Here is a 136,943-nt window from a genome sequence, read left to right on the forward strand (position 1 = left end):
CAAACGGCACTGCGCGACGTGAATTTTATTTCAACGTATACTACGCGGGACAACCGCACTGCGCGACGAACACTTATCGATCTACACTTCGAAACTCGGATTTTTTAAACGGCATTTCGTGGCGCAAGTTTTATTTTAAGGTATACTACTCTGGAAAACCGCACTCCACGACGAGCACTTATCGACTGACACTACGAGACTCGGATTTTTCAAACGACACTCCTCGACGTGAAATTTTTAAACGCGCTCTCTCACTCTTTAGTGAAGTCGCTAACCGTAACAGAAATAAATTATTGCATGTAATTTTATAGAGTTAATTTTAATTTATTTAACTTTAATATAATTAAAGTAAAACTGGCAGGCTTTAACAGTCTTTGAGGCTTCTGTCTTTATTCGCTGCAGCACTCACACACACACATACAATAGATACGCTCCGCACTGACTGTAGTCACAAATTTTCTATTTATTACGCGAATTACACACAGATAAAAGCTTTTATTTTCATCACACACTGCATTCATTACTATATATTCTATTAAAATATCCCAACTGCATTACTTAAATTTCCCTCTTGACATAATTAAATATGCGGAAATTATATAGAAAAGTTAAGTTTAATTTTTAAACAATTTATTGTCACCAATGCCGAAAACTTATAATTGCACAACACTATTAAAAAATTTTAACCAGAATTTTAAATTTATTTAGAAATTAATAATAATTAATAAAATCTTAAATAAATTTAAATTGTTTGTATAAAAATAATAAAAGCTAATTAAATTTATTTAAATTTTATAAAACGCGGCACAATTTTATTAATATTATAAAATAAATAGCTCATATGTGATGAAAATAAAACATTAAATTATTTTTAATCGCGACTAATTTAAACTAAATGTCAGTACTCAGTGGTTACGAAAAACCACAACGCGGGATCCACTGACGACCGGTACGCGGATAATTGATAACTGAGTTGATGTACTCGCTACGCGAGAGGGCTATGCGGAACAGGTATCGCTTATTGTGGGCGGGTTAATTAGCAATCGCACCTGATTGGTTGCAATTTGAGATATTCCGCAAATCAGTTGCGACTGCTATCGGTATGAGTAGGATCTCTTTCACCAACTTTTAAAATGATTATTTTGCCAAGTACGGATTGACCATTTTTTCGAAAATACTTATGCTAATACATTGCAATGTTAACAATTTTATATCATATGGCAAATTTAGCGTTTTAAAAGCCAGTGAAAAAGAATCTTAACGAGTAGTACCTGTCCCGGATGGTATTTTTTTGAAGCGCGAGTTTCAGTTTATCTATCAAATTTCCGCGTATGAGTTGTCAGTAAATCGCGCTGTTTCTTTTTATAATCACTGACATTTATTTCGCATTAGTCGCGATTAAAAATAATGTAGTGTTTTATTTTCATCAAATACGTGCTATTTTATTATTATGTTAATAAAATTTTACCGCTCTTTAATAAATCTATGTAAATTTAATTAAAATAAATTATTTTGTTACAGTTTAATTAATTTTAAGTAAATTTTCATTCATTATTATTGATTTTATATAATACAATAATTTAATGGAATACTGTATGTGATGAAAATAAAAGCTTTCATTTGTAAAAGAAGTGTAATAATTAGAAAACTCGTAAAAATTGTTAGTGTGCAGCACACGCGTGTGCGTGTTTAGTGCTTGCACGATTAAAAGTAGAAGACTCAAGGACTCTCTTAACCCATAATTCTCATCATTTTATTTTGAAGTTAAATGAACTATAAAATGAACTCACTACAGTTTAATAAAATAATATTTGTTATACATTAGACGGTCTTATTCTAAAATGAATGCGCGTTTAAAAATTCCACGCCGTGTAGTGACATTTAAAAAATTCGTCGCGTAGTGCCGTTTAAAAATAATTCTTTTGTAAGTGAATATCGTCATTATATATGCTGTTTTGCAATTAATTTACAATAAAAAATGTAGTTAATAAATATTTTAAAACATCTGCATGTTATAATAAATGATGTTCTGTTAATCAAATGTCTGCATTTATACTATTTATAGTTCCCGCTTACATCTGACGTGTATAACGAAATTTACCGAGCTCAGACGAAGTTTTTTATAAGTTTTTTTAATAGTGTATAGACACTGTGGAAAATTGATCGCCGTCTTTGAAATTCGTAGAGAAAGTACGAAGTGAAGTTAACTGAAAGGTCGCCGAATCAATTTCCTATGGTGTATGTAGTGCACAGTGGGAAATCAGTGGAAAATTGAATCGTGTGTGGTTCAGCTAGCTTCACTCTGTAATTTAACATGGAAAATGATTACTATACACTATAGCTGAAAGCACACACGATTCAATTTATAGTGTAGTATATACATACGAACGAAGCAAGCGAGTGAGTTAGGTGCGCGAAGTAAAAGCGCTGGTCTTTTTAATGCGATTCCAAAAAGCATCGAAAAATTATGGGAAAGCCATTCCTGGCGATTACTGTACCAACAGATAATAAGCCGTTACCAATAGTTGGATACAAAAAATGAGATTCATCCGCCATATTGGTGTGGAGAAATGGTTACATGCTAATCCTAGCAGAAAGAGGTGTAAAATGGAGAAATGTCAAATGGTAAAGTTACTAAAGTAAAAATTGAAAATAATGAATGGAAAGTACGAATATTCTTCATTTTCATTCAAAGTATTCAATTTTTACTTTAGTAACGACAACATTTGACATTTTTCCATTTTACACCTCTTTCTGCTACGATCAGCATGTAAACATTTCTCCACACCAAAATGGCGGATGAATCTCATTTTTCGTATCCAACTATTGGTAACGGCCTATTTATATGTTGGTACATCAGCGCTCTCAGATTCCATCATTCCGCGTGCTATAGTCAACTAACACGAATCTCCTATGCTCCGCTGTTAGGAAAAGACCCGTATCTCCGAAAATTCCCTAGGCTAAAATAACTACCAGCTATTACGCACGTGCTTCTGGATGCACCCAATAATGGAACACGGCTTTTAAAACGCACTTAAGAAATTGAGGTTAAGTGATTAGTGCAAATGTTTAATTAATAGTTGAGATAATAAAGCGAAAAGTATAAACAAAAAGGCTAATTTAAAAATGGCGAAAAGTGGAAGAGATTTAGCATTATCATTAATAAGAGGACTACCTAGAGTAGCACTCGATAATATTCGTGATAATCCTGGCTCCAAAGTAAAAGTAAATATTTGAAATATCTTTATTAATTGTTTGTATGCGGAATCTTAAATTAAAATTTTTAAACAGACAAAGCGTGGACGAGGTCAGCATGGCGGTAATAAGCATGGTGCAGGAAATAAAGGAGGTGGACAGCATCAAAATTATATGCGTTTAGGATATGAAACAGGAAATAATCCATTCTATTTGAGATTTAGCTACGAACCTTATTATAAAGGACATCAGTAAGATAAAAAATCTCTGTATAATAAAATTCATTGATTTTTCTATTATATAACTTTATAAAACTTTACATAGCTTGAGAAGACAGTATCCACCACTTTCATTACATCAATTACAGATGTTCATTGATACAAATCGTATTGATATCAACAAACCTATTGATCTTTGTACAATAATAGGAACAGGCTTATATTCATTTAATGCTGAATGGAAACATGCAGGAGTTCATTTAACAGACACGGTAATATATTTATATTGTATGTGCTCCAAATAATAATTAAATTCATCTGTTTTATTACTCAGGGTGCAGATATATTTAAAGCAAAAATAAACATTGAAGTTCAATGGGCTAGCGAGCCAGTTATTGCTGCAATTGAAAAAAATGGTGGAGTAATAACGGCTGCCTATTATGATACCCATAGTATATTTGCTCTTAGAGATGCAGAAAAGTTTTTCAAGAAAGGTAAAAAGTTGAGGTATGATAATAGATGAAAAAAATAATTCAAAATCTTTATTATTAGGTGAAGCTATACCTAGAAGATTGCTACCGCCGAATGACTGTCTAGAGTTTTATTCAAATGCTAAAAATAGAGGGTATCTAGCAGACCCTGAAAAAATTTCTCAAGAAAGGCTGGTACTGGCTCAAAAATATGGCTATGAACTAAAAAGATTAGAAGATGATCCGGATTATGAAATGCTTACAATGCGCAAAGATCCTAGGCAAATATTTTATGGCCTCGAACCAGGTTGGATAGTTAATCTCATTGATAAAGCAATTTATAAGCCAAAGGATGTAAATCTCAAAGAATACTACAACTCTTAGAATATTTGTTAAAGTTTTACAAGCTACATTTAATATATGAAAAATAGTGTAAATAAAAGTGAAAAACGTCTCAAGGAAATAATTTCTTTTTAAATTATAACATTCATAATCATCTGTTCGCTAAATGATCGTAATCAAACTCGTAACTGCTGAGATGAGTGCAACTTTTGATGATATACATCGTGACAATTATTAAAGCAAGGGTTTATTCTTTTTCTAGCTCTAGTGCAGTAACACAAAATTTCAGCCAAATAAATACACTTTTTGTTATAAAAAGCCTATGTTCGGTTAGAACCGAAAGTCGAAAATATAGGTATTTGATAAAGCTAGTACACGCGTTATGGAAAAAAGTTTTAGATCGATTCGAAATTTTTAGTTTCCTAATTTTTAAGAAAATGATGGGTAGTCTTGGACACGTACTTTTTTTCTTTATGTATAATGATAATAAATTTATTAAACGCTCTGCAAAATTAAGTCTAAATTTTGTACTAAATTATAGAAGATTGGTGGTAAATTATATAAATAGATAGAATTTGGTAGTAATATAAATAATTATCTAATAATTTAACATAGAACATTTGAAGACGTTGAATGTAACATTGGATAATAACAATCTGTTGGCGCAGAAGAGTAGGCCGACTAGAAACCTAATAAGCAAAATTGACCTGGCCAATGTAAGATGTGATCAGTCCTTGGATTCAAGAACATATGCTTTTTTGGTACAAAAAAAAACGCTGGCTGGTTTTTCTCTATACCCGAGCTGACGACTGATGAATAACTTGGTTTTCATTGATCATTTTCGTTATTCTTTAAATTCTTTCTCGCTCTAAGACGAGGAGATGATTGTTCTTCGAGCAAATGGCAAGTCTTCTGTAAACACTAGGCCATGGCACCGCTGCGCAAGACAGAATTCAATGTTTTCAGAAGCGGATATTTTTCACCGCATTTACCGTGGAAGTCATCAGTATCGATACTCCACAACATGGCACCACCAAGCTTATGTCTCTTAATGTATTCAGCTTTCTCGGTGAGGGATCTAAAGAATGGATCGCAAATTTTCAATAGAATACCGTTGAAATAGTAAATTTCAAAATATTAAAATTGACATTCTATAGAGTTTTACTACTTACTTTACGTTGTCATAGCCAACCCATTGTCTGGCACTGTATGCATACGGTGCATACTGTTCCTCGTTGAAGACTTCGGTCCATTGGCCGGAAGCAATATTAACGCAGATCTCGTTGTACGCGAGCAAACCGGGCTCTCTGGTAAATGGTCCAGGCAGTCCAGCTTCGGGAGCGAGGGCACCGATTCCATGGTCCTCCTCGTTGGCGAGAGTGAAGCTTCTTCCGTAGAAAGCAGTTCCTAAAATGAGTTTCTCCGCCGATGCACCTTGATCCAACCAGTATTGAACGCAAGAATCCTTAGAGGCAAGAAATTAACTTAAGATTAATCGCGATATAGTCGTATATATATATATATATATAATGAATATAGTAGTCCTTTTAAGAAGCAAAATAACACTTACGACATTCAGTTTAGCATCGTATCCAGTTTCAACGGAAGATTTATAAAGAGGAGCGTTCAATCCGGTGCTCTTTTCCCACGCACCGTGGAAGTCGTAAGCCATGAGATTGATCAAGTCAAGGTGCTTGGATACTTCGCTAATGTTGTAGGATATGGAAGCGGGCGCCTCGGCAGCTGTGACAGTGGCACTCAGAATAAAATCATCCTTCTTGAAGGCATCTTTCAGTTGGCGCAGGAGAGCAACATAGTTTTCGATGTCGCTTGGCTTTCCACCTCGTTGATTCGGATATTCCCAGTCAATGTCGAAACCATCGAATTTGTACTTTTTAAGGAAAACTACAACGTTCTCCACAAACTTGGCACGAGTGTCTGGGTTGGACACAACCTCGGAGTACTTGACGGAGCCCTCGTTCCATCCACCAATGCCTATCATAGTTTTCGTGGACGGACTCTTTTCACGAAGAGCGTTGAATCGTCCAAAACCATTCTTGCCCCAATTGTCTGGAAGGTCTAACCATGGTTCCAGAACTTTTATGCTTCCGTCGGTAGAAATACCAATGAAACCATATATCATGTGGGTACAAAGGGTTGGATCGATATGGGCAATGTCAAATTTTCCATCGCCTAGACGATAAAACGACCAATTCCCGTAGTAACATACGATCTTTTCTGCAAAAATTTACAATGTTTTGTCGATCTTTGGAACGTGCATTTAATTCATGTCAGTTTATATAAATTTTTATTGGAAATCAATATTTTATCTTACTTTTCTCGGCAGCAGCAGCGAATGCCATTAGGGCACACAACGTGATAATCGAGAAGAAAGTACGCATCTATGGAAAATTTAACGAAAATTATTCTTTCGCCCTGAATGTAACATGAATAATGCGCCATTCAAATTGTTTAGCAATTTTTTTATTTAAATAAACATTTTCTTACATACAATACGTATAGAACGTTCTAAATGACGAATTGAAAACTTTTTTAATTTCTCTTCTGGATAGGTATTTGCAAACGATAAGTTTTCGCGTAATCGTGCAATCCTATAAAAATTTAAACGAAGGGACTGAAGGAGAAATTTTATTTGCCCGCCCGCCATTTTGTTACAAATCATAAAAAAAATGCTATTGCCTAATTCGCGTATATAGTTTTATATATAAAAATATTTACATAACATTTTAATAGATTCCCATTTGCGTGTCTCAAAAAAATTTCAAATATCCAACATTTTTCTTTCTCTAAAATAAATCTCATCTCTTATTACGAGTTGATGGAATTAATTATAGCTTGGCTCATTCAAAAATTAATATTATCGGTTAAATTTTTGGCGAAACTAAATATTTTACTATCAGATAGATTTTAATACTATTATAGTCAATTGATTAGAAAAATCCTTCGCGATGATCAGTCTGTACGTACCCGGTATTCATATAATATTCCACTATACTTTTCAACTTGATTAGATGCATTTGAAAATATTTTCAGTATTTTGGGAATTAATTTGTATAAACATAGTGACATTTTGTTTAGGAAACAATGAATTAATAATTATTTGTATCGAAGCATATACGTCTATTTTATTAATTTATTCAAAGCTTGTCCAATTCGCGATATGACTATTGTCTTTTAAGCAAATACATAATTTTGCAATTGCCTTTTATTAAGGCATAGGACTGAATAGTAACGCATATGTTAAGACAGCAGTAAAACCAGTGTGGCACCGTGTACAATGCTTAAAAAAATTTTCTTTATTACATATTAATAAAATATTATATAAATAAAGAAATACATATTTCTTTAATAATCGACATATTAAGATATATCGTATGCATTGCAGTGATTGATTGCTATCGTTTAAAACTATACAGAAAACATACACAATCGAAAAATATTTATTTCAACTGCCACTTCACTTACCTCTGATCTTCGTTTTTCCATTTAAATGTAGAGCACACTATGCGTTTCTGTGTATACCTAATGTTAAAGTGTTTATATATAATTTTAAAATAATTAAACCTCTATCAGACGACCAGCTCTAGAAATGCAGTAACAGTTCCCTTTTTATACACGCAACACATTTTGTTATCAAAAAAAAAAAAAATGTTTATCGTATCTCAATCCTGATTTTTCTTTGTAAATGTATAACGTCTAATTCAGATAAATAAGAGTTGTGAGTAATGACTTCCTTCTTCACTATCGATTATAATGGTTTACAGTTCCGCATTTCTTATCCCGCTTACATTTGAAAATGTTCATAGACCAAGGCCTTATTACAGTTATATCAAACATAAATACAGGGTGATTATTAAGATGCTTTAAATAAAATATTTTGTAGCACACACAGCCACCCTCAGCTATATTCCAATGAGAAAACTGTGTAGTATTGATTGTCAATTCGTTATCAAATTGATATTGATTTGACAGTACTGATATTAATTCGATAACAAACTGACATTAATATTGAACAGTTTTCTCACTAAAATGTTCTTTCGTAAAAAAAACAAAAACTTCCCACAATACGAATTGAATTGCAGATTTTTTAAAGATTGCTTGAGTCACCTTTTGATCATTTTAATTTTAAAAATGCATAAAAAGTCATATTTATATGTTTCTGTTGGTGATAATATCATTAAAATTTAATTTAAGGGTGTAGTTTAATGTGAACACCTCAAAGCTGTTGAATCTTTACTTTTTATTTTTCAAGAATTATTTAATTGGATGACATATTTTCCTGGAAATGTATTATCTAAGTGAATAGAATATTTTTTAATTGAAAACCGTTTGTTTATTTATTTATACCAAGAAAATGTTATCTGTCAGTATAGGTGATTTTAGATCTCCTGCGATTATCTTAGCAACAAGTCGAGTGAAATTCTCAATACACTATTAGCTGGTAATTTTTCAACGTATGGATGTAAATAAAATACGAGTTAATTCGTGACCTGCAGTGAACAATTGATTAATTAATGTTACCGCCGCTATCGCTCGAGCCTCGCTAGTTTTAAATTTCATTGAAAATTAATGGAATATATGGTGGTAGTTTTTACAAAAGTTTTTTTTTTTTTTTTAAACAAGCTTTTTTCCGCTATGATAAATGAAGCAAAATTATGTGTGTTACATAAAATCAAAATTTTAATATACGATTAATTGAAGTTCGGGTAACAGCCATAATAAAGTGTGTCGGATGTGTTGAATTTTGAGGTCGATAATACTCTATCAGTCGTTATTAAGAAATCACCCCAGGCAAGGTGCGAAAAAGTCGTTTTGAGAAAAATGCGTTGAAAGTTTTATGACGTATGAAAACTCGCAGAGAACGTTATTCTTTGAGGGTATAATCACTACGCGGCAAGGTCCATAGACATAATTAAGCCAGTCCTTTTAATGATTCGTAAAAGCTTGGGTTCTTTTATAACGATGCAGGCGTCTGTGGCTTCGTAGAAGCTATACGCTGGTTGGTCTGCTCGGTGAACAGGCTCGCGTCCTCGTACTTCCGGTCGAAACGCTAAAGCTCTCAGGACCAGATAGGGATTCCATTGTTTCAGAGATCTTTAAAATTTGTGGGAGGGGCTTTCGTTAACTAAGAAATGCAGTCGTATTATATAAATGCATGACAATTTTTAAGACACTTTTGCCGCTAATGTATACGCGTTAAAGCACCAAATGCAAGAATGGAAACTCTTGATATTCATTGGTCGAAGAGTAGTCCTCTAAATTACATTGTAAAAAAGGACGCTTTTATTATATGCTTGTGTATACCACTATAGAAAGCAGCCGATCTAATGCCCAACTCTGCGTAGCTTTTTTCAAATTCCAGCACGCGCAGTTAGAGTCACTATAGCTGCATGCTTTGAGCAATACAGCTAGCGAGAAATGAAGGGACCGCCTAAACCGACTGTAGGATATTAATTTTACGAGCATAAACTATCGAAAAGCTGAAGAAAAAATCGATTTTTTCAAGCCTTCAATATTATAATACTACCTCCTTGCAGCGTTTATATTTTGTCCAAAATGAGAGTATCACTATTTCATTCAAGTGAACCCTAAACCCACTCCATTAAACGATTCTAGTTTAGGAATCGTCAGGCTAAATAGTTGCAGCATAACTATAGAAGATCTGCTCCTTAGAAAACTAAAACTGGTAAAAAATTAGTGATATGCTCTCGAGATATCAACCTAAACACTTGTCGAAGAAAAGTCACTGCAAATGTCAGAAATTAAAAATAATTTAGGATCACAAAATTGTTTAAATCATATAACACCGCTCTTATTTATGATACCAGAATAATTTTACACAATCATTTGTATTTCTTGTATTGTATAATATCATAAAAATGTGGGACATTTTCTTCTCGTAACGTTCGGCATACAAAATCGTGTTATTTGACTGTAGCGTATCATGCATGTATTTCCTATAGATTAGGTTTGTTCCTTTTCGCTGCTCTATCCAACTGGTGCAATTATAGTTGAGATAAGAGAAAAACCGCCGCATATGTTTCTCACTATAACTTATTGCACTAATGAAGCAAAAAATATGTATTATCTATTATCGTGCACACTTGGTAAAATCTTAAAGTATTAGTTTTTAATGACTTTCATGATTTAATCACACCTTTCAACGTTCATTATAAATTGTCATTTTTTCACCTCATTTCGTTCGCTAGGTCTAATAAAAAAAAAATGAAAGGAAATATTTAGCAAAAATTGAACTCGATAAATACCAGCCGGTCATCTTTACCCCCACCCTGTAGACTTGTATTTCGCAAACGGCATCCTTTAAAGAGCTCAAGGCTTCCTTGCAATGTCATTAAATATTATTGTTGGATTACTTATTTCCACAATAACAATAAGGCGAAGGTATCGAAGATACTTCATCCGAAGCGAATAAACAGAGTTGAACAGAGGAAAAAAAAAGAATCTTTCTCACCTCGCACATGGTTATTATTGATTAATTTTTTTGCCAATCGGTTATTTTATTTATTTTATACAGATATAGCTAGTCTCGTGCATAGAGTGGCGATAGTGGTAGAAATAGTAGCAGAATAAATCTCTCTGGAATTGATGTAAATTTTGTCGAGTCGTGCATGGTCTCACGGTGAATTGATACGTTCCTGAAAGAATACACCCCCCCCCCCCCCGCCTGTAAGCTTTGACAGTACAGTGCTTTAGCATTGGCGGCCATGCTTTAGATGGAAAATACGAAGGAAATGGAAGTAGAGCGCATCCCCATTCTTGGGTCTCCGCCCATATCGCGTGTTGGAGGTTTGAGCAAGTGGCAGAGCTCAGCTTCGCTTACAGCTCACTGCCACTATCCTTGCACTTTTCCTGGAGGAAAACCATAGAAAATTTCCTTATTTTCTCCCTCGCCATATTACACCACGGTCTGTAACCTTATTCGTAACCTTTGTAAGAGCTATTATTCATGGCTAACAAACGTTGATAAGAGTGGTCGTGAGAAATTTAGTCAACCAGTGGCCCGCGCGATTTTCGAACTCCAAAACAACAGGTGTTATCACGTTATACCTAGTTTAACTCATCATTCACTACAGTCCTCCTATCGAGTCTTTTTGCTGTCTAAAAAGCTTCGACGAGTCGCGGAATCATCACCGGCCCCACCGGCACAACTTTTCTAAGCTATCCAAATAAGTCAACCATCTGTCATCCCAAGATGTCATCGAGTTTCTCTTCGATTTGGTAAGCCAACACACACACACACACACACAACTTTACCATCTCTATTTTCTTTCTTTTAGTTGCAATTGAACTACGGGAAAAATATCTTGCGTCCTCTATATCACATACGCACGTTCTACTGAAAATTGCTGGCTTTCTTTCAACAGCGAATTATCGATTATCAAATTCCAAATTTTGGCCATTCAGACCCTTATGAACTCACCTTGATTGAGAAAATCGTATAATAATTTAGAAACCTGCAGTCGGGTTGTATTATTAAATTAACGTTAAATGTGTAAACGGAACCCCTGTGTTCCGATATATAAAGTTCATGTACAAGTTTTTCTTTGTATTGGCTTTTGTTTTAATGTGTAAGTATACGCACGTAAATGTATGGTGGAGGGAGCCTCTTCCCCCTTCTACAACGTTTCGAGGACGGAGAGAATACGTGGAAGTTGGTCGGTGAGTCAATACTTGAACGACATAGATTGCGTAGGTGTACTTTTAAGGCAGAAAGCACCAGCCAAGATATCAGAATGACGGCCTCGATCCATGATCGATCGCTTTTTAAGCTCGTTCTTTGGATCCGTGTCCATATGCATTGAAAGTAGATCGGTCGATTGCATGCACGATTTTAATGCATAATAATTATGCACAAAGTTTACTTCTCACATGAGAAGACCTTTCATTATATACAATATATAATGTTTCTCTACACGAACACAATTTAATGTTTCTTCTATATCTATATTAATTTCAACGAATCCCCTTAAATTGTATTTTTTTTTTTTTTTTTTTATAGATCCATACATATATATTAGGATGGCCATAAAAAAAGAAAATTTTTTCCGGTGCTTTTATTTTGTTAAGAATGATGAAAAAATAGGAATCAAATTTTTTTAGATTTTTTTGAAGACGTTAAATGGTGCCGATATCGTTTTTAAAATTAAAAATTTAGATTTATTGAAAACGATTTAACAAAATTATAAATTAATATTGTGCTGGATTAATGTTTTTTTTATTACATTTTCTTGTAATTTAACTAAAGGACTTTTCAAAACACAATATTAATTTATAATTTCGTTAAATCGTTTTCAATAAATTTAAATTTTTAATTTTAAAATCGATATTGGCACATTTTAACGGCTTTAAAAATTCTATAAATTCGAGGATCTCTTTTTTTTTATAATTTTTGACAAATTAAAAGCTTATTGGAATTTTGGTTTACATCTAACCTCGAAAAAGTGGAAGAACATCGGATTTTTAACTTTAAAAACGATATCGGCACCATTTAAAGGCTTCAAAAAAATCTAAAAAAATTCGATTCCTATTTTTTCATCATTCTTAATAAAATAAAAGCACCGGAAAAAATTTTATTTTTTTATGGCCACCCTAATATATATAGTGCAGTTTTTATCGTGCTGACGAATTTGGAATAACAATGTTAAGTTATGGCAAAAATTCTAGTACTAATAAATCCCAATTCAAGGATTATTGCATTAATATAACTCGCAAACACATATAAAACGGAGTAAAGGGAATCATTTCTTTCGGATTGTATCACGTATACGTAATCTCGAAGCTTTTACCGAGATAACAGCCACTAGTTGAATTTCGTCTCTATACAGGGTGTTCTATAATTCACGATTTTTCCGCGAGTGTTCAACGGATGGTGAAACTTGAAGGGGAGAATTGCTTTTTCGTTCTTCGTCGTGTACACTTGTATATATCAATAATGCATTATTAGATGAACAATTGAGCGAGTCTGCAGTGATTTGCTCGAAGACTGCTCATATGAGAATCGACATAGATCGCTGCGGTTCGATCAAAGATTTTAATTCGTACGATTATCATTAATTTAGCCATTATCACATTTTCTCTGTTAATATAATGTCTCAATTTCTTCCATCCATAAATATTTAGTAATCTTTAGAGTGTCGACACCAATAAGTGGTGCGTCTCGCTTGTACAGCGACTTTTCTTCATAAGTATATTGCTTACAGGTCAAATCTGGCGTAACTGTAAAAAATATCTATAAAACAGATAAAAAATTTAATTCCAAAAAAGTAATAGCAGTTTGAGGTTAAAGGTTTATATGGTAATAATTCGAAGCTGTAAGATTATATAATGATCATTTTGTCGAGTTAATTTGTTAAATTTCTTCTCTGATTAATTACATTAAATTTATTCCATTATTTGAATAGTATGCTTGTGTTTTTTTCTTACTATTTGTAATTATAATTTCATTCCTTTTATGTATATTATTTTGACTACGAGTACTTAAATTACATACATAAATTCTCAAGTTTACATTCAAGAGTTTTATATCCATTTGATAAAGGGTAATAACGAAAAAATAAGAGGATTTCAAAGTATAGTTTGTAGAAACGAAATGAAATAGGACCTAAAGCAGAGCAATAATACATTATGAACGCAGAAGAAGAAGTTTCTCTTAGAAAACCAGCGAACGTTCATTTGTAACATTGTAAGTTTTAAATATTAAATTTGTGTAAAAAGAAATGGAAAGTCGCTCCAACAGAAAATAATTGACGAGCAAAGCTACCATGGAGACATCATTTAAAAAGTCTACTACTCTCCATTTTTGTCCCTTCGCCTTTCAGTTTGTCTTTCTACTATGTGCTTATTTGAAAAACGTATTATAATAAAAAATACACGAACTACACATCTTACTATTTCATTCCAGTAAACTTTCATAATAACAACGAAAGCTAGCTTTCTTACAACTTCCCTCTTTTCATTACTTATTTGCTCTACTTCAAGTCCCATCGCTTTTTTTTTACTATTGACTACTTGGAAATCCCTCTTTTATTATTATTTCTCTTTTATGCTTTCGATATTCTCCATTATTGACTGAATCACTATATAGATACAGTGGTACTTCAATGGCAAACAATTTTAATAATGAGATATACCTACCGGCTTTTTTGCTAAGATTCGCGTACTGCATCCATTTTTTATTCGTCCGTTTTTAAATAACCGCTTATTTTACATAAAGATTTAATACAATTTTCATAATAACATGTTATTATAAGCTTTTAAAAGAGATTGCAAAGCTTCAAATTAATTCTCGTAATACTGATACAAAAACTTTAAAATGAACTTGCATATTTATGTACATAATTCAGATATACTCTCTATGGTATATGTAGGATCATACAAAAAAGAAATTAAATTATTATTGTAAATTGTAAATTGAAATAACAAGCATAACTTTTAACGAATACAAAATACAATTTGATCCGAGAGGAATTTTTCAAAATTACTCTGAAAAAGAAATTTCATGGTTTCCTCTCTAATATAACTTATAGATTTTAATTTTAGATTAATACAAAAATTTTGAAGATGGAAGCAGAAGCAACACAAATTATTTGACAAAGTGATAATGACGGCATTATTGATAACCTGCACAAAAATTAAAAGCTTTCGTCGAACTGGTGATTTATGTCAGTCCTGAACGACTTTTAAACGAGTTATCGACTTGCTCAATTTTTCACCGAATAATTTATTACTGACATAAATCATCGCAAGAGAAAGTGGAAAAAGACTTTTTTTGTTGGAACTTCGAGGAAAAATCGCGAGTTATATGTATACCCTATTTAGTTAATGTTCTCTTATACACGTGCTCTCTTAATTAACGCCATATAGGTTTGTGCTTTTATACCATTCGTGATTATTTAATACTAAATTATGCCCCATTATACTGTATTTTCAAAATAATATACACGATTTAAACTCTATCGCTGTGTCAATAATTTAACTTTAGCTTCCATATGAAATTACACGTAAAAAATTCTAATAACTTCATTTTCTTCGTCGCATACAATTTTTAAATTATTTATCTTTTTAGTTGAAAGCTTATAATATTGCTTCGGTGGTAAAAGTAATAAAGAAGGAAGAACACTTGACCTTTCCACCTTATTCCTAGTATTGTTTTTCTAACTTTTATCGCTGAAGCAATGTTACATAGAATCAACTAAAAAGTTAAATAATTTAAACATTTTATAAATAGATATATATGTATATAGGATGCAAAAGAAATTATCGTATCTTTTATTTGTAATTTAATAAGAAACCTGTTAGTTAAATGATTGAATACAATGTATAATTTACACCGTATATATATATATATATATATCCTGTCTCGAAAGATTATCATTTTTAATTTTCAATATTCTTAAATTTCATATCTAGTTAAGAAATCTTTCAGATGAGATGGTTTTGATTAATTAAAATGAAATTCATGAAAGATTTTGATTAAATGTCTATAACGAAATCTATATAAATATGCTTGTGCTAAAATTATACAACAGATGTTAGGTTGAATATCCTTATCAATCTTTTAATCTTTATATCAGATATGACCTGGAGGATAAAAATCGTCATAGCCTAAATATTTTGTTAAAAAAAAATGTATAGAAGCCAAGCATAGAAAAAATTTAGAAAATTATAGGAGAAAAAAAAAGTACACAATTAATTATATGCATCGCAAAAGTATTGATCAATGTATAAATATAGGCAGCATTGTTAAAGGCATCTGTCGTGCATAATATCTCTGTACAAATATTAAACAATAGGTACTACATACATATATAGGTATATATATATACATATATATCTTTTCATCACATTTGAGAGCATTTACTAAGAAAAGTACTGACCAACGTTATACTCTTCTAGGTTTCCTAGTTACAGTACAATTAAATATATCATTCATTATTGAGCTTGCTGTATACTTAAATGCTTCAAGTGATATTCTTATATCTTTGCCAACAATATTAACAAAGTAAAATAGTTCGTACATAGTATCTTGGAATATTAAACTTTTTTACTCAGCTGTCTCTAGCGTGTATAATCTGCCACATAAATCATTAATGCTCAAAGATTAAACGTTAGGGTGGATATTAAAAGTTACGTTTTTTTCCAAAGTCATGCTACTGGAAGGGCAGAAGCATCAGGGCTGAGATGGCTTCCTTGCAAGACTGCTTTCTATTTTTAGCTTTTATACTCCTGTCGCATATAAATTAAAAATAACTCGCAGCTCGACAATAGTTTTATTCTATTCTATTAAATTATTCGCAAATGAAATCTTACTTTAGTTTTCGAATGAAGAAAATAACTTTTCTACTATGCAGTCTTAATGGAACATTTCTCATATATAAACGTTTATTTCGCCCAATGATTAATCGTGTTTCTGCAGTGCAATAAATTAGCCTACAATTTTACCTTTCAATTCAATAGGCAAATTGTTGCTAAATTATTTGATTCGTGCTATATAGATATACGCTCGACTCGTCATCGTTAATCGAAAGAAGCTCTTGTCGTTTTGTTCGGAGGAGAAGTTAGTATCATGGTGCCGGCATAATGTGCTGGATATCTTGCTGAAAGATAGAACAACGTCCGATACGCGGTATAATTGTGAGTATAGGGGAAAAGGAAGGACAATAGAGGCGTTACCGCAGGGACGTAGGTATAGTAAAAGTCAATTGTAATCTTACACTCCCAAATTATTTTCCTGCTACTCGGTCTGTCTATTATACCTATCTTCGCTATATATGGTTATAAACTTTACACGCAAAGTTTACTTGCAATAAATTAAAGTTACGCTTGGTTTACAGCCGATGAGCGAGGCAAATTTGATTGAGATGAGAAGAAGACTTCTGTAAACGAAAGAGAGGGATCGAAGACATGGACTTGATGGCTCAATCGGAAAGTCCTGGCGCCAGATGGGTTTGTCCGAATGACCGACAACTCGCTCTCAGAGCAAAGTAACTTTTTGAACCTTTGAATGAATAAAAGAGGAATAAAGCAGGAATTGTTCAATTGAAACGAACGATTTTTAATTAACGAAATATAATTTCAGATTAAGAACGGGATGGTCGATCAAGTCTGGATCCTTGGAATCGAGATCCAGCACCTATCCGAGCTCGAGATCAGGTGCTAATAATCAGAGTTATGTACTTACCGAAGAGGAACGAACGTCTATAATACAAGTAAAGTATCAGTTATAAGATTCACGTAAAGAATTATATAAAATTAAAACAATTCGTTGATCAATACGCCAAGTTTCATATCAAATAGTTTCATCTTAAGAGAAATCGTTGAATGATGAATAATTGAATAAACTGATGCGTCTGTATTGATTGAGATGCAAGCTTAAATATTAAATTGGAACCGTGTATAAGTACAAAGAATATTCGTTGAAAGGGGAATGAGCGCTTGTGTTGCCGCTATAATTTTGTGTCGGAATTGTTTTTTAGTCTAACATATATATATATATATACGCGTAATAGACTGGCAGTGCGCAAGAATAACAAGCTATTAGTACCTAGTAAAATATAAAATAGTTAGATAAAGTGAATATGTATATAAAAAATGAGATTTTAACGCGGCGATATCTGTGACTTTTAGGTGATTCAAAGGGCGGAGGCTTTAGATTTATCGGAGCAACAACGAGTGGGGAAATTGGTGGAGAGATTAGAAAACATGAAGAGAAATGTTTGCCTTATCACTGCGACAAGGTCGAACGATCGCAAACGTTGTGGAAACCGATGTCACAATGGCGCTAGATGCGTTTGCTCCTGCTCCTTGTGCGCCGAAAAGTTTTCCCTGGTTCTTGGAGCCACGCCAAGTTTGTGCAAAGATTGCCGAAGGTACATTTGCCAAAAATGCAGCATCGAAGCCACCGGTACAAATTCAACATTTCCGGACGGCTATTTGGCTTCCCGGCTAGACAATTTAAGGTCTCTCATGATAAACGAAATCACTCGCACACCCCACGACCTAAAAAATTACCAGAGCCACGTAGTCCTATAATAGACAAATGTTTTCCTGCCTCAAATATATATATATAATTATTGTATTACTTAACACGCGTGTAATTATATATAACGTTAACGCTAAAAATACGATAATACTATAATTGTGACCTTTAAAAGTAAATTTATACAAGCAATTGAACGAATGGAGCATTTAAGCGCGTCATAGTTGTTACTTCACGAAATTTCACTTAACTTTAATATTCATTGCACCGAAATAATATTGGAGCGCTGATGCTTACTTTTTTCAGCTCCTCGCAAAGAAGCACTGTGCAGCGAATCGTTCAACGATCCCGAGGGCGTTCGCAAAAACAGTTCCTGTGCCGAATTTGCTCCGAGACTAGAGAGATGTGGAAAAAAAGTGGGGCTTGGTTCTTCAAAGGCATGCCAAAATACGTTTTGCCCGTGAGAAAGGTATATATATATATGTATATATATATATATATATATATATTTATACGTATTTCTTCCTTGGATTTTTCATGCCTCTTTCTCTGTATGCAACGATCAAACGGATCAATGATGTAAAATATCATGTGTGTGTGTGTGTGTCGAGGAACGAGACTGGACTCAAGTCGGTCACAGGTCATCGACCTGGACGGTAGGAGGATCATCGAGGGCCCAAGAAACAGTAGGAGCGAGTCATACTCACGAGCAGCACGACTCGTCTTCGGACGACGATGCCACGAGACGATTGTCGGTAACGAGGAGACTCTCGAACATGTCCAACGTCTCCGCGGTGATCAGCGACAACAGACAATCAAAAAAACCCCTGCAATCCCCGCTCTCGAGCGATTCGACGAGGTTCCGAGGAGCACGGCCAAGCTGGTGCTCCGTTCAGCGTTCAGACGCGGCTGCTTTGGGCTCGGACAGGTCCGAGAAGAACCTGTCCGTGAGGAACAGCTTCGGCGAGCAGCTTGGACGTGGAATAATTAAGTTATCCCCTTCGGCGTCGAGCGCGACCCTTCGCTCAAAGTCGAACAGGAGAAGCAGCGGCAGTCCCCAAAATTCACGGGTTTCCTTCGAGGACCAAATTATCGTTGACTCGAAACTGGAGAAAAGCCAGACTGATAAGTTCGATAACGATTCGACGGATGGGAAAACTGGCGGTGACGTTGATCACGAAGCTGCAGATGCCGATAGCGAGGATAACGGAGACGAAGAACGCAAGGAAAAGACTCAATTTCAGGAGCTCAAGCAGGGCTCCCAGGTACAAGCCCTTAGGTGCGTTTAATCCGCTGTCAAAAATTAATTTTCACCCTTTATTTCCTGTTGCTATCTAGGCACCGCTAATCTCGAGCGGTGATGCCTGCGAGCATAAAAGCTACGAGATATACTGCTGAAAGTATAACAACCATTGCGTGTTCGGACATGCCCTATAAGCTATCGCGAGACTACTCTTTTTGAAGGTATTCGATTAAAAGTTAACGCAGTTGCAAGCTTAGCTTTTGCAAACAGACGCAAGTATAGTTTATAGTTAGTTGAATGAATAGATTCAAGCTGAAAGAATGATGATGTGCACTGTTAGATGACATGCCAAGAAAATCTGCCAACACGTGTTTTAAACCTCTTCACCAATCACGAAACACCGTGCCTGTTTCTTACAAGATATATGTACTTTATTGATAAGAAAGCTGATTTTTAGTCAGCGATGCAATTGTACGATATAGCACGAGCATTCTAAATGGCTATGTATAGAGTAAGTGCATGCATGTGGACAAAATTGGTTCCAGCGAAAATAGATTCATTTTAATTATTTCACTAATTGTTTCATTAAAACTTCAATTTTTTCTATTAAATTTCAAGCGCGACCAATTACTCTTGCGGATTCGTGCTTACGAGCTAACTCAAATAATGCTATTTTTTCAGTGCGATGACAATAACGGTAACTGACTACGGTACATTGGAAGTTTCTCTGCGATACGATCCCTCGTCGCAGTGTTTACAATGTAAAGTGGAACGTGCACGAAATTTGAAGCCGATGGATATACATGGACTGGCTGATCCTTTTTGCAAGCTCAATATCCTACCTAGTGGAAAATTCAGCTCGACTAGTCGACTCAAGACGAAAACAGTACACAAAACACGAAATCCAGAATTTAACGAAACCATTAATTTCTATGGGACTACCGAAAACGATGTATGGTATCTTAAATTATGTATATTAATAATCGTCATTCAGTATTAACAAATTTTTCTTACGACAGTTATCTATTAGAGCACTGCATATATTGGTTCTTCAAGATGATCCAGGTGGACAGGATTTTTTGGGAGAAGCCAGAATTCTTTTAAACAGTTTGCAACCCTGTCAGACCAAGCATTACAATGTTTCCTTGCAGGATCGTTTCCCGGTTTGTATATATCTAGATATGAGAAAATTGAAACAAGTAGAAAGCAAGAATTAAGTTTATTATTAAAATAGGTGGATTGTGAGGAAGACGTTTGGGGTGACTTTACCAGTGGTCGAGGAAGAATTCAAATCACGCTGTGCTATTGCACCAGACGTAGAGCGCTTTTAATTACTATACATCGGGCAATAAATCTTTTACCTATGGATAGCAATGGTTTCTCAGATCCTTTTGTGAAGATTTATCTTATGGAAGATCCTCTGGAAAACTCTAAGAGAAGACGAAACCGAAACAAACAAAATTCATTTGGATTATCAAGAAGCTCTGGTCGAAAAAATACTTCTCGTAACATTTTTAGTACGAGTGTTAAATGGAAAACTTTGAATCCAGAATGGAATGAAGAATTTGCCTTTAGTACAAGATTGACTGACTTAACAAATCTTACTTTATCCCTTTCTGTTTGGGACAAAGATTTTGGAAAGAGTAACGACTATTTAGGTAAAATGTATTATTGGTAAATTAACTGATTAAAAATTACTTAAATTTACAATAATTTCTTGTAGGTGGACTAACATTAAGTTGTAACAGTAAAGGTGCTCGATTGAGGCATTGGATAGATGCAATTAAATTTCCAGATCATCGCCACCAAGGTTGGCATAATTTGACTGAACAGGCAAATCCTGTGGAACAGTAACAATGCTATAAATAAAAACTTACTTATAAAAAGCAGTTTGTTAAAGGTACATTTTATCATTGGAATAAAAAATCTCTTTCTTCTACAACTATGTATATAAGATAAATTATAATTGCTCAAAAGTTGTTGTAATAACAGAATTAATTGTAATCAGGAAAACGCAAACATAAAATTACTATATAGATTAAAGTAATGTAATATACAGGGTTCTTCTGTAACAGTGGTACATAAGATTCGAATTATTAGCAGCTGCATACATTTGATCCGATCTGAAAGCATTGATTTTCTATACATTTTTTCATGTAATAACATTGTTCATTATAAATAACAGTTTTCCTTAGTTAATCTTGCTCTTTATATTTAATATCAAATTAAGTCAAATACGGTAACATTAAGTATTACAGTCAATTAAATAATATAAAATCATTTCTTTTATATATGACAGTGTTAGAGAAAAACCCCTTATACATAGTATATATTATATACAATTTTCTTTGATAAAAATATGTCAAGGAAATCTGTCTAATATGGTTTTGTTATATCCTTTAATAATGTAATAAAAAACATTTGATTCGCCTATTTTTAATTGTATTTCTTTTTTCTGTTGTTAGCGAATCAGGACTATATGTTCTTTTGCTGAAAATTTTTAAATAAAATGAATATTATATATATATTCAATTGCATAATACAATGACTGGAAGAAAATTTAAATAAGATATATATATATATAAAAAATTTAAATGTTAATAAGATCTTTGTCGTTCATACTGGGACTTGAAATGATTTTAGTTTATCATTATAGCTTATATTTATAGTTCAGTAAGGGAAAAAAGTTTAAGCAGTTAATGATAGCCACATTATTTACAAGATTATGATTTATATATACCGTCGAAAGAAAGGTAATAAAGCGTAATAGATAAAGTCTTTAAGCAGTCTTCACAGATGTTATCTGTTTTTCTGTATAATGAAACCACGTCCTTCGTATTACGACACTCTGCTAATATCAGCAAATCATTTACAATCAACTATAGCAGTAAGCAGGCAAAAGCATCATCACGCGTGTGCAGCACGCGTTTACGTGGTTTGCGTTACACCAGGTTACACGTCAACACGTCAGTCGAGTGAATTGGTGAATTGATGGGCTGATTGACTCGACGGTGTGTATAATTAATTAAACCTCTGTTGAAATGTCGAGTATGGATCATGTGAGATTAGATAATTATTTATTTTACTAGTAAACGTATACTCCACAATGATTTGAGATAGCTTTTATAAGAACTTCACATTAACCTTTACTCAGAAGTAAGCGAAGTAAGGCTGTTAGCAGAGAATACTACGTAATTGCTTAAGACTGCTTTAGACTGTCGTAATGACGAACATGTGTCTTCAGCAGCTCTACCGTATACGGTTTTCTCTATCTTGATTACGCTACGTCCTCTACGACAACCTACGACTACTTCTCTGCTAACAGCCTAAGGGTCATCGTTTTTTTAAGGTTAAAAGGTAAATTTAATTCAGATCCTTATCTTATATTATTCTACGGTGTATTTTAAACCATTTCTGACCGGATTAGCTTTTTATAAACAAATCAATTTTTCCTCTTTCCTGTCATTTTTGCATTCCATGCATGACTTACAAACTCTTTCAAACTTTCCAACAAGGCTAGACTATTATTTTCCATTTTATATTGAGGCATATCTTTATAAATGGTGTATAAACCTTTTCTCATTCTAATTCTGTTAAATTATTCAGTCTACTATTAATCTTGATTCTTATGCATGAGAAAGGAATGGAAAAAATAATTGTGCATGTAAATAAATATGACTGTGCATTTATCGTAAACATGTGCAAGTGCTTTCACCCTTCATTTCTGGGATAAAGCACTGTGTCACATATGTCATACTTTATATCTATAGCTATAGCTCTAACATTTATTTGTTTGCGCTAAAACATAAAGAGACCTTGTTCGTCATTTACAAATGCTTTTTGACAAGTTTTATTTTTTAAGAAAAAACATGTTAATGAATTCTGTAATAATGAAGTCATAATTATTTGAAACTATAGATAAGGTAGTTTATAGATTAAAAGCTTTTATAAGTTTAATATTATTGTGCTTAAATGGCTGCTTTTTATTATTTGCAAATTAATATTAGTAATTAGCTGGTGGTACAGATTGACTAACACACAATTTCCTGCTGGATGATGGTGCGGAGAAGAAACTCTCGTAAAACCAGCACTGGTCCCAGTGTGAGTGCTATCAATTCATCAGAAAACTTGGATAAGGATTCCCATCTAAATGGCAAACAAAGCTCAATGAGCGCTACAAGATTAGTGCCTTATCTTCAACGCATGACAAGGGGACAGCTTAAGGGTTTGCTAAAGGAACGGGGCCTGCCTATTTTAGGAAACAGGACTAACATGGTACACAGTGCACAAAAACATGGCCAAAAACTACTTAGATTGCTCCTATGCTTTTTGTGTAATAAAAATTTATGCTTGCTTCATTTATCAAATTCACTTAAACATCATGTACCAAGTATTAAACAATATCGCTAAAAAGTTTATTGCAAACTTCTTAAGATAGAAAACTGAATGCTGCTATAATAATTCATAACTTATCATTTACAAAAATTGGGATACATTTCTTGTTCTAATATTTTGGAAATAGGTTAATCAATTTCCAATTAATTATTATTATTATTTTAACGTTTTACAAAAATATTAATACTTTGGAGCTAAAATAAATTAAAGAAATTTTTATTTGATAGCCAAGTATTGTACGCTTTATATTGTCCAGTAATCTCAATTGACCCTTGACCTGCTGCATGACCTGTCATTTATGTGAATCTCATCATTTGTTAATGTATGGGTTGTGTACTCTCTGCTTTGATACAGGAAACTCAGTCTAATTTAATAAAAATTTATCCTAGTCAATTGAACAAATATATTTTATTATAAGTTTAATATGGATTAATTGAAATGGCTGAACCAGAGAAATTTAAATACATTGGCTATCACTTTATAGATATGGAAAGCTCTTTGGATGTAAAATAGTTATAATCTTATTTTTTATTATTTAATAATAATATTTTGTAGTATTCTTTATTGAATTTGAATTCTATAGTGGAAGTTATTATTATTAAGCATCTGGGTGCATTTTGTAGATTTACTTCTCTCTGTGTTAGAAATGGCTTTTGAATTATTAGCAAAGTGTATATATCTTAAATTGATAAATTGTGTCTTTCTTATTATTAAATAATTCTATTCTTTTGCATTTATGTTATTTAAGCTTGTTTCAATAGAAAATAAGTTGGTAGTGATACATCTTTACAACAATTTATATCTGTTTGCAGATTAATCGTTTAAGTAACACCATGCTAGGAAGTAATAATACTTTAAGGCGACCAAAGGAAGCAAACCATTTGAATGGAGTTCAAGGACATTTAATTGATAAAAAATCTGATTCAACATTGCAAAGTGGTGTCTGTGCTAAGGACAACGAATATGATATAAACCCTGACAGTTTAACATTATGGAAACACCCAATCATAACATTAAACTTTTTTATCCGTGAACTATTTATAAATATTCTCAGTTTAGGAAGAAGCTTATTGTGTTATAAGCGCACTGTTTGGAGTCTAATATTAATTGTGAATTTATTTATATTATTAAGTAGAATATCAGGGCCCCAACAAGCAGTAAGAACAAAACCTGATATTACTTCAATGGCTATTCTTATAAATGGGAAAATTAATATATGTTAATTTTTACAGATTTTTAAAGCGTATGAAGCAAAAATATTATGGTGGTTATACTGGATTGGTTTGGGTGTCTTATCCAGTGTTGGACTTGGCACAGGGTTACACACATTTGTGTTGTACCTTGGGCCTCATATAGCAGCTGTGACAATGGCAGCTTATGAATGTGGTGGTCTTAATTTTCCTGAACCACCTTATCCTGATCAGATTGTTTGTCCAACTACGATAGACCCGACATGGTCGGCTGGTATTATAAATATTATGAGGAAGGTTCATGTAGAAGCGATGCTTTGGGGCGCAGGAACCGCCTTGGGAGAATTGCCTCCGTATTTTATGGCTAGAGCTGCAAGAACGAGCCATAGAGATCATAAATCTGATGATTTTGATCAGGAAGACTTAAAAGAATTAGAAGCTCTGGAAGCATTGGAAAATGGTGAAAATGTACCTTTTGTAATGCGCGTAAAACTGACTATGAAACATTTTGTGCAAAAGGCAGGATTTTGGGGTATACTTGCCTGTGCATCGGTAAATTTAAATTGTAAAAGCTTTCTTTTATGTAAATATAATATTGTAATAATTAAAATTATACTTTTAGATTCCCAATCCATTATTTGATCTTGCCGGATTAACGTGTGGGCATTATTTGATTCCATTCTGGACATTTTTTGGTGCTACGTTAATAGGAAAAGCTATTGTAAAAATGCATATTCAGCAGCTAGCTGTTATTATAGCTTGTAATGAAGAATTGTTAGATAAATTTATTGTACTGTTATCACTGGTACCTGTAGTTGGTCCTAAATTTCAAGTACCATTGAAAAAGTACCTTATCGAACAAAAGCAAAAATTACATGATAGAAAATCTGTTGTAAGTAAAAATGACTTTACAGTATTGTTTAAAATAAAAACACAAGTGATAATGTTAGAATTAACACTTCTACTATATAATATCAATTTAACGATTTTCATGACTTTCAGGATGGAACAACAACAATTTCTTGGCTTTTTGATAAATTTGTAATAGTGATGGTTTGTTATTTCTTAATTACAATTATTCATGCATTAGCGAGAAATCATTATCGCAGACGTTTAAAGCCTGCTAGTGATTAACCCAAAATAATATAAGATGCTGAAACACGTTTAATGTAAGGAAAGAAAAAATAAACATAAATAAATTTTACTGCCATTGCAGTATTGAATTTGGAGGAATTTTAAACGTTTTGCTCTGAAGATGAAAATAGTGCAAAATATCACGGCTACACTAATTTTTTCATAAAAATTTTTTAATTATAACGTTAAACGAACATGCATACCAAGGTGTCATTAGAAATGATATATATTCTTAGGAAATCTAAATTTAATTTTATATTTTTATGATTTTAAGAAGCTTGGTAGCTGGCAGCTCAATCTGTTCAAAGTTTTGAATTATATACCTGATCTAAACAAATAAATCAATAGTATTTGTATGGGAAATGTGATGTTTGATGTACTGCAGACCTCTATAATGTGATGCGTAATTATGCAAAGTGCTCCAATTAGTTAATTTTTAATTTGATAAACTTGTTAGAGAAACTGATTATAAAACAATGTTTCATAGCTTTAAATACGAATGAATATTCACATCCAATAAAGATATTTGTAAATGTAATGTGTTATTTTCGTAATTTCAGTAATATCTTGTCTGATATCAAAACCAATAACAGTATTTCATACAAATTTCTATACTCTCTTGAGAATTTTCTATAATGTAAACACGGTATGCATCTTATGTGGTAACACGACTGATTTAAACTTGAAAACCTCATGAAAATGTTAGAGGTATATAATAAAGATTAAATAGAGTTAATGCTGTAACATTTATTAAAAAAAAAAAAATAAAACAAAGGTTTTAACATCCAAGAACTTAATATTAACATTTTTGATATAAAGTACACTATGGAGCTGTTTTGATCATACTGGAGATAGTGTAAGACCACTTTGAAATCAATTTTTAATTACTATGTAATCGTTTATACATGTTGGGAGCCAATTTAGTACAATTATTATTACTTATTTAAGCCTTCATTCGTGGATATACGGTTTGTATCTTTACAAGCAAGTGTTTATGATATATGTGCAAATAAATACATAAACATTCATATAAATAATAATATATATTTATTTATAGCTGTAAGGAAAAGAATACTTAACTCTTCTCACATTGTACATGTGCATGAAGTGTTTTTTCTCAAAATAAATATTTCTCGTTTTATAAAGATTACATTAGTAAAGAAAAGATTAATTGCAGCAACAGATTCATTTTTTAAATTAATAATTTGCTAATTATTAAACAAATGGAAAAAGCCAAATGGCTGATATTTTTCTTATTTTTCACATATGAAAAATGTTAAACACATACTCCATATTTTTATTTAATCATTATTACATTTACTACATATATCTAATCATTTTATCTGTACAAGTGATCTGCATAAATGTTACTTGCTATTTCGCTTTCCCATTTATCTCCATTATTTAAAAGTTTTTCTTTATTGTATAGGAGTTCTTCATGAGTTTCCGTAGAAAATTCAAAATTAGGCCCCTTTAACCAATGTTAAGTTTTGATTAATGTATAAACTAATTTCAAGTAAGAATAAAAATATATATTGCCAATTTACAAATTACCTCAACTATAGCATCCACTGGACAAGCTTCTTGACAGAAACCACAATAAATGCATTTCGTCATATCAATATCGTATCTAGTTGTACGTCTTGAGCCATCTGCCCTTTCTTCTGCCTCTATAGTAATAGCTTGTGCCGGGCAAACAGCTTCACATAACTTGCATGCTATGCATCGCTCTTCACCAGATGGATACCTAATTTATAATCATAATATATGTTTAATTCAAAAAAGCCAATACTCATTTTACAAATTTGTGTATTTTACACCTTCTTAATGCGTGTTCTCCTCGAAATCTTGGACTCAAGGGTCCCTTTTCAAATGGATAATTAATGGTTGCAGGTTCTCTGAACAAATATGAATATGCAACAGCAAATCCCCTCAAAATTTCTCCACCAGCGTATGATTTCAATTTTGAAGCAATAACTTTATTTATATCATGAGCATCATAATCATCATAAGGAATATTTTTTTCTCTTACATAGTAATATTTATTCCTTTTTAATGGTATAAGAGTTGCATTGGTAGTTACTTTTAAAACTTGTGGCCCTGAAACATTTTAACATTTATTTTGATAATAATAAATAAATTTATGTACAAAAGACACTGAATAATAACAGTAGTAGCTTATATGAACTTTTGCCATCATTTGCACAGTTAACAAATGTATATTAAAAAGATTAAATTAACAGAATGCTGTTAAAAATTCACTTATGAAGTAATAGAAAAACTGATATTTGTAAAACATTTACCGAGAGCTGAACATAATTTCAGGGCCATTATGCTATTATTTTGACAAAGCTTCAAATCGTCATATAAATTTGATTTCAATACAAAGACTGAATTTAAGATTGCTGAAAATATCCTTAAACATTCATAGTTAAAGATCTTTTTCAGACTTAGCTAACGCTAGGTTAAGTTCTTTTCTTAAACGGTTAAATAGGTAAAACAAGGTAAAGCTAGGTTGCCTGGGTTAGCTATCCATAGAAGAGTTGCCAAGTGTAGTAAGTAGCAGGTAGTATACATACGGTAGTACCGAAAGCTGGCGTAGTATAGTACTATGTACGCCGTACATGGGCGTACATAAATACTATCTTACACCGCATGTGAAGGCAGCCTAACGACTACTTTCTAATTTCTTGACGCTAAAAATAAAGTAGCATCAATTTTTTGACGCTGTTACTCTTTTCATGCGCATTTTAAAATTCAGCGTCAAATCGAGTCACGTGACTGATTTGACGTTGAAAAGTATAGCGTCAAGCGTCACCATGAAAAGACCCCTTAACAGTATTCATTCATGCATCTATCAGTATTTATGACAGTGTAGCTAATAGCGGCAATCGGCGAAATTTTACACAAAGTAGAGGATATTTTTAAAAATGGTGTTAAAACTAGCATTATTAATATTTTAACTGTTGAATAATTCTTATAGCATTGTTAAAATATATTTAATTTTTTCAGTTGCCACTCTCATTATTAAGGACAGCGCAAAATCATCCTATGGTTAGTATCCTATATATAACCTAAAAATTTTTAAATTATTGTTGGTTGTTTTTATTCATTTTCTTCAATTTTATTGTAGCTTGTTGAATTGAAAAATGGGGAAACTTATAACGGTCACCTGGTCAGTTGTGATAATTGGATGAATATTAACCTCAGAGAAGTGATCTGCACATCAAGGGTAAAATTCTAAGTCATAACCTAAAAATGATGTTTCTTTTTAAAATGTATAATGTATATAGCTCTAATTGTGGCTTCTTATAGGATGGAGATAAGTTTTGGAGGATGCCAGAGTGTTATATTCGTGGTAGTACTATAAAATATTTAAGAATACCGGATGAAGTAATAGATATGGTAAAAGAGGATGTACAAATGAAATCAAGAGGCAGGGGAGAAATAAAAGGTCGTGGCCAAAACCAAAGAGGCCGCGGAGGAGGAAGAGGTATTTTCTTAGCGTTCATTTATATCGTTTCTCATGGACAAGGTCACCTTAAAACAATTAAAATGTTACTCAGGTACTTTCGGTCGTGGTGGGAGAGGACCTGCACCCTTGGGACGTGGAGGTCTTAGCCAAGGAAATAAGACACAAAACAAATCAAGACCAAAATAAATTTCATTGTTCCTTTTTAAATCAGCTTATTTATTCAATTCCCCTTAATCTGTGATGACATGTAAAAAAATTATAAATATAAATTTATAATGGTTACAATGTGATACACAATTATCACAATTTACCATCATTCATTGATTAACCACACATATTATTTATATCTAGCCCATAAAGGCATGAAATGTTACTCTATAAAATTGCAACTTTAGGTAAGAATATAAATAAACAATTAACTATATATAAAAAAATGTACTATATTACAGTATAAACATCAATTAAAAACTGATTAATTGAAATACAAATTTCTTTCATACAAGAAAAAGATCCATTTTATTCGCAACATTTACACACATTAGATTACCGTTTTCATTCTCACACTAACATTTTCCGCACGTCTATGATACATATTATTTACTTACTAGACATAGACTAAAATTATAAATAGTAATTTACAGGTTTAAATGTTTATTGTAAGTTATCAGAAACATATGTTTCAATTTAGTAATGTCAATGTGCTTTACTCTAAGTACTAAATCTATGTTCCATGAATTGTAAATTTATACAAAACACGATGTGAATAAGTGCAGATACACGAAAAAGTGTACTTTGTCTCGACCAATGATTTTCCCCCCCATCATTAGTCAATTCTTGATTTTCTAACTTTTACGAATAATAATTCATATTGAAATATTACTACAATACCTATAAATCGTAAAAACTTGTAGTTTCCTTGCACTTGTGAAATATTATGCTTGCAGAAAGTACAGGCATGCTCACCTTGTATATTTGAAAAACTTATGATGATAAAAATATATTAACATTTATCGTCCTTCAACTGTAACAAACAGAAAAATGTTTTTGTTAACACTTCTATATAAAAATATGGTTTAATGTTTTAATTAAATCGATACATACTATATGAAGCGAGATCTATTTCATCCGGTAATTCTGTTATATTAACGTCAAACCTTTCTTGGACATCATTCAAAATTTTGGCATCACTTTCATCGCTAACCAATGTAATGGCGAGACCCTACAAAATTATTATACTTTTCTTAGAAATTTTCTTAAAGTTTACCATTATTTGAATAAACGTATTCTTTACCTTTGTACCAAATCGTCCAGCACGAGCTACTCTATGGAGATAGGTGTCTGAATCTTCAGGCATGTCATAATTAAAAACAATATTTACTCTTTCAATATCCATTCCACGACCGAAAAGGTTTGTCGCCACTAAAATACGCTGAAATAGAAATATTTCCAATCAACATTACGCCTAAATGTTACATTAAAATTTACATTAATATAATTGAAATTACCTTTTGAAAATCTTTGAATTGTTGATATCTGGATAAACGTTCCTCCTGTGTCATTCCTCTATGAATACCGATTGCAGGGAAGTTCTGTTCAGTTAGTAATTGAGCAAGAGCCATACATCTTTGTACCGATTTTACAAAAATCACGACCTATAAAATAAACAAATTAACACACTCAGCCCCGAAAAGCAAGTTTGCATAAATCTGCTTCCTTGTTGCATAAGACTGCTTCCTCGACAGCAAAAATCCAGAATTCGGTTTGGATGCGAAACAAACGTTTTTACTGACCTGGTTGAATTCGAGAACATCAAGAAGTTCAAAAAGTTTTTTGTTTTTCTCGTTCTCCTTAAGTTTCACATAATGTTGTTGCAATCCATGTAAAGTGAGTTTCGCTTCGTCGTCCACATAAACTTCCATGGGCTGTGCAAAGAATATTTGTTATGAGCCTAACATATTTTCTTAAACTATTTTAGCCTCGATCATGTCTCTATTAGCCAGAATATATTAAGTTTTCGTAATAAGCTAACTTATTTTATTAACAAAAGAGAGGAAAGTAGTTAAAGCTCTCTTATGAATAAGTAGAATATTGAACAAAAGTTTAAATATAAAGTATTGCAATTAGACAATTTTACGAGAAATGTAAAATTTTGAAGATATGGGATAACTAAAAAGAATAAAATGAAAAAAGGAGCAAATTGGCTGTAAATCCATTGATTCTATGCCCTTAGTCTCTTCTGAAGTCGACTAATCATTCGGTCTTGAAGGCATCAATATGAAATATTACAACCATGGAAGCCTTTCAGGGGGTAATTTTGTCGCTGATCAAAGATCCGTTCATGGTCCGATCGAATACATACGGTCCGGCGACTTCCACCTCTAGGCGCAGTGCCATCACTGAAATTTCAGCAGTCAGCCCAAACGGTACTAAGTCGGCGCACCCATGAATGACAGGTCACATCCGCTGGCTGCTCGTTCAAAAACCTCCTTTGTCCCCTTTTTGACACACCAAGTGCAAATGCCCAGAGCTCATTCGATTTTTAACGAGACTACTTTTATTAAAAGCCTCTTGGGGTATATATATATTCTAAGCTCAAAACAGATCAATGCTCATCACAATCTGAGAGAAAGTACATTATATACCCCACTATTCACAAGGAATACATGATTATTCCTTTCCACAAATGCATCATTGAAGTATGATGTCGCTCGCATCAATACTGTGTGCGAATATTAGTTTTCACTCTCAAATGGACTGGATGCACAAGCACAATCCTGCTTTTATGAAGCTCTTCTTAAATAAGCGCGCGTGATATATCATAGCACGAAGATTTTATCGATGATATATCATTATCATTACAATGATGGTTACAAGACCGAGTTTGTGTGCGCGCGAATAACATTGCTGACTTGCCCGCTGTTCTTCTTTCTTGGGTTCTCTTCTCTCTTCAGGTTATCTTCGTATCTTCTTGGCCCTCTCCCACCCACCTTATTACACACGACTCTCTCCCCAAGAAGTCTCGAGGATAGACAACTTTTACGCGATTATAAAGGCCCCATATCTCCCTTGGATTTTATTACAACTCCCTTCGCCCTTCCCAATATATCCCATACTGATTCAATGCATTTTACATTAGGCATTGAAAACCCATCGCGAAGATTTTTCTGTTTAATGAACATCGGAACTTTGAATGGAAAATTGTTCGCAAGGAAGTGTCGCCTTCGGCACATGGATATCATGGATGGGAAGGATTTTGAGAATAAAACGGAAGGAAATCAAGCTGACATAGGTTTTGTGGCTTTGTTCCGATATCCAAAGGTAAAGGACCTTTCTCTTTGTTCTTAAACTCGACTCAGCCTTTTCTTCGGAGTACTGTCTAACTAGCCTAACCCGCGGGTGCGCCTTCAACGACATTTTTAGTGCGGTTTCCTGGATATGAATACTTGGCCAACGGAGTAGAATCAATTGAAGATTGAAGTGAAGTGGAAGTTAGTGTAATTACATCTTGCATAAATTTTTTGCAGACAGGCCGAATCTCCTTGGACAATGTGGCGCTAAACATCAACACCTGCTTTCCATGTGGAGTGCTTCGGAATATTTCTTGCACGTCTCTGCGCATATCTGTGTAAACAAAAATAAAACAAGACTAAGATTTCTTGTATTAATTAACTTGATGAAAATTTTTTTTATTGATTTTAATAATCTCCGTCAGTAGTGGGTGATGGTAAAGGAATGTCATCATTTTGTGCTAAGATGCATTTAACATCATACAAAGACTCTAATTCAGTTCAATATTTTTGAAAAATTGATTAAAAAATAAAACTTACCTAGCAGCTCTAGCATCTTATCGCATTCATCAAGTATAAAATGCTTCAAATGTTTCAGATTAAGCTTCTTGTTTCTAACAAGAGCAAGAATACGTCCAGGCGTACCTACAACAATGTGCGGGCAAGTATTTTTTAGGACTTCCTCATCTTTTTGAATAGGTAAGCCACCAAAGAATACTCCAACCTATAATGACACAAACTATTAATTTGCACTGTTTAAAATATTTCAATAATAAAATTTGGAGATCAAATAATCTTTATCAGTAGTGGGTGATGGTAAACAGGTGTCATCATATAAGGCTCAGATGCATGTAACATCATTTAAAGATTATTCAATTCTATTATCAAATTTCTTTTACACACTGATAAATCTTACCTTCACGTGAGGCATGTACTTGCTGAATCTTTCGTATTCCTTACTAATTTGAAAAGCAAGTTCTCGAGTATGACACATAACAAGAACGTAAACTTGATTCTCATTAAGCTCCAATTGTTGAAGTGTAGCCAATACAAATACAGCAGTTTTTCCCATACCTGATTTTGCTTGACATAAAATATCCATACCTAACACTGCTTGTGGTATACATTCGTGCTGCACTGAAAACAAATTTTAGTAATTAATACAACTAATTAAGATATAGGAATGAGTACTCCACTTAATTTATTTGTCAGGTCTACTTTCTACCAGAATTAATCACAGATAATCATTTGTCCCTATCAAGTTTATCATCATTTATTTATGTTCTTTATTTTTAAGTTCATTTGTGTTAAAACACTAATAAACTAAAATTTAAAACTTACCTTCAGAAGGATGTTCAAAACCACAATCTACAATTGCACGTAGGATTTCTGGTTTTAATAGAAAATCTCTAAAGCCGCTACTGTGAATAGAGACATAGGTTCCTTTGACTTCCTTTTTAGCCGGTACATCTCCGCTTCCATCAACCACCTGTTCAGTATTTTCCTCATCTTCATAGTCCAAAAGATCATCATTATCTGCCATGATATTAGTGGTTTTAATTGAAAATGCACAAAGTCTGAAACAGAAAATATAACAAATTTAATTTATTACTATAATAAGAAATATAAAAACCTTATTAATGAGATCTTTTCACTTATAAAATATAAAAGATATTATATTCCATCAATAGAAATTTTAAACAAACCAAGGGAAACTATTTACTTGGAGAGATAAGCTAATATCTTAATATTTTCATCATAATATTTCAATTCAATAAATCCACAGTAAGCTCATAATTTAAGGCATTATTTCATATACAGATTTTGGAATGATAAAAACAATTTGAAAAGTTATGCAAAAATTAAAAATTGGTATCTTTCATCTAAGAGATAAAGAACAAACAACAGCTTGAAAAAGTTGGCGGAGCCTTGAAAACGTAACGGTCACCGATAACTTGGTTAAAGCTGTAGATATCCGTATAAAATGGCGACCATTTCCACGATGCTATGCATTCGAGAACCACGACTTGTAATCATAACTTACAATTCACATCATTTATTGTAAAAACATTTATGAAATAAACAACAACTATTTAGTAAACAATAAGGGCATCTTTTATATTTAAATTACAATTTACTTCTGCAGATTGGTTATTTATTAAAATTGTGATTTGCGACAATCCGGCTCTTGTCCGGCAACTTTACTCACTTCGTTTCGACCAAAATATAAGACTTTTGTGAAAACTATCAATCGATCTTTGTATTGACGGAAGAAATTTTTAAAACTATAAATATTTTACAGTAAGATTACTATTTTTTTAAACAGAAAACATTGGATTACAACAACAATGACTTACCTCGACTACGGCGTAAGACGCAAAGAAAGCCGAATGGACGCAGCGGCAGACGGTTAACCACGGTTAACTAGCGTTTGTCCCTAAATTAATCCAAAATCACCAAAATACAGCATGATTGAATAGAATCAGTGTTGCCAATATTTAACCGCCCCCTGAAGAGCACGCATGAAAGTTACTAGGCTAATCACAATAGGTCTGTTCTTTTTCGCTGGACTATTCGCTGTCGCACGCAAAGGTCAGCGCCAACTGGTGGTGAATTCAGAACTGACCTAGAAAGGAAAACAATGAAAAAATTGTTCACAGAAATTAATATTTAGTGTGTCGAACATATTGCAAAAGTAATACCATTAGTGGTGACCTAATAATTATATTTATTCTATTTTTTATAACTTGCACTATCTCTTTTTCTCTAATGTTTTCCTTTTTAAGCGGCCATTTTTATCACGATTCGATGCGCCACCTAGTGAGTGTTGCGATGGCGAATCAAACTGGTGCAATTAGTTGAAATGGTTGAAATAAGACAAACAGTAAACACATGTTTTCTCACTCTAACTCATTGCACTAGTGCAGCAATGCAGCAAAAAAGAACAGACCTAATTAAAGGTCAAATATTTGTACAGCTTACTTCTCTAGCACCTGATAGCACTGCATTGTATTTTTTAAAATATGCTCGGTTGCAAGCACAGTTATTAATGGCGTGACGTTATATTTCTGAATGCAAGAAAGAACTGTTGTTTGAGTTTTGAGTTGCTTATGCTTCAATTTCGACACTCCTCCCCTCCTTTTACGCAACCCCAGAAATTACCAATGTTCGGAGACACTTCGGAGTTCGGAGCGGAGTTCGGAATTCGGATATGGATCTCGTTTTTATTTTTCAACTATTGGTAACAGACTATGGCTATGTTTACGCGAGAGTCAAATGTCAAATACCCTCACGTGTGCTTTACCGACAGTATACAAGTCAATAAACAATTAGTTTAATAAAATTCAAATGCGAAGCAAATTGACCAAACGGGGCGACTTAGGACAAGGTGCTAGTTCTAACCAGTTCTAACGAGTCAAATGAGATTAAAAACACTCAAATCAGATAAAGAATAATGTTGTTACCACTGTCCCGTGTTCTTGAAGTGGAAGTAACCAAAAGTGACCCTCTTCAAGAACGCGGAACAATGATACAGTTATTTTTCATCCGATTTGAGTTTTTTTGAATTCGATTGACTCGTTAGAACGGGCACCTTGTCATAAAGACGCCCGTTTTTTCAATTTGCTTCGCATTTGACTTTGATTAAATTAATTATTTATTGACTTGTACTGTCGGTAAAGCACGCATGAGGGATCCCGTTAATGGTCATAAGCAAGGAACAGCAAACAAAAAGAAAAGGAAAAAATTTACTGATTATAGAGTTATTTTATACATTTTTAAAAATTTGTGGTAAAATCACTAAACTAAATAAAGGCACAATGCATCCCAAGAAAATGGGATATTATCATTATAAATATTCAGCGATCACTTACTAGAAATTATGGAAAAATCTAAAATTAAAAACTTACTCATCTTGGCCTACAAAACCTATATATTTACAAAACTTTTTTTTTATAAAATAATATTTTGTTATTTTAATATATAGTTAGTTATATTCACATTTACAACGATTTTACAACGTTCGACGACTTAAGTTTGTATATCCTATTCCTACACAAGTTAAATCAACTTGATCTTGGATTTCATCTTCTTCTTTATGGGGTTCAATTTTAAATACAATTCCAAAAAATTCTTTTAAGTCACGCAACAACTGAATTCTGAAAATATCCAATATGTCGTTAGAAGTAAATGAACACTCGAATTTTCTCATTCTGATACTTACGTCAATTGTGTTAAAGGACCCAATGTTATTTTGGAAACATCTTTTTTCCCCAATACCATAAAAATTATTGCCATACACTGAAATGCGGAGTCTATACAGCCATTTCTATAACAAATACAAAAACATAATTATTTTCCAAATATATCAACTATTTTTGTACAGTAGATAAAAACATGTATTAAACAATTTACCGATAAATTTCATCTAAAAGTTTCAGGGCTGCTTCTTTACCTAAATCTTCTGGTACACATGGTAACGATCCTGTAACCATTAAAGGTGAGCATGCTTCACCAGTAAAAAACACTTCATTAGTAGTCTCTGCTGTTAGACTTATACAGAACCCTGTTTAAAAAATATACCATATGTTAATATAACGTTACAGTTTCATAAAACAATAAAAACATGCAATATCAAAATACCTGGAGATTTTCCACTAGCAGCACCTCTACAGAGATCAGTATGTATATAAACATCAGGAATAAATTTTAATAAAACGCCTTTGGCTGATTCAACCATACGATTAGATATCGCTGGGGATACACGCACAGCACATGCTGTTCCTCTGATACGTTTAACCATTCCGCTGTTTTGAAACTATAACAATGTTAAACAAGTATAAAGGTAAAAATTCTTTTATTTCCGTAACTATTAAATATATTAATTTTTGCGTGGAACCTTTCTCAAACTTCGTGCTATTTAAATCTACAGGGATTTTGTGCACAAATTTAAAGACTTTTAAGGTGGAGCCTGATGACTTGTGCGACATGCCATAAAGCCTCACCCTTATAATAGTTATAAAGAAAATGTATTTTTTTACTTCCATTCTGAGAAGGGTTTATGTATACAAACAGCGAATTTAAAAACTTGTACTAGTAGGCACTGAGTAAATTCTATTCTTAATTTGTATATAGTAACAAAGAAATTAGCGATATACTTAGTGCGCTTTGATATAAGTGCCCGAATTTGCTGATAGGTTGTACAGGATTTTAAAAATATCTGAAAATGTTCTAATATCTCGAAAAATCGCTTTATGAAATAATAATTTATTACAGTAGTAACTTTAGTACATTCAAAAGGTTATCAATCTGTTATTTCGGTTTAATTTAGGGTGAAGTATTGTGGAGCATGTAAAGATCACCTTGACTTTTTTAGATAGCTTCTTCCATTTTTTATTACGTATATTTGTAACTTCTTTCAAGCGCATTCTAAAACAATATTTTAATGTTTCGTTTAATCTAGGTATTTAAAAGGTATTTAATTTTAAAATCACAGGTAGCTAATTGAATACACCTATGTGCGCACTGTATTGCAGTCCGACACAAATTTACCGTCCTAAATTCACGCTTACCTACAAATTCAAGTATAAATATTTTTTAAATCCCTGAATTAATTGTATATTTATAGTATACTGCTTTAGCAATTTTTTGAGATACTTATAAGAGTTGTTAATAATAAATTAGGGGGTCTCATTCAACAAATGTTCAACTATCTTGAACAAGAGCAATACAAGCCACTAAATGCGTACGTTAAAATCATCTAATTTTATCTTATAGTATTTGGGTCCAATCTCAATTAGTACCAGAATAATCAAATAACTTTCTTATAAGTGCCTCCCTCTTACATATAAAAGTATTATAAATTTGTAATAGAAACAATTTTTTCAAAACTGTATTATAATTAACAATTTCTGGTATAAGACTGTTAGTATCAGCGAGTTTTAAGATATACATTAGTTTCGAACATCTAGAATCAAGTTTTCTGTATAAACTAAGAAATTGAAAATCATCCATTTTTTAAGCTTCTACATGTATTTACCCTCTTAAGTGGCGAACCCGGCGTAATATTGGACAGAAATAAATAGTTGTTTATCATTATACAGGGTGTTCCAATTTAACATGTTTGCTCAAATCTTTGGGAAAATAATGATCCTATACAATACAATTTTAGATGAAAATTACTAGAATCCGAGAGTGATATAAGACTGCACCTTAGGTTTCAATTTTTAGCATCATTTGAATGTTACGCAAAAGCCACCTTTACTTTTTTAAATGCAACACCTATATATTTTTAAATATTCTTGTAACTGATCTCAAGAACTTTTGTGAACACTACATTAATTTATCATTCTACCCAGTCGTTTACGAGATATTTCGATTTGAAAGTATACGTAAGTGAGCGAATATACGTGTGAATGTGTAGCGGTTATGCGCACTACTTCAGCAAAACCTATATTAATAGGCTACTTCAAATCGAAATATCTCATTAACGACTAAATAAAATGATATAATTAACACACTGTTTTGAAAAACTCTTGGAATCAGCTATAAAAATAGGCAAAAATATATGCAATGTTCCATTTAAAAAAGTCAAAGAGGCCTTTATATATTGCTTAAATGTACTTCAAAGTCAAGCCAATGTGTGTGTAGTACCATTTTATATTCCCATAAAAATCTAACAAGCCCATCTAAAATATTTTTGCATAGGATCATTAGTTTTCTAGATACTTTAGTGTACACAAAATAAATAGGGAAATACTAAATATTTAATCAATTTTCTAATTAAGTTGTTAGAAAATAAAAATTGTAGAAATAAGTCTACCTGCATTGTACGAAGATTACGGCTAAGTGGACACTTGAAATTAACTTCTCCACCTCCTAATGGAGCTACACCTCTTTTAATAATTTTAAGTTCTACTTCATTGTCCCCACTTAAAAATCTTTTAATTATTGGTATTGCTGCTGCTTTAATTCTATCTACAGATGAATCTAGAAAGTATATTATAATTACTATTAATTTTATTAATATCATTTTATAGTATTAAGAGGAAGTTATACCATTGAGAGACCTGAAAAAATGCATTATTTAAATAAAATAGTTACTTTTGAAAATAGTTTTGAGCACATATCATTTTTCTATCTTTAAAGAATACTTTCCAATTTTATTCATACAAAAAAATCCCAAATATCTTTAGCAGCTCCTGCTAAATAAAGTCATGAACTGGTCTGTACAGGGTGCACTATAGCTTTGACAATCCATCTGAATAAAGAAAAATAAAGAAATGCTTATGAACTAGACTAAATTCTAGAGACCTTATCATTTCTTGATTTTCGAATAGCTTCCAAACTTTTAAATGACAGTTCTTTCAAATAAAAAATATATTTTACTTACTACATTTTTATTCTAAAAGATTAACATTTAAACATCTCATAGGTTTTTGAAAACCAAAAGGCGATAAGGTCCTCTAAATATAGTTTAGTTTAATAGTATTTCACCATTTTTTTACTCAAACGGATTAATAAAGGAGTAGAGCACCCCATACAGACCAGTTTATAACTTTATTTAACAGGACCTGTTGAAGATATTTGGAATTTTCTTGTACCAATAAAGTTGGAATGTACTCTTTATGGATAAAAAAATGATATATGCTGAAATCTATTTCCAAAAGTAACTATTTTATTTAAAAAAACAATTCAGAAAAATAATGTAGTTTTTTCAGGTCTTTCAGCAGTAACTTCCTCTTAAAGAAAACACAACTTAATACATTGACTAAGGCTATGAAATGGCAGTACTTTTAAATTTTATTAGTAATATTTTTATGTATTTGAGTTACATAGCAAATAGTATTGTATTCTCTCTTAGCCTGCTGATTATAATAATAATAAATTTGAAAACAAACTGATCACCAACCTTGAGTATTATTAGTAATTCCTTTTAATTTTATATTAATAGGTGTTTTACAAAAAGGTGCTAGTACAAAGATACCTTCCAAATAATAACCAATGCCTCTTTGTAAACTACAAGAATGTTCTAATTCACCACCGTTAAGTAAACCTGGATTGTAATATAGAACTGTACCAGTTTCATTAAGCTCTATTCTTGTACCATTGGTTAATTTATCTAATAAACGTATAAAACTAATTTCATACTCTGTAAAAATGAGAAAATTTGCAGTGTTTAATTATTAAAAAACTTATTATTTCTTAAAATCTATATGTATTTTAAAAATTGTCTAACCTCTCAGTCCTGGATCATCATCTTTTGTTCTTATTCCTATAATTTTTAAAGGTTTTCCTGACAATGTAGACAATAAAAGGCGATATCTAAGGTAATTGCACCCCTCATAAGTCAAAATATCTGATGGCATTTTGAAAACCTAATTTATACTAAAGTGCTAACGCTGCTAACAGAACAACAGAACCAAACAGAACCAGGCAGGGGCGCACCGCGCAGGGCCGCAGGCCGCTGGCCGCAAACTAACACCAATTAACACCAACCGACACTAACACTACTACGAATTTACGCATTGCGCATACATATATGTAATTGTCCAGTGAGAAATTCGTGTGTGGTTCAGCTATATTAGCTTCACTCTATGGCTGCGTTCGTTTATTAGCTGCAAGTACTAAAACTCTACAATGTATGTCACGTAAAATATAGGTTTTCAGAATATACTTGCAGTATGTACTATGTATGTATGTACATAAACGAACGTATGCATACATAGGCTTACATGAAAATGTATACGTTGCTGCATTTATAGCTGAATCACACACAAATCAATTTCCTACTGTGTGTGTAAGCAGAGGTGTAAGTATATATATATATATACTTGTCGTCTTGTCGGTCTTGTGGCAAAGTAGCAGACGAAATACTTATAATAGAGAAACGAGGAAGAAGCCGGAGACGATTCAAGAGTTTATTGACATGTGTATTATATTCTATTGAACTATATTAATAAAAGTCTAGAATTACTATCTTGCCTTTTTTTTATTGATAATCACGAAAAATCATGGATTCGGAGAAAAATTGTGTATTCTATTCTCAAAGCGGAGAGGCTGATCAGGATAAGGTTAGCTATAGATTTTTAATCGCTAAAATATAATTAATTAGTTATTTCATACAAAAAAATGTAATTTATTTATGAATAATAAATAAATATAAATTTCTTGATTTCTTGTCATCGTATTAAATGACTGCAAATTTCTTTAAAACATTTGATTAGAAAAACTGTCAAACTGACAATTTTGACCGCGCATTTTAAACATTTAAATTTTAAAGTTTTTAAACTTTGATAATTATTGACAGATATTACTACAACCGTTTACATATGTACTGCAAGTTCCAGGAAAACAAATCAGAACTAAATTAGCTCAAGCTTTTAATTATTGGTTGAAAATACCTATTGACAAATTGCAATCTGTTGGAGAAATAACTCAGATGCTACATAATTCAAGTCTTTTGTAAGTATTATGTACTGTTTAAAATAGTATTAATGAATACACTATAATTTGAATATTTATACATTATCAGGATAGACGATATACAAGATGATTCCATTCTTAGAAGAGGCATTCCAGTTGCTCATTCTATTTATGGAATAGCCAGTACAATAAACGCAGCCAATTATGTTCTTTTTATTGCATTAGAGAAGATCCTTTCATTAAATCATCATGAGGTAAATACTGTGTACTATAGAAATATTTAATTCTAACTATTATTACTTATTGCTATAACCAGTATATCTTTATACAGGCTACTCAAGTATATACAGAACAATTGTTAGAGCTTCATAGGGGACAAGGCATGGAGATTTATTGGCGAGATAATTATATTTGTCCTACAGAAAGTGATTACAAGAAAATGACAATAAGAAGTAAGATATTAAAAATGTAAGTTGTATAGTTACTTAATTTTTTTTCTTTATTTACAGAAACTGGTGGGCTTTTTAATCTTGCTGTTCGGTTAATGCAACTATTCTCTGACTGCAAAGAAGATTTTACCCCATTAGCTGGGATTTTAGGATTATATTTTCAAATCAGGGATGACTATTGCAATTTGTGTTTACAAGAGGTACATATTTATCTTTACATTTTACATTATTCATTGAATATTTTGATAAACAACCAAATTACTATATATGTTCTATTTTTAGTATTCAGAAAACAAAAGCTACTGTGAAGATTTATCAGAAGGTAAATTCAGTTTTCCTATTATTCATGCAATTCAAAGTCATCCTGAAGACAGACAGATAATGAGTATCCTTTATAAAATATTTTTTTATTAATATTGTTTTTCACGATAAGCTTTTTGTAAATAAGTTTGAGTTTTCTTAACATTATGTAAAATAGACATACTTCGACAGCGCACAAAAAATGTTGAAGTTAAAAGATACTGCGTTAATTTGCTGGAAAAATTTGGGTCTTTTGAATACACAAGAAAAATTCTAGAAGAGCTTGATAAAAAAGCTAGAGAAGAAGTAGACCGCCTTGGGGGAAATCCTTTACTAACAAAGGTCTTTGATGAATTACTTAGCTGGAAATGTAAAGGTATGCCACAGGATCATGTAACAGGAATCTTTTAAGTCCATAATAACAATGCTGCTGCATTTTTAAGAAATAATTTTTGCTATAATATAAAAATTATGTACATATTTTTTCTTTTTTATCATATTAAGATTAGGAAATAAAAGGCTATGCTTAATAGGAAGATATTCGCTCAATAATAATGTGAAAGCATAATTACTATTTGCTTATTATATCTAATTTATTCATTGTAGAAGCTTCATAATAAGATTAAAATAAAAGTAGCTATAACAAATTATCTATCAGACAATAAATATTAAATGTAATTTATCATGAGAAAATATATTTACTTGTCATTATTAATTAGTACAATAGTATTGTATAAACCCCTTATCAATCTGTACTACAGAAGACCAATCAATTTCTTTAGATTATAAAAATAAAACAAAATTTACAATATTCGATCATATAAGATTAATACTCTTTTATGGATTTAGATCATTTTAAAATATCGCTTTGCCCAGGCCTGTCAATATTTTTCGCATCACACACTAGTTTCACTCAGAATTTCTACAGAAAATTCTCGTACAAATTATGCATGTCTGATAGCTGAGATCTCGTGATTGAGAGCAAGCGAATGAAGCAAGAAAAAGTCAAAATATAAATAGAAAAAACCATATAAAAAAAAATGCCACCTATACCACTTACATATATCTATACAGATGCACGATATTATATAACCCGACCCTTAGGTGATAGCCGTGATATACCAGAGGTGTATAACTACCGTGCTGGAGTACTCCGCTTTGAACCCTCTTGATACCTCGGCGAGGTAGAGCAGAGTAAGTAATGCGCAGAGATAGCCGGAAAAGGGATCCATTCTTGTCACACAATCGGGCAAAGGCAAAATTTTGAATTAGGTGATAATATACAAATAAATCATGTTTTTTAAAGAATTTTAATGATTTATATCTATTACTTAATAGAATTTCGTTTCTGCTTATCATGGATAATTCTTATCTTTTTGTGGAAATTACATAAAACTCAAAAGGCTTTTAACTTAATATATGTTAACATTTATTTGTAGTTTAGTTAATATTTTTATTTTATACAATTATTGTATATTTAATATTTCTACATAATAATTAAGCTCTTCTCTTAATATTATAAACTTATTTAAACTGATTTAACATCCATAATTTTTCCCTTTCTCCACAACAAGAAAATTAAAATTATATTGAATTGATTTATTTCATAAGATATTAATTAGTTATAAATAAATAATCTAGAAAGGAAAAGTTACTTCAATCAAAGAACTTTAATTTTCTGCTTAAAAATTACATTATTTAATAAAAGAATTGAACATATAGTTTTAGCAAGAAAATTAATTGTATTTAAAACTTCATACAAAATTTTAATGAATATTTCTTAGAACATAATGCAAGAAGTTAGGTAAATAAATAAACAGTACATCTATTATTGTAGGATGTAAAATAAAAAGAATTATTTTCAATGCTATCAGAATTTATTTATCTCTTTTTAACTTCACTGTCTGTTCGTAAATTTAACAATTTTTGTGTCGGGAAAAGGAATAGTCATAGGTATGATTGAAACGATCAATAAAAAACTTGGTAGCTTCCTTTATTTACATTTGATCGCAATGTTTTCATAGGTGCGACATATATACTTAAAAACTGCAAGAATTACGACAAACGAAATGATCGTAACACGAGGCATAAAATATTAAAATTAAGAGATCTCGCATATACAGGATGATTTTCTAATGGTAGCGTAAAAACCATATTGTTGGACTATAACACTTGTATGCACGTAATACATCAAGCTATATATCGTAATAGTTAATACAATTTTAAAGCGTTAACTTTCCATCGTTTTTTAAATTCAATAACGTTTACTGTTCATGGTAAATAAAATTTGGTTTTCAAATAATTTCGCTCACTATTTTCAATACCAAATTAAATAGAATTTAATGATACTGACTATTATAGGAAAATAACAAGGTCATCAACATGCCAACGTTAGAAAAATAGCTGTTTACAAGCGAATAATTTGAGAAGCAAGGATTAAAATTTTAAAGGAAAAAGGGTCGCTGAAGTCATATATTAGGAACTGATGATAATAAATAAGAGGAAACGGGGAGAGAACGAAGATAGATTATAGTAAATATATATATGAAGGTATCAGTGAAATAAATTAGCAGGTAAGATGCTCTATGGGTGATGATACGGGGTTCATTCTAGGCGGTCGACCAAATCCACGAGTGCCATCGGGTCCGGATGGCATTCTCGTGACGTTTTCCGGTAAATGCGCAAAAGCAACGTTGCTGTTGCTTCTAGGCCGGAAGAAGGTTTGCTCCGTCGTCGAGGAACAGGAAGTCCTCCTGCTACCAGCATCGAAACCAGAGTCCCTGCTGCATGCCGAGAGTCTCCTGAAGAATGGTCCGTAATCAGCCGAGCCTCTTCTCATCGGATTGAAACAATTTCCACCGCAATCTGTACTCGAACTCGACGAACAACAGGAGTGTCGACGACTCTGCTGACAATAGCCCGGATATACGTGATAAAAACTGTTCTCCGAGCCTGAAGAGCAGGCGGAAAACCTTCTAGCATAATTTCCACCATCCGAACTGGAATTCGAGCAGGAGGACAAGCGTCTCAAAAGAAATCCATTCTCCGATCCGGATATAGAACACGACGACAACCTTCGTGATAGCCAGGGCTCCGGTGATGATGGACCTAAAAAATGGATTATTACAGTTTCAAAGATTTTCTTTTTTTTCTTAGCAATTGCTTTTTATTTACCTGGTTGATAATGTCCTGGATAAACATGGTACATGGGATAGCTGTGGACGGGCTTTCGGTGCCTAGCTCTGCCATCTTCCATTTCCGATCCACTGGTATAGCTAGGATTGTTATATTCCTCCTTCGCTGATTTTACGTTCGAACTCTTTTTTACCGATGACTGTTGCTGCTGCTGCTGTTTTCGTTTCTTTTCTGCGATCGCTTGCAGCTCAAACAGTTTTGCACCGTCCAAGGTCATCCTAAGGGCGTTCCTGGCCGAGGCAGAATCCGTAAATTCAACCATCGCACATTCCTCGTTCGGTGAAAGTTCTGGTCTCTTTGCGATCGCTTGTCGTACCTAAGTAATTTTATATAATTAAGTAATTAACCGATGAAACAAGTGTACGAAAAAAAAGTCAATTAATATTAATAAATAAATTTTGCAACTAAATGAATGCATATTCAAGAAATCATCCAATACTAGGAAAATATCTGATTAAAAATATATAGCAAAACACTTGACAATAAATAGAGTAGTTAATTATCGTTTCAGGAAGATAAAAAATGCATTCTTTAATTTAATGTATGGATAAAATGAAGCTAATTATCTTATAATAATTTCATAATATTAGTTTTAATGAAATTACTTCTGCCGGCGCAGGGTGTCCAGGTCGAAGAACCCTGATGAGTGCGATCTCCCCGCAGGGCCTGAAGATTTCCGCGACGGATTCGACAGTGAGCCTGTCCACTGGGAGTCTGGCTACAAGGATGGTCCTCGAAGGAGTCGTCTGGTCGAATTGGGGGAGAGGATCGAGCCTCCTCAGCTTGGTACCCAAAGAATTCACCTGAAGCTTCTTAGACCTCGCCAGCGCAGCACCTACAACCCTCCAATCCCTGCTCAAGTGTTTCACCCTCTTGAAACTCGAGATCAACTTTAAGGACACGTATCCTTCCTTGTTCCTCTTCACGTGTTTCAGGAGAAAAGCATCCTTCACGATGTTCTCGTCTGAGAAATAAAATTCTACCTGTGCGCAGATCTTGTCGGCTAATTCTTCGCTAGGGGGGACGAAATCTTGTTCCAGTGGACCGAGGATATCTTTCGTTGATCCCAGATGCGGAGGATCTGATTCCTTGTGGGCGACGTCGTCGAAGGATTCGACGCCCGAATCACGAGCAGCCTTCGTCTCTTTGGACTTTTCACAGTCGGAACTTCCGGTGTCCGACATATCGGCCTCCTCACCTTTCGAGCCTCTCCTGTCAAACGACAGACTGACGTCACTGTCCAACGAAGACATGCTGTCCCGCGTATCCGATTTCTTCATCGGCGGCGGAGAGAAATTCAAACTTCCCACTTGGTCCCTCGCCTCCTGCAGGACTTCCGTCACTTCCTCCATCATTCCTCGCGTCACTTTGCTACCAACAAACCAGCACTTTCCGCCTTTATCACATTTTTCAAGCCGTCGCGCGTGCACCGGAAAGAAAGAATTTTCTTCGCTCAGAGCGGAATGAGAATAAAGGGAGCTGTGCGCACACGATCCGCGACAGTTTGGTGAACGGTGAACAGTGGCCTTCCCGAAGGTGCCTCCACTTCTTTAAATACTCTCGGGCGAGGGTTACGCATGCGCGGCCACTACTTCTCGCGACAAAGCTACCCTGAGGTCGCGACCTTCCCAAATGCCGGTCAAGAATGATCGCGAGGGCATCCGGTCAAGACCTTCGACCGATCAGATATCCGACGGCCAAATGCCACACCTGCCTAAAACAGATGAATGGAACAATAAGTTTTTTTTTCTAATCTTCTTAATTAAAACGAGAGAACCAAATGTTAAATAAATCTGAACCGAGAAGAAGAGTACAAAAGGTATTACGTTATAAAGATTCCTCGAGGCTTTTAATTATTTTTTATTAATAGATAGCAATTAGCGCTGCTGGCAAGGAAGAAATTACCTTACCGATTGGTCGAGGCGTTTCGTTATTTATGATAGACGAGCAATTAGCATTATTGGCAAGGAAGAAGGATCAAGGAGAAGAGATCGATGGATATAATCAAGCGGAGGATCCTTGAAGTTGGAGAAATGAACGTTATAGAAATGCTACGGTTTGTCTTGTTAATTCTAGATCCAGCGTGGATCATCGATCGTAGGGAGTTTTCACGCGCTCGAAGGAAGCGTGAAAAAGGTCAAAGGTTATTGAAGAGATCGATGGATAAGCAAACGGGGAATCCTTGCAGACGGAAAATAGGGACATTATAGAAAAGCTATTGTGCATCCCGCCAATTCTGTGGATCCAGTGTAGATCATCGATCACTGGGAGTTTTTTCGTGTGACAAAAGGAAGTGTGAAAAGGTTCAAAGGTTGTCAAACAGATCGGAAGACAAACAAGCGAAGAATTCTCGTGAATGGAAAATAAGACAACTTGCGTTAGAAATGTCGAAGCATGTTTGGCCAATTCTGGATCCAGCGTAGATCATCGATCGCAGTGAGAAGAGTCTTTCTCGGTGTGCTGAGAGTTTCCACGTGATAGAAGGAAGTTCGAGGGTTCGCGGATGCTCCAGGTGAGTTTTTCGCTCGTAAATTGATTAATTCGTGTATTTTGCGAAAGAGGTCAATGCTATCGGGGGGACCTTGAAGTTTGTCGATCGAGCAGTCTGACGGAAGCTGGCAAAAGAGGGATGGGAAGGATCGAGTCAGGAAGGAAGGACGCGCGTTGGGCTTTGGACAGCTTCGGGTACTTGACAGTCCGTCCATTTGGGCTCGGCTGGTTAAGCTAGTCAGCCTCGAGATGAGAAAAGCAGGGAGAGGAGTATTCCGACGTATTGCATCCGGACGCTGGTAGAATAATAAGATATGGGTCAAGTGCGCCGGGTACCGTGTATGGACGATACTCACGGTGGAGGGGGCTCCCTCTCAGGTTATCGCCGTTCCATCCAAACCACTTCTCGTTTCTCCCTTCTTTCCTCCTCTTCCTCGACCGTCCGACCAGCCTTACAATATTTATTTATTTATCCTTCGCTTCCCCTCCCCCCTCTCCTCCCTCTTCTTCCAACAATCCTCCACTCACACACGCTCTTTATTTTACATTGAAATTCACACGCAATCACGTTAGGACTTGCGCAATTTATTTCGGCCACGAAGGATAATTATTAGAGACCCATGGCAACCGTAGTTGAAGAAATATCAGAGAAAAGGGAGCTTTTCGCTGCTGTGGAAGTCCTTATCACGCGACGCGTCCAGTGTCCTTGCGAGGGTTCTATCAGTGAAACGTAGATTTATCGACAAGTTCGCGAGCGAAATCGTCGTAGGAAAGTCAAGTGATTCTTGAAGAGTCGATGCCGGGTTGACCTCGCACTTCACCATCGCGATCCCCTCTATAAGAGCAATCACACTCACTCATACCACACCGCATCATTAAGTCGCACACTCGCATGTACGAGAGTCATTGACCACTGTTACGTTACATTACACGAATTGCGAAATATCAACAAAAATCCTATATATATACAAATAACTTATCATGTTTTCTCTCTCCCCTTGTATGCTTCCTCTCCCTCCCTCGATAAGCTTCCATACATTACAGCTTCTGGGTTCTTCATTGCACTTGGTCGTTTAAATTTTCTATCGAACGCCCACAACGATATAATTTAATTTTTGTTACTTTCTATTTTCATTCTCATTGAAAATAGCTGCGCTCCTTCGATAAAGTTGCACGCAGACGCGTCAATCGCTTCAATTGATTTTCTAATTGCCATTAAATTACCTCTCGCCTCGAAGGATGCAAGAATCATTGAATTACTTTGATCGGAAGGAGAAAAAAATTATATAGATAAAGCTTTATAAAACTAGATATAAATTATTCATCGTCCACATGGGAGACGATTGACCATTGAGCGTTAATGTGAACAATGTCGCTCCTGAAAATCATGCTCATTATTCGAAAGTGACCTCGGGCTATATTTTGCAATTCGTACACACGTGCCAAGTGCGTCGGTAGTTTTTGCTATTTCCCAACAGGAAGATCTATCGATTTAGCTGGAGATTATTAAAAAGATTTTTTTCCATTCACAATTATTTCATAAATCTATTGTGGTATAATAGTCGTAGCTCTATCTTCATGCATCGTACAGAAATTTTCAGAGAGAGAGGGCTGATATTGCTCGATGCGCGTGGGACGATCGTAAAGGCGTAAAAAAAAAAAAAAAAAAAAAAAGAGCGAAAAGTCAAGTGAATCGAGATTTACCGGAGCAGCAAAAGTGCGCCCAGGGCGATTCTCGACGTGGAGACTTTCAAGGACCACCATCTGAAAATGCTTTTTGAGTACCACGGTACACTTAGAAAAAAATGGTCAATAATGAACGACTTTATTGATATAACGAAGCACGAATAATTTCATTATTATAACGAATTATTTTCGTTGCATCGATAAATTTTCTTCATTATTGCGATGAAAAATGTTTGCTTGCTGAAATATTTGTTCCGATTGTGTGCAAAAGTGAGGTGAGCTAATAATAAGAAGAAAACTAAAGGGAGATGGTTTCCTAACCTTTGAAAAATTCTTTTATTGGAAAAGGACGAATCGACTCGCGGAATCGTAAGGATAGTTTATGCAACCTTCGGTGGATCAATTAAGTTTTCATGAAAACCTCTTTGCGATTATTCTTGTTTATCGAATTGTCAGGCATCGTGAAGGATCTCGGTGAGTCACGTGATCTCGCGAGATAGCCATCGAGGAATACCTGGTAGAGTTTTTGCCTTTTTTACCCGGAGTCTAGAAATAGCGGGAAGCAGAAATAGAAATAGCGAGAAGATCGGTTCGGTGGACTCTCGAGGAGTCCAGATAAGAGGTACATTAATATTCATCGCGCACGTTAGTTACGCATTATCCGTCCTTCCACGATTCACCATTTTCCGTCCAATATTTATTATAATACTTGGACGACCGAGAGTCGGAGAAACGAGAGTTTCTTTGAGAATAATTTTATTTAGCGCCTGTTTTCTTTTTACGATATGGAGCTTCGAAGGACAGTGCAGTTGGTTTTAGCTTTCCGGACGCACGAGAAAGACGGCTGCAGGGGCGGCATATAACCCGGGGGCGATATTCCTCGCGTCCTGTTCTCTTCTCTCGTTGGAGACAGGAGAAACAAACTGGGTCAGGGCAGCCCGTGCCAAACGATCCGATCGATTATATTTTTAATTCGACAAACGCAAAATTATCTCATGGTAATTCATATATAGTCCAAAAGTTAAAATGTTGTAGTATAGTTTTGCTGAAGAGAAACGAGTTTTAATAAGGCTTCGAGCACGATAGTTTATCTTTGGAAAAAGAAAACGTAGCAAACTCTACGCATCGTGCGAAACGTTTAATTTTTCACACGATTCTAGCCTGAGGCGTTTCGTCGCTTAATAGTCTGCCATATGATCTCATTGGGTGCAAACGTACAGGTCTCCTCAGCCAGCATGGCACTTTATTATTAAGTAACCATTCTTTTTCTATAGGTTCTCTGGATTAAATTGGACTATGTGTAGGTGAGTCAGGGCTATATATTTTCATTCGAGACGTTCACATTGGGACAATATAACGAGGAGTCTCTCGGAAGCTTCTCCATTCACGAGAAATCCAATTAAGATTGAGAGCCACTGAGGTGGTGAGTCAGTTGGAGTGAGGCCCTGGGGTGATTTGCTCGGATGGCCATGACCATATTACAGGGCAGAGGCCCCGAATCGGCCACCATCGAGCTTACATAGTTCCACCAATAATCCATCAGTGATACCATAATACATGCGAAACGTGTTTCTGGTAATAAAATCTCCAGGTCGTACTTGGGCACGACACTCTCTCGCTTGCATTCGAAATCCTCTCTATTTACATAAAGAAGCACGTACCGATACGATCCTCCGAGCAATTTCATTTTATGGAAAAAAAAACTATTTGGGCAAAACTTGGTTTTATTGTGATACTCGAAGGTACGTCATAAATGAACGTTCAAACGTTCTGTGAAATGAACAATTGGTGTTTCTTTAAAATATTCTATAAGAAACGATCACATTACTTAAGTAATTACATTGCTACGTACTATCGATAAAAGAGAACATAATCTCTCACTTAATGAATAATTAACTTGGCTAGCCTAGATTAAATAATCCTATAACTTAAACGGTATTTCTTGCTTCTTACTGATCGACCAAAAACCATCATCATCATCATTTTCCTTAAGAACTAATTAGCCATCCTTTTATCCATTGGTGGTATGACTTAAATCAATCTGTGGATTGAAGCTTTGAACGAACCATCAATGAATCCAGTGAATAAATATAATAATTGGTAAAACTGATTAAACTAGCTCCATCGATCACTAGTATAATAATCAATCTAACAATGGCAAGTTATCGTTCAAAAGACAACGTGGAGAATTACAATCTTATTTTTGTACATCAGGTGAAAATGTGTGTGTCGAAAGATGATCATACAAAGATAAAACACCGTCAAATAATGGCGAACAGATACTGATATATATTTATACTTATATATTATATACAAGGGATATATTACTGTTAGACAATAAAATCAACGTGTCGCGTCTCTTCTTCTGCTTTTAATTAATTGATTACTTCTTTTTTCTTAATGCTAGTTTGCTCGTTTTGCAGAAGGATCTGGAACGTCGATGCGATACCTAGACGAATCGAATGAGAAAGAGGTCAGCGTGTAACTTAACTTGAAAGCTCTTACAATAGAATAGGTTTACTATTATTTAAATAATAACCTATGAGGTAATTGATATACGTGATAATTTAGTATGCAGCTCGTAATAATTTCGTAATTTTTCTTCATCGATACATCTCTGATCTTCGGTTTACGTGGATTCATCATTTGCAACGATGTTTGTCCGTATGTGTTTTACTACTGGGTGTATTATGTGTCTGTCACCACAATATGTGCTTGCTACTCACTTTATGCATGTGATTGCGTGCAGCTGTCGAATGAGACGGTGACAGTATCTCGTAGATATGGACATTTTATTTGACAATATGTAATCCCTAAATTTATTTGTCTCTCGTAGGCATTCTTAAAGGCTCTTTTTGTATATTAAATTACGCATGTTCTCCTCGGTGTTTAATTAGGGAACTTGGCGAGACTTTCCCAGTTTGCTGATCAACACCGCTCGATACTTAACTATGTGTATATGTTTGTCGCTTAACGATTTTACTAGATACCTATATTGAGTATTTCATCTTAACGAATTAGTTTAACATTATACGCCACAATCTGTGTAACATTTTTAATTTATTCAGCTCGAACAAATAAACAGATCGGCGTTCATCAGCCATTGTAAAAGCTTCTCTTTACACCTGTACACCAGTAACAACGCGATTTCTCTTACCTCCTTCTCTCTCCCTCTTTTTTTCATTTTCTTTCTCTCTATGCTAAAAGTCTCGTTCTATGCGTACGTGTCTAGATATATACGTTTATTTATATAGATATTTTAATTAATTATACAAAGTCTCTCCTAGATCGTTGAAATTAAGTTTTTTTTCTTGATTTTTATTGGGCCGTAGAATAGCATAAATACGTTAAGCGATATTTTTCCGTTAAAAACTTTACAGTGATATACACACACATTTATTCCTTCTTTATGCATGATATTTCTATTTATATATTTATACTCGGAATAATACGTAATATATTTATATTGGTCTCGGATTCTAAATAAAAGGATCAACCGATATGCAACGGAGCAAAATTTTAATCGTTCGTTCTATCAAGTTTAATGTACTCTGCTTTTATATCGTTTTCCTTGCTCTACGGCAAAGTGTGTCAGCCTTCATGTGTTATCAAAGAAAATCACCAGAAACGATTTCGAACCTTGGCAAAAGACTCGATTTACAAAGAGAATTGGGAGTCAAAATTTGAAAATCTCGCGAAAGATGAAAATTATGCTGGCATTATGATCTTGTCTCTCGTTGTAATGACGATACTTCTAAAGTTCTCGAAGCGCGAATTTATTATTTACGCGAGTGAAAATGTTCAGCGTATCCCGGTCAATAACGGCTATCTCATAAATATATTAGAGCGCACATATGTACAAGTCTTAAACAATGCACACATTAAATCGACAAGTCACACTTAAGCATATCGCAAAAACACGTGATATATGAAATTTACAATATCTTTCATACTCCAAACAGAAATGATTGTAATGAATTTATAATGGGGTAGTACGCGCCGTTTGTGTTTCTGTTAGAATAAGTGTGCAACTGCGTACATTCATATCCCTTAGTGTTTTTCTTTGGTTAACCCATTCGCTGCCAAGCCTAAATTATATCAAGTCATTCCCATTGCCATTTATATTTTGAGTGTTAGTGTAAGATCATTCTCTATAAGAAATAAAGTATTATTTTTGTAAAAAATTTTATTTGTAGTATTTTTCAAGTTTTTTTACATATTTATATTATGTTTGTGGCAAAAAAAAATTGCTAATTCAAAAGCCTGCATGTTACAATATATTGAAAGTAGGACGAGTATACTCGTCTTGGCAGTGAATGGGTTAAACTCGCTGTCCAAATTGCATTGACTGATTTTATCAGTACTTATAATTCAGTAAGCATGGTATAACCAAAAGAAAAATGCTATGGTATTTACAACTAGAATAAACTAATACAGATAGGCGATAATATATATGTATATATATACACACCAAACGCAATACATTGTCGTTGTGAAATTAAAAGTATAACTATAATTGTATGGAATTGTGTTTGGCTTAATATCCTATCTAGAGAGGATCGCGCAATACCTAACATCAAGTCAAACACAAAATCACACAACATCTGAACACCGTATTCTTTGGGACGTACTGAGACGATAAACTGAATCGAGTGACACTTTCACTGACGCTGCAGATATTTCGCTGCTTCCTACATAAATATCTCTCTTTTATCCACCGCCCTCTCTTAATATTATTTAACTTATTTTGGTGCGTCATGGTCACACCATCGTTTGAACGAAATTGGGAGACCGCTGAGATGCATTGCAGACTAAGAGATACTTGGAATTACACTTTTTTTAAATACTCAAAGTAGTACATTACAGTGCGTATGAGTCGTACTTTTTTCTTTCCGTTCTTGTCTTTCTTACGAATGACTAATATTATGCAGTTAACGTAGTTTAGGTTTTATCTTAAGAAGGCAAAGAGTAAAAGTATACTTGGTGACTGAATGAGAGACGTAAACTGATGAATGCAAGTACAGTGGTACAAGCCAGTTATCGTAGTTTATTTTTCACGTAATTACTTTGTCACTACATTTTTAATGATAAACCGCTTACGTGTCCATTATCCCTCTCCGGATTAATATTTATATAAAGAAAAATAGCACCCTCCTGGGCGTTTTGGATATGCTTGTTAGACTTTATTGTCAATTTGCTAATCTGTAACATTAATTTTTGCTTAATCGCGATCTATATTCAGCAGAGCAATCATACAACCACTACCATACACAACAGAGAAATAAAATAACCAATCCTAACAAAATCATCAAAATAGTTAATACCTTAAAAAGCAATTACAAAAACTTCATATTTCCAGAAGTTTAAAAAAACAATGAAATAATTTTTGGTTAAAAAAATTAATAGATAAGCAAAGTTCTAGTTTATCACAGAAAGAAATGAATTAGTATGATAGAGTGATAAATCTTGTACTCATATTCAAATTATGAAATTTCATTTGAAGCCTTCATAAGTGGGCACTTGTCGAGTTCATGACAATGTACTTCATTAATATGTTATTTTAAACTATATACGGGGTGTACTACTTAAAGCACCCCAGAACATAGATACAAAAACACGCGTATCTTTTTAACTGTAAGAGATATTCAATTTTTGCATAGGACCTTTTCGGAGTCTCTTGTTTTTTGCTTTGGAAAAAGTCATGCAAAAATTAAATATATCTTATAATTAAAAAAATACACGTGTTTCTGTACTTATGCTCTGGGGCGTTTTAAGTGGTACACCCTGTATACAGAATGCCCCCAAATTTCTGTTATACGGGGCATCTCCTTATTCATCGTATTTAGAAAAAAAATCCAATGATATTTATACAATTTTTACAACTCTATAAAATCGTACAGTTTTTTAAATTTTAATTAACGATTTGAAAGTTATTTTAAGCTCAATTTCATTTTTTAAAAAGAAAAAATTTTGTTAATACACCATCTTAATCTATAAAAGATACGATAGAAACTTTTTAAGTTATTTAGTTTAAAAAAAATATAAGAAAATGTACCTAATAGATATAGATCAGTTCGATCTCCTAACTTGTCGCCATTAGACATCTTATTGTAGGGTTATCTAAACTGAATAAAGTTCAATATTTCGCCTCTCTTGATTTGGCAAATTTGAAACACCTTAAAATCTGAATTAAAGATGTGTCGAACAATAACATCCTTAGTAATGTAAAAGGAAATTAATACGATCTTATGAAGTTTGCAAATATTCGAGAAAAATGCTATCCGAGCACTTTGAAAATTATATGTAGAAATCTAATAACGATAAGTTAGGAGATCGTGCTAATTATTAGGCATTTCTTCTTTTGTCCTTATCACTGAATAACCTAAAAAGTTATTCAATGATAACAAATGTATTGAATAAAATTTACTTAACTTCTTATTATTACATATAATGGCGTAGTAAAAAAATTAATTCTATTGAAAAAAAAATTAACTTAACCTTAAAATATCCTTCAAAATGTCAATTATAATTTTAAAACATTACATCATTGCACAGAGTTGTAAAAGATACACAAATTTTATTAGGAATATCTTTTTGTAAATAAGTTGGATACAAAGAGATATATCTCCTGCATCAAATATTTTACGGTCCTTTATAAGTATATATATTTTAGATTTTCTTGTAGACTTTGAACCGTAGTCGTTGTACCGAAAATATAAACCGGTTAGTGGATTAAACTGCGAATTGGAAACTTAAAGCTTTCGTTTTCTTGTCTTTACTAATTTCTATAATCACCCCTAACTCGGGATATTAATTTCTCTTCATTTATTGACTGTATATGGCTTGTATTTGAACAACGCGATTAGAACTTCCCTGACTTCTCCTGCGCACTGAGTTTCAAAGCTAAAGCAAGGTCAGCGTCTTCTTTTTCTTTGCGTTTGCGCCTTTCCTCCTCGGCTTTCAAGCTTTGTTTCCGGGCTAGTGCCATCATGTCTTCTTCTGTCATGGCAATATTGCCATTCCAGACCTTGTCGTTTCTATTTTTCTTATCGCTTAAGCTCATCACGGACCGGAAATTCATCGAAAGGCTTTGCAGTTTACTATCTTTACTGCTTTTGCCAGAGAAAGTTTCTTCGGTGCCAGTAGCTTTTGATTCGGAAGTGTTAAATGATTTTCCAAAGTCCGTATCTACGCTTTTTAAGTTTCTGTTATCATCGGAGAAGGCTTTGCCGAAGTCCGCATCAAAAGCAGAATTATTGCTCTTGTCAGCTTTGCCTTTGCTGAGTGGAAGGGTATTGAAGTCATTGTCGAATCCTTTAGAAATTAGATTGTATTCAGTGTTTGGGGGAATCGTACTGAAACCAAATGGATCCTTCTCGGTATTCTGGTTTGTGTTAAAGGGGTCGGAGATGTTGTAGAGATCCTCGTAACGCACATCCTTGAAGGGATCCTCGGTGAAATCCAGTAGCTTCGAGGGCTGTGTATTTCCTATCTGTGGTCGGCTCGACGGTCTCGGCGGTGCTGTTCGGCTCGGTATCAGTTCCGGCTAAAGCAGGTTTTGTCACTGGTCAATTTGTGTTTTACTGAAATTGCAAAAGAAATCGACGAACACGCCTCTGGTTAACAACTGCTGGCTTCTCAAGCTGCTGGAAAAAGTTGTTAACTAAAACCTCCCTTTTCCTTTCTTTCTTTTAATTAAAAGTTATCGAAATGTAAAATTTTTTCAAGCAATACTGGAAAAGAGAGATTAGTATCTTAAAAATATTCGAACATGGTCAATAAATGCATATTCGATTATTTTTAAAAATATTTGTGCAACACCAAAGACTAACATAAAATTGAAATTTAAAAAAAATAAATAAAAAGAGAACAAATAGTGATCGCACGGCAGCATGCTCCAAAGGGCAGATCAGTGGAAAACTGAAAATAGTGCAGCTTCTACCTGAATGTAAAACAAAACAAAATTAATGATAAACGTTTCTCTATTTGAATATTTATAAACAAAAAAAGGCCGTTTTAATCATTTTTATCAAACGAATGTACAAAAAAAGCATGGAGCATAATCTGTTTAAAACTAATCCGACCTTTTTTTGTAAAGCTAGCAATTTAAGAGAAATAAACAAAATTCGCTAAAACTAGCGGGTGTGTTTGGAATATGGAAACGAGATGAATAATATATTAATTAAAATAAATCAGAAAAATATTATATATTGAATGAAAAAAATAATGTTGAAAAAGCAGTGAATTGTCCATACCTTTGAGTCAAAATTGGCGAAATCGGCAAAACCACCGGTAGAGGAGGCAAAACTGGTATTATTGTTATCAAGAACTTGATGATGAGACGAGAATGGGTCTGCATTAGCATTAGCGAAAGGATCAGGGGTCGTAGGGGCTGGTGGAACGGGTGCCGCTCTCATAGGACCGGAAGGTCCTTGAGAGGGTCGGGGTGGAGCTGGTCGTGGAGGTGGTTGCTTGGCTTTTTTGGGTGGAAGAGCAGGACTAGGACTCTCCGGTCGCGTTGGAGCATGAAGATTCGCAAAGGGATCGTCCCCGAACGGATCTTTTGAGGCTGACAAACTTGATTTGTTATCAACTCCTCGCTTTCCGTCACCGAATGGATCGAACGGATCCTGTTTTCCAGTACCACTGTTGTTGTCAAAAGCAGTGAAAGGATCAGCAGTGAAGTTATTCTAAAAAATAGTAGATAAATTTAGATTAAAATTGAATTGTAAAAAGTATGATTGAATATTTATAACTTACACTCGCTGGCGCTGGGAAAGCAGCAGCAAATGGATCAGGCGTAGATGCGCTGAATGCTTCCTGAGCTTTACTAGACGCGAAAAGGTCTTGTTCCCCAAAGGCATCAGGTCCATTGGCATTTGCGAAAGCGTCATCCGGCTCCCTTACGCCATTTAAATTTGACTGCGCTTTTGGCTCCTCGGGTCTAAGACGCAAAAGAAACGTTTTACATTAAATTTCTATCAAGAGATCGAGATACTAAATGCACAAGCAGACAAAATAAATTACTCTAGCTCCTCGATTTCTGGTTTATATTGTAGACTAGTATCAGGTACGATAGTAGCATCCCCAGCAGCAAGTGCAGAATCGTAAAGTGCAATAGCATCGCTCATTTGACGCTGTTGCTCCTCTAGATGAGTAATTTTTGCTTTGGCTTGGCTGATTCGCAGCTGAGTATCTTGTAAAACCTTGGTGAGATCGTTCAGCTGATCCCTACTTTTATTTTGTTGTTGCTCTAGTTGTTGCTCTTCCTGTTTTAAGCCTTCTAATTCCTGTCGTTTTGAATTCAATTCCTCTTCTTGTGCTCTCAACACTGTCTCCTGTTCTTCCGCTTGCTGGCGCAGCTTATCAACCTTTATCAAAATTAATCAGCTTATCAATCACGTACAAATGGTTCGCCACGTGGTTCATGTCGATTGCCTTACGGCGTATCACAAATTATAAGTATAGCCAACTCATTTGATAAATATGATTTGCTTTAAGAAAGTTAAAACAATTTTTTCCCAACATATTTTCACATAAAAACATTTAATAAAAAATTATTATTTATAAATAATGAGAATGGCATTTTTAATTAAGTCCGTATCGCATGCTTTACATAGAAGCACTGTGTTTTCTCTTTATTTCCATCTCTAGCGAAGTAGAGATTCGGTAAGTTTAAGTATTCAATACGTTACTGTTTTATTGTTGACACAAAATAAACATAAAATAATATGTATATACCTTTTTCTGTTCTTCGCTAATCTCCCGTTCGACTTCATTCAAATCTCTATCTACATCAGCCTTCTACGAGCCAAACATAACAAAAAAAAAAATAACAAAACGAAATCATAATGCATATAACAAAAAAATCAAATCATTAAGAACGAATCAGTCGCTATTTTCAGAAGTAATATGCTTCATTATGATACGCGTTTAGATTTTATGCATATTAATAATAAAATAAATAAAACAATCAAGTAAAATGATAATAATAAACTGTTAAATGCATGCATTTTATAATTACTTTTATTACATGAACACAATCAACTATTAATAATTAGAAGTTAAAAACTATATGCCGATCAACGATCAATTTTACAACTATATTTTTTTCTGACGCCTTCAAGCCAAGCAACAACACATATAGCAAGCAAATATAGCAAGTGAATAGAAAAAAAAGGGACGACCAACAGAGTGATATTTACCTGAGCTTTCAAGTCATTTAATCTCTTCTGGGCCTCACCCTTTTGGTTCTCCAGCTGTTTTAACGTAGCAGCCAACGTGTCCAATTCGCTCTGTAAGCTTTTAATCTCGCCACTTTTAATCTTAATATCCGCTTCTTTCTGGGCAATATCTTGTTCCATGTTATGTCTCTCTCGTGTCAATTCCTGAATATCCTTATTAATCATGTCTAGTTCCGGATTCGAATAGCCGGATATATTGTTATTTTCCTGAAAAATATACAGATGTCAGGTAAAGAAAACATTTGAATCACGCGAAAGGGAGCACCAATATTCGCAGTGACCTAATTACACTTGACATTACACATAGTAGTATAATGAATACAATTAAGTCTAATTGTAGAATTGGTCGTAGTATTCTCATTTTATATTGCGTCGTCATCTTCTTAACGTTTAATGCCGAAGGAAATATTCAGGAGACGTACAAGAAAATTCGTGACAAAATTAAGAATAAATTTGCCAACCGTAAAGGTGAACCGTCACGAGACATTCTATTGAATTGTCAATGATTTTCAAGTTTGTTTTTTATTTAGAAGGAAATAAATTGTTACCGCATACACAAGAATTTAAGTTCCCTGGAACGAATGAGACATTTCGGGAGATGCACAATCAGAGCTGGGTGGAATATTACGAATGTTTAAACGAAACCCACGGGAAAATGGGAGCACAGAAAACTTTGCATCCCACAGCTTTGACTGCAATGGAGGGGACTTCAGTAACGTATGTACTAATTGTTGGGAAATTGACTCAGTTTTCCTACTTCCGCTACCTTTAGATTACAGTGTCCTATATGTATTTCACCAGCGGATGAAAATATACCTGACGGAGTCGAGTGGTTTTATAACAGTAGCAAAGATGCCAATGTGACAAATCATCCCATTGAATTCACAGAACATATTGTAATCTCTCCAGATGGAAGACATTTAATCATTTATAATGTTCAAGTAGATCTATTGACTGTAAAACGCTAGCAAATTTGTTGCTTTCTTTTAAAAGATTATTTTATTAGATGGATCAGGCTGGAGTTTTATGGTGCAAATTGAGAAGCAGAGCTGCCCCTCCGTTCTATTTACACGTAGACGATGGGTCCGATGGAGTTGATATCGTACGACCCGACTTGGCGCCTAATGCAAAACACGCAGCACCATCAAAAATTCTATCTGATTACGAATTAAAAATTTTCACCACCTGGACGGAGTGGTCCGAATGCTCAACGTGTGACGCAGTTGGCAACCAAATTCGTTATGGATATTGCACATTATCCGCATTAAATACTGTGAAGAACACAAGAATGAAACAAGAATTTTATCGGAGGCACAAGAGAAGAGGTAAATTAAAAAAGCTTTTATTGGTCCCTGTGTGTCGATCATTGCATTAATGTTGTGCTCCTTAGAAAATGCCTTGACAAAGATTAAATCGGAAGAAAATGCAAAAGCTGAAATGCACCAAGCTTTATCTGTTTTTCATAATGAGTTACCTTGTAAGTCAATCTTCACACCTGCAAGAATTCAACTGATTCCCGATGTTCAAGAAAGAAAAATTGAAATAATGATTCGATATTGCAAGGTGTTATAATGCTATAACTGACTTTGCTCCTTTATTTTAAAACTCGATTGTCATTTCTAGATCGAATGCCCGAAAAATGTGATCTTCGAAGTACGTGATAAAAATGGAAACATATTGGAGAGTGCAAATAATAGTGCAGGAATTTTTTCAATGGCCCAAGAAATTCCTAAGCCTGCTCCAATGGCTGTGCGTATTACGCTTTACTATAGGCATGACAAAATGATCAAATTAATATGCCCTGGGTAAAGAACAATCTAACAATATCACAAAAATTTAAAAGAGACCAAGTGTGAAATTTTAAATTACAGAAATTTAAATAGTGATGCACCGATCGTATGGCGCGTTGGCAAAGATTCTTTAATTCCATCCATAATTAAAAAACAGTCTAGGGGACGCATTTATATCAATCCACAGATGCAAATTGTTTTTAACAAAACGCGATTTCAAGATGCTAAAATTTATAGGTAAAATCTGACTGATTTTTTGTTTTTATATTTCTACCATAATAATTATGACTTTCTGCCGTTTAGTTGCTGGCAAAACGAAAAGCTAGCTGGTACTATTAATTTGCACGTGACTGGAGAAATGGAGATAAAATGCGACCATCATATCATTATGATAGGAGCTATTGCTATTGTCAGCGTATTTTTAATTATCTTTTGGAAGGCATTTAAAAATAGAAAACGATTTTCCACATATTAATCTGAATAATAAAACTCTTACCACGACACTTTCTGCTGGCTTTCTTAATGATGGCGGAATCATTTCGGGAGTCAAGCTAGGCGGTGGATCCTTATTTCTAAGTTTTTGTTTAATCAGCCACATGGCCAAAGCGAATTGTTCTTTGTTTAATTTACCGCTTTGGCATGTATCGCACAAAAACCTGGAAATAAACAAATAAGTCGATATAGCTATATTATTGTATCCTTAAAATGATTTTAACAAGATGTAATTTAGTATTTACCAGATATGGGCTAAAGAGCTTTGTGGAAGTCCACTTTGTAGGAAGACATCTTTTATTTCAATGCCAGATACAAATCCATCCATGTCAAGATCAGCTTGCAAAAATAATTTATCAGCAGCTATTTGATCTTCGGCTGAAACGATCCATTGTTGCGCAGGAGGCTGCAAACATTATTGAAAGATAATTTTCATTACATACAGCAGAAAGTAAGCCTTGAAGTAGATGGAGAGCGTTAACGATTGACAATCGAATTTGGATTCGGATTGACCTGGCTGCAGTAAAGCAACAGGCAATCGATGGCGAAACAAAAACTCGTTAAATTCTTAACCTAATTTAAAGCTTTCGGTAGTGCTAGTCGGGCTAGGATTGGGATTTTTTATACAATTGCTTACTTGTAACTATTCTATTAAAAGGAGCATTAATAAAAAATTGAGCTAATCTGAAAATTATGATAATATTCAGATTAAAAATGTATTTTTCAATAGTATAAATATTGAGCGCATTTAGTCGCATAAGGTTAAAAGAATTAAATAAATTTTATAATGTGTGATAAGAAATAGAAATATGATAAATTAGCGTTGAATCGATTTTATAAAAGTATGTTATTTTTTCCATTACAATTGTTATAATTATTTCGAAACATGGATACGTTAGAAGTTTGGAATACAGTGAGAATATTCAGTTAACATTAAGCGGTCTCAGACATTAATAAAGATATATGCATGATTGGTTGATCAGTTAAAATTGGCCAATCATAAACGTATTTTACTTTGCAATGGAGACCACCGAGTGACGCCTAGATGCATTCATTGTATTCTATATTTCTACCAGATCCACGTTCTAAGTCGCGTTCACGGAGAACGCTATTAGCGTTTGTAAGGCTACTGCGCATACATTTCAGGTAATTATCTATGCGCAATAGCGTTGATGGTGCTAATAGCATGCTCCACGAACGCGCCTCTTATATAATAACATCAGTTGTAATGCGAAAAGTAATATACATTTATATAATCGACTTTACACTAATTTATTATATTTCTGTTTCTTATCATTATAAGATTTACTTAGCTCTCTTAACCTTACACAATTAAAAGCGCATAATTTTGATGTTAGTAAATTATTTATTATCCATATCAGTAGTATCATAATTAGAGTTCTCTAATTATCCCGATTATAATCCGCTCCAGTTAATAAAAACACCACAAGCAAGACTACTGTCACTCCTTTATCTCAGCCCTATTAAAATCACAAAAGCTTTGAAATGAATTAGAAATCTGAAGAGCCATCATTCTTGCATTAATTGAATGGTGAACTATAGCATTGACTCTGTTGTATTATTGCATTAACTGTCCGTTGTATCATTGTTTTGACTAACTGTTGGATCATTGCTCTGACTGTCTGTTGCATAATTGTGTTGACTGCCTATTGTACAATCATATCAAATGTTTGTTGTATCATTGTTGCCTATACCATTCCAAAACCAAATTCTCAATTCCCAATTGTCATTTCTCACAAATAGATCATCGTATGGGCTTACTTCAACCGTTTCCAAACCAGTTAAATTCTTAATAGATGCAGCATTGGGTAAAGGTGGAATAGGTGGAGGTGCTGCCTCCACTACTGGAATAGGTGTATACATTGCAATTTGTGGTTTAGATACTGGCACTGGTTTATCTTTTCTTTTTCCTGGTGGCATTAATTCTGGTGGAAGTACACTAGGTATTGCATACTTCTCTAATGCCTTATACACAAGATGCATAGCCTGCATAATGAATTTATAAATAAGTATTAGTAAGCATAATAAAGAAAAAATAATGCACATGAAGAATCAAACTTACAACAATAAATTCATGTCTATTTAGCATTCCATCTTTATCCATATCAGCAAGATCCCAAATTTTTCCAAGTGTATCTAATGGAAGTTTACTATCCATAAGGACGCCTTTGACCCTATTACCTGGTATATAGCCATTAACAGGCTGTAAGCTATCAAATAGCTGATCATATTTTGCCTGCTCAGAAGGTTTAATTGACCAATCACCGCTAGAAATGGCTGGGTGTACTTCCATAGAACCAGCAACTATCTTTTTCTGAGGTATTACAGGAAGTTCTCCCTAAAATCAAAATTAAATAAATCTTTTCTTCTAAGTATAATTTAATACCCTTCAGAAACATTAAATTTTACCATTATTGGTGGTGGCATTTCCAGTGTCAAATTTGCCATACTAACATCTTGTCCAGCTTGAGCACAAGCACATAATTTAAGTGCTACAAATAGACCAGATTTATCTAGGGCACCACGGGACTGAGGATCTGCCATATCCCATATTTTACTAAGGATCACATCGCTCAACTGGGATTTTTTAAGGAATCTGGCAGCTTCCATTGCACCGATACAGCCCATTCCTTTTGGATCAACCTTAGTAGAAAAAGTTTATTTACATTTAAAATCATCAAAATAACAGAAACATAGACATATTCAGAGCTATATAAGGAAAAGTACAAAGAAGAAACTCACTTGATTGTAATACGCCTCGTAAATGGCTGCATGGCTTCCAGCCACCTGTAAAGGAACATGAGATTACTATTTCTTAGGAAATTCACTTTGGTCAATAATACTGAGAAGCATGTGATAAAAGATTGACAGAGATAGAAGGTGAGAATGCTAAAAATGGAAAAAAATTTAAATATATGACCTTATAAGTTTATTTTTGTAAGAGTAGAAAAAAAGCATGCCTGAAAGGAAAATCGAATCTGAATTAATAGAAAGCAAGAAAAAATAGCATGACGAGAGATAAATTTTCATATAGATTAAAAGTTGTGTTGCTGTCAAAAGATCCGAACGGTCGGCAAGAAAACTGGCTGATATTATGTTGCCCACGAGACAGAAAATTCCATTTAATGAGAAGCTAAGTAATAAGGGTGTTGCCTAGTATAGATTTTCTATAATGTTCAATGTAACTCGGCAGATTTATCACCGTAGAATTGTAAAAATAATGATATACCTGCGTGGGTGACGGCAGGGCGGCCATACTTGCATTCAACACTGTCTTAACCAATCAGGCACTCAATCGATAGCACGTCATTTTAACGATTTCGTTCAGCATTTTCTGGATGAAACTTTATCGCCGGATGTACTACACCAAGATATCTTACATCCTTCCTGCCTCGACAGAATTTTATTCAAACGAATAAAGATCGCCAGTTATTTTTTTTTCTCTCTAACTTTTCTCTCACGAATCCAACGTTACTTGCTACACACGACTTTCCATTTGCCATCCACATTCGAACACACACGGTCGTTTCTCTTTCTTGCCTTGACACGCTTGACTGCGCTTGACATACACACACGCTCTCTCTCTCTCTTTCTAGCCATATAGCGAATGATAGCGAATAGCAAGTACGGCTATTTAGCAAATGTCTTTCTCTTTCTCTCTCATACTGCTAGTATTAGATGATACGGAATAAACCGAAGGGATAAACATGACATTCGTTAACTCACCGACTAAATGTTTAGCGGGACTATTTAACCGTTCTGCTTCAAAAGACAAAATTCGCCGGTGTCTACTAACTTCTCGATGGCCAATCTTATACATTGTATCTGTATCTCAATATAAATAATCCATTAAGGAATATTATTGGGGAAAAGAATATTACTATAATAGTTATATTTACAGACGAACAGGCTTTTATTGTAGAAAAAATTGTACTATAAATTATTTAGTTTTTTAAACTTTTCTCCTTAATTTATTCTGTAAGATTATATTATAAGATAGAGGATAACCTTGGAAAAGGATTTTGCTTGGCTATGACCAGTTTTTTGTGCTGATGCGATATATATCCTCTAATTTTTCCTTCATATATTAAATTAGCAATTAGGCACTCTGTTTCATCCATGTCAATGTCTTCAATTTTATGCATTTGCAAAGCTGTGAGGAAGCTGTCAATGGGAATCTGATGCGTATTTAAAACTAAATAAACCTTTTTAAACAAATTTCTGTATGCTATCAACTTCAATTTCTCAACAATCAAGAAAATTCCTGCACTGATAAAAAAAGATTCATGCTCCGTCATCACACCTTCTAAACTGTGCAGATCCCCTTTCTTTACTGATTCCACTAATTCCCAGAATTCCAGCAAATCGTATTTTTCCAATAAATTCTTTTTTGGCATATATCCTAGTAACATTTTTACTGGAACTAGGTATGTCAGTATTAACCTTTTGTTTTTGGAAGAATATTTGTGACAATGTTCAAATGCATAAGTTAAGTATTCATTTGCTGCAAAACAATGAAATAAAACTTAAATTGAACATATTTTTATTTAAAAAATTTAAGATGCTTTACCTGCTTTATAATCACTATCAAACATAGCTTTCCTACCAACAAAAAACTTATAGGTAATTTGCTGAGCTAAAGCAAATTGATCTTTGTATGGAGAAGACTCAATTGCTCTTATTAATGGTTTGCATAAGTGTAATTTATTAATCCTAAAATAAACTTTTAACAGCTGATTGACTAATGCCAGCATTCCCCATCTTTTGGTATCTTCTTCAGAGCTTCTATTATCAGCAGCGCATACTCTGAAACAGCCCATTAAGCATTCTGCGCATTTTTCCAAGATCTCTCCAGATTTCATGGTTTTATTGGTCTGAGATGTCTCCACACGAATAGCCAATAATCTCAACTCTAAACATATTATATGCATTACAGGTAACATCCAATTCTCTTCCTTTTGTGTTTGAAGGATTTTTGTCAATGATTGAACTGCTGAGTTTTGATTATTATAAGCAGCAAGAATATTTCCCTTGTTCATAGAGGATATTGCCCTGTGAATCAATTCATTTAATATAACTCCTAGATTTTTATAGAGAATTAAAAAAAAAGTATTCTCACTTCAAATGGCAAACAACCAAATCATTAAATGGGGCATTAATATTTTCCATAGCCTTTGCCACAGCTAAATCTGTTACAATTTCAGGTATCGCAATATGAACATGCCTCAAAGACAAGAGATTCTAAAAACAAATTTTTTTTAATTAACATATAAATTTGCTAGATTTTAATTACCAAAAATATCTTACAGATAATGCCTCCCCATCCTGATTATGCCATGTACGGCGAAGCTACAAAATATTTAAGAGTTGTATTATTCATAGTTAAAAACCTGTCAATCTTTAATAATAAAAATTACAAAGATTTGTTAACCTGTATAATATATGAATCCATATGGTTCTAACTATAAACAAAAATGAACAACAATAAAGACCTATTTCAAAAAAGCTATGTAATAAAATGATTTTGTTATACAGTATTGTATGTTTTGTTTTTCGATGTAGAATTGTCAAGATTAATTCCACCGGACAATCGGAAGATGACGCGACAATGAGTTAAAGACTTTCGATATTATTCGATAGATGGCGCAGAGAATGGCCGCAAGTTTAAATATCAAATTTTAAAGGGGTTAGTTCCGTATCAGAGGGGATGATGATTGCTTCTTCTAGCCAGTTAGCCAGTCGCGTTCATTTTCTCAGTGCTGAGAGTTCCTCGCAAAGCGCACTTGGAATTACCAGCGATTAGTCGTTGACACGCTCGAATCTTGAAAAGTCACCGGATATGAAAGAAGCCGACTAAACCAATGGTATAATATATATTTTACAGACGGGCTATTTTTACACTCGCGCGCGCGCGCAAGTAGTTTGGATTTTACAGCAAACCACAAGGAAAAATTTTAATTATTTTAAAAACCAAGAAAGTTTGCATAGAAATATTCGAAGAAAATATAAAAACAAGTGATGTTAAAAATGATTAAACCGGGAGTATCTAAGAAATTTGGAGAAAAGAATGACTCAAAGTTGCAATCACAATGGGGAGATATAAGCTGAGATTTTTTGGCCGCCGAATCGGATGAAGAGTAGAAGATCGTGCAAATATTTTGTTGTTGGAAGCTCAAATTGATATTTCCGGTTCATGAAGCAAGAGGGAGAGAAGGAGAGAGAGAAGGAGAGAGAGAGAGAGAGAGAGAGAGAGAGAGAGAGAGAGAGAGAGAGAGAATAAACTATAAGCGGGGCCGTTCAGGGATTCTATTTTCATACAAGTTCTGTTTTACCTTAGTGACCTAAAAATATCGGTGAAATTCGATTAGGCTAGGAGTTACTGGTATCTCTTAGCCGAGCAAAACTTCGGCTAAGATACCTCGGCACTTGTGAGCGTCAGCATACAAAATTAGTAACACTTCCAATTGCACACACGAGAGTATATCCTCCAGTTTCAGAGACTTCACTCCGTGATTCTTGGTAACGGACAGATAATCCAGCCATAATGTTCTAGTCAAACCAGAGGTGGAGTTTTTGTAAAGTAAACAAGGAACTTTGTTTCTTTTCTGAGAAAAATTCCAAGAGTCTGGCATTGTTTCGAGGGTTTCAAGTGAAATGTGAGAGTGAGGCAAAAACTGTGTGAAAGGAGAGGAGTGATCGTCATATGAGTGTTTTTTCTCTTTGCCGGTGGACAAAATTATAGATCGATACATCAGGGTTATCAGGGATGAGCAGTAGAGGCTGCGAGTCGCCTTTGAATATCGTCAGCGAGAGGAAAGCGGTAAACACTGTACCGCTTACCTTGAACGGACCAAATACCGACGCTGAATTCCCCGATAAACAGCCTAAGGTCAAAAACGAATCTGCCGACGACGAAATCAGGGTAATTTCAATGTCACATGCTTTTCCCCATTATTTTCTTCCTCCGACAAACACATCCCGGGTCCACGCGTCAACGACAAATCTTAAGTCACGATAAAAAATATTTCATATATTTGTACTGAAAATAACCTACTAGGAGTTTCAGAAATCGTGAAGAAAACACAATAATTAGTAACGAGAGTACACGAGTTATTGAAAAGAAAAATATAAAAAGATGGAAGAAAAATACCGATCGAATGAACGGTTTCGCGTGCAAGGTTTACCTGTAACGTCGGTGATCGTTAATAGGAGACGAAGGTTTGAAAGAAAATAAAAACAGATATTAAGCAGAGTTTTAGGTTTCGTTCGTGGGAAATGTTTGCATTGGTAAGGAGTGCAACGATTGGACGATATAACTGGATCGAAGGGAGAGCCAATACCGAAAATGAAAAGATTTTCAATTGGAGGTTATATATTATTGAGAAGGAGCTAGCAATGATTGGACGATAAATCGGATTTGGCGGGATTTCTTGTGAATGAACGTATCGTGAGAGGTGGGAAGATTTTGGATTGGAAGATTTGCACTGGGAAGAAGAGCGATGATTGGACGATAAAGCAGAGTTACACATGTTAAGATCGTGACGCATTTTGTGGTCCCCGACGCCGCGTTGCCTGCCTGTGCAAAGATGAAACGAGGTATACATGGGAGAAGCAACCAGTCTCATGTTACTCTCCTTCGCCTGATTTATTCGGAATCATAATAGGCTGCAACACGATACCGGTGGATCGCTTCTCATCATTATACCTTTCGCTTTGTATATTCACCTGGCCACGCTCGTCTTTATCCGAGATCCAAGAAAACCCATGCAAAATTGCTCTTCGCCAATTCTAAAAACCACTGTCGCGTTTCATCAGAAAAATCTCTATACAGAAATCTGTTTACCGCAAATATTATTGCTGATAAGCACCAATTTATTCCACTGGGCTCATTAGTAGAACCTCTCGTTACAATTCAACGGTAAATCGCAGTGAAATAATGAGATCAAAAGTTTGTATCGAGTGGTTAAATCAGCCGCAACGAATAGGAAAAGATAGACTCGATTGCAGTGTCGATTGCATGTTGAAAGGAAATAAGATCCGAGTTTTAGTTGGATGGGCAGGCGAGGGACTAATGATAGTAAAGCCAATGGTAGTTGGAAGGCTGTGGTTAATCTCTGTTAAAAACCAACGAAAATCTCTTCTGTCCAATTACGCACGCTCGTGTTTCTAAAAAAAAAAAAACCCCCACTTCCCAAATAAGATAGAAAACATTAACGGTTGACTCTAATTATTATTCGATAAAAATTGCAAGATCGTCTTGATTAATCGGACTGATGAAAATTTCTCAAATTACAGTGTCGCCCCGGTGAATTGTACAACAAGATCAAAAGCCAGTTTTTCGCCTCGCTCGTCGCTTCGCAATATTCACTTATCATTATTTATGAAATTTTTTGGAACGGTAGAGCGCGCGAATCGAATATCCCCCATGAAATTCGAAACTCGCTCTCGTGCGTGATAAATGTAGAGTTTTTCTACTACGACGACGCGTTTAATCTGGTAACGCAAATTCTTTCTCAAACAAAACATGTACTTTTGCACATTATAAGCAATAATTGAATAAATTTGTTTTCAACATAGAGACAATTAGTACATTATGTATGTGTGCTTGATAGAATTTTGGCCGAAGAAAATTTTTGGCTATGATTTTGGATTTTGTAACGTTTAATGAAAAATCGATAGAAATGGATGAGCTTTTTGTTAGGATTCCATGAGTTGAAAAGATCAGGGTGTATAATTACTAAGGAGTGTGAAGAGGGTATATGGATATAGCAATGAGCTATCTATCCTGTATCTTTCTGCAGCTTGGAACTTGGAACGCGTAAGAAATGTAGGATGCAGCTCGGCGTAACTGAGACCGACCGACTAATGGATTGATCCGCACGCCACGTGATACCCGCGATACGTACACCATGTACGCAAACCATACACACACTCGCATACAGTGTATATATGATAGATAGATATATATGTACATATATATGTTATACCAAAATGTATAGTACCAATACGCAGCTTCAGAGTATCATGTAACATGGATACAGCGCACAGAGACAGAAAAAACAAATATACACGCACACACACACTCGCACGTGCGAAGGCTTGAAACACAGTCATGATTCCTAAGAACATACATAGAACACATTGATTGTTCAAGAATTTATACAACATAAACCATTACACGCTTCACCATGGGATGTAAACAAACTTGATACATTATGGTACATAAATTTATGAATACTCATGCAGTTATACACTTTGATACACATGAATTCCACGTGAAGTAAAGCACATGATACATACGCATACATTGAAAGTATATTTTTCTAGAGAAAATTGTGTTAATACAAGTGAACCATAAAATGTCATTAGTGGATAAATTTTAATTATCAAATAATAATAATAAGGCATTAGAAAGCAACATTCATATTGAATGAGAAAGAGAATTCGATATACACACTGAATTATTATTATAATTAAAAATAATTTTGATCCGAGGGCGAATAGAAGTGCTGAAACTTTATTATTTTCATCAGTTATTGATTTTCTTTCGTTAAAATTAATTAAGCGAAAAGGGGTATTTATATGGAAATAGATATTTATTAAATGAGATATTTTCGTGTTATACTGTACAGTTGTGCGCTAACGAGAGATTTCATTTGCCATGATTGGAAGAAATACAATTTATTGTGCTACTTGATATTTTTTAAGTCCTTATATTTAATGAAAGCTTCTCATTACTTGCCATCAGCTCATTACAATATTCAGTTACTGAATCATAATATCGCGACTTTTTTTTTCAGGAATACGCTGCTACAGCAATAAGCGAATTATTGGGATGGTACGGCTATGAGAAAGTTGACAGTGGTTGTACACGAGGATTGAATTTGGATCATTTTGCACCAGCATCATCAAAGTATCCACAAATGGAAAAAGTTTTCAGTTTCAAATCATCTTCGTCGAGGTCACCCCCACCTCCGAGTTCCACGAGTCCATCTCACTCAAAATTTTCAAGGTCTTCGTCGACTAACTCCTCTGGACTTTTCAGGCATAACGATAGGTCCAGCTCCTCGCCTCTCTCGTTAAAAACGACACCTGTGAATCGGCCAGAAAACTTGGATTCTTCTTCGAATAGCCCTGGTAATGCACGATCCACCTATTTCAATTTTAACAAATGAGCAAGAATTATGATACGTGCTCTTCGATATGAGCAACTGCTGTGGTAACAATAAAATTTATATATAGGAAACTTAAGGAAACTTTGTCATAATTATCCTGAAGCTCTCGTATAGTCTCATATAATCTTGTAGCTTTAGACGGAGTTTCGTAGCTGGGGCTTGTAGCTTTAGCTAGGCTTAAACTTTAAATTGTGCACTTTTAAGACTTCTGTCAGACGTTTACACAACAAGTAGTTAGAAACTTGAACCGAATACCTACGAAGTCTGTGAAAAGGCAAAGAGTAAAAACAAGAGTGTAGCAAAGTTTAATTTATTACCATTATTTTGTAATACTTATCGTTGTTTTTTTTTATTTGTAGATAGATCAACCACGTGTTCCTGGTGTGGTCGGATCAGTGGGTCTTGGGAAGCAGGACGATCAAATTCTATTTCATACAGCGTAATAAATGCTCTAGGACAATTTTGCAGCGAAGCATGCTTCGCTGCCGGAAGAAGGGCCGCTTTTAAAAGAGCAAGGACATGCGATTGGTGTAGACATGTTAGAAATTCCGTTAGCTACGTCGATTTTCAGGTAACTTTTTCATATCAAACAATCGTAAATGTGTTGGAAATAATTAAGAACCCTTATACTTTTAGGACGGCGAGAGTCAACTACAATTTTGTAGCGATAAATGCTTGAACCAGTATAAGATGAACATTTTTTGTCGTGAGACACAGACCCATCTGGCTCTTCATGGTTTGAACAACGTACCTTCGAGTGAATTGGGAAAAAGTGGTCTAATCACGCCTGACATGTGGCTTCGCAATTGTAGATCTCCCACACGTAGTCCTATTGAAGAATTATTAATCGTTGATGACGAATCCATCACGAGATTATCTTCTACGTCGCACGATGAAGAGGAGAAAGATCAGCAGGAGGACAATGGCCTGCAGAAAAGGAGAAAAAACTCCTTTTGTTCTCGCAATCGCTTAAAAAGTAATTTCAATTATTACAAAAGAAAGGAGGAGGAGATCGCTGAAAGGGAAAATTTAATAATCAGGGATGCAGTAAGGGAATCCTTGAAAGACCAGGGAGAATATTGCCGTTTAACGAAAGACTGTCAATCTAATTACACTGAGGATATTTTGAGGCTTTCTCATTCTACAGGTTATCAAACTGGAAGAATTAATACTCATAATTTGATAGATGCCAGGAGTCTAGGAGTTTCCGAGCAATCTAGTAAAGAGGGTAGCATACATATAAAAAATATTAAGGATCTACAAGAGCGGGAGCCTTCCAAAAAGTCTCGAGTACGTAACAGTCAGACTAAACGAAACGACAAGTCTCCAAACTGGATCTCAACATCACCAGCGCCGGCTTTACAGCCCAGCGTCAATCTTCCTTCTAGAACTTTTACTCCGCGCAATTTTCAGCAACAAATGGACTTTTACCCCAACGCCATGTCCTATTTACCAAGACCAGGAACTTCTGCCGAGCCCTCTTCATTCTCCTCGACTCAGCAATCATCCAACCATTCTCTTTTACCTCCAGTCACTATTCTTGTCCCATATCCTATTCCTATTCCTATCCCTATACCTATTCCAATACCAACTCATCTGCTTAACAAATTTATTAACGATAAAAGTCATATGAACAATTCTAAGGAAGAAATGAGCAACGTAGGACCAGCATCAGACTTAGGCAGTTCCACAACTGCTGAATGTCAAACATCAAATTCCGTACACGACAGGCCGAGCAATGAATGTCCAGTGTCAATTGTTGAACAGTCAGAGGTAGACATGCCGGTACAACTGGAAGTAAATAATACACTCAGCGTTACCTCCTCGGCCCATTCCTTATCAACCGTAGTCTCCTCTAGCATTATTAGCAATGAAAAGCTTGGGGTTACAACAGAAAAATGTCGATTGAAGAATACTGCGAGACCACTACGTAAAAGAAAGCGTACAGCAGAAAAAAATCAAGCGGTGGATTTGCAATTAAAAAGACGAAGCAAATTCCTTGCAGTATGAATCGTAAACTCGAGTATTTTCTACCCTATCGGTGATGAATTTTATGGGCAAGGTGCAATAGAAATAAATTAACATTTATATGCTGAATCATCTTTTACCAGTTGCCTTTTCTAAAGACAATTACTTCGATTGTTCTACGTATTTGAAAGATAAATGATCATAATTCTTTACACTGATACATAGTTTATTGTAACTGATAATATACACTTCACAAGTTTCTTATTTCATGACAATCATATACACTAATAAATCGACTGTAACACTTGATTCAATTATTCGTTTACGGCATAAGAAACAATATTTCGTTTAAGTTATATCTAAAGCGCGAATACAAAATTATCTTCTTACATATTTATGTAAAGACAATATTTGAATCAAATAACTTCACGAATTACAAAGGAATTGAACGTTATGAAATTTCTAAATCTAAATTGCATTTCAGACACACCTATCGAATATCTGGTGGTCTTGTTGCGACGAGGAAAACAAAAAAAAATATAAAAAAAATTTCCTCTAAAAACAACAAAAATAATTGTACAATACTACATTATATATAAAAAGACATTTTCGCCACAACTAAATGTGCGGAGTTGATTAGGAAAGTATGCAAGATATTTTACAGCATTATTTAATAATTTGACATCCCGAAAAGAATATACGAGTGGAACGATTATGGTTACACCTTATTAGTTATCCCCTTTCTCAGATTTTACTTTAATCTCTTGCTTCGTAGATTCATCTTTTTCTTCCGTTCCTTTATCTTCACTATCCTTTCCATGCTGCTGTTTTTTATCAGAATTACGGAAGCGATCATAACGCGAATCTTCATCGTCGCTATTGGTGCCTGGATCGGCCTCCCTTAGAATATCGCCGAGGTCTTTGTCGACGTCGTCCCAGAGTTTATTGTCAATGTTGTTGATGGCGTTGTGAAAATCATCCTCGTCATCCTCATCAGCTGCATTATCCTTGGATTTCTCGTTATTTTCAGATTCTACGTTTTCTTTTTGATCAACTTTTCCACCCTCGTTGGAATTACTATTATTAGCTGCATTCGTAGATGAAGTACCGGGAGTCACAGTTGGTGTTTCGGAAGTAGCTGGTGAGGATTTTGCAATCTCTGACGAGTTTACAACGTTTGAATTGTTCGCGGTATTTGTGGTAGACGTTGATGATGTCTGTAAATGAATTCTCTCTGCTTGACGTCGTAAAGCCTTGTCATCGTTATCTCGAACATACCTAAAAGTTAAAAAGGTAAGATTTTATCATTCTGCTATAATTCACCATTAATCTATTGGGCATCGAAATAAAAATACCGCTTCAGATGACTTCTCGTTGAGCAATGAAGCGCTACTGCTCTCTCACTGTTCTCATTACGGGGCAAATAAGCTTTGCACAATTCACAAAATTGTACTTCAACGCGTTTTATGTACTCCGCTCCTACTTTTATCATTTGTTTGTTCTTCGGTTTCTTCTCAGTTTCACTCGTAACATCGCCTTCCTTTTTCTTTTTCTCGTTCGATTCATCTTCCTCTTCTACAAAATTAAGTAAGAACATGAATTAGAATACCAACTGCGCAACAGACATAAATATCTTAGAAATGAAATTGTACCATCCACATCGCCTACGGAATCCAATGTCATAAAGTTTTCCAGGTTTACTTCCTTATCATCTTCTTCGGGTCCACTAGATTCTGCCTCAGCCTCGCCATTTCCAGCTGCCATTCTTTCTTTCAATGCGCTTTTTCTCTGCAACACATTCGCGAATGCATAAATAAAGCGAGACTTGGAAGTAAAAGAGCAAGAAGAATATTTTAATACAGATTTCTAACCTTGATATGATCCAAAGAGCACATGTGCGTTTCGTAAAGCATGGGTGACCTGAATTGGATGCGACAAATGCGACAGAAAGGTGTTAAGAATCTCTTCATTTGTCTATGGGCTTCGGAGAGTTGATGCATTGCTTTTAGAGATCGGTAGTTAAGTTTGCAGATAGGACAAAACATTGTTCGTGAAGGTAAAGTACCACGGGCAGCGTCGCGGCTCTCCACTTTCCGCTGCTCTTGACGTTGCACGACTCGCATACGAGTTAAAGTTACTTTATGTCTCGACGCTATTCTTCGCATAGCTGCACTGTGTCTACCCGAATAGAGATGAAGCGAGTATTCTTTGAAAGTGACGCTGCGATGATTGCAATGCGGACAGGTTAATTTAATAAATTTCCTGCCGTCTCTCCTGCTGGGTAAATCTTCCTCGCTTCTTCCATGCTCACCTTTCTCATTTTCCTCACGCTCTTCATCATCATTTTCATCCTCGTCATCCTAAAAAAATCATTAAAAAATAATTCCCTATAGCTTTTTAGAATTGTCAATATCGTTTATCGGCAAAATCCGATTACTTACCTCATTCTTGTCGTCTTCCTCCTCCTCTTTTATTTCATCGTCCTTTTCCTCCTCTTCCTCCATATTTTGTCGCTCCTGCTTCTCCTTCTTTCTCTTCTCATCCTTGCTACTCTTTTTCTCCTCTTCATCGTCCTCGTCTTGCTCCTCATGCTGCTGAATTAATTGTTGACAATAAATTACGCACAAGTCCGCGATCCGTTTCCAATTTTTAACATGCAACATTTTTTCTTTGTTCTATATATGTACACCATACAGGACGAGTATGAAACTCTTTTGTTGATTCTTAAAGATTACCTTCTCATCCTCGTCCCAGTTGCTCTTGTTATCTTCATCTTCCTCATCCTCGTCGTCGTCGGAAAACTCAGCATTAATAGCTTTGGTCATCTCTCTATCCTTGTCCTTCATGCTCGTTCCTGATCCTGAGTCCTTTTTACTTCCGGAAAGCCTAGTAGTACCGCTACTAATGACACAGCAATTTTTTTTTTGACCTAAATTATTTCCCTTCATTTCGTTCTGCTTCCTTTGTCTTTCGTTTATTTTTGTCCTATTTTAATCATCAATGAAAAATTTGTTCGTACAGCTGATATACGGGCACAAATATCGCGACTGTATATACTCGTTGCTCTTATTATCCCCCATACTGAACGCATTTCGTATTGCAATAAATGTTTACTAGTATGCATGTTTTTATATATTTTATTTATCTATGTTTTTTATATATTTTTGCCAGCATTTTTGCATTTGCATCGTGCGTTTTCTTGTCTTGCGCATTGCCGCGTTTGCAAAATATTCTATATAGAAAATAACGTTCTCGTCTTTATATACACACTTATCATATAGATAGGTTCCAGTCAATGCTAAGAACGACTAAGAACGACAACGCCATCTCGTAAAGTATCAATTTATTTACTGTGAATCGTATCATATCAAAAGTAATTAGAATACGTTTGAGCGGTGCGCCCTATTTACTATAACGCACCGTCTCTCTATCTATGTATATTATGTTTATTTATGCATATATCGATACATCAATTCCCTTTCTTAGAACCCTGCGAAACGCCTCTCGGCAGTATATAAGAATTTTCGATTTTCGAGTCTGTTTGTTCTCTCTATATATTTTCGTTATTATTATAATATGATACACATGACTTCGGTATAGTATTTATATTTATTCTATTTCTATTGATTTTATTGATCATCCTGACTCTCAGGTCATAGTGGTCTATCAGTTGTTTAGTGCACCGACTGTACGGGTAGGTATGGTAGTATATTATAGTATGTATATATATATATATATTTATTTATTTATAAAGCAGGCTACTAGGACGGTATTTTGCGGTTGGTAAGTGATTGATTGATTGAAGAAGTGATTAGTTACCTCCTGCGCAGCGGTCTGGAAGTTGTCATGCGTACACGTTGGATGTAGTCTCGAGAACGAGATCCTAGGAGCTTGCGCCGATAGTCGAGCGAGCTTAGGGTGCGCTTGCGAGCGGTGATGATGTCCGAACGAGAGCTCATACGGTGGAAACCGCCACCCCGACTGCTGGCTCGGGTCGAAATCCGACCGCGATAACTCTGGGAACTCTGATGGGACATTCTGCCCCCACGACTTGAGGAGTATCGAGGAGTCGGGGGTGCCATCTCGCTAATGCGAGGGGGCGGCGGTGCCCCGTAACTCCTCGAAGCCGAATGTCGATCCTCCGACCGGTGGTAAGATGAAGCACGCTCGCTCTGTCTCTTGTCCTCATAAACTCCTGATGCCGAGGATCCCTTATTCTCCTCGTAAGCCCCCGAGGACGAACCCCCGTATGACGAAGAATACCTCTGTGAGCCGCTACCGCCACCTCCTCCCTGCCAAATCAAATTCAATTGTGCTCTCCTTCGGTTTTCTCTTTTTATTGGTTTTATTTTCTTATCTGTAAACTTTTTTATTTGCTTTAATCATTCTCTGTCTGTCTGTCTCTTTCTCTCTCTCTCTCTCTCTGTCTATCTTTCTTTTTTCTATATATCTATTGGATTCTCCTCAATCTCTCTTTCTCGCTATATCTCGCTTTTCTTACCATCACTTATCTCTCGCTTTTCACATCAGCCCACCTTCAATTATTGCAGAGATGTTCCCCCTTTTATATTTTTAAAATAAAATTCTCTTCACCTGTGTCCCTTTGCTCGCTTTTGCTACAGTTCAGTAGTCTCGACAACACCAATTTTTAAGTTTTACCATATTTTTTTTCATTCAACCTTGTAATCTCGTAGTCATTACACCCATTCTTGTTGGATCACCAATACATGGATATTTCTATGCTCGCATTATTAGAAAGAACCTAAATTTACTTCTAGGATCAAAAATAAATTTTCTCCACTCTTCCGATGGACAAAGGAATATTGAATGCATTTATATTAGGTTTCCGGAAATTATAAAACCCAGGAATCATTTCTTTCGTACAAATAATCTGAATTTTTGGACCATAGTGGCATATTATTATTATTATAGATCTTTCCAATTTTCCGTGCAAAAAATATTTCTCTAAGTTTGAACTGAAACTCTCTTGCTACGACGTATTATATCGTTAGATTGCAAAAGCGTGCAAATAAATGCAGATAAATCTTTGTCTTGCACAACCAAGGAGAAAAGATCCGTCTTCGATAAGCGAAATAAGAAAGCGTACACGTTTAGCAGAAAGTATTGCATTTCATACAAGTTTCTTCTTTTCCATTGGAAAGATCTATTATTGGATATTTGACGGAAGCGATTGCACGTCCACTAGGACATAATTTAGAAAACTGTTCTCGTTGAAAGTATTTCAGTTTTATTCCAAGAGGTGCGGCAATGCAGGGATGATTTCATTAACTCTCTCGCAAGAAATCGAGATATTCTCTAGTACTCTGTATTAATCTCGCTCTAAACATCTTAGATATTTTGTTTCATGTCAATATTTAATACGGTTTTGCTCAAATACTAGTGCAAATACCATCGAGGTATATTGTGCTTTTAATATCTGATGCTTTCACAATGTTCCACCAGTAGTGTCCCAACGCAAAAAGAATGGGTGTTCAACTAGCCGTTGGCACGTCGCTTGAAAGAAAGTACGACAACTTATGAATGCCTTGCCTAATAGTTTTTAACTGACGAGTGTCCTGAAATTATTTTTACTCTTGACAAAAGAGAGACTAATGCTTTCTTAAAGTTTATGTTTTTGAATATTATGCTGTTGCAATATTAATCAAGTTTCAGGACCATCGTTTAGTTGCTCTACATAGGATTTTACTATTATAATTTTGCAAATTAAAAGCAAAAATCATTACAAATTGAACATAAGTATAAATATGTCAGAGCAGTGTCTGGTCAACGCTTTTCTTTAGAATTTATCACTTCAAAATTAGATAAGTTGATTTGTAGCATACCTGATAAGAATCACTTCTGACTCTTTTACGAGCTGAATCACTGGATGACCTATGTTCATCTCTTCCAGAATATGATTCCTGTAATTAGAATAATAATTTAAAAAAGTCCATAATTAGTTAGACATTTAAAAGGTTCAAGATAAAACTTACACGAGGACGCTTGTAACTATTAGAGTGTTCGCCTCTTCCTCCCCCCCTACTGGAATATCTTTCTGATCCTCCTAAAAAAGGAATAATAAATATAAAAATTTTTACAAAGCTCAAGTTAGAAACAAAATATAATTAAGTAAAAATATGAAATAGTTACCAGAGTTATATTTTGAGCGTGAATCATAGCTGGTAGTTGAATATTTAAATCTCCCACCTCTAGAAGATGAATATCCTCCTCTACTGGACATATTTCCACCAGAGGATGTTCCTGTCCAATCATTACTACCACTGCCACCACCACGACCTCTATATGAGCTACCACCACGAGAATTGAACCCTCTACCACGGGAGCTCATAGTAGAGCTGATAAAAAAAGTTATAAATTGATCAGCAAAACATACTTTAGTATTGCTAGCTAGTACAGCTCAATAAGTATTTCAAAACTTTTGGCTATCAATACAAACCTGTATTTATTGTAGCCGTAGCTCATAATTGAAAATTACTGGTGAGCTAAATGATGTTAGATTCTATGTGACCAGTTTATAGAATAAACAGGATCTTAATTGTAGAATTTCTTCAATATGGATTCTATAAAAAAAAAGTAAGTAGTAATAACTAAAATTCCATAATAAGCAACAATGCTCTTGGAGAAAAAATGGATTTAAAACAATATTAAGGGTAATTATGACGATTAATTTTTAGACTAGCAGGTTACTGTACCCTTTCATTACAGTAACCTGTATTCAAGCAACGGGCAAGAAGTGGACGAAAAATACACTTGAAATATATTATTCAGGACAAACGAAGAAAATTTAAAGCGAACGCACAAACAACAAATTTTCATTTTTTCTTGTAGAATTGTTTTCACGGCTTCATTTACTAATTTTACCAAAATTCCAAGCAAAAATCAATAAATTTATATGAGTAGTATGAGGCAATGGCTACAGTTTCTGTTCTATCCTATTGAATTTTGTCGTGTAAGGCAAGACGTTTTAAGATTATTGTAAACAGTTAAATAACTTACCACAGTGGAAATTCTGCCAATGAATGAAACTTTTTTTATTATAAGAAACTTTCTTTGCAAATAGTTTTACTCGAGAGCACGTAACGGATGCGCACACCGAGTCCAAGCTAAGAACCCCAAGAACAGAGAAGTTAAAATGGTGGAAGTGAAGCGAAGCGAAGCGAAGTAGAAGCGGTATAAGTTGGTTTGGTATTGGTGAACATTGATGAAGAGTAGTGTGTCAGTGTATGAGCTTGTGTGTGTATGTGTAGGGCGGGAATGAAATAGAAAGAAGGGGGTGGGGATGGAGAAGAGGGACTGAAGAATGGAAACTCACTACAAAAATCACCGAAACTTCGCTGTCTTACCGGTTGTGTCGCGTCGGGCGATGTCAAAAATGGCTGTTTAAAAAAGGAAAACATTGGAAAAAAGTTGGAGTACAGATTCTAACGAAAGAGTGGCAACAGGTTGCCGAGCATGATTATGCAGTACAAAACCTTACGGCTTACACCTGCCCAATCTGCCTTATAGCCAAGCCTGATTCCGCTTCCTTTTGGAAACAGTCGGAAACAGAAAAGTTGGAATCTACTTAGGGTGAATTTCACCAGTAAGGTCTAACTTAGAGTGATATAATTCACGTCACAGGAACTATATCATTTTAAGATAGAATTTTTGCCTGCCGACTTAAAGTGGTATAGTTCCTGTGACATGAATTATATCACTCTTAAGTTAGACCTTAACTGGTGAAACTCACCCTTAGGGCCTCCGCACACAGTTTCCGTAGCTACATTACGTTACGTTAAGGCAGGATTAAACTTAATCTTAGCTTAGCGCACACAAAAGATTGCTAAAGTTAAGTTTTTTGAGGCAGGATGCTTGTAATAAACAGGTCTGAGGTGATATTTTTATATTTATAAAAAATTTTTGCAACTATTATTGTAGTTGCCTTAACGTAACGTAATGTAGCTACGGAAACTGTGTGCGGAGGCCCTTACAGGCAAAGTCCCATTACACTATTACACACTACACTACACAGGCTGTGTTCCGTTATTAACTTTGAGTACTGAAAATCTATAGTTTATGTCACGCAAACTATAGATTACTAGTACTCACAGTCAATAACGGAACACGGCCACAGTAGGAAATTGAATCGTGCGTGTTCAGCTATAGTGTAGTTTAAGGGTGTTTTTCTAACAGCGGAACATCTGAGATTTCGTGTTATTTGACTATAGAAAATTTTACTATAGTCAAATTATTGATTTCCATTTAATTTAAATATTAAACGTAGTAACCAAGATTAATTGAGTAAAATGACATTTATAATGAATAATAAAAGCAATTAAACTAAAATAACCATTAAATTGTAACTATCTACGCTTTTATTAATTATAATAATGTATAGTAAGTGCTTCATTGCTATAGTTAAATAACACAATCCACAATCCTATGTTCCGTTGTTAGAGAAAAACCCTGTATATAAATGTATATGTATAGGCAACCTATGCCACAAAGGGTGCGTTCCGAGTCACGCATATGCGCGCAGTAAGCACTTAAATTCTATAATAAATGTGACATAAACTGTACATTCTATGCGCTTCATGCGTAATTTGGAATGCACCCAAAGATGGCAGTCAGCCTTCCTTCCCCTCACCTTTCGCGTAGTTACCCCGCAAGATTATGCTCTCTCAAGGTACTTCTTATGTATGTATGTAGTATGTACTACCTCCATGAAAACCCTGTATAGAATGTACATACACGTTCAAAACTGAATCATGTACAGGTATAGTTTCTGCTTCCCTATACTATCTTGTAGCAAAAATGCTTCTCGCAAAATTGATTCATGTCCATCTCAACATTCTCAACTCCTCTATACTATCTTATAGCAAAAATTTAAAGACAACAGCAGACGAAACGCGACATCGACAAATATGAAGATGACGTTTTGGACGTAGTAAAACTATTATCCAGAAAGCATATTATTTATGTTGGAAATGTAGGGATGTCGAAAAATGGAATGGAAAATAATGCAAATATGGTGCATATATATAATATTATTTATCAAGTATAAAAGGGAAGAGATCGGATGTAATTTTCAGCCTATATAGAGAAAAAAACATCAGATAAGTATTATTAAGTATCGGGAGCAGCAAGTCAGAAGAAAGATTAATTTAACAAAGCAAAATATTCTTTAATCTTTCTTTTGATTTACTGCTCCCGATACTTATCTGATGCTTTTTTCTCTTTATAGGCTGAAAATTACATCCGATCTCTTCCCTTTTATACTTGATAAATAATATTATATATATGCACCATATTTGCATTATTTTCCATTCCATTTTTCGACATCCCTACGTTTCCAACATAAATAATATGCTTTTTGGATAATGCTTTTACTAAGTCCAAAACGTCATCTTCATATTTGTCGATGTCGCGTTTCGTCTGCTGTTGTCTTTAAATTTTTGCTATAAGATAGTATAGAGGAGTTGAGATGGACATGAATCAATTTTGCGAGAAGCATTTTTGCTACAAGACAAGAGTTGAGTTCGGAATTAAACTCTTTTCACTCCGACGGAGCTTTCCCTAGAATTCCCTATTCACTCCGTCTAGTAATTCTGTGTCCGGGAGCAAGTTAGAGAGTGAATAGGGAATATGGAAGAGCTGTGATAGCTAATTGCTATTCTATCCCCACTTCTAAAAGGAAAATAGGGGTAAGAATAAATAAGAAATATTGGCACTAATTGGGAGCTCCGTCTGACTAGTTTAAGCGGGAAAGAAGCAAAATTGACAAATGTTGGTTTCATTATTTTGGAATTAAATTTCAAACGTTTGTTTATATAAATCTAAGGGCCTGATAAAGTAGGTGAAATAAAATTTAAAATAATACAATATCGTGTATAGTTAAAAAATTAATCTTTTATTTCTTTTTAACAGTTGTTATGAATAATGAATTTAGTTCGTGTAGACTCTACCAATTTTAATTTAATTTATTTTGATAAAATAAAAATGGATGTCCTACTGCAAGAAAAAAGTAGTGAGTAGTTTATAAAATTATATTAAAAATATATGGAGGGATAAAGTTGCTACTGGAATTTTTCATTTTTGCTGTACTACTAAATTATTGCAATTAATTGAAAGAAGACAGTTATCAAAATAAATTAAATTAAAATTGGTAGAGTCTACACGAACTATATTCATTATTCATAACAACTGTTAAAAAGAAATAAAAGATTAATTTTTTAACTATACACGATATTGTATTATTTTAAATTTTATTTCACTTACTTTATCAGGCCCTTAGATTTATATAAACAAACGTTTGAAATTTAATTCCAAAATAATGAAACCAACATTTGTCAATTTTGCTTCTTTCCCGCTTAAACTAGTCAGACGGAGCTCCCAATTAGTGCCAATATTTCTTATTTATCCTTACCCCTATTTTCCTTTTAGAAGTGGGGATAGAATAGCAATTAGCTATCACAGCTCTTCCATATTCCCTATTCACACTTACAGCGGTCATTGTACGTTTCGGGGGACGGCGACACTTTACCACCCGTGAGCAGGAATTTAATTATTTGAGGTTGGCAGCACTAAGGCTTGAAACCTTTTATTCAAGATACGCTCTCGTATAAATTTGCTGTGCGCTCTAAGCATATGCTGCGTGTATGTGTGTGTAAACTGTACTACAGTATATTTCTCCACTGCCGGATTGCAATTTAGAACAAGCTAGTGAGTGTGACAAATAAATAAAAAATGTCATGTAGCAGAAGGATAGATTATAATAAAAAAGAATTTGTTGATTAATTACACAAAACAACAACAAGATAATAAATTATATGGAATTTTTATACACAGAAATATAATACCAGATAAGTTATTGTGTATTTTTATTTTTCTGCATGAATAAATTAGTATGGAAGTATAAGAGAGAAAAATTCTTTGTTAAAATGTAGATTTTACTTTGCAGGTTATTCTAAATGAATGTTGGACTTTCCTCAATTATGTGTAAGCAAGAGTAAACTGCAGCGATACCTTTAACAGTTAATGGATAAGCGTAACTGAGGTTAACGATAAGAAACTGGATTATAAATTCAAGTGTCAGAGCTTTTGATGATTATGCTGAGTATTTTACGTAGAAAAATAATTGTTATTTGTGTATGAGTTTCAGTCCATTTAAGTAATACTGTGGACTTAAAATTAGTAAGAAATGTGTAATCTGGTTAATGTAATATAATATATAAATTAGTGTAAAATTTCTATTGGCACACGTCTCAAGTTTCATATAATTCTATATATTTTGACTGTCAATTCTAAATTTTTATTTGGATACATATATAATTACAGATTATGACTTGCATCTAACTGACTTGACCGTTGAGTAAAATAATTATTAACCTTAAGTCTTACAAAATACATTTCACTCTCTACATTCTTACGAATTTTTATGATTTTAATTAGAGGCTCGTCCCTCAATTCATTACTCTATTGCAATATAATTTAATATACTATATGGTTATTATATTTTTCAGATTTTGTAAACTGACAGCTGTTTGAAAAATATAAAGTTCTATCTTTACAAGACTATATTGAATATACTATAGAAATAGAATTTCAAATAAATTGTATATGATGCAGAAGCTACAAAAAGATGAAATAATAAAGGAACGGTGTAACATACGTTTTAATCAATTTATTTATCCTCTCTATTTATGACAATAAATTCAATTTCTCCATCATTTAGCAGGTATTGGTTTTTTATTAATATCAATTTTTCTATTACCTTCTCTGATGAGTATCTATCTATAATAAATAATGGAGCTTAAATATGTATAGCATGAACTTACTTTTAAGCTATAAATTTATACATTTTTTAAAGTTGAATATTAATCATTTTTGCACAATATCTTTCATATTTTAAAAAATACCAATTTCTTATTATCTTTAATATTGAGCTTATTATATTATGGATAATTTTGGATATATTAAATGCATCGTTAATTAAGTGCTAAATAACTTTACATTTATAAGCTTTTTTATTTATATAAAATAAGAATATGAAAAGAAAGGTTTTGATAAATGTGTACTAAAAATTAAAATAATATACTGATTTTATGAAAGTTTGTAAATTTTATCATTTCTTCATGTGGTTAATAAAGCCATATGTAATATTTAAAACTTCTTAGTTTCTTTTTATTATATTTGTGTTTATTTTATATGAAAGTAATAAATGTTTTCACATTTCAACACGCAACGGGTGGCAACGTTCACGCAAAAATCTTGTTTGGCAGGTCTTCACGCACATACACATACATGCAAATATTTATTTATACATGATTGTTTGTCAAAACAAATTTTACGCTTAGACGTTACATATTAGTTTTAGATCTAATTAGAAATTAACAGTTCTTAGATATTTGTGAAAAGCATTTAAACACTTCATATAAAGTATGAGTGCAAATAAGAAGGAAAGAAACTTATGGATTTTTAATGACTTCAGATACTTCATTAAAAAAAGCACAAATGATAAATTGTACTGATTATATATATAGAAGGGTTAGATTATTTTATATTTTTGTAGATTCTTTTGAAAATATTTTTCTTTTCAGATATTTGTACTGTATAAGATATAAAGAGCTCAATTGCAAAGCTAATGGACGTTTTTATAATAATGAATTTCATCCATCTGACATACTTCATAACCATGAGCCCAATATTATAAACAATAAGAAGTCTGTATTTTATAAAAAAATGAAAGAATCAGCAAAAATTAATGGAACGAAGCCTAAACAAATTTATAATTTCGTTGTTATGAAGTAAGTATACACATATAATTATATATCATAAAATGATCATTTTTCTCGTTTTTGTAATAAATATTTAAATAATTTCTGGGTTAGTAATCAAGAAATTGAAGCTGAAACCTCGTTTACCACCTGCAGGCGAACGCTTCAGCGTTATATTAAAAAGATTAGTGATAAATCAAATATTATTTTAAAGGAAAATAATCTTAATAACTTAGCAAAATATATAACCAAAGAACAAACAAATTCAGATAAAATTAAATTAAATACAAAAGTACTAAGAAACGATGCTACAAACATATTAAATATAGTATTTTATGATTTCAATTTTATACAAAGTATACTGCAATCTGCAGAAAGTATGTTTATCGATGGAACATTCAAAGCAATACCTAATTTGAAAGACAAAAACATACAATTACTGACTATTTTAATTTCAATAAATGAATATCCAAATAAAGTAAAACATTTATTATTAATTGTATTATTTTTTGTAAAAAGGCTGCAGATTTTTAATTACTTTACTTTCTCATTTAGGCTATTCCGTGTTTTTGGATTCTCATGAAGAACAGACGCACACTGGATTATTTAGAGACATTTGAATACTTAAAACATGATTTTACTACTCTCAAACCAAAATTAATAATGCTTGACTATGAACAAGCTATGTCAAATGCCATACAAATAGCTTATCCTAGTGTAGAAATTACACATTGCTTTTTCCATTTTTCACAAGTAAGTTTGTGAGTTATATTACTAAAATATTTTCTATATATATGTGTGTATCTAAATAGTGAATCAGTTTAAACGATATATTTTTTTTGTAGCCTGCGCCAGCACTTCCCATAGAGGACACATTATTTTAAAGCTCATATTTAATATCATTTCGAAACGCAGATGACTAAAAAATGACTTAATAATAAGACTTTAAAACAATATGCACTGTATGGGAGTGTGATGAAATTACTAATCCAACAATATTAGAAAAGCAGTTTACGTTTCACGATACGTTTCTGAGATTATATATAATGAAGTCTAATATCTACTATATTTGTTCATCTCATATTAAACTCTTCATTATTATTTATTTTAAGGCATTAATTAAGAAGGCCCAAAAACTTAAAATAATAAGTAAAACCAAGAATAAATTGTTATACCCAGAAAGATTTTTAATTATAAGAAAATTAACATTGCTAGCTTTATTGCCACCTGCTTATGTAAGAGGTGTATTTCAACAATTGAAAAAAGATATACAGTCCCAATTTGGAATGTTTTTTGAAAAGTATTTAAAATATTATGAAAACTTTTGGATTAACGAGGTTGAACCCCACAAATTTTCAGTTTTCAAATTGATTAATAGAACTAATAATTACTCAGAATCATATAATAGAAAATTACATGCAAATTTAGGAAAAAAACCAAACATAAATTCCTTTATCAGTGAGTATATACAGTATTTTATAAACTATCAAAATGTAGAAAGATTTAAAAAAGCTTATCTCTTTTCTGTCTTTAAATTATGTTTTGTAAAAAAGTGATGGAAAAAATCTGGCATATATAGCTGTTGACAGTTTCTAACACTGCAGTTTCTAAAATTATATAAGAATTAATTGGTAACATCCGTATTTCTAAAAAAAACCGAATTGCCTTGGAATAATAAAAATGATATTACCCACATTTTTAAAAATAACGAAATTTAATGACAACGATCGTTTCTTTCATTTCCCTTATATAGAGAAAACACCTCAAAAGATTAGTTATATAGTTGTAGATCACTGACGATGTCTTACAATGTGAGTTCTTAAAGTTACAAATATCTCCGACTTTCTTTTAACTTCTTTCTTCTTCTCTTACAGAAATAAGTCTTCTTTTTTCTATTGTTTTGCGTAAATATTTTACCTATAAAATATATAATTTTCAATACTACTGTTTTAATTTAAAAATACTAATTTAGGTTTTATACAAATGTTAGTAAAGGAAACTAATATTGAAATCATGCAAATGAAAACTAATATATATAGGCCACGAGAGAAAAAATCTAAAACAATAGATTTCAATAATGATATCCAAGAATTTTATTCCAAAATAGACAAAGTTGCTAATAACAAAGAAAGAGACTCACAGATACTAAATTTACTTGATACATTTGGAAGCATTAAAGAATTAAAAAAACAAGAAAAACTGAATATATCAAAAAGTTTGGTAAACATGGGCAGACGAGAGCAGGAAGTTCAAATTAAAGAAAATACTAATATTCCCTTTATAGATATAGATAGATACTCATCAGAGAAGGTAATAGAAAAATTGATATTAATAAAAAACCAATACCTGCTAAATGATGGAGAAATTGAATTTATTGTCATAAATAGAGAGGATAAATAAATTGATTAAAACGTATGTTACACCGTTCCTTTATTATTTCATCTTTTTGTAGCTTCTGCATCATATACAATTTATTTGAAATTCTATTTCTATAGTATATTCAATATAGTCTTGTAAAGATAGAACTTTATATTTTTCAAACAGCTGTCAGTTTACAAAATCTGAAAAATATAATAACCATATAGTATATTAAATTATATTGCAATAGAGTAATGAATTGAGGGACGAGCCTCTAATTAAAATCATAAAAATTCGTAAGAATGTAGAGAGTGAAATGTATTTTGTAAGACTTAAGGTTAATAATTATTTTACTCAACGGTCAAGTCAGTTAGATGCAAGTCATAATCTGTAATTATATATGTATCCAAATAAAAATTTAGAATTGACAGTCAAAATATATAGAATTATATGAAACTTGAGACGTGTGCCAATAGAAATTTTACACTAATTTATATATTATATTACATTAACCAGATTACACATTTCTTACTAATTTTAAGTCCACAGTATTACTTAAATGGACTGAAACTCATACACAAATAACAATTATTTTTCTACGTAAAATACTCAGCATAATCATCAAAAGCTCTGACACTTGAATTTATAATCCAGTTTCTTATCGTTAACCTCAGTTACGCTTATCCATTAACTGTTAAAGGTATCGCTGCAGCTTACTCTTGCTTACACATAATTGAGGAAAGTCCAACATTCATTTAGAATAACCTGCAAAGTAAAATCTACATTTTAACAAAGAATTTTTCTCTCTTATACTTCCATACTAATTTATTCATGCAGAAAAATAAAAATACACAATAACTTATCTGGTATTATATTTCTGTGTATAAAAATTCCATATAATTTATTATCTTGTTGTTGTTTTGTGTAATTAATCAACAAATTCTTTTTTATTATAATCTATCCTTCTGCTACATGACATTTTTTATTTATTTGTCACACTCACTAGCTTGTTCTAAATTGCAATCCGGCAGTGGAGAAATATACTGTAGTACAGTTTACACACACATACACGCAGCATATGCTTAGAGCGCACAGCAAATTTATACGAGAGCGTATCTTGAATAAAAGGTTTCAAGCCTTAGTGCTGCCAACCTCAAATAATTAAATTCCTGCTCACGGGTGGTAAAGTGTCGCCGTCCCCGTTTCGGCCATTAACGGGATCCCTCAAGCCCTCTGTAGCCAACATTACGGAACGAAAAACGAAAGAGAATTGTCCAGCGCTATTTTTCGACCGATTTCAATGTTTTTTGGCTTGTTGGAATTGTTAGGACTCGCACCGTGTCATAAATAAAGCCGTATTTTCCAAAAAACGTAAAAAAAATAAAATTGTTTAAAAATTTGCATTAATAATATTTAAACGCAAAAGAAATTGAAAAATCGGGCTTCTTTATGACGAGGTGCCAAACCTAACGATTCCAACAAGCCCAAAAACATTGAAATCGGTTGAGAAATAGAGCCGTACCATTGTCCCGCGTTTCTGAGGTGGATGAAAAGCAAAAATGTTAAGAAAGAAAGCTAGGATTCCTCCCCTCTCGCGGATCACGCTAACGTGTTCCCCCACTCTAGCATCGAACCTTACTGCGAAGCTTTCCTCTCATATTTACGCTATTCTCCTATCTGTAGCTATACATATATAAATACTGCTAAAATAATGTTGAGAACATTTCATCTTGCCGATATAATGAAATTGCTAAAAATGCAATTATCATTTTGAAATAAAATTGTAGAAAAGGAGATTTCGTAATGCTTGAAATATAGGGCATACGGCGAAACGCGGGACAATGGTAAAGTCGTATTTTTCAACATAATTTGATGAAACTAGTAATAATTAAAGCCATTCTTCATGTAGATTGTCCTAAAGAGCTCGCATTTTCGGTAAAGCTTATAGTTTTTCAGCTATGAACGATTGAAGTTGCACGGCGCACAAATACATATTTCCTCTCCCACTTAGATCAGCTGTTGCGCACGTCCATCCTCAATCGCTCATAACTGGAAAACTATAAGCTTTATCGAAAATGCGAGCTCTTTAGGACAATCTACATGAAGAATGGCTTTAGTTATGACTAGTCTCATCAAATTCTATTGAGAAATACGCCTGTACCATTGTCCCGCGTTTCGCCGTATGCCTTATATTTCAAGCATTACGAAATCTCCTTTTCTACAATTTTATTTCAAAATGATAATTGCATTTTTAGCAATTTCATTATATCGGCGAAATGAAATGTTCTCAACATTATTTTAGCAGTATTTATATGTGTATAGCTACAGATAGGGGAATAGCGTAAATATCAGGAAAGCTTTGCAGTAAGTTTCGATGCTGGAGTGGGGGAACACGTTAGCGTGAGCCGCGAGAGGGGAGGAAACCTAGCTTTCTTCCTAAAAATTTTTGGTTTTCGTCCACCTCAAAAACGCGGGACAATGGTACGGCTCTATTTCTCAACCGATTTCAATGTTTTTGGGCTTGTTGGAATCGTTAGGTCTGGCACCTCGTCATAAAGAAGCCCGATTTTTCGATTTGTTTTGCGTTTAAATATTATTAATGCAAATTTTTAAACAATTTTATTTTTTTACGTTTTTTGGAAAATACGGCTTTATTTATGACACGGTGCGAGTCCTAACGATTCCAACAAGCCCAAAAACATTGAAATCGGTTGAAAAATAGCGCTGGACACTTCTCCTTCGTTTTTTGTTCCGTAATGTTGGCTACAGAGGGCTTGAGGGATCCCGTTAATATTGCGTCAGGCGAGGGGAAGTAGGAATTAGAGGGGTGAAGGGATATCTAGGGAGTTTGTCCGTAGCTGTCAAATGGTGCGATTAACCCTCAATTTTGGATCGTAAACAAAAGTAATATTTTCGGGAAACGATTGCGGGAAAGAAGGAAAAGGATTTTAATACATAACAGAGAAGAAAAAATATATCAGATTAGTATAAATTAATAACACAAAATGAAAATTATTGTGAATTTATAAAGAAATATACTTTGTGGTTATTTTATTTCTGTTACAGGCTAAATCCAATTCTTCATGAATTTAAATCGCAGGAAAGAAATACTTAAAGAACAATGAATGAAAAGGACTAATTTATAAAGTATTTCTGTGTGGCCCAATAGTTTCAATAATTGTGACATAATGTTATAATAGTGAATGTGTAAGAAAGATTGCTGCGTAAACAAAGAAATTTTATTATAAAATAATAATGATGTTTAATAATGTTTTGATTCCTATTATTATAAATTAAAGTTAGTTCAATAAAAATATTATTTTTATTTCTTCCTTAACCATACACAATTTCTATACGTACATATTAATTACATATTCTTTTAGAACCTATCTTTAAGCTACTCTAACTAAATTGCAACTATTTTAAATCTACAGCTCATAAATATTTACTTCAATGATTTTTATTATTCAATGTGAGATTATTTGTATAAAGTTTCAGCTAATTTCTTATTCATCCGTACTTCACACGCTTCCACATCTCGTATGACATTTATTTGCCTTGATTATTCCTTCTTCTTCTAGTTTTGAACACATACCAATAATTCTCTAGATATTTTCAAATATGTTCAGATATGCTTATTCTGCTGTCTAATTATTTCTATAATAATTAGGATGATTGGTAAACTATTGCTGTATTAAATTTGAAGAATGGACACTGGACTTATTGTACTTAAATATGTTTGGCATCTCATCCACATGATATCTTTTCCTTCAATTTGAGAGGATATTGTCGACCAATATGTTTATGTATACTGCTGAGCTCATCTTGTTTTTAGCTTCAAATTATATTTTCCAGCTACATATTTGGATATCCATTCCCAATATGCAATACTTATTTTATTATTCCTATTTGTTCATGAGACTTATCTGTCAAAACCTTAATTTATCCAGTCGTCATATGTATATCCTATCATTTTCAGATGATAGAAATATCTTTCTATCAATCCTGACAACATTAGAATAAGGGTAAGGAAATAAGAGTATTCTATATTCAAAATGTATATTCAAACACATAGCTGGAAAACTACTTGAAGCTAAAAAATAAGATGAACTCAATATTATACACATATAACTTTTAAGGAACTTTATCTATTCAAGTATTATGAAAACATATCTCACAGAAGAGAGGCCCAATTTAAATAGCATCATTCAAATACCAATTTTCCAAATTTAATAAGACAATGGTTTAACAATCATTCCAATATTTATAAAATTAATTACATATCAACATAATCATCTTATCTGCATGTATTTAAAATTGATAATAAAATTATTGTTATATGTTATAGACTAGAAGAAAATAGTGTAAAGGAGGCATATAAACATCATACAAGGTAATATGTCGAAGAATGTGACAGACTAATAAGAAATTTGAAGAAACTCTACGCAATTTGTCTCACTTTGAATAATAAAAATCATTGAAGTAAATAGTTATAAGCTGTAGATTTAAAATAGTTGTAATTTAGAGTAGCTTAAAGATAGATTCTACAAGAATATGTAATTACTGTGTACGTATAGAAATTGTGTATGGTTAAGGAAGAAATTAAAATAAAATTTTTATTGAACTAACTTTAATTTATAATAATAGGAATCAAAACATTATTAAACATCATTATTATTTTATAATAAAATTTCTTTGTTTACGCAGCAATCTTTCTTACACATTCACTATTATAACATTATGTCACAATTATTGAAACTATTGGGCCAAACAGAAATGCTTTATAAATTAGTCCTTTTCATTCATTGTTCTTTAAGTATTTCTTTCCTGCGATTTAAATTCATGAAGAATAGGATTTAGCCTGTAACAGAAATAAAAAAACCACAAAGTATATTTCTTTATAAATTCACAATAATTTTTATTTTGTGTTATTAATTTATACTCATCTGATATATTTTTTCTTCTCTGTTATGTATTAAAATCCTTCCTTCTTTTCCGCAATCGTTTTCCGAAAATATTACTTTTGTTTACGATCCAAAATTGAGGGTTAATCGCGCCATTTGACAGCTACGGACAAACTCCCTAGATATCCCTTCACCCCTCTGATTCCTACTTCCCCTCGCCTGACGCAAAATTAATGGCCGAAATTATGTATATGTACATACATATGGAGGATTCACCGCGTTAGTCAAGTTAAATGTCAAACTTAGATTGAACGGATTGAACACAAGTTGCAGCTTTTGTTATTGCAAGTGGCAAGTGATCTTGAACAATTGATAATCAGCTGTTTAATAAAGAAATTATTCGAGAGATCTAATTTAGTCCATATGCATATAAGGTTATAATATTTATTGTTTAGTCATCCAAAATGGCTTAAATGCTGTTTGAAAAAGTAAGAATAGTCGTCTGAAATTTTACTTTGGCTGCAACAACATCGTGTAAACTGCTTTGCGTTGTTTGTATTCTCGAAATTAGAAAGAAAGAGGACTTTATTGGCTAAAACAACTTGATCGTCAATTATTTGGAAGTAGAATCGAATACAGATATTACAGTTATTACAGATTGCAGACAGACTGATGCGCCAGAGAATAATTGCGTGAATTCTAATCAAGTGAAATGTCAAAATCTAGTTGAAATAGTGCTGAATGAAAATTCAATAGTAATAATCACAGCTGCTCATCTTGTTTAAAGACCCTAAATATTCTTCTGTGTTTGTGGTGAAAGAACTTTAACGCTGTCAAGAAAGATTATATGTAATGCTTGGGTGAAAGTTTCTGATTGCAGATAATTTGTTTATCGGGTAAGTGCAGTTTTTCGGTATAATTCTTCTTTGTATATAATTTGCGATAGGTGGAATGTAATAAATGGCAAATAAAGAAGGACGCACAGATAATGTTTGAGAAATTCAGTGGTTTGGTAAGAGCGTTTATTAATTACGATTTATTTAGGGTTGTATAATTTGTATAGGCTATAAGCAATATATTGGTAAGCTTATACTACACTAGTCAAGTGAAATGTCAAACTTGAGCACAATCATAACACAAGAGGCACAAACACAAGAGTGTACGCGTATTCTCAGTAGTCACAGAAGTCTGGGGCTTTTGGGAAAGTAATTTCTCGACCAATCTGGCAGGCTGTACTACTTGGGAAAAGATGAATATAGTAACAGAATAATTAGTTAATTATTTGTGTTTGATAGAAGATTCGTTGTTGAACTGTTAAAATTCTTACGATGGCGAACAAATAAAATTCAGTAATTCTGGTACAAGCAGGGTTGTCACAGTGAATTTCAGTGAATTTTAGTGTCTATATGTGTAATAGAGCCTTCTCACAGCTGATCTGCTGCGCTTTGACAGATGAAATTGCGAGATATTTGCTAATTATTAGAATTATTTAAAGTTTTTCGTCGAATAAATTATGTCGATCGTATATAATATCAAACAATATTATTTGAATGAAAATTTTATGCTATTCTTATACTCTTGGCTATAATTTATAGTGAACTTTTTTGTAAAAACCATTCGCGATTGATGCGCTGTAACAGATAAAATTACGAATAAGTCGTGGTTTAACATAATATTTTGCAGATTCTCATTGAGGATCTATCCATGTATTGTTAAATGAAATATTCTAACAATGTTTATTTAAATTTTTCTAAATATACGATTTTTAACGATTTTGTAGACTGCATATTGCTACTACTATATGCAAGTGTGTTATAGTGAATTTAACAAAGATGTAAGCATATTTAAAGCTGATATGCTTTGATAGCCTTTAATTATATACTAAAAGGATAAATTAAAGATAGTAAATGATTTTGTATAATTTCTTTAATGTTGTATTTTCAGGATGGCAAGTCAGGACTGTTTACTGCGCATAGACAAGGAATCGGCAGAATCAGCAAAATCATCAAATCCTGAATCCCTTAGAGATCTTTGCTTTAATTTGATCTGTCAGAATCTTGACACTATTTCAGAAGTTGACAGTAGTGGACACCGCACACTTAAAAAAGGCATTGTTTTTCCTAGTGAGATTTGTGAGAAAATAATTGAGCATGCTCAACGTACTAAGGCAGCAAACTTTAATGACTCATTTTTTTCTATCTTTAAAAATGCATTCACTACTAAGCTAAAAAGAATTAAGATAGTTGACAGCAGTCTCACAGATCAGTCAATAGAAACTTTGACCAGTCACCAACTTACTCAACTAGAATTGGTAGATTGTCCAAAAATCACAGAGAAGTCTATTGAATATATCAATGCAAAGTCTGAGAATTTACAAATTATGGCTTTTCGTGGTGATACCCCAATTCTTCCCAGTAAGTATTTCAATGGATTTCCTTTATATCTTTTATTTTCTATAATAATTGTAACATCAAAAATGTTAAGTTATATATTTGGATGTTATTTCAGACACTGCACCCTTTGATATTTATTATAAACGAGGGTACATTTTCAAAGCATTAAAACTCAAACGACTTGCTTTAGAGCATTTAGATTTACAGAGGCCATCACATGAATATTTAAATCTTTTAGCAGGGATGCCAAAATTAACTCATTTGGATCTTTCCAGTTGTAGTAGTATAGACAGTTTTCATTTTTATAGTCTTCTTCCAAATTTAACAGCTTTAAATTTATACAACGTACGTATTAATCACATTGCTGTAGAATTTGTGGAAAACATTTGTCACTTGAAAAAATTAATGTGAGTAAACTAGGACCTCATTTGAAAACTTTAATTATGCTCCTCAAATAGAAATTACTAACATTTTTTATTCTATATTTTAGACACCTGGATATTTCACAATCTAATATTAAAAATGGAAAATTTGAGAATCCTAATATAATTTTGGATGAATTAGTTAGAGGATTACCTAAGCTTATTTCTTTAGATATTAGTGGTACAAATCTAGCAGGAAGAGGTGTAGCTGAAAAACTTACTGCTAATGATACTGAATTATGCGATATACCAGGCTTAGCATCTAGAGTCAAGAATCCTTTAAATTTTTTGGGTTTATATGGAACAGTTCATGGAGCTTGCAAAAGGCACGATATTCCTGCTAGAGTGGTAAGTACATATATGATATTACTATGGATGAATTAAATTATTTCTTTGTTGGTTTTTGTATAATGAATAATGTTTTATAGATATCAGGAGATGCTAATGAAGATCAGATGTTAATAGCTGCTCATGTGTGTATGAATAACAAGCAGGAGCTTTTACAAAAAATTTTAAGTGATCTCTATCATATATTTAGATATCAAACTTGTAATAAAATGGATCAAGCATTACCTATTGTTCTGGAAGCAATGGAAAAGCATCCAAAGCAAAAGCACATACAAGTTTCTGGGAGTGCGACGTTATTTTACATAATTAAAACGAAAGATGAAAACAAATTCGTAGCTAGTATGAAAAGAAGAATTATTGGAACACTTTTAAATGGCATGACAGCATTTAAGGATGAAGAATCCATGATGCGCAATGGTTGCTTGGCATTGTGTCAGTTTCACATACCGAGAGACGTTGTTAGTATTGTTTTATTTATTTTATTTTGTTTTCTCTTCAGTCTTCCCTTTTTCAAAGTAACATTCAGTTATACTAATTGGATCTATCTTAGATGTGGAACTACGAGGCTGTTGTAAAAATTCTGTTACACTCAGTAAAGTATTCGGAGCCAGAGGGTTTTGTGCAGAGAATTGGAATTTATTTATTAAATTCCATGGCGTGCCAAGTGGAGGGAAAGGAAAAACGTTTATTAGGTGATTTGGGCTGTGTAACAACCATGCTAGATTTAGTAACATACAGGTTGGAATCTGGTATATTTGACGACGTTCTTGAAGTTGCATGGTCAACTATGTGGAATATAACTGATGAGACGCCAATAAATTGCGAGCGCTTTCTAGCTGAAAAAGGAATGGACCTGTTTTTACAATGTGTCCAGGTGAGGAGGCAGCAATATAATAGATTCTGTTACATAATACCATAAAAATACATTTTAATGAATTTGACTTTCGTAGCAATATCCTCGAAAGGAAGAGTTGATGAGGAATATGATGGGATTACTGGGGAATGTAGCGGAAGTCGATTATTTAAGAAAGCATTTGATGGAAGACCGGTATATTGCGGTTTTTGCTAGTTTGCTTAACTCAAAAAGTGATGGTATTGAAGTGTCGTACAATGCAGCTGGGATTCTTGCTCATATAGCGTCAGATGGTGCTAAAGCATGGACCGTTGAATCGCAAGACCGAGATGAGATACTTGTACGCATGGTCATCGCGATCAAACGTTGGGATTTGTTTTCTCAACGTAATATCAATTATCGATCGTTTTTACCTTTATTAAGATTGCTAGATGTCTATCATACTCCTGCGTGTCGATATTGGGCTGCGTGGGCTCTTGCCAATTTGACGAATGTCTATCGTAAATATAATCCTTTACGCCCGTATTAATTTTATACAATTAAACTTGCTTTTCTAATTGTAATGGGAATTTTCTCTTTTTTCTTTACAGCAACCAAATACTGCGAATTAGTTGAAAAGGAAGGTGGCTTAGAAAAATTACAAAATCTGCTGTGCCATCCAGGACCGATCCCTTCAGTTAAGGAATTGGCTCAGATGGTAATAAAAAATTGTTATCAATATAAATACTAATGAAAATAGTAGAGGTTTCGCATCGTTAGATTTCAAAGATTGTACCAGATCTTACTTGTGTTTGAAAGACTTCAAACGATTAGTAGAAACTTTAGAATAATGGATAAAAAAGCGAGATGAGTTCGTTAAGGGGGAAACACATGTGCAAGCTTAAAAAATTGCATTATTTTTTTTTTTTTCATAAATGGCTAGAGTAAGTCTTCAACATTATATGTCCAAAGCTTTGAAGTAAAATTAAACAAATCTAAGAAGTTATAGCCTTAAAGGTGTCGTGCTGCGCAAGTAGTACTAATGCTGCGGGCGCACAAGTAGGTGTGAGAGAATAAAACTGTAGACCCCTTTCTTTCAAAACGTACTTTTCTGAATTGGCGTAAGCTTTCATGTAAAAACTATTCAACTGATCTTGATGAAATTTTCGACAGTGCTTTATAATATTATTACCTTCTGTGTGAACCTACGTGTTTTTACATATTCATAAACAAAAACTATTTTTATGCAATAAAAATTAAGAAAAACGGGATCAAAATTAACAGTATTTATTTAAAGGGGTATAACTTTTCTAAATTTAAAGAGTTTTCAAATATCGAAGGTTCAAATAGAAACTGTAGATGTAAATTACAAATTTATGTGTTGTTTTGTAATTTCAGATAATAATTGTAATATCAGTAAATTACGCAGTTTTGAGAAACGGGTGTTGCGGCGGCATAAAGATGCACGAAAAAGTCGGGCATTTAAAAAAAAATGCGGGGGAATGGGTTTTAGATAAAGATATAAACAATTGTATATATTAATTTCGAATATCAAGAATTGAATTTTCTATATAAACAAAGAAATTGAAAATCATCCATTTTTGAAGCTTCTACATGTATTTCCTCCCTTAAACAAATGTAATTCATTTATAATTTATTAGCGGACGTATGGAATTTTTGTTATATCTTTTACGATCCTCAACGAATACCTGCTGATACTGTTAACTAAATTATCTCAAGTAATTTGTAGTGTACACAAATTAAAGTGATAAAAATGCTAAACACATTACGTATAAGACTTTCAGCAGTGCAATTTGATTTTGCAAGAAAACTAAGCTTTTCAAATGTTATGTACTACATGAAGTGTACTTTGTTCATTTTGATCATTTATTAAATTATCCTTTTTCTTTTTCAAAATGATAATTTTAATAATTAACGATGAGCAGCAGTTAACCGATTTATCTATTACTAATTTCTGGGCCATTCAGTTAGCTTTAGCTTTATCAGTGTTAAGACGTGTCATATAATGCCTTCTGATATTTAAATATTTTATTATGCACGATATTTTCTTCTTTTTAATAATGTTTCCGAAAAACATTATTAAACAATAAGTTAAATATCGTATATACACTGCAGGCCAAAAGTTTAGGACCACCTGACAAAATTGTCAGAATGACATGCTCTTCTTTATGTGCGAGTGGTTTAGCAGCCCTAGGAGTTAAAAGAAATTTAAGAGTACCGTTGGAAAGCTTATAAAATTCCGCATCCAACCATAATGATTTGATCTAAAAAAATCCAGTAGTTGCCCATATTATAGAATAGAGATATCATACAATTTTTTATGTCTTTTTATATATGGATACTCAATTTCAATGACTTGCACCAGGTATAGTAATAGTCTTACAATGTTGAAACTTAAGTATGTGAAAGCTTGAATCTTAAGCTTTCATTTAAGACCAAAAACATATATAAATTGTTATTTGGTCCGCAGTTATTTGACAATTAGTCGGGCAGTGTGCGACCAGCATTTTGCCCGGAAAACATCTGCTCGCCAAGCTCTAAGAACAAATGCAGGTCGGTATAAGTTATGGGTGCCAAATGGGTACCACTTTTAATTTTTTTTATTTTTATTATTAACAATACTACGTGTTCCAATTCAATCAATAAAAGTATAAATATGTTAATTGTATTTAAACTTTCATTGATTTATTTGAAACCGTAGAATAGTTGTTAATCAAATGAAAGAAAAGTTAAACGTGGTTCCCCCTTTTTGCACCCATAATTTATACAGACCTGAATTTACTTCAAGAGCTCAGTGAGCAGACGTTTTACGGGAAAAATGCTGGCCGAACACTGCTTCATTAATTATGTAATAATTGCGGACCTAATAAGAATTTATAAACGTTTTTGGACTTGCATGAAAGCTAAAGATTCAAGCTTTCACCTACTTGAATTTCAAATGCCTCAGACAATTATTATGAGCGGTGCAAAGAATTGAAAATTGATATCAATAATTAAAGAGACGTCGAAAATGTTGTCATGTTCCTCTCCTTGAATACAGACACCCTTTAGATTTTCTTAGGTCAAATTAATGCAGTAGGATGCGGAATTTAATAAGCTTCACGACGATATCCTTAAATTTGTTCTACCTTTTAGGGTTGCCAAACTACACGCACTTAAAGGAGAGCCTGTCTTTTTCACAATTTTACCAAGTGGTCCTAAACTTTTGGCCTGCAGTGTATATGTTTCTTCTAAAGTAGTTTTATACATGGATTAAAATTTATTTTTGCCAACACAGAAATCGTAGAGAATGATTAATTCTAAGAAGTAAACATTCATATTTGTTAATGTTGCCAATATTTTCTGGGTTTCATAACAATATGTTTAGGATAAGAGTCTGCATAAATTGTTGTACAGGTTGCTAAATATATATCAATAATATTAAAAAGATTTATAAAAGTTTTTTTGTAAATATGGTAGTGATGATAAGAAAAGTATAATAACTTTTTTGAAACTATGTGAGGAGCTCAATTTTTCGTGCATGGTTTGAGTGCGGAAGCATTACTTTTATACACTCTTTCCAAAAGCGTGCGTAAAAATGGTGCTTCCGGACGCAAGCCATGCACGAAAAATCGAGTTCTTCGTATAGTGTTTTTATAATTATATATGCAAAACGTGCGAGAAGGGTTTTTTAACTTTTGTCACTGCTGTACTCTACACACGTTAAACAAACATGCTTCTTGCACTAGTTGCAAATTGTACTATTTTAATATTCCTAATATTTTACAAACTATACAAAAATTCATTTAGGTATAAATTCGTTAGGCCGATAGCATACAAAATTATTTATATAACTCGTTAAATATAAACAATATCAAAAATAGTCTACAGTCATTTTTTATGAATAAGATAATAAGTAATAAAAACTAATGATCTTTTTAATATTATTAATATTTGCCGAGCTTTATAACAATTTATTCAGAATCTTGTCCTAAACATATCTTTATAAAATTCTGAAAATATTGGTAATATTAAAAAATTATATAAATATTTTCTTCTCTCAGAGTCTACACTTTTGCCTAGGGTTTCCAGGTTAGTACGAATTAATTTCAATCTCCATATAAAACTGTTAATAGTAACCTGTAGTTAAAACAATCGTAGATTTTGCTTAAACTCGCATCATCAATGAAGATAAAGAGAAGTGGATGAAGTTGTATTAGAGTATGTACCTTGTTGTAAATACGAGAATTAGTTTGTATAAATGGAACGTTAAGACTATATTTTTGTTTTTATAAAGTATAATTACTTATGCATATCGCTCACTGACTGTAACCACGGCACAACAGAAATTTCAAATATTTAAATATAAATAAATTTAAAATGAGAAATTATATTTACATAACATTAGACCAAACAAAGAATTAATATTATGCGATTGATTGTAGTAGTTTTGTTGGTATCTCCATTAGTTTTTATGAAGATAATACATTTTAGTTTTTATGCTGCAAAAAAGCCTATAAAATCAATATGTGCCACTACTACTTTTACTAAAAATAAGTAATTATCAAAAGTACTATTTCTGTAATTTTGGCATATGTTTGCCAACACTGAATTAAAGAATGTAAAACTAAAAATACTTTTTTAGAGATAGATACTTTGAGACTATTACAAAAATATCTATAAAACTTCTTGATAGTACTATTGCTTAATAATTCTAAATACATCAAGACATCGTGCCTCTCAGCTATTCGATGAAAATCATTATAAGCCTTATCTACTTGTACTTCGTTAAATGAAACTAATGCTTTTTCTCAGCGCGACATCTTTATTTCTTAATATATTCACTATTTTATGCTGGTCTTCGTCGTGAGTCATTTTGCACAATAAAATTTATTTATATTACCTTTTCTTAATTCTGAAAGCAAATACATCTTTAAATGTATTATGTTTATTTCATTAATATTTTTAATCCCAGACAGTAATACCTTATAAATGTGTAACTTTATTATGGCGCTCTAGATTTTTTAGTAATTGTACTAGCGTTACATAGTGTGACGACACATATGGACACGAGTGTAACAAACGCGTAATGTTTTTAAATAACAATTTTGACGTTTATGTTTTCATTTTTGTGCAACAGATTACAATATATTTGTAAGCAATAGAATTAATATTCTAATATGCAGCAGCTTACAAAAATACTGCAAGTATAAATTTGTTTTTTATAGGGTTGTGCCAGTGTTTGCAATACTTGCAGTAAAGCTTCTTGCAATTTCCAAATTTTTCAATGCAAAAGTGATACAATCGCTAACCAGCAGAAATTAAGAGATATATTTAGGGAAAAATTATTTAATGGTAGAATATCTGAGGTAAAATTGTTGCACTGGTTTAATTAAAGTTTATCTATTTTTGAGTTTTGCCTTTATTACAGCCGGTGAGCGATATACAGGGTTTCCCGAAATTTTTGTTGTACGGGACATGCCGTTATTAATTGTATTTAGATAAAAAAAACTCATATATATTTTTATTATCGCTAAAAATATGTCAAATAGCTATATTAGCTTGACTTTGAATAGGGGCTGGTGATGAAAAACTTGTAACGGTCACGTACAACTTTTTTCACTGGATATGTATAATTTTTATTGCATATTCTTATAGCCATTCTCAGAAGCTTAGCAAACAGCTATTTCCAGTTTTTTGTTTCACGTGGTTGTTTACGAGACATTTTCACTTGAAAATATATGTAGGTGGCAACTATTCGTGTACACGCGTAGCTGTCACGTGCGCTTTAGAGTTTCCAGAACATCTTTTTTTAAGAGAATTTTTAATTTTGATAATTTTTTTTCTTTTCTTCTATAAATTGTATTATTGTTTATTTTTTTAAATAAATATGTTTGTGATAATTAATTTTTTTTTATTTTTTGGTTTGAGCTGTTCTTTATATAGTACAAACTTTTTGGCAATCCTCGCATATTACTTCCAACAAATTTACAACTATAAGCAATTTCAAGTCGAAATCACATAAACGACTAGATGAAATGAAAAAATGAATATAGATTATATAAGTTCATGACATAAGTTACAGTTATATACAATCAAAAATAAGAGATAATTTTTAATAAAAGCTTTTTTAGTAGCAAAATGTACATACAGTCTATAGCATCAGACTGCCTATAGAAATCCATCAGATTACGATATTTTCTGTTCCCGCCATAGTGGGCAATCTCGCCTATACATTATGCAGTGCTGAAACTTCGTATATACTATCGATAGATTTTATGCACATTCTGTAGGAGTTTTGCATGTTAGAAAATAGCCATCAACGGACGGTCATTGTAAAGATAAATTAATTATTTCTCTTTTTCGTATTTATTTTGTTATACAAATAATTTATGATACACTATAGGTTAAAACGTCAGCAAATTTTACGATTTTGAGAAAAAAAAACGCATTTAAATCTTTTTAACATCTAATAGCTAATATTTTATATAACTCAGATTTAATATATTCTGATAGAGTTGAGAGAACTCGATTGACCACCGTTTTTGTACCTGCAGGACTTTTACAGAATCTCTATAAAATCTGTTGACAGATTGTAGGAAGTCTCTGCACTGTAGAATCTGTGAGTCAGACTCCCCGCCCTAGTAGAAACAGAAAAAGTCAAGATCTGATTCAGAAGTTGCTTACAGATATTGCTACTAAGGTTACGGTGACCTGCTATGTCATTCAACTTGGTCTTGGGGTCAAACAAATTTAGCCACCTGATAGGTTTTTAAAAATACTAACAATATGTTTGAATTCATTTTTTACTAAATGCAATGAATAAAATAGTCTGTGTAACATAGATTTCGAGAAACTCTGTATATATACTATTGCTTATATTATGTCGAGATAAAAGATCTGATCTTTTTGGTTTTTAAAAGAAGAAAATTGTATTGAATTTTTGTTTGAAGTTTATACTAAATAATATTGTATTAAAACGATTCAAACTGTATTTTCCATCAAACATAATGCATGCTAAATAAATACAGCAATTGTTATTAATATTAGAATTGTATAAATTTTGTAAGATCTATGCCCTTTCCAATAATTAAATTTACATTCCCGTTAAACCTTATTATTATTAAAACTAATGATTATACTATTAAAATAAGACAAAAAGTTTTAATACAAAAATAATTTTAAATTTAGTATAAGTATTACAAGAATTTCAAAGTATTCTTCTTTTCGGGTATAATAATTTCGGTAAAATTTATGGCTCTGCTCCAATTTCTAGTTCTGCAGTTATAGCTAAAAGGTTCAATCATTCAACCTATAAAACTGAAGCTAGATTTTAATGGTATTGTTCCGTTGGATAGAGGTATGAAGTACCTGAAGGTTTGCCCCCATCACATGCTCTTGGTCTTCTTTCCGAGCTGGGGCGTCTTACGCAAAACACCCGGTATACACATGAATACATGTCTTATTGTGCATTCAGAATACTATGAAAGAAACTAAACTAAATAGCTTTGAGCAGTAAAAGTATGCGAGCAGGAAGGAGAAAAAAATTTATCTGTGACTGGAGTGGATATGAATGGGCTTAATTGGCTACCCTGTCGAATACATAAAAAATTATTTTTTGTTTCCATCCACGTTTCGTGGTATTCTAGGTACACTGTTCAAACTTCAAAACTGAATCATGTACAGGTATAGTTTCTGCTTCCCTATACTATCTTTAGTTGAGTTCGGAATTAAACTCTTTTCACTCCGACGGAGCTTTCCCTAGAATTCCCTATTCACTCCGTCTAGTAATTCTGTGTCCGGGAGCAAGTTAGAGAGTGAAATCACCACCCTTATTTACGCTCCGATCTCGTAGTCTTAGGTCTTAGCTCTATTGTATTTTTTTTTCGTGACGACGGAAATAGTCATCAGAGAATAAGTTTTGCATATTCAAATAACGGAGTTCAGCTGAAGTAAAAATGTCTGAACTTACTGTTCGCTTTAATGATATTCATACTACCAACATTGTGTAAAAACTCATTGTACATACAAGGCATTAATAAATCAACATAAAAACTCTCATCAAATCTCATCAATCAACTACCATCTTGATTCCAATCACATATGTATAGTGATACGAACGGTATTCTGAATTTACAAAATTTTCAACAAACCTCTTTATCTAAAGAGGGCAAAATCGTGAGTCTACGTCCCGAACGAACCAAGAGGGATAAAGAAGATCTAACCAAACAGCCTTATTCAGGACGTAACATTAACAATATCAGTGTTATATCCGTACCCGTAATACTAATACCCCGAAGGATGATGCTGTGTAACCTCAGTATTACTTTGCCGACATTTAACTTAACCTACGTCAATTCGTTATTAGCCTTTTCTAAACCTTATTCTCATGATTTTTAATTCTTAATTAAAAATATCCTGCCGCATATGATTCATCGTATATTTCTTCCAAGCTATCTGCACCAATCTAGGTAAGTTGGTAAAGCAGATATTATATCAGTAGCTTTACGATTTTAATATAACGATATTAATTGAAATATTCTACAAATTAAACTAAATAAGCTTTAATTATTATTACTGATCCTAATCCTTGTTGAAAAGTTTATTTCCATTTTTCACTACATTGCTTGTCTAATATCTAAGAAAAATAAATTTTGAATTTTTTCATAGATTTTTTTTACTTTAATTTATAGAAAGAAATGTTAGAAATTGGTCTGAGGGTCGTAAGAGGCCCTGACTGGAAATGGGGTAACCAGGATGGAGGAGATGGTCATGCTGGAACAGTCGTTGAAATTGGCAAACCTCCTCCAGGAAGCTCTGCTGTCAGTCCTATTCCTGTGGATAAGACTCCTGACAAGACTGCAATCGTTCAATGGGATCAAGGCTCTAGAAGCAATTATAGAATAGGTTACCAAGGTGCTTTTGATTTAAGAGTATTTGACAATGCAGCTACCTGTGTCAAACATGCAAATATTATTTGTGATGGATGTAAAAGACATGGAATCATGGGATTCAGATGGAAATGTACAATATGCTTTGATTATGACTTGTGCACTCAATGTTATATGGCTGATGAGCATGATTTGACTCATCCGTTCCAAAGATTTATGACTAATAATTCTGTTGGGTAAATAATTAATTTCAGCTGATTGATAGAAAATAAAGTGCTAATTAATTATTTTTTTACTAGAGTGCATTTGAGTCCAAGAGAAGGATGTACTAAAATAGAGCTAAAGGGTATATTTATTGGGGCGAAAGTCATTCGCGGACCAGACTGGGAGTGGGGAAATCAAGATGGAGGGAGAGGTAAAATAAGAAAAAGAAAATTTCTTTCATGTTACACAGTTATGTTGAATTCAAATTTTTTTAGGACAAACTGGGAGAGTAATGGATATTCGTGGCTGGGATAATGATAGTGGTCGCTCTGTTGCAACAGTTACATGGGGTACAGGAAGTACAAATGTTTATCGTTTAGGTTACAAAGGATGCGTTGATCTGCTCTATGTGGAAGATACCAGTAACGGAACATACTACAAAGACCATCTTCCTCTCTTAGGCCGACCATATCCATTAATTTCAGATTCTGAAAACAATAGTACACCATTAGTGAGCACTGGCTCAGTGTCCATCTCTAGTCCAGGTCATATTACTTTTAACATTAACGACAAGGTAAAGGTATTGCTAGAAGTCGACACTCTCAAAGAAATGCAAGAAGGTCATGGTGGTTGGAATCCACGTATGGCTGACTACATAGGAAAAGTACGAAATGTAGTTTGAAATTTCTATTAAAAAAATGTTTTCAATTAATTCTTCATTTTTTCAATTGCTTTGAGCAGATCGGAATAGTACATCGCATAACTGATAAAGGTGACGTAAGAGTAGAGTATGAAGGATGCAATAATAGATGGACATTTCATCCAGGTGCTCTGACCAAAGTAACCACTGAGCCAAAATTTTCTCTTAATGATATTGTGAAGGTGAAAACCGATTTAGCTGCGGTAAAACTTTATCAACGGGGACACGGTGAATGGATAGACGTAATGAAAACCGTACGTATAATTACAAAACTTATATCAAAGTTACTTATAGACTAGATTACTTATTTGTTTAACATTTTCATAACAGGCATTAGGTAAAACGGGTAAAATAATTAAAATATACCCCGATGGAGATTTACGAGTAACTTTGGACTGCCATACTTGGACGTTCAATCCTCTCAGTGTTACTTTGGTTTCTGATGCAGAAGCTAAACGATTATATGAATCTAGTAGGGATAGAGATGCTTTAGGTATGTTATTTGATATTATGAACTGTTTTAAAAGCAAAGTAAGACTTTATCGCTCAAACACGTTTAGCAGAAAACACGGATAGTGAGGTAGAAAAATTATTGCGGGATGCTGCAAGAGGTGACGCAGGAATACCTGCTATACGGGAATTTTTAAAAAAATATCCTGGAAGGGTGGACGCTCAAGGCGGTGGACCGGGTGGGGGCAAAAAGACCTGTTTACAAGTTGCTGCACATCAAGGTCACCGAGAACTTTGTATTCTACTCTTGGATGCCGGAGCATCTTTAAGAATAGTTGATGAGGATGGCGACACGCCATTGCATTATGCAGCTTTTGGGTAAACCTGTATTATTTTGTTAGAAAGAAAAAGAAAAGTGGTATGCAAAAATCTCTATTATATTCATTTTCCTGTGTAGGAATCAACCAGAAATAATGGAGCTTTTACTATCAAGAGGAGCGGCGATTAACGCTGTTAACAATGGTAAATGCAGTGCGTTGCACGTTGCAGTTAACAAACAGCACTTTCAGTGTGTTCGAACTTTGTTACGACACAACAGTGATGTTAATTTACAAGACTCTTACGGAGATACAGCATTGCACGATGCAATTGGAAAAGACGCAATAGATATTATAGATTCACTCTGCGCTTGTGACAGAGTAGACTTTACGTTGCGTAACAAGCGAGGCTTCAATGTACTTCACCATGCAGCTCTAAAGGGAAATGCTCAGTACGTCTATCTATTTTACACATTTTTCAAAATAAGCAGATGTTTACGGCGATAATAAACAATGAAATAAATTAATTATTTTATTGACAGTGCAACCGAACGAATTGTAGCGAGGGCACAATATCTGGTTGATGTGAAGAAGGAAGATGGTTTTGCAGCTTTACATTTAGCAGCATTGAACGGTCATAAGGAAGTAGCCGCTATCCTTATGTCACAAACCGGAGGCCGTGCAGAGATTGACTTACGAAATAAACGCCGACAAACACCTCTACACTTGGCCACTTCGCAAGGACATTGGGCTCTTGTTGAGCTCTTGGTACACCACAATGCGGACGTAGCAACAATTGACGAAGACGGGGATACACTGCTACATGTAGCAATAATCAAAAGTCCTAATCATCAAACGACAATTTCTATACCTGAATGCGGTCGGGATTCGCCATTGATATACGCGGTAAATATTAGCGCTGTCTCTCTATATATTTAAACGTAAAAAATTATTAATGGGATTAGATGATTATCTCAATCTGATTTTTACCCTAGATATGGCAAAGATTGGCAAAACAAGGTGCAAAGACTGAACTAGCATTAGCTTGCTTTCTAGTGAGTGTAGACAGGAGCTGTGCTTTGCTCGATCAAAAAAATTCAAAAAACAAAACACCATTGGACCTACTGCATGGACCGCAAGCTGCCTTACATACCGAATTATTGCAGTCCTATCAATATCAAAGTCATCGTACATTGTTAGAGTAGGTATTACTTTCTCTCTCTTCGATTTACATGTACAAGTGTGATTCTGTTTCAAGTCGTACAAGCTTATAGACCATTTGAGTCTTTAATTTATCTATTATGTTATTGCAATCTTATTGGAGGCAGTTATAAAAATCCTAATCTTAAAATGGAGTCTAGCTCAATGTGAGATATAAAATCGTCCTTTTCGTGGTGTAGCGTGATATAGGTTTTGCTGAGAAAGTACTGAGTGAATTTAGCTAAAATGTAACTGAATCAATTCAACGAAGTATATCTTGATGTCTATTGTAATCTATGAATAACTAGACATACTCGGCCGTATGATTATAAATTATTAGTTTACCCGTATCTTAACTAAAATTTAATCCATTTACAGGATAGAAAACGGTTCATCATCCAATTGTTCGGCACCTTTGATTTGTCGAATGAAGGAACGAGAAAAATCATGTGAAGCGAAGAAACGTAGTCAGGGTAATGTCGAAATCGAATGCAGAGGGTGTTCAGGGAAAATATCGGATAAAACAGATGAAAATAAACCAGAATCTAGCGTTAAAATCGTAATAAACTGTACCCGCTGTGGACATAATATTGCTAAACCAATAGAGGTCTCTAAGTCAAATGAGGATGATATTGTAGAAGAGGGGAAGAAAGAAAAAAAAACAGATAAGGATCAGGAAAAGGAGAAGGAATTGGAAAGGTTACGTTATTTGGAAACTAGAATAGCTGATCTTGAAGAAGCAAATATGTGTAGCATTTGTATGGAACGTAGACGTAATGTTGCTTTTCTGTGTGGACATGGGGCCTGCGAACATTGTGCAGCACCTTTAAAAACTTGTCACATGTGTCGTAAGCAAATTACCAAAAAGATCAATTTATATTAAACAGGAACTTGTGTATTTATACGCCAGTATTGTAATTAATTTTCAAAAAATGTGGGAAACCTTTTATACTGTTTTTTTGTCTTCTCTTTTTTTAACTAAAAGTATACTGCAAAATTTAACTTGATCTTGGCGTAAAACATTATATTCAATTTTAATTAGTATTCTCTCCTTCTCTTTGTACGCCATGGCTGTTCAATTATTTCCAATACGAAAATTTCAAATAGAAGATATATTTTTATCATTTCTAAGTAAAAAGTGTTTCAGAATTAAAAGACCATTATTTCGAAGCTTTCCGTTTGTTCCTAAATATTTCTAGCGGTGTTTAGCCAATAGTAAATTTTGAATTAAGAAATTTAAAACTACGTGTGAGAGATTTGACCCGGTATGGCTTCCAAAAAAATGAAGTCATAAAGGTTAAGGAGAGAAAGATAGGAGTAAGACTGAGCATCCAAAGTGGCATACGCAGATGGGATAATTCAAAATTTTAAAGGAACAAGGTTCTGAAATCGTAATGTACGATAGTGCTAAGGGTACTGTGATAATAAAAGGATAAATAGGAGCTAGTCCTAACTCCTAGGCTCCTAGCTTCGATGAACGAGAAGGTCGAGAAGGTGAACTGGCACGACTCGCAAGCTTAAATACGTTCTAAACAAAATCTGACTAGCGAGAAACACTCGCGAGGCGGCCATCTGGCGGCGCTGTGCCAAAGTGGGGAGTACGGAAGAGAGACAGAGAGTGCACCGGAGCGAGGCGGCCCGAGAATTCCGGACCGCTCACAGCAACACACCTCCGATACTCCGATCCCGAACACTACGAAAGATGTTTTTAATTGAAAGCTAGATTAAAGAATAATCCATTAGCCTTATTTGAAAAACAGTGATACAATTTGAAATGTTTCGATTCGCTATAATTGAGCGCCCACCCAGTATAATATATAAGAATTGCCAAAACTTTATACGCGTTTTACGCACGTAATGATGACCGGTAATATTTGATTGATCATGTGTAGTACCAATTATGTGCCATATATATAGCTAATGTTAGGATTTACGCAAAGATCATATTTACATGAATACAAGAAACTGGGAATTTAATGTTAGATCTGTTTTGTTGCCTAAACTTTTTGCATTTTTCATTAAAAGTGTACATATCATGTGATATATAATATTACAGTTTTAGTGAAAAGTACATAGGAGACAACAAAAACAACTATATTGATTAAGTATTTTGATATACTATTTATTTATTATCTGAATACTATTTCCTGTATTCATGTAAATATACACGCAGTAATTTTATCGCAAAATCTTTCTCGAAAAATTGTCGGCATTTCGTCATCTCTATCCCGTCCAATCATATCCTGTTAGCGAAATACTTTGCGACTTAACATCGTGTGTTTCGAACAAAATACGGAAATGTCATCATACGTAATCTCTCCACGAGTGATGGTTAACATATCGAAAGTATAACTTTTTATCAAAAAACATTTTATATATCAAACTCCTGATTACAAATCTGACCTGAAGCATTGCATTTATTTCCCTAATTTTAGAAGCTGTAAAAATACAACAAAACATCACAAAAACGATATTAGAAAATATACGAGTAGTATTGTGATTAGAACATCACTTGCTGCCAGCTGGTGTACGATTTTTAATATATATATTAATATAATAATTACTATTAATAATTGGCATTCTTTTATTTGCCGAAAACGAGTCAAAAGATTTTTAAATACGAAAACAATTTTGAATATCCTAACGAGATTAAAATTTCGTAATAATAGTGGATTGTATTGTCTTAAGTCTTTACTGTAAAAATTAGAATGATCATGGAATAATTTTAACACGTCAATGAATTTCTACACTTGTACGTAATTTACGAGATTATATAAATAAATGAATTTCAAGTAAACATTTTCATTCAATATTTTTCTTTGCTTCCGCTGTATCTCATCAAAAAACATCATCGTCAATAATGTGACTTGCAAAAATACTAATATAAAAAAAACGATCAGCTTCTGTGATTATTGCAGACAATAAACAACAATAACAATAACAAACGTACAACACATAATGTCACATTCAAACCAAATTGAGATGGGCATTGTCTTAGCTTAGCAAGCGATCTTATTTATTTTGGTACTTGATAAGATTCGATAATTGTATGTTACAATATTGAGCCAGTTTTGCAAAACTGTAGCAGTAGTAATGATAATAATATAATAATAGTAATATTTTCCTAAATAACCTAACGCAATATAGTATTATTAAGTGATACAGGGTTATTTAATACCTAATAAAATTAACAAATTGCAGTATTATAGCCATGGAGCAGGATCACCTAGATTTCTTCAAAGTCGTTTAACCTTTCAATCTTCTATTTTTTATTGATCCTTACCTGGAGCCGATTTAGTCGGTGATCCATACGTAGGGCAACTCTTTGTATAAGATTCGAACTACCAATTTCAGTAAGTTTTTTTGTTTACTAATATTTATTTCCATTTTCAAGAATTGATATGAACTCCCATTATGTTACGAAGCAGATGGTCTACTTTGCAATACGCTTTAGCTTAGAACAATATTTCCACATAGAGAAATAGAACTGTGTCGCAAGGTACACTATCAAGTCTTGAAGGATACAAAAAAATAATAACTGAAAACAAATACTTGAAATACTGTGTACTTCGATTTCTTGTGATTTCTAGATTTTTCGGAACCGTTGATGAAAAAAGAATTTCCATTTCTTCAGGCTATTACAAAAAACAATATGAATAATAATGAACTCTGCGTTCAATGACTATCTTCCCCGATGAAAGATCAAATGTCTCACCTTTCACAAAATTTTACTCTTACCGTATCGTATTAAAATTTCAACGCGTATCAATGTTAATAATATGGTGAATCACGGAGAAGCTGTCGCCATGAATTGAACTTGAGAAATGCATCGTCGGTTAACTGCATAATCATTACATTTCCCCCCTTCAAGAAAATATCGATATTCCTGTTAAGAGGGGTTTCGGTCTAAAAATGCTATCTATGTCGCAACGCACTTTTCTTGCACTGATTCATCCGGAATAAGTATTATCAATTACAATATATTCCTGAGCACAATATTTCGAAGTTTCATGAATGCTTCAGCGGCTGATGATACAATTATTCCAACCACAATGCACAAATTTTAATACATATTCAAAAAATTATTTTTATGTAACTTAAATTTTATTCCTAACAACGATAACGAATTAATATATACATATATTTGTAATGTTTTCTCTCATTTCCGTTCTTTTGTAATTCATTAACTACAAATCGATCAAAATAAAATTGACATGTTGAGATAAGGGGAGTAGGAATGAAGAAAACTGACGATAAGCAACAATAAAAACTTATTGCAAGATAAAAAAGGACGACTTATCGGAATAAATCAGTGCTCAAAAAGTGAGCTGCATAATTACGTAAGAGGGCAGGTTTCGCAGGCGACTGTAGTATACAAGTTCAAGGGAAGTTGTACAAAGTTTAAGCTACAACTGGTTCGGGGCTACAAGGCTGGAGTTCCGTTTCGGTCTGTGGCTCAGCAGCGTTCGTGCTGTTAGCACTAGTAGATGTTGAGGTGCCCGAGTCGTGGTTTGGACCGGGATCGGGTGTCACGGCTGCCCACTGTGTTGTGTAAGGCGCGGCTCTTGCTTGTCGTCTCGCTTTCCTCTTGGCACGTCTCTGTTCCATCACAAGACGCAAACGTCGCATCTTCCCCTTTGTCGCCTCATTCTCTTTCGATAACTCTTCTATCAAGGAAATTAAAACCCATGAAAAACCTTAATTTATGTAATAAAATGAGGCTCAATTTATATCAAGGCAACATAGAGGAACCATTTTGACTTTTTATTTTCTCCGTTATGAGATCTTGCCCATACAAGGACAAAAGCTCCTCTATGCCTCTTTTGGTGTAGCTAAAGCTTCACATTTTAATTTGTAATTTGCATATACCGGATACGTACCAGTTGTACAGCCTGACGTGGAAGAAGAGTCATGAGGTCCCGAAAGATTTGACGAGCTCTCCGCAGCATTATCCGCAGATGCCAGAGAAACTTGGCGATTGTTTGCATGCCTGTGATGGTGTCTATAGTGGCCCGCTGTTGCAGCAGGCGTGGCGCAGAGGAGGTCGTTCAATATATGTATAATAGTGCTAATGTCTCGTTTAGGGCGACCGTGACGATCTTGAAGAGCTGGATTCAAGGTACCGCTGAATGTACCAGAATACACTCCCTTTCCGTGATGGTGCATGCTTTCTATTATTGCTCCTTGTCTACGCCTGGCATTTTCCTAAAAGTCCAATTACGGAAATTAAAACGCTTCTTCCAAAAAGCAATATGAAAATTTTTTTAACTATTAATATGCAAGATTGCACGATAGAAATGTAGCATTTTGTCGTTCATTAAATCCTGATAAGTGACGAAAACTAATTAACAAAGAAATAGAGAAAGAAACTGCTGCTATTTCAAGCTTTGACCTCTGACTTTAATTGTATTTACCCGAAACGTACATCTATCAGGATATCAACAAGCGAGCCTAAGACTATTGAATAATTGGTACACTGGGGGAACTGGCATCGGTAATAATGTATACCTCTGCGAGGTCGACCCGCGAGGTGAGTACCTCAGAGGATAGCTGTTTAAGCTTCTGCGTGAGATTGCGGGAGGCTTCGGCCAGTGCTCTGGTGTCTAGGGTAGGCGTTTTGCTTTGGTCTATCAACGAAGTTCCGGGACTCCCATGGGAAGTGGAGTCCCCATCAATGCTTTTGCCCATATCCCCGGAAGTCTGCTGCTGGTAATGGTGGGCAGAACAGAACTTCTTTCTAGGCGAAAGGTTGTCATAGGACGATGTGGATTCTAAGCTGACGGAAGAGGTAGATTGTTGCTGATCAGCAGAGTTCGGCGCATCAGGTGTGTTTGGTTGCTTATTTCTCGAGCGATGATGATGATGGTGGCGGTGGTAATGATGATAGTAATGATGGTGATGCGATAACGGTGGATAAGGCGCACCAGCTGTCGGTGAATTTCCCGCCGATCCAGGGCTGTCTGGACCACCGTTGGAAGATCCAGGAGTGGATTGAGCTTGCTGGGATTGGCAAAAGGGGGAGTGCGGAGGACTGGTAGGGGAATGAGTGGAGGAGATCGGTGACGATGAGGGGGTGGTCGACGATTCATTGCCGCAGACTGGACTCGCGCTTGTCGTCGTTGTGGTTGCTGTAGTTAAATTTGTACCACAACTGGCTACCGCTTGGAACGCCGACGCCATTGTATTGTACAGGGATGTTTTCAATGCTCGCATGTTGCGCTTTTGCAGTTTCCTGAAGGCGCTGTTCACTGTGCGAGATAAGACTGTTGGCTGTCTGCTTTGCAGGCTCGATAAGACGTGATTCGACGTCACTCCGTTGCTGTTTGTTGTATTTGTGCCACCGACACCATTGCTAGTGTTGGTCGTGGCAGTGTTGCTGCTATTGTTGCCGTTACTACTGCCATTTCCAGCAAGGTTTAAGGAGGACGTTGAGCTTCCACCGGTGTTACTGTGCGTTTGACTAGTGCCAGGAGAGGCTGGCGTTACCGTGGAAAGTTGCAGCTGTATCAACATCATGTGGTCTCCCAGTCTCATCGTCAGGTTCAATGGCGCCTTCCCGGACAAGAAATCATTCACCTGCGAGTCGTTCAAGCTCTCCAGTGCTTGCATCACGCTTTGCTCCGGACGTTGTGCCTGTAAAACACCCAAACATTATGTAATCATTCCATACTTAATTGTTGGATTTATTAATCATATTTGAACATATAATAGAGCGTTGTTAGGATTAATTCAAAAGTATAATAAAACAGAATTGTTTTGAAGGAAGGAGTGAGGAGGTAAGAAGGCGTTTATCGTCGATGAGAAATGATTCGATTAGGTTGTGACCACACGGTCGTATAGAGGAGGAGATGGAAACGGGAGAAGACCTGCACGGAACGGAGGAAACCTCGCGGTACCGAGGCTCAAGAGTGAAGAGTCCCCCGGTGCCACAGCTAGGCATCCCTTTCGATACACCTAACGGACTTCCTTTCCATCACGGTCATCGCCTATTCTGTAATTCGATTTGCCTTGCTTCATCCTCGCTTCCAGTTTTTCTTTTCAATTTTATCTTTATATTGGTCCTATAGTATACCTCCCCCTCCCCCCTCCCTATCAATTCTATCCCTCCACATTCGAGCATACTATCGGCTCGTTCAATATCAAAACAGAAATAATTTATATCCACAATGCCTCGATGATAGATACCACCATATCAACAAAGAAGTCTCACCTCACTTAACCTTGGAGTGTGAAATACAGTATTTATCAGTCATTCCTGCGATACCAATGATACCGTAATGCGTATATTTCTTTCATTGCTGATTTCTCATGTAGTGGTATCAATATTTTCGCAATTCTATAAGGAATCGAGTGGCATTGCAACACATATTGCTCTCGATTCGATCATTGGAATTAATATTTCATAAGTTTAAGGTGGATAATGGAGAAGAGGCGTCAGGTGCGAGGAGGATGAAGCATCGGCTTTGACCGAGAAACCAAGTGACCCGACGATACTCTCGATGCAAAGGTAACGGCGTTTGTGTGTCCAGACTGCGAGGAAGCTCGGCCAGATCCTCCTCTTCTACCACAGTCATCTCCCCTCTCCCATCCGTCGTGGTGAAACGGTTCCAGGGTAAACCCGGATACACCAGAAGGATGATTCGCTAGCGTCTTTGTCTTGATTACGCAATGACTGGACTCACGGGTGCCCGGCTTCGTCGAGTAATGATTGTTCGCCGCGGTGGTAAAAGGGCCATTTCTATGCTAATTGGCGTACGCGGTCTCCAAACTTACCAATAATCCGGTCTCTACGCTGGGCAGTAGGGTGAGACGGCTGCCATCTTGCAATCGATTCTCCTCCAAAGTCCCCTCTCGCAATTGCCTAAAAACACAAAACACCAATCGTCAATATTGACATTATTAATACCCCGAAACGCTGCTGTATCCAATAACCGCTCTTGGACTACTATTATTATTGTTATTATCCTAAAGAAACTCTAAGATTTTCTTCACTAGCAAAAGAAATCTTTTTAAGAAGCGAGTTGCTGGAACGCATAAAAACACTAAAGATAAGGCGTTGGGTAAAGTTTGAAACTAGAGTCAGCAGCTGCGGTAGGATTTACAGTATCTGATGACGCTTGACGAATCGTTTCATCAGCTTTCGAGAAGACCGTTAATCGCCGTTCTCGAGTGAACATTGTTATACATCGGGAGGTTTCTATATTTTTGATTTTCCACTTTTTTAGACCCTAGACGAGTTAATGTTCAACGTTGAGGTTGAGTAAACACTGATAATAATTGTACTATTGTACACTGTCGTGCAAAAGTTGAGATAAGGCGGCCACTTGAATTTGTATCATTCATAAAGCAATACGCAATGCTATTTTTAGATGAGAGAGTACGAGTCTTTGATCACTCATTCTCTCTCTCTCTCTCTCTCTCTCTCTCTCTCTTGAGATTTTAAAAATAAATATCAAAACAAAAGGAGAGCAAGCTTGAAGAAGAGGAGAGAAAAAGAATCAAAGGGAGTCCAGCCCTTGACACGGAGTATCCACCATATTGGGAATAGCGGACCGGAACGAACCGCTACTTTTCTTACTGTTCCCATCAAAACCGGAAAACCTAAGGGATAATCGATGGAGTTTTTGAGAAAAACTGGTCACCGTCAAAGTTTAACGCTCTAGTTTCAACCAAAAATTCAACTCTATTATCCGTGCATTCAATGATACCTCCTTTCTTTCTCTCGTGTGGTAAGCTAGATTATTTTTGCAATTTTTCAGACTTCTATTCACCAATAATACGTATTTTGTTGTTCAATAGAAAATAAATGTAGCGTGTTTAAGTACAGCTTTAGAGACACGAAATATCAAATGTTTACCATGGAGGGCTCGGAGGGATTGATAAGACAAATGCGGCTGATTACAAATTCGGAATAGAGATAAGCGTTAAAAGCTAAAAAGAGAGGGGAGAAGGCAAGAGCGAAAAAACTTGATATACAAAGCGTTCCGCCAGCTGAGCATTAATTTCCTGCCAAATATATATATATATATATATATATATATACATATATGTAAATAAATATCAGTGAAACACAGAGAAGAGCCTTCGAGTCGCAACACTCTCACGGAACCTATTCGTGTATTGGTGTGAAATTGAACGGCGTTGTTTGCTGTTTACTACGTATTTTCAGGTGAACGATAATGGCTTGATTGTAGCAGCTTGAAAATAAGTAGCTTTGTTTCAGCTTACAGGTGCTCGACTGCTAAAACTTCTGGTATACAGATAGCTTACAATTAGCGACATTCGTATTTGAGAGAAGAATTTATTGCACAAGTCCCTTCTTTAGAAAGAATGCGTGAGAAGATAATTAAACTGTAAGAGTTTCAGACGAGAAATTCAAAGACAGAACAGTATAAGTTAAAACTATGGAGGAGTTTGTGTGTGTGTGGATAAAAGCAAAAATTCATATATTCATCGTTTTCTGCTTACCCAGGCGATTACCGCGAAGAGTTTGATTTTTTCAGGTGCAGCGACATACGTTCGTCGAACATTGAAAATCAGAATATCGTGCGTAGTTGGAGATGACCTTCCGTGCGTCCCTTGCAAACAAAATCCGACCACGTGCACGCATGAGCATCGTGCCGTGTCAGCCCACATGCATCGTTAACTCATATATATATATATATATATATATATACTATATATATACTATATCCGTACATATGATAAATGACACGTGCATGTATACGTGTGAATGTAACGAATACAACCTTTTATTCTGTGCGTCAGGCGCAAATTCAACGAAAAACTCGACAATCAGAGAAGTGGAAGGCTTGCTGTGGCACAAAGCATGATTCAGTACTGGTTTCTCCTAATACGGCTGTATTCCTATAATCCTTATTAAGCGAACCGAAGCGACACTTCAGTCCTGAGAAACGTGAAACGAGCTTGGGCTCCTTCGTCATTCCAAATACTCGCTCGGACTTTGAGCGAAGCTGCCAGGGACACTCCCCTCCTCCTACACTATCTATGTTTACGTTATAGAGGAAGCTTGTTTGGAAGCTATTAGAATTTCTTTAGTTTCATATATATATATATATATATATATACGTGCAATACGGAGAAATTTAAGAATTATCGTTTGTTTGGTTTTCTTACGAAGTTTTTGTTGGACAGGGTTCATCGATGGGTTGGCTTAAAAGTAAAGAAAAGGGGGAAAGAGAGGGAGAGAATAATACCAAGTGCGAGAGAGGTATCGAAAGAATAAAACGGCATCCTCCGGGCCATCGTCGAGCCGCGAGTGTCGTGCTGTGGAGTGTAAAAGGCGATACGCATGCGTGGAAATGAGTGACTTCAACACGAGTGCAGTTGAGCTCTCTGGCGCACATATACACGCCCACACAACGTGTACACACGTGTGCATAGGCCAGACAGGCTTTTGCCCCCTGAGGCACGCGTTCTCGTACCGTTGGTACGCCGTATGGCCGCCGGCTACTCACCAAATTCACCAAACTGCCAGCCAAACTATACAAGGACTAGCTAAGCAAATGCATATCTGCCGAGGGACATCCATTGTTCCACCACGCTCTCTTCTCTCTTTCTCACATGCATTTATCTATTTCCATACAAAGAAAGTAAAAACGTTTAAAAAAAATAGTCGACCAATCCAGCGAGGTCTGCCAAGCAAACAAGCAACGTTGCTTTTGCAATGTAAGGCGTTTTTCACAATTGGAGACAGCTTTCAGCTCTTTCTTTAAGGAGAAACATCTGCGGGGAATCGAAGATAGTTTTATTAATGAAAATTGTGGTGGGGAAGAAGATAAAGTAGATAGGACAGAAATGCATCGACAGAGAGCACCGGCTACTACCTGCTGGGCCTCAAACTGGCCCAAAGGACACAAAGAAACGATCTGGGTCCGACCTGGCAAGAGCCACGTCTTCACGGGAATTACGAGTCGAGCTCTCAGGGTACACAAGACGAAAAAAAGGGCAGCTCCCTGTCGCACACCGAATAACTGCTCTCTCTCTCTCTCTCTCTCTCTCTCTCTCTACTCTTTCTCTTTTATTCTCGATCTTGCTCGGTGTCAGCCGTTTATTCTCTCTCCCTATCTCTCTCTCCTCTTTCTCAGAGTCCCCCCACCCTTCTCGACCGTAAGGATAGCCCTGCATCGCTTTTACCCACTTTTATTTCTTTCCCAGTCTCTCTGTCACTATTCCACTTTATAGGAACGCGATGCGATTTCCCAAGATCTTTTACATACTACGACTTTATATCTATATATAATCATACTCTCCGTAGACTATCCACCATGTTTCCCATCGCGTGGTCTCATCCAAGGAGGATCCACCGTCTGTGCAGCCCCCACGACGCCCACGATCATCTCTCTCTCTTCACAGAAGAAAATGCAACATACAACTATGATCTTGAACGCTCACCTCAGCGAGCACCACTCTTCTCTGGACTCTCCCTTTACGTATGCAGGAATGAACGGGACGGGGCGAGGTCCAGCATCGTTTCGAGGCAGGGACGCCGCCACGCATATCGAATAAATAAAGATGCGGAATGCGGAGATAGCTTTAAAGCCCCCACGCTGACGTGGATATAGCTCGTGATAATATTCCCTCTTTTTCGAAAGAGGGTGCGCGTGTATACGTGTATATGAAGGAAAGAAAGAAAGAGAGAGAGAGAAAAAGGGAGGGAGAAAGATAGATAATTTGCAGCTGTTCATAGATTTACTCACCTTTCGCGATAGAGTAAACAAATGCGCTCCTTGGCGACCTTGAGTCTCTTCGAGATGATCTTCTTGAGGTTTTCTACGGTGTCGGAACGCTCGACAGTAAGATCGAATTGTCCACCGGTGGTCGGAGTGATGTTTACGGTTATCAGGTCGGGTTCGAGGAGAGTTGAAACGGCGCCGCAGCCACACCCCGTCGACGAAGAGGTCAGGGCAGAGGCCACGGGTATCGGGGAAGCAGGACTCATCCTCGGCGGCTGTGCACGATACTCGTTTTCCATGCTGGTAGTAACACCAGCACTATTACCGTTGCCAGTTAATGGCGCCGCCGCCACCGCAGTCGTTTTGCTCGGGAAAGTCGTCGTAGACCCCGAGGAATCTTCGGCGTCCCGGTGCACCTTCTGTTCCTGATTTTCACTTCCAAGCGCCGTCACGTCCGACGGCAACTCTGTGCTGTCGTCCATCGCACTAACACGTCCAACGGCAACCGTGACTCTCCTCCGCGTCCCACCTTACACACTTGGTACGCCTATGCACATGCGGCCGCACCTGCACCTGTCCACCAGCGTCCTAAAGCCGACGCTGCACGTCCCGGGCGTCGGGCACAATTCGCTAATTTACTCAATTTCCTTCGGGAACGCGCACGCCACGAGTTCACTCACAGATCTGCCCAGTAGTCAGTTGCTTACGGCTTACGCACACACCGATTGGACGAGTGGCTGACTAAGAAACAGTCAAAGCGAGCGAGAGAGAAAGAGAGAGAGAGAGAGAGAGAGGAAGCAGATACGGAAAAAGGAGGAATATTCAGGCCACGATTTATACGGGATCGTCGTTAACGATAGGCGGATGCTTTCGATCGATATCGTAAAAATATTACCACTACTACTTTTCTAATCTATATATGCACAAATTAACCATAATGTACTGGGAGTCTCCCTTTCTCGACGTGGATGTGATTCCTTATTCCGGTATGCTCTTATTCTTTGCTCATTCACATATGCGCACGGGCGTTAAAACTCTTTCCACTAGCAATGCTATTAGCAAATAGCAATCTAAAAAACTAAACGTTTACCGAAGTTTCCAAACTCTGCTCAATGCTGTGCTCTTCGACGGATACGAGCTACGACCTGGCTGGCTGGCAGACGGGCAGACCCAGGAACAAACGAACAGTCCTCTCCTCAGAAACAAGAGTTCCGAGAATCACCGAAGAACGCCGACAGTCAAAGAAACATGGCCGACACTCGACAAATCTATCTCTCTCTCACCATTAGTCCATTCCTCGCCCATTCCTCAGTTTCTATTTCCCTTGTCGACGCGGTAAATTTAAATTTCCTAAAGGAAAATATTGTTTATTTGATTTCTCCATAGGACTTTTTTTATTGACCAGCAATCCCATACAAGTGTATTGTTTGATAACATTTACTTAGTATAATGTGATCTACACATATTTATTATATGCTTGATTTCCATAAAATAATGATCTTTTTTTATTTAAAAAGTTGCGTATACGTGTACGTGTATATTTACACGTATTTTATAAGAAACGAGTACATCGAAAATGCCTATCCATTGCAGAATACATCCTGCACATTTTCATTTTGCTAAACATTAACGAATAACTATTTTCGAATGAAGAGAACGATTTACACATTTGTACATAGCTTGTAACAATTGCAAATTAGCATCTCCATAGACATCCTTATCCCATAATATTTATTTCTCGAGTATCTTAATTCTGAATATATATGTATCAGTAATTACATAATTGTACAAAATATCAGTAGAAAAATAGGCTGAATATTATCCATCATGACCAACAACAATATACATATTCAATATTACCACAATTGCATCATACAACGTTGTAAATTGTCGTTTTGTTTAAATACTCGCGTGTGTATGTGCATATTTGTTGTCGTATAAGAAAAAATAAATCTTATTTAATTACAGCTATTCTAATAATCATTTATGTAAACTTTTATTAAACTCTATATCCACTGTCCCTTGCAAACAGAATAACATCAACCATTGCAAGGGACACAACGATTCACGATCCGAACTCCTCTGTATCAGGTTCGATAGGTTTAAATTCAAATGATCCTCTGCCATCCATTTGTAAATAGTACTAGAAAAATTGTAATGAATATTACTGTACAATTTTTAGGTTTATTCTTCGAATATTGTGACTTTTTTCATTTTTATTAATTACCTCGTGGTGTTTCCAGAGAGAGCGACGATGAGAAACAGTAAATAACGTAATGTTTGCTTCTCTGCAATAAGAGTACATTGAATCTTCAACATCTACGCTGACTGCACTAGTGCACTCGTCTAAAATTGCGAACTGTGGTTTATGATAAAACAATCGAGCCATCTATAACAAGAATCGAATATTAATAGTTTGGGGAAAAGATTAGAAAGTTTTTTTCATCAAAAAACTTACCGCTATACGCTGTTTCTCTCCTCCCGACAAAACATCCATCCAATCAGCCACAGCGTCCCAGCCTTGTCCTTGACTATTTGCCAAACTTTCTCTTTCTAATAGATGTCCCAGCTGTACCAGATCCAAGAATTTCTTAAGATCATCGTCAGTCGCATTGCCCCGTCGCATCATCTCGGCTTTGGTATGGGGATAAATTACTTGGTCTCGCAATGTACCCAGTGTCATGTAAGGACGCTGAGGAATATAAAACAATTTTCCACGAGGTGGCTTTGTTACTGTTCCTCCCCAAACTGGCCATAACTAATGACATAAAGATATAGAGACTGGTCAATAATATCTATTAAGTAATTAACAATGTTATTATATATAAGCTAAGGAATAATATAAAATATTTACTTCGCCGAGTATTCTAAACAAAGAGCTTTTTCCACAACCATTTGGTCCACATACTAGCACGTTCATGCCAGATTTAACTTCAAATGTTAATTCTTTGATCAAAACATCTCCGTTCGGTGTAATTAAAGGTACACGATCAAACCGGATTATATTGTCTTTAGCGATAAGTCTTCCTGCACCAGGCCGTATGACCCCATTACTTTTAAAATCATTAACCATAGTCCTCTGGTATTTTCCTTCATTCAATTCATCCAGAACAGTTTTAATTTCAGTAACCCTTGCTGTAAATCCAGCTAGGCGTGTCATTTCCCTTCCAGCTAATACCAATCTGCCAATTGCTTCTGCCAATTTAACCATCATTCGTCCATAAGTATAGTAAGATTTAAATCGATGATCCGGGGTTCCGCTTAAAATCGGATGATTTTTTTTTAAAAATGGTATACTAACAGCATAAAATCCGACCACAGTAGCGACGTCTAAAATTCAGTAGATTAATTAGATTTTTACTTGAATAAATTTATATATTATTTCAAAAAAGAAAGTTTACATTTGCCAATAAAGTTATCAACAACACCCATAGCTACTTTAAATTCTAAGAGTTTCCTCAGATGAAGAACCTGAAACAAGAATTAAATTATCTCAGACATCTTATGTTAAAGTTTTCCCTAAATTATATCAGCAAACATTGATCATCTTACAAGCTTATGGAAGCTAGCGAGTAAGGTTAATTTTTCCCTAATGTTGCCCTGGTAAAATGCAATCTCTTCCGAATTAGTAATAAGCCGGGAATTGATGTGTCTATATTCTCCTTCTAGACGTTGTTCTTTTACTGTCATTTGGCCAATTGGTTTACGCAAATGTGTTAAAAAACCACCTGCCACAACTAAATATGATAGCATCAAAAGGGGAGTCTAAGAAAAAAATTTAACAAGTTACTTTACAATGTTTATAAACTCTTAATTATTGTCAAATATAAATCAACTATTATACCGTTCCACCGAGACTGGTAGTGAGCCTATATACATATATTCCAATGTCCAATAAAGGCTTAGCAATATTACTATAAAGATCGGTACAGCTCTCACAAAATTTGTCTACATCCGTTGTTAAAAGCTGGTCAGGATTGACAATCCTAACATCTAAATTACTCATCTTGTAGTAAGTAAAGCCCCTGAAAAATAATGAAATATAGAAGAATCACAATTTTTTAAATGACTATAAAATAATTATTTCTGTATTCTGCAGTGTCATTAAGAATATAAATTAACGTTAAATATAATGAACTGGAAGTTGAATAAAATTAGCATTATTTAGTTCACCTTTGACTTTCCTACATTATTTATCACAGGATATAGAAGAGGTAGTTAACACTGAGAGTATGATTATGCTTACTTGAGATATTGCTCCAATAAATTTCTTGTTATATTTGTACGCAATCTCAATCTTACTTCTCCTAGACTATATTTTAATACATTGTTCACAATCGATATCTAAATAATCATATAAATTATAATTTGAACCATATATTATTTAGATGCAAAAATTGATTATATGTATTTACCACTGGTAAAACTGCTACAAATCTTAATAAACGTCGTTTAAAAAGCTCTGAATCCATATTTACAATAGACCTGAAGTGATTAAATTATTTTAGTAACTCTATATTTTAACACTTGAAATAAAATGAAAACAAGTAAAAACATACGTTTCTATAAGGGTGCCTGTATTGATGAGCCATAAGTCACACAAGGATCTAGCCACAAGGGAAGCAGCTACAAGTAATATAAAAGCAGATTCTGTTGAAAACACACCTGGAATACCAGTAGAAAGCAGCTTTCGAAGTTGTCGGAAGAAATGTTTATTGACTTGAGCTTTGGGACCTTTTGGCTTCTCCTATAAAAGTAATTATTGTTTTACCATTTAATTTCTCTTTATGACTAAAGAAGTTTCATATAAATTTTTACCTCTTTAATGACATATTGTACATCATTAGATGGCCATGCATTTCTGTAAAAAAAAATAAATTAAGCATATCTAACAATGACTTGCAACAGGTAAGACAGTAGAAATACATACCTGGACTTTGTTACTTGCTTCTTGCCTCTTTTATTTAAAATCCATATTAAAGCAGTGATAGCTGCTGCTCCTGCTAGGGTCTGTTTTGTGGCATATTTACTGAGTGTAGGTGCCATTCTACTCAAATTTGATGGAAAAACTTGAAACACACACTAGACTACGCTGTACCTAAAGTATAAGCTATCGTGCATGAAGCAGAATTGCGCGAACAAGCGCAGCTCTTAAGCTTAATACTGACAAAGTAATGTAGCAATGGTGTGATGTAACCTATCCCTTCCTTAAAATTGATAGTACGATCTGTTGTTAATCATTAGCAGCATTCCATAAATGTTCCGCAACGCACACACAGACATAGGGCTCCACAAGGCTCTCCACTCTGTGTTGTATGATTAAATCTCTAACCCAACTAACCTAACAGACTCTCTCGACTGCCTCTAGTGGCTCTATCCCATGCAGTTTTCACCGTTTCCACTTCCACCTTTCTAACCTCCCCACCTTCGACCGCTCTTTCTTTATATTATAGCTGCTACATTATTTTAATTAATATACCACGGAATTACTATATCTATATTCATCATACGTGCATTATTTATTAGCATGTTTTATTTATCAAATTTCCATTTTAAGTTTAATTGTCTTTTTTTATAAAGTAAAATGTTAATTCAAGTAGCAATTATCCTGCTGTGGTCCACTACAGAATTATACATAAAATACTGAACAATTTAAAGGTCTATTTTTGTTTGCTTACACTTTTTGCAGAAAAAGAAGGTTTTTTTATAATATGGAAATAATGTATAGAAAGAAGTAAATAAAAACAAACAAGTTCAACCAGAACAGGGATGCCAGAACTGGCGCTTTAGGGCCTCCGCACACCGTTTCCGTAGCTACATTACGTTACGTTAAGGCAGGATTAAACTTAATCTTAGCTTAGCGCACACAAAAGATTGCTAAAGTTAAGTTTTTTGAGGCAGGATGCTTGTAATAAACAGGTCTGAGGTGATATTTTTATATTTATAAAGAATTTTTGCAACTATTATTGTAGTTGCCTTAACGTAACGTAATGTAGCTACGGAAACTGTGTGCGGAGGCCCTTACAGCTAAGAAGCCGTATGTAGAGAGGGTTAACAGACGTATAGAAACGCACATTTACATGGGACACGTGACTGTGTTTGGTTGAAAAAGCGCTAATTCTGACATCATTGCATCAAAGGTGTAACTGTAGGGTTTTGACGTCACATCGTATGTACTATAGGATCAAAATATTTTAGAGGATTCAGCTCAATTCAGTTAGACCGGTCAGACAGCACAGACTATCCAGACCAGAACAGATACATCAGAATATCTTTACATATTTTTATAACATGTGTTTATTTTTTATACTAGCGCCTTTTTATAATATAACGCAATTATAGGTAGAGTGATGCTTTGCTAACAAAACTTCTGGACAATTGTTATTTCTCGTTTTCTTGTACGTTTTTAATCAGTATTATTTTACCTTAAATAACAAATTTCAGACAATTCACTGTTTTGATATGTTCTTTATCACTGCCTTGCATTGATTGCAATGCACAATAAAATCATTAGAATAAGAAAACGGTTTTCGTGTTTGCAATTAATAGTACATATACCAATTCAGCAGTAAAGCGAAAAAAAATGAGAAGAAAGTATTTACAGAGACTGCGTGTGCGTGTGGTGCTGTAGTGCTGCCATTTCGAATGCGTTTAGGAACATTTGTGTCATTTGTGATTGTGAGATTGTGAGTGACCGCGTCCGCGCGCGCGTGTTGTATGGGAACGGGAGAAACGTAGAGATTAGTAGAGAAAACGTGGAGTGAGAAATGGCGAGAGAATTGGTTCTATATGTTATATTTTTACATTTAAAACAATTAGTTAGAGTTTTTTTTCTAATTCAAAAAATTAAATAAAACAATGTAAAAGTTGAGATGTTTATAAATGATATAAAGATTACTTTTATGCTTCTAGCTTAAAAATAAATAGGAACCATAGTTGCCCCTGTGGCCTAATGGATAAGGCATCGGTCTCCTAAACCGGGGATTGTGGGTTCGAGTCCCACCAGGGGTACAAATAATTTTTTAAACTAAATTATTTTTTTCATGTAATATAAATTCCCTATCTTTCATCAAAATAAAAAAATCTTTAAAATTTTACTATTCCGTACGGTATTTTTTTTATGGCGGCTATAGAATCAAATTATTTATCTATATACATATATATGCTATCACGTGTTATTAATCTTAAAGTAATGGTTTTTAATAATTTCTTTTACTTAGTATCCTTCAATAATGTTTATTGTATAAACAGAATTTTTTATCAAGTAATTCTCTTACACTACGACAAGCACTGAATTAAATGGGATGGTAATGCCGCGAGCATTATAATCAAATAATACAAAATCTCCTTTATGCTGCCTTTAGAAAAATACCTTGTATGTTATGACTATTAAATATCGTTAAAAAAAATTAATCAACCTGCTTTTTTAATGTTTTATTTTGTACAGATCTATAAAGAATATACAATTAAACGTATCATCTGAAAAGTAGCAGAAACAACTTCATAGAATATGCATCTAGATTAGACGCCACAATTAACAATATTTATCTATACGCTCATTACCCTTTCTCATTTGCTTTCTTTAGACTCATCTGCATTGGTAGAATAATGACTAATAAATCTGGCAGACGGATCATCAACGTTTTTTACCCAACGTGGCATCCAAAAATATGGTGTGAATTTCTCTTCTAGTCCCTTATAATGTTCTTCAAAAATAGTTCTGTAAAATAAACCCAGCTGGTGTTAAAATATACATTTCTGTGCTACCTGACTAATATAAACCTTAAAGCTTAACCTATAGTAAAAGGCTTCTTTTGTTTTTGGGGTGCAATGAGGATATTTTAATTCTGCTTTTTCCAGGTCTTCATCCTGCACATAATTTTCAACAATTTCTTGTATAATTTGAAATAGAGATTTTTTTACAGATGTAACTCCATCGCTAAAAGCCTCTTTATGTCTCCAAAGTATATTTGAAGGTAATAAGCCAGATTCGTGAAAGGCAGATCTTAACAGATGTTTTTCTACTCCACCTAATCAAAAATATTGTGATATTTATATATACTATACAGCATGTTCAATTTTAATTGACTACATTATCTTTGTAACTATGGAGGGAACTTGCAGAAAAAGAGATTTCAAACATAGTTTTACAGTTTGAAAGGGAGCATCAGGCAGTATTATCCTTTCAATGTTGGATTATCAATTAAAGATACCACAATGAAAATCTTTAGTTTCTTCAATCAGTATCTCCTAATATTTGTTGCATAATTTTATAACGAATTTCAAGTGCATCAAAAGCACTCTATCATGAATATATTATTCATTCTAAAAGTTTATGAAGTATACGTTTTAAAATTTTTCCATTGGCAGTTTTTTGCTGAATAGTACATTTTGCTTCATCACCTATATACGAAAGATTTTAATCTCGAATATTCCTTAAATATCCGGGTTAAATAGGTCATTCATATAATATTATGGAACACTCTTAAGATCAACTACATAAATATGGAATTGAAAATGTATTGTGCCACTGAAAAGTTCAAAGTGATCTTTGTGTAACATTAAACTGTTTATGAAATGTGAAATCAGTAGTACTGCCTTATATCCCAATCTAAACAATAAAACTTGATTGAAATATATTTTATAAGAACACTCCCTGCAAACCTAGAGGAAGTATAAAATTCTGACACATTGAATAGTTGCAATGTATTAGTGATTTAGTAAAATATTACCTTTAGGTTGTCTAGATTCAGGATCTAGAGACAAATAGTAATTGGTAAATTGTAAATCTAAGAATGGAACTCTCAACTCTAAGCTAAAAGCGCTGGTTGTTCTATCTGCTCTTAATCCATCGTATAAATAGATATCTTTAAGTAACCTTAATGATTCATTATGTGCCTCTGTAGTATTAGGTGCATCTCTAAAATAAATGTATCCTTGAGCAAGTTCATCTGCTCCCTCACCACTGAATATTACGGTAGTTTCTGTGTTTTTTTTTATGTATCGTGATAAGAGATACATGCTGCGATGAAAAATAATTTTATAAAATAGCTTCCAAGTTTTAAAAAAATAATAAATTATGTTTAAAACATACCCTATAGATGCTCTTATTGTGGTAATATCAAATGTTTCTAAATGATAAATAACATCTTTCAAAACCTGAGCTACATCTTCTTGGGTAAATGTAATTTCATGATGTTCTGTGCCTATAAAGTCAGCAACCTTTATAAATAAAAAGAATTCTACTTGTTAGTTTACTTAAAAATTTTTCATGCATCTTTCATATGAGTGTTACCTGTCTGGCTGCTATGATATCTGGACTATCACCCATTCCTATTGCAAAACTTTGTATTTTATATTTTAAGTTCTGTTCTTTTGCTAACTTAACGAGTAAAGCAGCTATTAAACTGGAATCTAAGCCTCCGGAAAGTAAGCAACCTATTCTTCTATCTGCCATTAACCTTTTCTTTACAGCAGATGTTAAAAGCTTTCTAATATTGGTGAGCATATCTTTTGGATGAAGAGCTTAAAATAATGCCATCAATGTTAATTACTTTGATTGGAAACTGTGAGTAGCAATTTATAATAAACGAAATAATAAACTCACTTTTCCATGGAACATATACCTGGAAAGAAGGCTTATCCCCTGGTTTAAAGTATTTTTCTTTCCTCAATAGTTTAACTCGCCCATCATTTAAAATTTTGTACTCCTCATAACAGCCAGGTTCAAAAGGTTCTAAGATCCATTGGCCTTTTAATTGATCTGTGATACCTACTAGTCCCTATTGAAAAGTAAAAATAAATTTAATTTATTGTATAATAAGTCATGTTAAAAGCATAATAGATTATTACAAAACCTTTGCTTCTGAGCAGACAGCAAGTTGACCATCTTCAGAGTACAGGCGAAATAAAGGCCTTATACCATAAGGATCTCTACCTATCAGAATTTTCATATTCTCAACATCAGCCAAACAAAAGGCAAATACACCATCTATTGATTTTGTAACATTATCTATGCCTTCATTGGCATAAAGGTGCATGATTACCTCTACGTCGCATTTAGTAGCATATTCATAGCCGTGTTGTTCACCTAGCTAACATCTTCAGTTAATGCCTATAACATATGTTCTTTATAGTTATTAAAAAATAAATCTACCTTTTTGTAATTGTAAAGTTCTCCATTACAGAGAAGAAATAATTTTGGATATTTGTATGACTTTATAGGCTGCATCCCACATAAGCCATCAACAATGGCTAATCTGTGAAATCCTAAAAATCCATTCTAAAAAAATTAAAAATGTTAATGTTTTAACGAAGATACTTTGAATCTTACTTTACTCACTAATACAAAACAATTACATACTTGTATCCTATTATCAAATTCCAGTTTAAAAGCTTCAGGTCCCCGATGTGCTATTTTATTAAAATTTGAGCATACACATGAGAGAGGGGCTTCCAATCCAAAAAGAGACCAGATTCCACACATTTTGTATTTTTTTACTTTTTAAAAATTTAATCTATTAATAAATTGTGAAAAAATTGATAAAACTATCTTTCTGCAGCTAGTAATTTAAAAATGTTACTTACCTTGATAAAAAGGCTTTTAAGAAATAAATAATAGTTTAAAACTCTTACGATATGACACGTGCTCGTATCTAGGCCAATATCGCCAATATGCCTGTGAAATCGTCACGCGCATGCGAGCTGCTCTGCTCCCAGTACCACTGTCCCAATCTTATTTTATGATGAAATAGCAAACCAAAATGAATAGTACATATTTGAAAAAAAAACATGGGTTTTTTTTAAGAGATGTATTTTGAAAAATCATCATAATTAAGTCTATACACTAGAGCTATAAATAAAAACATATATATTTACAAATCAATGTAGAATGCGATTTGCTATATACAAACTGTAAATATATATATATATATATATGTATAAGTAATAACAATTTTAACCTATATAACTACAATCGGATAATAATAATTATTATCCATAAAGTGCGGTCAGTTCACAAGATATATGATAAGAAAAGATCAGTATAAGAATTGACGAGAAAATAAATATTTTTATCACACCAATGGTCGATTCTTCGAAGAATATTTGTGAATTCGCGGTTTCAGCAAGTGGCACCATCTTGGTACCAGAGAAAAGAACTAAAGAACTGTTCATTGTTACGAGTTTTGCGAGAGTATCAATTTCGACGTTCTGCGGTGTGAAAAAATCCCGCTTCCGACCTTATCCTAGTCTCCCTTCTTTCATTCCATTCTTTTAAAAGTGTATTGGTGTGCTATTCGTTATCCCGGTATTATGGCAGTCGATGTTAAGGAGTGAAAGATGGAGGGTGAAGTGTGTATGGTATGAGACAAAGAGAGCAGCAGCAGGAAATACGGAGGAGCAGCGAGGAAAGCAAAATATATTGGAGTGGAGTGGTGCGATAAAGAGGAGGTGAACGGTGCGGAGTGACGAAGAGAGGAGAGAGATCAAAGAGAGAACCGGCGTGTAGTGGCTTAATGCAGCAAAAGAAGGTGCATGATCGGAGAGGAGCCAGTACGTCTGCCACGGTCAGCTGGCGATTGTGAATTTGCCTTGATAGTCATCGTTTTAACAGCGTTAGCGTACATACGGAACAGTTGGCTCTTGTCAGGGCTTCGGGAAAGATGTGTAATCGGAAGTGTGTTCCTTGCGCAATTGTCTCGGGTGTTTTGCATACCGGCTCCTGCGCGGCCTATATTCTCATACCGTAGCCTTCTTACCTTTTTCCTATTCTCTACCCACTTTTTTCCCTTATTCTCAAAAAAACCATATCCAACCCTAAACTTCATTTCCTCTGGACCCTTCAATAGTAACTAAATTATCAAGGACCTCCTGGAGCGTAGTGTACTTCCCGTAGTTCACTTTGGTATTATTCATCTTTATTTGTATAACAGTCATTCGTTTTTTCGTTCCTCCACCTTATAAACTTCTCTATTCTCCTATGCTACGATTTTTTCGTTCTACCCTTTCTTTTTCGTTTGATTTCTTGACAAACGAGTCTCCTGTTGCTTCCATGGAGCTATAAATTGCTGAATCTTTTTCCACTGGAAATGCAAGATATAACAGTGAATAATTAAATACAGCGGTACGATTGAAAACGATTCACCTCCCCCCTAGAACCCAAAGCCCATTCCAGTGACCACTCCACCCACTCCACTCAGAATAGTCTCAATCGAAGTTCGCACAAACCCTTTGCGTCGGCTCCTGTTTCCTATCATAGTCTATGACACATTTGTCTCATTCGAGGAACCGGCTACGAATGTACTTTACCTAATTTGCCACACTTTCCTTCTGCCATCTTCCTGAGACTTTGTTCACACACCACTTTCTCACCGGCTGCAAATATTCTGTTCAACGTCACTGTTCCGTTCGATTCGCACTGTTTTTAAGGTTAGGTGTGATACTTGCCAATGGTGCGTTACGAGATATTTTAAATTTGCCTGTGTTCGGCGAACAGAAGGAACGGAGCGGAAGTCTCTCGCAGCGTCAGGATTCCCTTCTCGCTGTCCCCAGCATTTTTGTCATGCGTTACAAATCCGTGGGAGAAGGAAGAGCCACGGCGAGGCAAAATTTCAAAGCGGTGTCGAATTCTCGTTATACCGTCTCTCGGGACGATGGGAGCACTTCGCGTGGATGATAGAAACGGAATTCATGCGTTTGCCAAGTTGGTTCGGGAGAGCGTGCTTCGTTCGATAACAGTGGTGGTTGGGCAGTGAGGAAACAGCTGTTCGTGCCTTGCCTGTCCTTTCTCTACCATCTCGCCAGGAAACCAACGAGGAAGTAGCATCCATGATCGCCCGTTTCACGTCGCGTCCCATCGAAACGGACGAAACTGCAAATCTTTTTTTTAATCGTCGGGTCACCAGCAATAAGGATTCCCGATGTATCGCATTCTCTACTTGAAGCGAAACCTAACCTCAATTCGCTTACTGCCAAATGCAAGCGTTAAATGACATTTCATTGCAGTACTGCTGCTGTTTCTCTCCAAGAGCAAACCTTCCGCCGACAAAATCTTCTTTCCGACATATTACTGAAAATCTTGATGACGTTAAAAATGAAGCTTTGGATCGACCTTCCATTCGTCCAGTTTATGCACAGTAGAAGAAATTTCATTAGTGATATCCCTTATTAGTGATTGGAAAGAGTTTTAACTAAATAATCAGGGAAAAACTACTGCGAAACGGAAGAAACTCATTCTTACATACATTGACGACGCTGAGTGCCATATAATATATATATATATATATATATATATCTTCACAAAAGAGCAGAATTTTTAGGAATTAAGGTAAGATACGATCTTGTTTAAATAAGTGTATGTATAAATTACTTTTGGTTATTCAACAATTACTTCTACGTTATTTCTCGGCCACCGATGTTCGTTTCGTGTTTCGGTTAACACGAAACAAAATTAAAATGAGAGATCTCCGAAAGGACTATTTTTAAGTTAGTCGTTAAATACTACTCTGGGAAAGAAAGAAACTAAACGGTGCTTCAGAGTTTTTCATTCAAATGGTATTTATCTTGTGCTTGATAAAATACATTTTCTATCGATAATTCGTCAATCTCTGTGTCTAGATAAACGAATGTAAGGTATACGTGGGAATCTTGAAGAGAAGGTTGTTGAAAATTTTAAAACGCTACTGATATATACGGTGTATCTGGCTGATTAGTAATGAAATGGTTTAAATGCTCGCAGAAATAACAGGTAGCTTGGAGTATTTTAGATGTTGTAAAGTCTCAGTGATTACACGATATAAACAGGCGGGAAAAGATTGACTGGAGAAAAACCGTCCGCCATCGAGATTACTCGGCTTTGACGCAATAAGCTTCTTTTTGCTCTATGATGTTTACCTATAGTAGTAAATGTATACCATATGTTATTGATCATAATTTTATTAATACGCCTCACTGAATTCTCTTATCTCGCATAAATCAGTATATATATGCGCTCCAGTAAATGAGCCGCGCCTAATCTCGTAATTAACAATGTAGAAGCCCTGCGTATTATCGAAGCAAAGAAATAAAGAAGCACGGCAGGACCTAATCATAGCATTGTTCGAATGTTTATTCAATAGTAGAACGCAACGGAGAAGAATTGCAATGCGAGATTAGTATCGTGATCCAAAGCTTCATTGTTTTTCTTCGATCGAATCATTGTTATTGATCCATAATTCTAATGAACAAGACACGCGAGAGGTGAAACAAAAC

General features: G+C 34.3%; 21 protein-coding genes, 1 long non-coding RNA gene and 1 other non-coding gene across 48 annotated transcripts; 12 read left to right on the top strand and 11 right to left on the bottom strand.

Annotated features, from left to right (window-relative positions):
• Positions 1-3,004: 3,004 nt before the first annotated feature.
• Positions 3,005-4,659, top strand: mRpL15 (mitochondrial ribosomal protein L15). Its single transcript, XM_066747252.1, has 5 exons — positions 3,005-3,225; positions 3,292-3,446; positions 3,520-3,685; positions 3,748-3,907; positions 3,966-4,659. The coding sequence occupies exons 1-5, from the start codon at positions 3,127-3,129 to the stop codon at positions 4,265-4,267; spliced, it is 882 nt and encodes a 293-aa protein (XP_066603349.1). The 5' UTR covers positions 3,005-3,126; the 3' UTR covers positions 4,268-4,659.
• Positions 4,660-4,799: 140 nt separating this feature from the next.
• On the bottom strand, positions 4,800-7,868 carry LOC136785900 (chitotriosidase-1-like). The gene is made up of 5 exons (XM_066747251.1): positions 7,712-7,868; positions 6,561-6,627; positions 5,796-6,463; positions 5,398-5,690; positions 4,800-5,303 (listed from the first exon to the last, which is right to left on the bottom strand). The coding sequence occupies exons 1-5, from the start codon at positions 7,730-7,732 to the stop codon at positions 5,147-5,149; spliced, it is 1,206 nt and encodes a 401-aa protein (XP_066603348.1). The 5' UTR covers positions 7,733-7,868; the 3' UTR covers positions 4,800-5,146.
• Positions 7,869-10,994: 3,126 nt separating this feature from the next.
• Rph (Rabphilin) lies at positions 10,995-21,844 on the top strand. Of its 8 annotated transcripts, none has more exons than XM_066747652.1 (12): positions 10,995-11,485; positions 11,545-11,926; positions 16,762-16,952; positions 17,101-17,250; positions 17,346-17,475; positions 17,894-18,225; positions 18,564-18,714; positions 18,857-19,524; positions 20,170-20,440; positions 20,508-20,651; positions 20,723-21,146; positions 21,212-21,844. In XM_066747652.1, the coding sequence occupies exons 4-12, from the start codon at positions 17,171-17,173 to the stop codon at positions 21,340-21,342; spliced, it is 2,331 nt and encodes a 776-aa protein (XP_066603749.1). In that variant the 5' UTR covers positions 10,995-11,485; positions 11,545-11,926; positions 16,762-16,952; positions 17,101-17,170; the 3' UTR covers positions 21,343-21,844. The 8 variants fall into 8 exon arrangements, with proteins under 8 accessions (XP_066603749.1, XP_066603750.1, XP_066603746.1 ...); XM_066747653.1 differs by having other exon boundaries at positions 18,567-18,714; positions 21,212-21,843; XM_066747649.1 differs by having other exon boundaries at positions 18,552-18,714; positions 21,212-21,841.
• A 522-nt stretch (positions 21,845-22,366) lies between these two features.
• Tango5 (Transport and Golgi organization 5) lies at positions 22,367-26,745 on the top strand. Of its 7 annotated transcripts, none has more exons than XM_066747659.1 (6): positions 22,433-22,499; positions 23,503-23,763; positions 24,696-25,040; positions 25,116-25,625; positions 25,696-25,965; positions 26,076-26,745. In XM_066747659.1, exons 2-6 carry the CDS (start codon positions 23,542-23,544, stop codon positions 26,205-26,207), a joined length of 1,479 nt encoding a protein of 492 aa, XP_066603756.1. In that variant the 5' UTR covers positions 22,433-22,499; positions 23,503-23,541; the 3' UTR covers positions 26,208-26,745. The 7 variants fall into 7 exon arrangements, with proteins under 7 accessions (XP_066603761.1, XP_066603756.1, XP_066603757.1 ...); XM_066747660.1 differs by having other exon boundaries at positions 22,437-22,499; positions 23,515-23,763; XM_066747658.1 differs by having other exon boundaries at positions 22,449-22,845; positions 23,515-23,763.
• A 486-nt stretch (positions 26,746-27,231) lies between these two features.
• On the bottom strand, positions 27,232-28,744 carry ND-23 (NADH dehydrogenase (ubiquinone) 23 kDa subunit). Its single transcript, XM_066747667.1, has 4 exons — positions 28,511-28,744; positions 28,028-28,307; positions 27,762-27,954; positions 27,232-27,678 (listed from the first exon to the last, which is right to left on the bottom strand). The coding sequence occupies exons 1-4, from the start codon at positions 28,536-28,538 to the stop codon at positions 27,547-27,549; spliced, it is 633 nt and encodes a 210-aa protein (XP_066603764.1). The 5' UTR covers positions 28,539-28,744; the 3' UTR covers positions 27,232-27,546.
• Positions 28,745-29,028: 284 nt separating this feature from the next.
• Positions 29,029-29,970, top strand: LOC136786137 (U6 snRNA-associated Sm-like protein LSm4). The gene is made up of 5 exons (XM_066747669.1): positions 29,029-29,140; positions 29,220-29,261; positions 29,341-29,439; positions 29,523-29,700; positions 29,774-29,970. The coding sequence occupies exons 1-5, from the start codon at positions 29,138-29,140 to the stop codon at positions 29,866-29,868; spliced, it is 417 nt and encodes a 138-aa protein (XP_066603766.1). The 5' UTR covers positions 29,029-29,137; the 3' UTR covers positions 29,869-29,970.
• A 136-nt stretch (positions 29,971-30,106) lies between these two features.
• Hel25E (ATP-dependent RNA helicase 25E) lies at positions 30,107-35,471 on the bottom strand. The gene is made up of 11 exons (XM_066747665.1): positions 35,327-35,471; positions 34,311-34,546; positions 33,886-34,106; positions 33,510-33,693; positions 33,185-33,303; positions 31,473-31,604; positions 31,188-31,334; positions 30,974-31,111; positions 30,784-30,901; positions 30,646-30,703; positions 30,107-30,570 (listed from the first exon to the last, which is right to left on the bottom strand). Exons 2-10 carry the CDS (start codon positions 34,510-34,512, stop codon positions 30,690-30,692), a joined length of 1,275 nt encoding a protein of 424 aa, XP_066603762.1. The 5' UTR covers positions 34,513-34,546; positions 35,327-35,471; the 3' UTR covers positions 30,107-30,570; positions 30,646-30,689.
• An 805-nt stretch (positions 35,472-36,276) lies between these two features.
• On the bottom strand, positions 36,277-41,422 carry Rtc1 (RNA terminal phosphate cyclase 1). The gene is made up of 7 exons (XM_066747666.1): positions 41,206-41,422; positions 40,879-41,118; positions 39,790-39,956; positions 37,611-37,785; positions 37,383-37,533; positions 37,192-37,296; positions 36,277-37,126 (listed from the first exon to the last, which is right to left on the bottom strand). The coding sequence occupies exons 1-7, from the start codon at positions 41,333-41,335 to the stop codon at positions 36,982-36,984; spliced, it is 1,113 nt and encodes a 370-aa protein (XP_066603763.1). The 5' UTR covers positions 41,336-41,422; the 3' UTR covers positions 36,277-36,981.
• LOC136786138 (uncharacterized) lies at positions 37,329-38,393 on the top strand. Its single transcript, XR_010824759.1, has 3 exons — positions 37,329-37,467; positions 37,574-37,812; positions 37,900-38,393. It is a non-coding gene; the product is annotated as an uncharacterized lncRNA (long non-coding RNA).
• Positions 41,423-41,811: 389 nt separating the features above from the next.
• On the top strand, positions 41,812-44,555 carry qm (quemao). 2 transcript variants are annotated; one of them, XM_066746727.1, is made up of 8 exons: positions 41,812-42,040; positions 42,311-42,431; positions 42,502-42,646; positions 42,724-42,844; positions 42,902-43,041; positions 43,124-43,226; positions 43,320-43,517; positions 44,246-44,555. In XM_066746727.1, the coding sequence occupies exons 2-8, from the start codon at positions 42,409-42,411 to the stop codon at positions 44,311-44,313; spliced, it is 798 nt and encodes a 265-aa protein (XP_066602824.1). In that variant the 5' UTR covers positions 41,812-42,040; positions 42,311-42,408; the 3' UTR covers positions 44,314-44,555. The 2 variants fall into 2 exon arrangements, with proteins under 2 accessions (XP_066602824.1, XP_066602823.1); XM_066746726.1 differs by having other exon boundaries at positions 42,277-42,431; positions 44,246-44,552.
• A 522-nt stretch (positions 44,556-45,077) lies between these two features.
• Positions 45,078-49,234, bottom strand: Achl (La ribonucleoprotein translational regulator Achilles). The gene is made up of 4 exons (XM_066746941.1): positions 49,183-49,234; positions 46,942-48,046; positions 46,316-46,652; positions 45,078-46,249 (listed from the first exon to the last, which is right to left on the bottom strand). The coding sequence occupies exons 2-4, from the start codon at positions 47,689-47,691 to the stop codon at positions 45,708-45,710; spliced, it is 1,629 nt and encodes a 542-aa protein (XP_066603038.1). The 5' UTR covers positions 47,692-48,046; positions 49,183-49,234; the 3' UTR covers positions 45,078-45,707.
• Positions 49,235-52,157: 2,923 nt separating this feature from the next.
• On the bottom strand, positions 52,158-66,587 carry Eps-15 (Epidermal growth factor receptor pathway substrate clone 15). Of its 3 annotated transcripts, none has more exons than XM_066747805.1 (13): positions 66,289-66,587; positions 65,802-65,846; positions 65,469-65,702; positions 65,122-65,397; positions 64,821-65,045; positions 63,284-63,444; positions 63,043-63,202; positions 60,718-60,963; positions 60,254-60,316; positions 59,540-59,883; positions 59,273-59,456; positions 58,768-59,202; positions 52,158-58,058 (listed from the first exon to the last, which is right to left on the bottom strand). In XM_066747805.1, the coding sequence occupies exons 1-13, from the start codon at positions 66,313-66,315 to the stop codon at positions 57,375-57,377; spliced, it is 3,084 nt and encodes a 1,027-aa protein (XP_066603902.1). In that variant the 5' UTR covers positions 66,316-66,587; the 3' UTR covers positions 52,158-57,374. The 3 variants fall into 3 exon arrangements, with proteins under 3 accessions (XP_066603902.1, XP_066603903.1, XP_066603904.1); XM_066747807.1 differs by having other exon boundaries at positions 57,916-58,095; XM_066747806.1 differs by lacking the exon at positions 60,254-60,316.
• On the top strand, positions 61,595-63,036 carry LOC136786219 (Ig-like V-type domain-containing protein FAM187A). Its single transcript, XM_066747815.1, has 6 exons — positions 61,595-61,697; positions 61,763-62,081; positions 62,147-62,319; positions 62,380-62,561; positions 62,628-62,783; positions 62,850-63,036. Exons 2-6 carry the CDS (start codon positions 61,763-61,765, stop codon positions 63,019-63,021), a joined length of 1,002 nt encoding a protein of 333 aa, XP_066603912.1. The 5' UTR covers positions 61,595-61,697; the 3' UTR covers positions 63,022-63,036.
• Positions 66,588-66,685: 98 nt separating the features above from the next.
• On the bottom strand, positions 66,686-68,646 carry PCID2 (PCI domain-containing protein 2). Its single transcript, XM_066747814.1, has 5 exons — positions 68,491-68,646; positions 68,367-68,408; positions 68,179-68,300; positions 67,630-68,111; positions 66,686-67,563 (listed from the first exon to the last, which is right to left on the bottom strand). The coding sequence occupies exons 1-5, from the start codon at positions 68,509-68,511 to the stop codon at positions 67,049-67,051; spliced, it is 1,182 nt and encodes a 393-aa protein (XP_066603911.1). The 5' UTR covers positions 68,512-68,646; the 3' UTR covers positions 66,686-67,048.
• Positions 68,647-68,767: 121 nt separating this feature from the next.
• Positions 68,768-75,278, top strand: Sobp (Sine oculis-binding protein). 3 transcript variants are annotated; one of them, XM_066747811.1, is made up of 5 exons: positions 69,098-69,715; positions 69,802-69,981; positions 72,860-73,196; positions 73,594-73,805; positions 73,871-75,278. In XM_066747811.1, the coding sequence occupies exons 2-5, from the start codon at positions 69,826-69,828 to the stop codon at positions 75,242-75,244; spliced, it is 2,079 nt and encodes a 692-aa protein (XP_066603908.1). In that variant the 5' UTR covers positions 69,098-69,715; positions 69,802-69,825; the 3' UTR covers positions 75,245-75,278. The 3 variants fall into 3 exon arrangements, with proteins under 3 accessions (XP_066603909.1, XP_066603908.1, XP_066603910.1); XM_066747812.1 differs by lacking the exons at positions 69,098-69,715; positions 69,802-69,981 and adding an exon at positions 68,768-68,923; XM_066747813.1 differs by lacking the exons at positions 69,098-69,715; positions 69,802-69,981 and adding an exon at positions 69,998-70,655.
• A 129-nt stretch (positions 75,279-75,407) lies between these two features.
• On the bottom strand, positions 75,408-82,369 carry Ciz1 (Ciz1 zinc finger protein). Of its 3 annotated transcripts, none has more exons than XM_066747810.1 (12): positions 82,220-82,369; positions 81,660-81,783; positions 81,353-81,558; positions 81,196-81,266; positions 81,046-81,123; positions 79,022-79,494; positions 77,938-78,100; positions 77,644-77,796; positions 77,074-77,562; positions 76,855-76,990; positions 76,558-76,777; positions 75,408-76,480 (listed from the first exon to the last, which is right to left on the bottom strand). In XM_066747810.1, the coding sequence occupies exons 2-12, from the start codon at positions 81,683-81,685 to the stop codon at positions 75,931-75,933; spliced, it is 2,565 nt and encodes an 854-aa protein (XP_066603907.1). In that variant the 5' UTR covers positions 81,686-81,783; positions 82,220-82,369; the 3' UTR covers positions 75,408-75,930. The 3 variants fall into 3 exon arrangements, with proteins under 3 accessions (XP_066603907.1, XP_066603906.1, XP_066603905.1); XM_066747809.1 differs by having other exon boundaries at positions 77,644-77,793; positions 77,938-78,103; XM_066747808.1 differs by having other exon boundaries at positions 77,938-78,103.
• Positions 82,370-85,862: 3,493 nt separating this feature from the next.
• LOC136785657 (uncharacterized) lies at positions 85,863-89,534 on the top strand. Of its 3 annotated transcripts, XM_066746829.1 has the most exons (6): positions 85,863-86,568; positions 86,725-86,939; positions 87,802-88,008; positions 88,093-88,456; positions 88,534-88,731; positions 89,091-89,534. In XM_066746829.1, the coding sequence occupies exons 2-6, from the start codon at positions 86,905-86,907 to the stop codon at positions 89,532-89,534; spliced, it is 1,248 nt and encodes a 415-aa protein (XP_066602926.1). In that variant the 5' UTR covers positions 85,863-86,568; positions 86,725-86,904. The 3 variants fall into 3 exon arrangements, 2 of the variants coding, with proteins under 2 accessions (XP_066602926.1, XP_066602927.1); XM_066746830.1 differs by lacking the exon at positions 89,091-89,534 and adding an exon at positions 88,824-88,946 and having other exon boundaries at positions 85,863-86,939; XR_010824698.1 differs by lacking the exon at positions 88,093-88,456 and having other exon boundaries at positions 85,863-86,939; positions 89,091-89,192.
• Positions 89,535-96,257: 6,723 nt separating this feature from the next.
• LOC136785760 (protein zer-1 homolog) lies at positions 96,258-106,258 on the top strand. Its single transcript, XM_066747011.1, has 9 exons — positions 96,258-97,074; positions 97,185-97,654; positions 97,749-98,040; positions 98,124-98,403; positions 98,484-98,861; positions 98,954-99,277; positions 99,354-99,756; positions 99,847-99,982; positions 100,553-106,258. Coding segments are annotated over exons 1-9 (2,370 nt in total). The 5' UTR covers positions 96,258-97,072; the 3' UTR covers positions 100,638-106,258.
• Positions 106,259-106,519: 261 nt separating this feature from the next.
• Positions 106,520-111,944, top strand: mib2 (mind bomb 2). Of its 2 annotated transcripts, none has more exons than XM_066747789.1 (11): positions 106,520-107,706; positions 107,929-108,362; positions 108,426-108,541; positions 108,606-108,994; positions 109,072-109,284; positions 109,361-109,523; positions 109,591-109,858; positions 109,938-110,249; positions 110,340-110,703; positions 110,793-110,998; positions 111,376-111,944. In XM_066747789.1, exons 2-11 carry the CDS (start codon positions 107,935-107,937, stop codon positions 111,878-111,880), a joined length of 2,964 nt encoding a protein of 987 aa, XP_066603886.1. In that variant the 5' UTR covers positions 106,520-107,706; positions 107,929-107,934; the 3' UTR covers positions 111,881-111,944. The 2 variants fall into 2 exon arrangements, with proteins under 2 accessions (XP_066603886.1, XP_066603887.1); XM_066747790.1 differs by having other exon boundaries at positions 106,521-107,706; positions 109,594-109,858.
• Positions 111,945-112,084: 140 nt separating this feature from the next.
• stx (stuxnet) lies at positions 112,085-123,996 on the bottom strand. 2 transcript variants are annotated; one of them, XM_066747792.1, is made up of 5 exons: positions 122,718-123,996; positions 118,771-118,858; positions 116,536-117,630; positions 115,878-116,202; positions 112,085-115,664 (listed from the first exon to the last, which is right to left on the bottom strand). In XM_066747792.1, exons 1-5 carry the CDS (start codon positions 123,173-123,175, stop codon positions 115,399-115,401), a joined length of 2,232 nt encoding a protein of 743 aa, XP_066603889.1. In that variant the 5' UTR covers positions 123,176-123,996; the 3' UTR covers positions 112,085-115,398. The 2 variants fall into 2 exon arrangements, with proteins under 2 accessions (XP_066603889.1, XP_066603888.1); XM_066747791.1 differs by having other exon boundaries at positions 116,506-117,630.
• A 118-nt stretch (positions 123,997-124,114) lies between these two features.
• Pmp70 (ATP binding cassette subfamily D member Pmp70) lies at positions 124,115-128,456 on the bottom strand. Its single transcript, XM_066747793.1, has 12 exons — positions 127,624-128,456; positions 127,512-127,554; positions 127,253-127,440; positions 127,109-127,178; positions 126,940-127,037; positions 126,538-126,718; positions 126,246-126,458; positions 126,095-126,164; positions 125,548-126,023; positions 125,152-125,451; positions 124,921-125,082; positions 124,115-124,836 (listed from the first exon to the last, which is right to left on the bottom strand). The coding sequence occupies exons 1-12, from the start codon at positions 127,737-127,739 to the stop codon at positions 124,759-124,761; spliced, it is 1,995 nt and encodes a 664-aa protein (XP_066603890.1). The 5' UTR covers positions 127,740-128,456; the 3' UTR covers positions 124,115-124,758.
• Positions 128,457-128,945: 489 nt separating this feature from the next.
• On the bottom strand, positions 128,946-133,417 carry AsnS (asparagine synthetase). Of its 2 annotated transcripts, XM_066747795.1 has the most exons (11): positions 133,281-133,417; positions 133,057-133,210; positions 132,850-132,975; positions 132,551-132,787; positions 132,301-132,475; positions 131,989-132,218; positions 131,788-131,915; positions 131,426-131,715; positions 130,489-130,723; positions 130,257-130,413; positions 128,946-130,172 (listed from the first exon to the last, which is right to left on the bottom strand). In XM_066747795.1, the coding sequence occupies exons 2-10, from the start codon at positions 133,177-133,179 to the stop codon at positions 130,263-130,265; spliced, it is 1,695 nt and encodes a 564-aa protein (XP_066603892.1). In that variant the 5' UTR covers positions 133,180-133,210; positions 133,281-133,417; the 3' UTR covers positions 128,946-130,172; positions 130,257-130,262. The 2 variants fall into 2 exon arrangements, with proteins under 2 accessions (XP_066603892.1, XP_066603891.1); XM_066747794.1 differs by having other exon boundaries at positions 128,947-130,413.
• Positions 129,632-129,704, top strand: TRNAR-CCU (transfer RNA arginine (anticodon CCU)). The gene has a single exon. It is a non-coding gene; the product is annotated as a tRNA-Arg (tRNA).
• Positions 133,418-136,943: the final 3,526 nt, after the last annotated feature.

This window comes from Prorops nasuta, unplaced genomic scaffold, assembly GCF_024137725.1.
Source record: "Prorops nasuta isolate Cenicafe-Biocafe unplaced genomic scaffold, Cenicafe_Pnas_1.2 PNAS00003, whole genome shotgun sequence".
Taxonomy (NCBI): Eukaryota; Metazoa; Arthropoda; class Insecta; order Hymenoptera; family Bethylidae; genus Prorops; species Prorops nasuta.

Excerpts from the sequence above, each read along its gene's own strand:
- LOC136785657 (XM_066746829.1), top strand. The coding sequence starts at position 86,905 with ATGACAATAAATTCAATTTCTCCATCATTTAGCAG. Across the intron at positions 86,940-87,801 it reads ATTTCTCCATCATTTAGCAG|ATATTTGTACTGTATAAGAT; the intron begins GTATTGGTTTTT and ends TTTTCTTTTCAG. Across the intron at positions 88,457-88,533 it reads TAAATGAATATCCAAATAAA|GCTATTCCGTGTTTTTGGAT; the intron begins GTAAAACATTTA and ends TTTCTCATTTAG.
- Rtc1 (XM_066747666.1), bottom strand. The coding sequence starts at position 41,335 with ATGCCATCAGATATTTTGACTTATGAGGGGTGCAATTACCTTAGATAT. Across the intron at positions 37,786-39,789 it reads GTAATCTTCGTACAATGCAG|TTTCAAAACAGCGGAATGGT; the intron begins GTAGACTTATTT and ends ACATTGTTATAG. Across the intron at positions 37,127-37,191 it reads GGTCCTTTAACACAATTGAC|AATTCAGTTGTTGCGTGACT; the intron begins GTAAGTATCAGA and ends GGATATTTTCAG.
- PCID2 (XM_066747814.1), bottom strand. The coding sequence starts at position 68,511 with ATGGATTCATATATTATACAG. Across the intron at positions 68,112-68,178 it reads TTGGTTGTTTGCCATTTGAA|GGCAATATCCTCTATGAACA; the intron begins GTGAGAATACTT and ends ATTGATTCACAG. Across the intron at positions 67,564-67,629 it reads TGATAGTGATTATAAAGCAG|CAAATGAATACTTAACTTAT; the intron begins GTAAAGCATCTT and ends ATTGTTTTGCAG.
- stx (XM_066747791.1), bottom strand. The coding sequence starts at position 123,175 with ATGGACGACAGCACAGAGTTGCCGTCGGACGTGACGGCGCTTGGAAGT. Across the intron at positions 117,631-118,770 it reads GCGTAGAGACCGGATTATTG|GCACAACGTCCGGAGCAAAG; the intron begins GTAAGTTTGGAG and ends GGTGTTTTACAG. Across the intron at positions 116,203-116,505 it reads CGCGGGTCGACCTCGCAGAG|GAAAATGCCAGGCGTAGACA; the intron begins GTATACATTATT and ends TTGGACTTTTAG.
- AsnS (XM_066747795.1), bottom strand. The coding sequence starts at position 133,179 with ATGTGTGGAATCTGGTCTCTTTTTGGATTGGAAGCCCCTCTCTCATGT. Across the intron at positions 132,788-132,849 it reads AACTTTACAATTACAAAAAG|CTAGGTGAACAACACGGCTA; the intron begins GTAGATTTATTT and ends TGAAGATGTTAG. Across the intron at positions 130,414-130,488 it reads AAAGAAGCCTTTTACTATAG|AACTATTTTTGAAGAACATT; the intron begins GTTAAGCTTTAA and ends TTTATTTTACAG.
- LOC136785900 (XM_066747251.1), bottom strand. The coding sequence starts at position 7,732 with ATGGAAAAACGAAGATCAGAG. Across the intron at positions 5,691-5,795 it reads ACGATGCTAAACTGAATGTC|GATTCTTGCGTTCAATACTG; the intron begins GTAAGTGTTATT and ends CTTGCCTCTAAG. Across the intron at positions 5,304-5,397 it reads GTTGGCTATGACAACGTAAA|ATCCCTCACCGAGAAAGCTG; the intron begins GTAAGTAGTAAA and ends TCCATTCTTTAG.
- LOC136786219 (XM_066747815.1), top strand. The coding sequence starts at position 61,763 with ATGGATCAGGCTGGAGTTTTATGGTGCAAATTGAGAAGCAGAGCTGCC. Across the intron at positions 62,082-62,146 it reads TCGGAGGCACAAGAGAAGAG|AAAATGCCTTGACAAAGATT; the intron begins GTAAATTAAAAA and ends TGTGCTCCTTAG. Across the intron at positions 62,784-62,849 it reads CAAGATGCTAAAATTTATAG|TTGCTGGCAAAACGAAAAGC; the intron begins GTAAAATCTGAC and ends TCTGCCGTTTAG.
- LOC136785760 (XM_066747011.1), top strand. Across the intron at positions 98,404-98,483 it reads ACGATATTCCTGCTAGAGTG|ATATCAGGAGATGCTAATGA; the intron begins GTAAGTACATAT and ends AATGTTTTATAG. Across the intron at positions 99,757-99,846 it reads CAATTTGACGAATGTCTATC|CAACCAAATACTGCGAATTA; the intron begins GTAAATATAATC and ends TTTTCTTTACAG.
- Hel25E (XM_066747665.1), bottom strand. The coding sequence starts at position 34,512 with ATGGCAGATAATGATGATCTTTTGGACTATGAAGATGAGGAAAATACT. Across the intron at positions 33,304-33,509 it reads TAAGATGCTAGAGCTGCTAG|ATATGCGCAGAGACGTGCAA; the intron begins GTAAGTTTTATT and ends TTGTTTACACAG. Across the intron at positions 31,335-31,472 it reads ATGTTCTCGAATTCAACCAG|GTCGTGATTTTTGTAAAATC; the intron begins GTCAGTAAAAAC and ends TTTATTTTATAG.
- Tango5 (XM_066747659.1), top strand. The coding sequence starts at position 23,542 with ATGATGGTGCGGAGAAGAAACTCTCGTAAAACCAGCACTGGTCCCAGT. Across the intron at positions 23,764-24,695 it reads TAGGAAACAGGACTAACATG|ATTAATCGTTTAAGTAACAC; the intron begins GTACACAGTGCA and ends ATCTGTTTGCAG. Across the intron at positions 25,966-26,075 it reads TACATGATAGAAAATCTGTT|GATGGAACAACAACAATTTC; the intron begins GTAAGTAAAAAT and ends CATGACTTTCAG.
- Sobp (XM_066747811.1), top strand. The coding sequence starts at position 69,826 with ATGAGCAGTAGAGGCTGCGAGTCGCCTTTGAATATCGTCAGCGAGAGG. Across the intron at positions 73,197-73,593 it reads TTCTTCTTCGAATAGCCCTG|ATAGATCAACCACGTGTTCC; the intron begins GTAATGCACGAT and ends TTTTATTTGTAG. Across the intron at positions 73,806-73,870 it reads TTAGCTACGTCGATTTTCAG|GACGGCGAGAGTCAACTACA; the intron begins GTAACTTTTTCA and ends TTATACTTTTAG.
- Achl (XM_066746941.1), bottom strand. The coding sequence starts at position 47,691 with ATGATGGAGGAAGTGACGGAAGTCCTGCAGGAGGCGAGGGACCAAGTG. Across the intron at positions 46,653-46,941 it reads GACACCCTGCGCCGGCAGAA|GTACGACAAGCGATCGCAAA; the intron begins GTAATTTCATTA and ends AAAATTACTTAG. Across the intron at positions 46,250-46,315 it reads TCCAGGACATTATCAACCAG|GTCCATCATCACCGGAGCCC; the intron begins GTAAATAAAAAG and ends TCCATTTTTTAG.
- Rph (XM_066747649.1), top strand. The coding sequence starts at position 17,171 with ATGGACTTGATGGCTCAATCGGAAAGTCCTGGCGCCAGATGGGTTTGT. Across the intron at positions 17,476-17,893 it reads AACGAACGTCTATAATACAA|GTGATTCAAAGGGCGGAGGC; the intron begins GTAAAGTATCAG and ends TGTGACTTTTAG. Across the intron at positions 20,441-20,507 it reads ATGGGACTACCGAAAACGAT|TTATCTATTAGAGCACTGCA; the intron begins GTATGGTATCTT and ends TTCTTACGACAG.
- Ciz1 (XM_066747808.1), bottom strand. The coding sequence starts at position 81,685 with ATGAGCTACGGCTACAATAAATACAG. Across the intron at positions 81,124-81,195 it reads ATAGTTACAAGCGTCCTCGT|GAATCATATTCTGGAAGAGA; the intron begins GTAAGTTTTATC and ends TTCTAATTACAG. Across the intron at positions 77,563-77,643 it reads AGGAAGACGACAAGAATGAG|GATGACGAGGATGAAAATGA; the intron begins GTAAGTAATCGG and ends TGATTTTTTTAG.
- mRpL15 (XM_066747252.1), top strand. The coding sequence starts at position 3,127 with ATGGCGAAAAGTGGAAGAGATTTAGCATTATCATTAATAAGAGGACTA. Across the intron at positions 3,686-3,747 it reads GAGTTCATTTAACAGACACG|GGTGCAGATATATTTAAAGC; the intron begins GTAATATATTTA and ends TTTATTACTCAG. Across the intron at positions 3,908-3,965 it reads AGAAAAGTTTTTCAAGAAAG|GTGAAGCTATACCTAGAAGA; the intron begins GTAAAAAGTTGA and ends CTTTATTATTAG.
- LOC136786137 (XM_066747669.1), top strand. Across the intron at positions 29,262-29,340 it reads CAGCGCAAAATCATCCTATG|CTTGTTGAATTGAAAAATGG; the intron begins GTTAGTATCCTA and ends ATTTTATTGTAG. Across the intron at positions 29,701-29,773 it reads AGGCCGCGGAGGAGGAAGAG|GTACTTTCGGTCGTGGTGGG; the intron begins GTATTTTCTTAG and ends AATGTTACTCAG.
- qm (XM_066746726.1), top strand. The coding sequence starts at position 41,981 with ATGGATTCGGAGAAAAATTGTGTATTCTATTCTCAAAGCGGAGAGGCT. Across the intron at positions 42,845-42,901 it reads CAAGAAAATGACAATAAGAA|AAACTGGTGGGCTTTTTAAT; the intron begins GTAAGATATTAA and ends CTTTATTTACAG. Across the intron at positions 43,227-43,319 it reads TGAAGACAGACAGATAATGA|ACATACTTCGACAGCGCACA; the intron begins GTATCCTTTATA and ends TATGTAAAATAG.
- mib2 (XM_066747789.1), top strand. The coding sequence starts at position 107,935 with ATGTTAGAAATTGGTCTGAGGGTCGTAAGAGGCCCTGACTGGAAATGG. Across the intron at positions 109,285-109,360 it reads GGATAGACGTAATGAAAACC|GCATTAGGTAAAACGGGTAA; the intron begins GTACGTATAATT and ends TTTTCATAACAG. Across the intron at positions 110,250-110,339 it reads GCTCTAAAGGGAAATGCTCA|TGCAACCGAACGAATTGTAG; the intron begins GTACGTCTATCT and ends TTTTATTGACAG.
- Pmp70 (XM_066747793.1), bottom strand. The coding sequence starts at position 127,739 with ATGGCACCTACACTCAGTAAATATGCCACAAAACAGACCCTAGCAGGA. Across the intron at positions 127,555-127,623 it reads AAGCAAGTAACAAAGTCCAG|AAATGCATGGCCATCTAATG; the intron begins GTATGTATTTCT and ends TTTTTTTTACAG. Across the intron at positions 125,452-125,547 it reads TGTTTAGAATACTCGGCGAA|TTATGGCCAGTTTGGGGAGG; the intron begins GTAAATATTTTA and ends TTATGTCATTAG.
- Eps-15 (XM_066747805.1), bottom strand. The coding sequence starts at position 66,315 with ATGGCCGCCCTGCCGTCACCCACGCAG. Across the intron at positions 65,703-65,801 it reads ACGAGGCGTATTACAATCAA|GTTGATCCAAAAGGAATGGG; the intron begins GTGAGTTTCTTC and ends TTTTCTACTAAG. Across the intron at positions 63,203-63,283 it reads AGCTCTTTAGCCCATATCTG|GTTTTTGTGCGATACATGCC; the intron begins GTAAATACTAAA and ends GTTTATTTCCAG.
- ND-23 (XM_066747667.1), bottom strand. The coding sequence starts at position 28,538 with ATGGCCCTGAAATTATGTTCAGCTCTCG. Across the intron at positions 27,955-28,027 it reads GGAGAACACGCATTAAGAAG|GTATCCATCTGGTGAAGAGC; the intron begins GTGTAAAATACA and ends ATTATAAATTAG. Across the intron at positions 27,679-27,761 it reads CAGTGGATGCTATAGTTGAG|GGGCCTAATTTTGAATTTTC; the intron begins GTAATTTGTAAA and ends CATTGGTTAAAG.